The sequence below is a fragment of the Triticum urartu genome, chromosome 4 (genome assembly GCF_003073215.2).
Source record: "Triticum urartu cultivar G1812 chromosome 4, Tu2.1, whole genome shotgun sequence".
NCBI lineage: Eukaryota > Viridiplantae > Streptophyta > Magnoliopsida > Poales > Poaceae > Triticum > Triticum urartu.
The window spans coordinates 176,527,241-176,671,419 of record NC_053025.1 but is presented as its reverse complement, the minus strand read 5'-3'; positions in this window follow the sequence as shown (position 1 = coordinate 176,671,419).

The window sequence follows — 144,179 nt, the reverse complement described above, 5'->3', positions numbered from 1 at the left end:
GAGTGCCTTGGAAATTGGCGACGAAACACTCGCGCATCTTGCCCCAGGAGGAGATCGATCCCGCAGGCAGATTCATGAGCCATGAGCGCACGCCAACCTTCAGGGCCATGGGGAACCAGTTTGCCATGACCTTTTCGTCGCCGCTGGCCGCCTCGATGCTCAGCTCGTAGAGCTGCAGGAACTCCGCAGGGTTGGGGGTGCCGTCGTAACGTGGAGGTAGGTCAGGCTTGAACTTGCCTGGCTAGACTACGCTGCGTAGCTCAGGGGTGAAGGCGCGTCAGCCCGCTGTGGTCACTGGAGCCCGTCGCGGAGGTGGAGCCTGATCTTGGTGCTCGCGCGCCACCACTGCAAGCGGCGCGCGGTCTTGACGTGGCCGTGGAGGGAGCGCTGGAGCACCCTCTTGCAGCCATTGGACCTCCCGGCAGCTTTCTTCTTCGTGCACGGGTGCCCGGCGCGGAGGGTCACGCCGCGGGGCCGCGTGTCTTGGGCCGAGGGCGATGTCCTGATGTGGAGGTGGCGGAGGTGCTCCATGAGCTACGTCGCCCGCAGCAGGCGGCAGACGAGGCAGCAAGAGGGACGGTGCAGGCGAGCCCCCAGCCATGCTGACTAGCTTGGCAATGCTGTCCAGCCTGTCTTCATAGAGGTCATTGACGGGGCGGTAGCGCACGAGCTCACGCGCCATGAGCAACGTGATGGAAATATGCCCTAGAGGCAATAATAAAGTTGTTATTTATATTTCCTTATATCATGATAAATGTTTATTATTCATGCTAGAATTGTATTAACCAGAAACTTAGTACATGTCTGAATACATAGACAAACAGAGTGTCACTAGTATGCCTCTACATTGACTAGCTCGTTGAATCAATGATGGTTATGTTTCCTAACCATAGACATGAGTTGTCATTTGATTAACAGGATCACATCATTAGAGAATGATGTGATTGACTTAACCCATCTGTTAGCTTAGCACGATGATTGTTTAGTTTGTTGCTATTGCTTTCTCCATAACTTATACATGTTCCTATGACTATGAGATCATGCAACTCCCGAATACCGGAGGAACACTTAGTGTGCTATCAAACGTCACAACGTAACTGGGTGACTATTGATGACCCACAAGTATAGTGGATCTATCGTAGTCCTTTCGATAAGTAAGAGTGTCGAACCCAACGAGGAGCAGAAGGAAATGATAAGCAGTTTTCAGTAAGGTATTCTCTGCAAGCACTGAAATTATCGGTAACAGATAGTTTTGTGATAAGGTAATTTGTAACGGGTAACAAGTAATAAAAGTAAATAAGGTGCAGCAAGATGGCCCGACCATTTTTGTAGCAAAGGAAAAGCCTGGACAAACTCTTATATAAAGGAAAGCGCTCCCGATGACACATGGGAATTATCGTCAAGATAATTTTCATCACGTTCATATATGATTCGCGTTCGGTTCTTTGATAATTTGATATGTGGGTGGACCGGTGCTTGGGTACTGCCTTTCCTTGGACAAGAATCCCACTTATGATTAACCCCTTTTTCAAGCATCCGCAACTTCAAAAGAAGTATTAAGGTAAACCTAACCATAGCATGAAACATATGGATCCAAATCAGCCCCTTACGAAGCAACTCATAAACTAGGGTTTCAGCTTCTGTCACTCTAGCAACCCATCATCTACTTATTACTTCCCAATGCCTTCCCTTAGGCCCAAACAATGGTGAAGTGTCATGTAGTCGACGTTCACATGACACCACTAGAGGAGAGACAACATACATCTCATCAAAATATTGAACAAATACCAAATTCACATGACTACTTATAGCAAGACTTCTCCCATGTCCTTAGGAACAAACGTAACTACTCACAAATCATATTCATGTTCATAATCAGAGGGGTGTTAATATGAATAAAGGATATGAACATATGATCTTCCACCGAATAAACCAACTAGCATCAACTACAAGGAGTAATCAATACTACCAGCAACCCACAGGTACCAATCTGAGCTTTTGGGACAAAGATTGAATACAAGAGATGAACTAGGGTTTGAGATGAGATGGTGCTGGTGAAGATGTTGATGGAGATTGACCCCCTCCCGATGAGAGGATCGATGGTGATGATTTCCCCCTCCCAGAGGGATGTTCCCCGGCAGAACAGCTCCGCTAGAGCCCTAGATTGGTTCCGCCAAGGTTCCGCCTTGTGGCACCGGAGTTTCGTCCCGTGAGGTTGCTTATGATTTTTCTTGGACGAAAGACTTCATATAGTAGAAGATGGGCACCAAAGGCCTGCCAGGGGGCCCACGAGACAGGGGGCGCGCCCAGGGGGTAGGGCGTGCCCCCCACCCTCGTGGCCAGGATGTGGGCCCCCTCTGGTTAATTATTTCGCCAGTATGTTTTATATATTCCAAAACATGCTCCCATGTAGTTTTAGGACTTTGGGAGTTGTGAAGAATAGGTCTCTAATATTTGCTTGTTTTCCAGCCCAGAATTCCAGCTACCGGCATTCTCCCTCTTCATGTAAACCTTGTAAAATAAGAGAGAATAGGCATAAGTATTGTGACATTATGTGTAATAACAACCCATAATGCAATAAATATTGATATAAAAGCATGATGCAAAATGGACGTATCAACTCCCCCAAGCTTAGACCTCGCTTGTCCTCAAGCGGAAGCCAATAACGAAAAATATGTCTTCATGTTTAGAGATAGAGGTGTCGATAAAACAAAATACAGACATGAGGGCATCATGATCATTCTTAGAACAGCAATATATACATATATATATATATATATATATATATATATTGTCTTATGGTTTCTTATGCTAAAGTAACAATTCATTCACAATTTCAAGTATAAATCTTAAACTTCATTGAAAACTAACAAACTATAATCTCAGTCATTGAAGTAATTGCAATTTATCGTAACATCGGAAAGAGTCAATATAAGAGCTTTTCTGCAAGTCCACATACTCAACTATCATTTAGTCTTTCACAATTGCTAACACTCATGCAATATTTATGGGTATGAAGTTTCAATCGGACACAGAGAAAGATAGGGGCTTATAGTGTTGCCTCCCAACCTTTTACCTCAAGGGTAATGTCAACAATAATAGTTCATGAAAACTCACATCCAATTAGCTATGTATATCAGAATCTTTCCAACACACAGTGCTTGCCAAAGGATAAAATGTAAAAAGGAAAGGTGAAAATCACCATGACTCTTGTATAAAGTATAAGACAAGGATAAAAGATAGGCCCTTCGCAGAGGGAAGCAGAGGTTGTCATGTGCTTTTATGGTTGGATGCACGGAATCTTAATGCAAAAGAACGTCACTTTATATTGCCACTTCTGATATGGACCTTTATTATGCAGTCCGTTGCTTTTATTTATTCCACATCACAAGATCGTATAAAGCTTATCTTGTCCACACTAATAAATCATACATATTTAGAGAGCAATTTTTATTGCTTGCAACAATGACAACTTACTTGAAGGATCTTACTCAATCCATAGGTAGATATGGTGGACTCTCATGGCAAAACTGGGTTTAAGGATATTTGGAAGCACAAGTAGTATCTCTACATGGTGCGAAGCATTTGGCTAGCATGAGAGGGAAAGGCAAGCTTAACATGTTGGATGATCCATGACAATACAATTTATTTGAGATGTAAGAAAACATAACCCATTACGTTGTCTTCCTTGTCCAACATCAACTTTTTAGCATGTCATATTTTAATGAGTGCTCACAATCATAGAAGATGTCCAAGATAGTATATTTATATGTGAAAACCTCTCTTTCTTTATTACTTCCTATTAATTCCAACGATGACCAAAACTATGTTTGTCAACTCTCAACAACTTTTATTCATCATACTCTTTATATGTGAAGTCATTACTCTCCATAAGATCTATATGATCTCTTTATTTCTTTTTATTCTTTCTCTTCTCTTTTATTTTTATTCCCTCCAGATCATGACAAGATAATCAGGCCCTTTACTCATAACTAATCTTTATTATATATAGCTCACGGACTCGATTACATAGAAGGATCATAAAGCAAAACTCAAAAGTAGATCATACTAAAACTTTATTCTACTTGATCAAGATATAACAAAAAGGATCGAACTAAGAAAAACGGTAAAGATAAAAGTGTGATGGTGATACGATACCGGGGCACTCCCCCAAGCTTGGCAGTTGCCAAGGGGAGTGCGCATACCCATGTGTTTATGACTCTTTCTTCGGAGGTGAAGGAGATGGTGATGATGATGAAAATTGTGCCTTCAACTTTTTCATATTGTAATTGAGAAGTGCGATATCCTCCTTTAAATCATCGACCTCCGATTCCAGCTTCAAGATCTTGTCACATAAATCTCCTTTGCTTTTCTGCCGAAAACGAGAAGGAATAGATCGGTTGTTAGACAGTTTAGCCCTCTTAGGGAGACTAGACTTCTTGAACTTCACGTGCATATCCCCAGGTTGAGGTAGAGGAACATCCTCCTCCTTCGAACTTGAATCACTGATCCTTCTTAAATGAGCATCCTCCTCATCATCCGTAGTTCGACCACAAGGAGATATGTCCCTGTAGGTCTTTGGGTCAGCAATGAGGTGTGACACATAGCTCTCTCCGTCGGAGTCTTGAGATGACATCTTGCTCTAAATCTACAGCAGAAACATCTTGAAACAAAAATAGAGGATATTTGTGTGGTACGATGGTCAAAACCTTCGGGAGATTATATAATGATTTTTTACCGACCAAAAGAAGTATCATGCAAGAAAACGGAGTCCGGAGGGCACACGAGGTGCCCACGAGGCAGGGGGCACGCCTTCCACCCTCATGGAAGCCTCGTGTCCTTGTCGGACTACTTCTTATTTTCCTATTTTCTTAAATATTCCAAAACAGAGAAAAATTGCTATTAGAACTGTTTTGGAGTCGGTTTACTTACCGTACCACATACCTCTTCCTTTTCGGAGTCTAAAACATTATGGAAAGTGTCACTTATATATTCCTCTGGGGTTACGGTTTCAATAACATTAATTTCAATATTTATGGGATTGCCTGAGATATAATGTTTGATTCTTTGACCGTTCACCACCCTCGGATTTGTGCCTTCGAAGTTGTTGATTTTTATGGCACCGGAACGATAGACCTCCTCGATGACGTAAGGACCTTCCCATTTAGAGAGGAGTTTTCCTGCAAAAAATCTTAAATGAGAGTTGTATAACAATACATAATCACCTAAATTAAACTCACGTTTTTGTATCCTTTTGTCATGCCATCTTTTAACTTTTTCTTTAAACAGTTTGGCATTCTCATAGGCCTAGGTTCTCCATTCATCAAGTGAGCTAATGTCAAAAAGCATCTTCTCACTGGCAAGTTTGATATCATAATTGAGTTCTTTAATGGCCCAATATGCCTTATGTTCTAGTTTGAGAGGTAAGTGACATGGTTTTCCATAAACCATTTTATATGGCAACATACCCATAGGATTTTTATATGCAGTTATATAGGCCCATAATGCATCATCAAGTTTCTTGGACCAATTATTTCTAGATCTATTAACATTCTTTTGCAAAATTAACTTAAGATCTCTATTACTGAGTTCTACTTGACCACTAGACTGCGGGTGACATGGAGATGCAATTCTATGATTAACATCCTACTTAGCAAGCATCTTACGAAAAGCACCATGAATAAAATGTGAACCACCATCAGTCATTAAGTATCTAGGGACTCCAAACCTCGAAAAAATAACTTCTTTAAGCATCTTAATAGAGGTGTTATGATCGGCACTACAAGTTGGAATAGCTTCTACCCACTTAGTAACATAATCAATAACAACTAAAATATGTGTATACCCATTAGAGGAAGGAAACGGTCCCATATAATCAAAGCCCCAAACATCAAATGGTTCAATAACAACTGAATAATTCATAGGCATTTCTTGACGTCTACTAATATTACCAATTCTTTGACATTCATCACAAGATAAGACAAACTTACGGGCACCCTTGAAGAGAGCAGGCCAATAAAAACCGGATTGCAATACCTTATGTGTAGTTCTATCTCCAGCATGGTGTCCTCCATAAGACTTGTAGTGACACTTGCGAAGGATATGTTCCTGTTCATGCTCAGGTACACAACGTCTAATAACACCATATAATCCTTTATAAAGGTGTGGGTCATCCCATAAGTAATGTCTTAAATCATAGAAAAACTTTTTCTTTTGCTGGTGTGACGCCCCGAGACCGATGCGCCAGGTGTCTTCCAGTTATTCACTGTCTTTGCCATGTCATTCGCTTGAGTGTTGCATCTTGCCATGTCATCATGTGCATTGCATCATCATGTTTTCAAAACGTGCATCTGTCCTGGTCTCCCAGTTCCTTCCGTTGTCCGTTCTGAGCCCAGACACACTTGCACGCGCCCGTGGCACGTCCGAAATATTATTTTATAAGTGGCCGGAAAATGTTCTCGGATTGGGTTGAAAGTTGGCGTGTGGTCTTATTATAGTGTAGATAGACCGCCTGTCAAGTTTCATCACATTCGGAGTTCGTTTGATAGCCCAACCGTTAAACTATAGCGGCATTATAGCCGGGCACACGTCGGGCATTTTCGGTCTCCGAAAACAGTCGCCGGGCCTCTCTTCTCTTCTCTCAGCCTGATTCCTTCTGCATAGTCCACTACCTACCGCCAGGCCTAACCTAGGCTCTCTCTTCAGTCCGCGGACCTCCTCACGCGCGCGTCCGAAAGTTGTCCCGGACCCGACCCGGGCAGTCGTCACGTTGTGTCCGGATCATCCCCAAACATCTACAAAACGTCTCCGTTTTGTTAATTGGGCCCCCTGACCTATTTATTCGCGATCATCCGATTACGATCGGAGGGACGAGGTAGCCCCTAGTCTAACCTACCCGATATATATACTAGTCCAAACCGAGACCAAACTCCTAATTTCTAGGGATCCTACCCTAGCGCCGCCGCCCACTTTCTTCTAAATTTCAGCGCCTGGCAATCACCTTGCTCCGACCATCTCCCTTGATTTGCGCCAATCCACCCAACCAGCTCGCAGCCGCCTCCCCTTCCCTGCTCCCATGCGTGTCCAGCACCAAAGGAGAGGTGCTCCTCGAGCCCTCGATACAGCGCGCAGACGCCTGAGCGCCTCCTCACTTCGTCCCCGCGCCGCCGTCGCTTCGCTATAGTGCCCGCAGCACTGTGCTCGCAGCATCGAAAGGAGGCCGAGCTCGTCTCTCCGTCCAGCCCCGCCTCCGGCCGGCAGGTCACCGGAGTCGCCCGACGGCGCCAGATCCATCGGGCCAGGGCCCTCGCCGCCTCCCCTTATTTCTCCTTCCTCCCTCTTCTTTCCCCCTCTCACACAATTCTCTCCCTCTCTCTGAACCTTCACAGGAACAATGGTTCGTCGCCCGGAGCCGTCGCCATGGACCGCCGCCACCGTCGAGTCGACATGGCCTTCCTAACGTCGCTGGTTGCCCGCAACTGCCGGATCGGATCCGTCCCCGAGGGATCCACCGCGGCCCGCTGTTCCCTCTGCTGCCGCCTGCTTCTTTTCGTGCGACATAGACGAACTCAAGCTCCCTCCTCTCGATCCATGGTGCTCTGCCTCGAGCCACTTAAGAGATCGCCTGTGCCCGAGACCAGGCCACCATCCCGAGTGTCGCCCGACCCCGCCTCCACCTCGTTCCCGCCGGAGCAAGCCCCACCGCGCCGCCCTGCGTAAGCCGCCGGAGCCTGCTTCCACCTGCGCGGCTGCGGCATCCTCTGCCTCGGACCCTCGCCGAGCTCCTCGAGTCCCGCTGCTGCCTCAAGTTCCCCGTCGCCGGAGTCCCTCAAGCCGCCGCCAGTCCCGCTGCTGCGGCCTCCTGCATCGCCGGTGTCCTCTGCATCAAAGCAGATGCAGAGGAGGACGAGCGCTCGACCCCCTGTTTCGCTAGCGCATTGACCGCGCCCTGTTTCTCGAGTTGCCAGGGCCCAGCGCCCCTCCTGCAGCCTCCCTCCCGATCTAGGCTAGGCCCACTAGGTGAGAAACCCCCCTGTGCACTTTGGGCCGGCCAGATTCAGCCCAGAGTCTTTGTTTTAGGCTCTGGTGATTTTGTTTTTTTCCAAAGGCTGCTAGTTTCACAGAAAAGTCCCTGGAGTTCATGCATATAATACCTTATTAACCGTGCATCGGATTAAAACAAATTATATATGAAACTTGCTTAGAATTTTGTGTAGATTAATAATTTGCCACTTTCATCTATGTTTAAAATGTTTAGAATGTTGTTTGTTTAAATTTGTTTAAATAACTCGTTAAAATGCTTTATTTCATAACTAAATAACTGTAGCTCGGTTGTAAATAATATTTATATGAAAATGGGGTAGAAAAATGCCTAGTTTAACATGGTGTACTTGCCTTGCATGTTTAACAACTATAAAATTGTGTTTAGGGCAGAACAGTACCAAACCTAATATATGCATATGGGGATTTACCGGAATTGTTGTTTGTTGTTTCCGGCCTCATTTAAACTTGCCTAGATAGGTAGTTTTCTTTTGCTTCACCCTCTTGCCATGTTTAACAACATTTAATATTGTTGGGTACATAAACAAGATCGAACTAAATAAGTCACGTGGTGTTTCATCAATATGCAACGGAGTTGCATATTGTGCTCCACTTAATTTGTAGGATTGTTTGTGCACTTTGCCATGCCATGCTTCATTAAACCGGACATGCATCATAATTGTGAGGACCCGTTCGACTACGTCTGTTTGTCTTCTTCATGGACTCGTTCTTCTTCCTTGCGGGATTTCAGGCAAGATGACCATACCCTCGAAATCACTTCTATCTTTGCTTGCTAGATGCTCCCTCTTTTGCCATGCCTATGCTACGATACCTACCACTTGCTTATCATGCCTCCCATATTGCTAAGCCAAGCCTATAACCCACCTTGTCCTAGCAAACCGTTGTTTGGCTATGTACCGCTTTGCTCAGCCCCTCTTATAGCGTTGTTAGTTGCAGGTGAAGATTGAAGTTTGTTCCTTGTTGGAACATGGATATTTTGTTGGGATATCAAAATATCTCATTTAATTAATGCATCTATATACTTGGTAAAGGGTGGAAGGCTCGGCCTTATTCCTGGTGTTTTGTTCCACTCTTGCCGCCCTAGTTTCCGTCATATCGGTGTTATGTTCCCGGATTTTGCGTTCCTTACACGATTGGGTTATAATGGGAACCCCTTGACAGTTCGCTTTGAATAAAACTCCTCCAGCAAGGCCCAACCTTGGTTTTAACATTTGCCTCACCACCACCTACTTTTCCCTTGGGAGTCGCTCTCTCGAGGGTCATCTTATTTTAACCCCCCCGGGCCAGTGCTTCTCTAAGTGTTGGTGTGAACCGAGTAGACTGTAGGGCCACCTCAGGGCAACTTGAGGGTTTGTTTTACTCGTAGGATGTCTAATCTGAGTGTGCCCAGAGAACGAGATATTGCAACTCCTATCGGGATTTGTCGGCACATTCGGGCGGCTTTACTGGACTTGTTTTACCATTGTCGAGGATGTCTTGTAACCGGGATGCCGAGTCTGATCGGAATGTCTTGGGAGAAGGAATATCCTTCGTTGACCGTGAGAGCTTGTGATGGGCTAAGTTGGGACACCCCTACAGGGATTTGAACTTTTGAAAGTCATGCCCACGGTTATGGGCAGATGGGAATTTGTTAATGTCCGGTTGTAGAAAACCAGAAACTTATCTTAATTAAAATGCATCAACCGCGTGTGTAATCGTGATGGTCTCTTTCCGGCGGAGTCCGGGAAGTGAACACGGTGTTGGAGTTATGCTTGACGTAGGTTGTTCTAGGATCACTTCTTGATCATAGTTTATCGATCGTGCTTTTGCCTTCTCTTCTCGCTCTCATTTGCGTATCTTAGCCACCATATATGCTAGTGCTTGCTGCAGCTCCACCTCATACCTTTTACCCAACCTATAAGATTAAATAGTCTTGATCGCGAGGGTGTGAGATTGCTGAGTCCCCATGACTCACAGATACTTCCAAAACCAATTTGCATGTGCCGATGATATCGTGCAGGTGACGCAACGGAGCTCAAGGAGGAGCTTTATGAAGATCTTGTTCATTGTTGTGTTTTGTGTCAGTTGATCAGTAGTGGAGCCCAGTTGGGACGATTGGGGATCTGTGTAGCTTTTGGGGTAGTCTTCTTTTTATTTTGGTTCCGTAGTCGGACCTTGATTGTATCTGGTTGATGTAATGCTTTATTCATGTATTGTGTGAAGTGGCGATTGTAAGCCAACTATGTATCTCTTTCCCTTATGTATTACATGGGTTGTGTGAAGATTACCTCACTTGCGACATTGCTTTCAATGCGGTTATGCCTCTAAGTCGTGCTTCGACACGTGGGAGATATAGCCGCATCGAGGGCATTACAAGTAGGTAATCAGAGCCTTCCCCGACTTAGGAGCCCCCCTGCTTGATCGAATCGCTGGCGTTTTTGAGTCTAGAAAAAAGTTTTGAGTCTTTTAGGATTATATATATCGGAGAGTAGGACTTCTTTTTACTCCTCAGTCCCTTCGTCTCTCTGGTGAGGCATCCTGACGTAGAGTTTTGACTCTTCTCTTCTCAAATTTCTCTAAAAAAAATTTAGGATCACACGGGTATCTTGGAATCGTTCCGATGGTTTTGTGACGAGAACATTGTTCTTGGTGCCTCCTGACATTTAGGGGTTGTGGCAGTGTCCCGGGGAGTTGAGCTCTGAGGTGTTGTCGTCACAATTTTATCATTGAGATTCTGGAATACCAGAGTTTCGCCGACATCGAAAATCTCTTTTATGCAGTTGTTGGTGAGATAACCTCGACGCCACCCAGTACTGGGGCGGGAGTTCGGGAGTATAGCCATAACTCGTATAACAGATGCTTTTCGAAGGTTGAGGTAAATGATTTCTGAAGGTTTCTTGGTTATGTGTTGAAGGATGGATACAGCTGGATGTAGGATTTGCTAGTTTTGGATGAGATATTATGCTTCCCCTGTATCCCTAACACCTGATTGCATAACCGGAAAGTTTTGGGAGTTTATAAGTGGGAATTCAAGTAGTTCTTAGGATATCTTTCCGACAGATGTATGATATGAAATTGGTGTTCGACGTCTAGTGGTCCGCCTATCCACGGTTGGTTTTACAGTGGTCTTGTTGTGTCTTAAAGAGTCGTTGGCTATGCTGACTTGGGGACGCTTCGTATGTCATGTGCACTGCCTTGTACATGATGGTGCTGTACGATCGAGCCCGTGTAGGCCCCACCATGAAAACTTTGGACGAAATCTCTATCATATGTTTGTTCCGGCTTATTCTGCAAGCCAATCCTTTGTTTTGTTTTGAGTTGTGGTATTCGAGTTAATTCAAAGTCAAGTGTTGATTACATACCTTTCCTAAGCGGTGTTCTCATGTTCCTATGTGAATACTAATCCCTCTCGATCATCGAATTTGTCATTTCAATTTCTTTTCAACCGGTGTGTCTCTCTTCAAGTGGATCCGATCACTTCAACATACGCAAGATCAATTATCAGTTCTCCTCAACGGTGTTTGCCTCATCCATTCCAAATTGCCTTTGTTTTCCCACCCTCCCACCCTTTTTCTTCAAGACTCAGATTTCTTATTCAAGTATCCATTTTATCGATGGAAGTATCTCCATTCTTTTCTTTCAATGTTCGTATTCGGGGATTCTCATGAATATGCTTTACAAGCTCATCATTCTTTGTTCGTTTTCTTCTCCGGTGGATCCAATTCAAGCTTTGTTGATCATATCCTTTCATTGTTTCAATGTTTTCTTATGCCGGTGCACATCTTAACCACTCCCCGCTTGCTATTCATTTGTTCTGGGGTGCTGAAGATATCTCAGAAGATTCGCGTTTCCTTTGCTAATTTGTTTAAGCTATATCAAGGTTGTTGTCTCATACAAGCAACTTAATTCAACCGGGGCAATCTCTCTTTTCAAGCAATCATTCATTGGTGTATCTTTTGAGTGGGTCCTAACCCACAGGCCTTTTCCCAGGATCTTACCCGACTCTTCTTTTCCCGGCGTTATTCTCAAATTCATTTCAAAGCTTGACATAAGAATGAATTATCATCAGTCTTAGGTATTTTCTCCAAGATCTGTCAAATTCTTTTCACCATTGGCTCAACCTTTCTATTCGTCATCCCGGAGTATCTCAACAATTTGGTGGCATTTCTCATCGTCATTCTCGAATTTTGAAGACCGAAGTAGAGTTTTTCCTCCCAAAACTTGCTCCGTTCTCGTGAAGATTCATGGTTCTAGCTTATTGCCATTCTCTCATAATTGTTTTCAATTGTGAGAATTCTTTCCACCTATCCGGAGCAATTCAGGAGTCTTTTCAGTTTGATTTCCTGGAGCCCATCATTTCAGAAGATTTATTCATTCTCAGCTTTCAGCTATCATTCTCCAAATCTTACCGGTGCATCATTCAAGTTTTCCCTTATTAGCTCGTGATTCTCTTCGTTCTCATGTATCTAATTCTCTCAAGCATCTTCATTCGCTTTTCCAATTCTACCCGGTGATTTGTGCCTTTGCTACGTTCATTTTCAATTCTTATGGTGGTTCTTCCAAGATTCTTCTCCCTTTGTTTATCATATCAATTTATTCGTTGTTTCAATTCTACCGATGGAGCGTTGAAGACCTCCTCAAGTTTGCACTATATCTATCTTAATCCTTTCTACGAGAATAAGTAGTATGCCAAATCCATTGTTTGTCATCAATTTAAGTGATGAAGGATAAACATACAGTAAATCTTATTCTTGTTTTCTTTGAGGTGATTCTATTCTTTTCTTCTGGAGATCATTCACGATATCAATTCTTGGTTCCTAGTGTTTCACTTTTTCTTTTCTCGGAGTTCCAAGCTCTCTCAATTTTTTCTCGTCATGAAGATCCATCTAATCATTACAAGGTTTCACCTTGTGTTTTCAACTTCACTTTCCTTTCGTTTGATCATTCTTTGTTACCGGAGTTCTTCATGGAGGCACTACATGATGGTTTATCAAGGATTTATTTCCTTTTCGAAGTGTTCATTGAGATTCTTTTCAGAGGAGCTCAAGCATTCTTCATCTTGCATTCCGGAGTGCAATTCTTTCTTCTGTATCATTGGAGGTGGTATTATGTCATTCTTGAAAATTTGAGTTCATGTTTCATGATTCACAAGTTATCAAGAATGAGGTAGTTTAAATCCATCAATCTCGTCATTGGAGTTATCTTGGGTTATATTTCACCTAAAGCTTTCCCTAAGGATTGTTGCTATTTATGGTGCTTATAAATGACCCAAGTTCTTCATTTATCCTCCCGGTGAAATAAGTTTCTCGTCTCCTTGTTGATATCAATCCAATCTTGTTTTCGTTAGTGGCAGAGTTTCACCTTAAGTTTTGAGATGTTTTCCATAAGCCCACAACAAACTTATTCTTTTCGTTGTTGATTTCCCAACAACTCCTTTCAATCCTTCTTTGCAAGCATGTTTTTCAAATTCAATTGTCGGAGAAATTGTCTTTTCTTTCTCCGTTCTCTTATGCTAGCGATCTACCTTTTTTTCTTTCGTTCTGAAGGCATTTTGAAGTTGCTCTCTTCGTCCTATCATCTCGTTTTGCCAAGATCATGTTCTTTCCTTTTTGCTTATCTTTTCAACCAGAGTGTCATGCCCTCTTTTTCAAGTTCTTCCCATTAAATCAACTTTTGCCCCCTTCTCAACCGGAGTGCCGTCTGAAATCATTCTTACCCATTGTGCCATTCTTTCATTAGTTCCGGAGGCAGTGTGTTGTTGATTTCATCAAGTATCATCCAATCTTCCCAAGTTCATATGCAATTCTTTCCATTCAGTCAGAGTGTTGTCCAAATTATATCATTCTTTCCCTTCCATATCTTGTTTTAACCGGAGTCTCATCCAAGTGCTTTCATTTTGCCAAGTTCTTATTATTGCCTTTCATTCCAACCGGAGTGTTGCCGTAATTGATCCTTATCGTTCCTTGTAAATCTCATTTCAGTCGGAGTGCTTGCATGTACCTATTGTCCATTGTAACACTTTTCTTATGTCTTTGAACCTACAAGGGTCTAGTAAGGTTCCTTGTTCCTCTTCTCTAACGGAGGTTTCAACTTTGTTCACCTTCGTTGTATTATTTTCTCGAATTTGTTCAACCTCGCAAGGTACTTTGGTTTCACTCAATTGTCAAAGAAGCAACTTCGTTACCTCTTCTCTTCCTTTTCCGTTTCTCTCCGGTGCCATCCTAGATCTCCGGACGAGATCCTCTCATAGTGGTGGAGTGTTGTGACACCCCGAGACCGATGCATGAGGTGTCCTCTAGTTATTCGCTGTCTTTGCCATGTCATTCGCTTGATTGTTGCATCTTGCCATGTCATCATGTGCATTGCATCATCATGTTTTCAAAACTTGCATCTGTCCCGGTCTCCCAGTTCCTTCCGTTGTCCGTTCTGAGCTCAGACACACTTGCACGCGCCCGTGGCACGTCCGAAATATTATTTTATAAGTGGCCGAAAAATGTTCTCGGATTGGGTTTAAAGTTGGCGTGTGGTCTTATTATAGTGTAGATAGACCGCCTGTCAAGTTTCATCGCATTCGGAGTTCGTTTGATAGCCCAACCGTTAAACTATAGCAGCATTATAGCCGGGCACACGTCGGGCATTTTCGGTCTCCGGAAACAGTCGCCGGGCCTCTCTTCTCTTCTCTCAGCCTGAGACCTTCTGCACAGTCCACTACCTACCGCCAGGCCTAACCTAGGCTCTCTCGTCAGTCCGCGGACCTCCTCGCGCGCGCGTCCGAAAGTTGTCCCGGACCCGACCCGGGCAGTCGTCACCGTTGTGTCCGAATCATCCCCAAACATCTACAAAACGTATCCATTTTGTTAATTGGCCCCCCTGACCTATTTATTCGCGACCGTCCGATTACGATTGGAGGGATGAGGTAGCCCCTAGCCTAACCTACCCGATATATATACTAGTCTAAACCGAGACCAAACTGCTATCTAGGGATCCTACCCTAGCGCCGCCGCCCACTTTCTTCTAAATTTCAGCGCCAGGCCAATCACCTCGCTCCGACCATCTCCCTCGATTTGTGCCGATCCACCTAACCAGCTCGCTGCCGCCTCCCCTTCCCTGCTCTCGTGCGTGTCCAGCACCAAAGGAGAGGTGCTCCTCGAGCTCTCGATCCAGCGCGCAGATGCCTGAGCGCCTCCTCACTTCGTCCCCGCGCCGCTGTCGCTTCGCTACAGTGCCCAAAGCACTATGCTCGCAGCATCGAGAGGAGGCCGAGCTCCTCTCTCCGTCCAGCCCCGCCTCCGGCCGGCAGGTCACCAGAGTCGCCCGACGGTGCCAGATCCATCAGGCCAGGGCCCTCGCCACCTCCCCTTATTTCTCCTTCCTCCCTCTGCTTTCTCCCTCTCACGCAATTCTCTCCCTCTCTCTGAACCTTCACAGGAACAATGGTTCGTCGCCCGGAGCCGTCGCCATGGACCGCCGCCACCGTCGAGTCGCCATGGCCTTCCTAACGTCGCTGGTTGCCCGCAGCTGCCGGATCGGATCCGTCCTCGAGGGATCCACCGCGGCCCGCCGTCCCCTCTGCTGCCGCCTGCTTCTTTTCGTGCGAGAAAGACGAACTCGAGCTCCCTCCTCTCGATCCATGGTGCTCTGCCTCGAGCCACTCAAGAGATCGCCTGTGCCCGAGACCAGGCCACCGCCCCGAGCGTCGCCCTACCCCGCCTACACCTCGTTCCCGCCGGAGCAAGCCCCACCGCGCCGCCCTGCGTAAGCCGCCGGAGCCTGCTTCCACCTGCGCGGCTACAACATCCTCTGCCTCGGCCCCTCGCCGAGCTCCTCGAGTCCCGCTGCCGCCTCAGGTTCCCCGCCGCCGGAGTCCCTCAAGCTGCCGCCACTCCCGCTGTTGCGGCCTCCTGTATCGCCGGCGTCCTCTTCATTGAAGCAGATGCAGAGGAGGACGAGCGCTCGGCCCCCTGTTTCGCTAGCGCATTGACTGTGCCCTGTTTCTCGAGTCGCCAGGGCCCAGCGCCCCTCCTACAGCCTCCCTCCCGATTTGGGCCAGGCCCACTGGGTGAGAAACCCCCATGTGCACTTTGGGCCGGCCAGATTCGGCCCAGAGTCTTTTTTTAGGCTCTGGTGATTTTGTTTTTTTCCAAAGGCTGCCAGTTTTACAGAAAAAGTCCATGGAGTTCATGCATATGATACCTCATTAACCGTGCATCAGATTAAAACAAATTATATATGAAACTTGCTTAGAATTTTGTGTAGATTAATAATTTGCCACTTTCATCTATGTTTAAAATGTTTAGAATGTTGTTTGTTTAAATTTGTTTAAATAACTTGTTAAAATGCTTTATTTTATAACTAAATAACCGTAGCTCGGTTGTAAATAATATTCATATGAAAATGGGGTAGAAAAATGCCTAGTTTAACATGGTGTACTTGCTTTGCATGTTTAACAACTATAAAATTGTGTTTAGGGCAGAACAGTACCAAACCTAATATATGCATATGGGGATTTACCGGAATTGTTGTTCGTTGTTTCCGGCCTCATTTAAACTTGCCAATATAGGTAGTTTTCTTTTGCTTCACCCTCTTGCCATGTTTAACAACATTTAATATTGTTGGGTACATAAACAAGATCGAACTAAATAAGTCACATGGTGTTTCATCAATATGCAACGGAGTTGCATATTGTGCTCAACTTAATTTGTAGGATTGTTTGTGCACTTTGCCATGCCATGCTTCATTAAACCGGACATGCATCATACTTGTTTGTGCATCGTGCCATGCTTATGTGATGGTCATTTACTATGTTGTTTGCTTTCTTTCTGGTGTACTTCTTCTCGGTAATCCGGTAACGTCGCGTTTGTGAGGACCCGTTCGACTACGTCCATTTGTCTTCTTCATGGACTCGTTCTTCTTCCTTGTGGGATTTCAGGCAAGATGACCATACCCTCGAAATCACTTCTATCTTTGCTTGCTAGATGCTCGCTCTTTTGCCATTCCTATGCTATGATACCTACCACTTGCTTATCATGCCTCCCATATTGCTAAGCCAAGCCTCTAACCCACCTTGTCCTAGCAAACCGTCATTTGGCTATGTTACCGCTTTGCTCAGCCCCTCTTATAGCGTTGTTAGTTGCAGGTGAAGATTGAAGTTTGTTCCTTGTTGGAACATGGATATTTTGTTGGGATATCACAACTTATCTTATTTAATTAATGCATCTATATACTTTGTAAAGGGTGGAAGGCTCGGCCTTATGCCTGGTGTTTTGTTCTACTCTTGGCGCCATAGTGTCTGTCATATCGGTGTTATGTTCCCGGATTTTGCGTTCCTTACACTGTTGGGTTATAATGGGAACCCCTTGACAGTTCGCTTTGAATAAAACTCCTCCAGCAAGGCCCAACCTTGGTTTTAACATTTGCCTCACCACCACCTACTTTTCCCTTGGGAGTCGCTCTCTCAAGGGTCATCTTATTTTAACCCCCCCGGGCAAGTGCTTCTCTAAGTGTTGGTCCGAACCGAGTAGACTACGGGGTCACCTCAGGGCAACTTGAGGGTTGGTTTTACTCGTAGGATGTCTCATCTGAGTGTGCCCTGTGAACGAGATATGTGCAGCTCCTATCGGGATTTGTCGGCACATTCGGGCGGCTTTGCTGGACTTGTTTTACCATTGTCGAGGATGTCTTGTAACCGGTATGCCGAGTCTGATCGGAATGTCTTGGGAGAAGGAATATCCTTCGTTGACCATGAGAGCTTGTGATGGGCTAAGTTGGGACACCCCTGCAAGGATTTGAACTTTCAAAAGCCGTGCCCGCGGTTATGGGCAGATGGGAATTTGTTAATGTCCGGTTGTAGAAAACCAAAAACTTATCTTAATTAAAATGCATCAACCGCGTGTGTAGCCGCGATGGTCTCTTTCCGGCGGAGTCCGGGAAGTGAACACGGTGTTGGAGTTATGCTTGACGTAGGTTGTTCTAGGATCACTTCTTGATCATAGTTTATCGATCGTGCTTTTTCCTTCTCTTCTCGCTCTCATTTGCGTATGTTAGCCACCATATATGCTAGTGCTTGCTGCCGCTCCACCTCATACCTTTTACCCTACCTATAAGCTTAAATAGTCTTGATCGCGAGGGTGTGAGATTGCTGAGTCCCCGTGACTCAGAGAAACTTCCAAAACCAGTTTGCAGGTGCCGATGATATCGTGCAGGTGACACAACCGAGCTCAAGGAGGAGCTTGATGAATATCTTGTTCTTTGTTGTGTTTCATGTCAGTTGATCAGTAGTGGAGCCCAGTTGGGACGATCGGGGATCTGTGTAGCTTTAAGGGTAGTCTTCTTTTTATTTTGGTTCTATAGTCGGACCTTGATTGTATCTGGTTGATGTAATGCTTTATTCATGTATTGTGTGAAGTGGCGATTGTAAGCCAACTATGTATCTCTTTCCCTTATGTATTACATGGGTTGTGTGAAGATTACCTCACTTGCGACATTGCTTTCAATGCGGTTATGCCTCTAAGTCGTGCTTCGACACGTGGGAGATATAGCCGCATCGAGGGCGTTACAGCTGGTATGTGAAACTAGCTGGTATAAATTTAGCAACAATGTGATTAGCATAATCAGCATACCATGGAACAGTACGAGAAGCATTTATGATAGCTAATTGTTCATCAAGAAAGCTATCATCAATAGGTAGTGGGTCATCAAGAACATTCTCTAACCTAGACAAGTTGTCTGCAACGGGGTTCTCAGCTCCCTTTCTATTGATAATATGCAAATCAAATTCTTGTAGCAAGAGAACCCATCTAATAAGTCTAGGTTTAGCATCTTTCTTTTCCATAAGATATTTAATAGCAGCATGGTCAGTGTGAATAGTTACCTTAGAATCAAGAATATAAGGTCTGAACTTATCACAAGCAAATACAACTGCTAAAAATTCTTTTTCAGTAGTAGCATAATTTCCCTAGGTACTGTCTAGAGTTTTACTAGCATATTGGATAACACTTAATTTCTTATCAACTCTTTGTCCTAAAACAACACCTACAACATAATCACTAGCATCACACATAAATTCAAATGGTAAATTCCAATCAGGTGGCTGAACAATAGGTGTAGAAATCAAGGATTTCTTAAGTATTTCAAATGCTTCTACACAATCATCATCAAAGACAAATGGAACATCTTTTTGTAAGAGATTAGTCAGAGGCCTGGAAATTTTTGAGAAGTCTTTAATGAACCTCCTATAAAAACCAGCATGACCAAGGAAACTTCTTATACCTTTAATGTCCTTAGGACACGACATCTTTTCAATAGAATCAACTTTAGCTTTATCAACTTCAATACATATTTCAGAAATTTTATGCCCCAAGACAATACCTTCATTAACCATAAAGTGGCACTCCTCCCAACTCAAGACAAGATTAGTTTCTTCACATCTCTGCATAACTCGATCAAGGTTGCTTATGCAATCATCAAAAGAAGTTCCATATACGGAGAAATCATCCATGAAAACGTCAACAATAGTTTCACAAAATTCAGAGAATATAACATTCATACATCTTTGAAAGGTAGCAGGTGCATTACATAAACCAAAAGGCATACGTCTATAAGCAAAGGTACCGAAAGGGCAAGTAAAAGTTGTCTTTTCTTGATCCTCTTTTGACACGGGTATTTGAGAGAAACCAGAATAACCATCTCGAAAGAAAAAATGTGTATGTTTGGATAATATTTCTAGCATTTGATCAATAAAAGGTAAAGGGTAATGATCCTTTTTAGTAGCTTTATTTAGTTTGCGGAAATCAATTACCATTCTATAACCTGTAACAATTCTTTGTGGGATCAATTCATCTTTATCATTTGGAACAACAGTAATACCTCCCTTCTGAGGGACACAATGGACAGGGCTTACCCATTGACTATCTGCAACAGGATAAATTATACCTGCCTCTAGAAGCTTTAGTATTTTGTTTCTTACCACTTCTTTCATCTTAGGATTTAACCGTCGTTGGTGATCAACAACCGGTTTCGCGTCTTTCTCCAATTTTATTTTGTGCTGGCATAGAGTGGGACTAATGCCCTTAAGATCATCAAGAGTATATCCGATAGCAGCACGGTGCTTCTTTAGAGTTTTCAGTAATTTCTTTTCTTCATGCTCTGAAAGGTTAGCACTTATAATAACAAGATATATCTTTTTTTCATCAAGATAAGCATATTTAAGAGTATCAGGTAATGGTTTAAGCTCAAACATGGGATCACCCTTGGGTGGAGGAGGATCCCCTAGGATTTCAACAGGCAAGTTGTGTTTCAAAATAGGTCCCTGTTTAAAGAGTACTTCATCTATTTCCCTTCTTTCATTCATAAACATATCATTTTCATGGTCGAGCAAATATTGTTCTAAAGGATCATTAGAAGGCATGGAAATAGAAGCAAGACCAATAATTTCATCTTTACTAGGCAATTCTTTATCATGGGGTTGTCTACGAAATTTAGCAAAATTAAACTGATGAGACATATCCCCCAAAGCAATAGTAACAACATCCTTTTTGCAATCTATCCTAGCATTAACAGTATTCAAGAATGGTCTATCAAATATAATGGGACAAAAGTTATCTTGTGGGGAACCAAGAACAAGAAAATCAGCAGGATATTTTACTTTCGCACACAAGACTTCAACATCTCTAACAATCCCAACTGGTGAAATAGTGTCTCTATTGGCAAGCTTAATTGTAACACCAATTTCCTCTATCTCAGGAGGTGCAATATCATGCATAATTTCTTTGTATAAGGAATGAGGTATTGCACTTGCACTAGCACCCATATCACATAAGGCATGATAGCAATGATCTCCTATTTTAACAGAAATAATAGGCATGCCTACAATAGGTCCAATATCATGCATAATTTCTTTGTATAAGGAATGAGGTATTGCACTTGCACTAGCACCCATATCACATAAGCCATGATAGCAATGATCTCCTATTTTAACAGAAATAATAGGCATGCCTACAATAGGTCTATGTTTATTTTTAGTGTCGGGTCTAACAATTCTAGCAGCTTCATCACATAAGTAAATAAAATGCCCATCGATATTATCGGCTAAGAGATCTTTAACCATAGTTATACTAGGTTCAACTTTAATTTGCTCAGGGGGTGTAGGTGTTCTAGTATTACTCTTACGAACCACAGTTCAAGCTTTAGCATGATCCTTTATTCTAACAGGGAAAGGTGGTTTCTCAATATAAACAGTAGGAACTACAGGATCAACATTATAAGTGATAGTATTTTCTTCAACTTTAATAGGTGCAACTACTTTTACTTCAATGGGAGGATTATATCTAAACCACTTCTCCTTAGGGAGATCAACATGAGTAGCAAAGGATTCACATAAAGAATCTACTATCTCAGAGTCAAGTCCATATTTAGTGCTAAATTCATGGAAAACATCAGTGTCCATAAAAGATTTAACACAATCGAACTTGGGTGTTATACCTGACTCCTTACCTTCGTAGAGATCCCAATCTTCAGAGTTGCATTTAATTCTTTCCAATAAATCCCATTTGAATTCAATAGTCTTTGTCATAAAAGAGCCAGTACAAGAAGTATCGAGCATGGAGCGATTATTGAGACAAAGCCGAGCATAAATTTTTTGAATAATAATTTCTCTTGAGAGCTCATGATTGCGGCATGAATATAAAATTAACTTAAGCCTCCCCCAAGCTTGAGCGATGCTTTCTCCTTCACGAGGCCAAAAATTATATATATAATTACGATCACGATGAACCAGATGCATAGGATAAAACTTCTGATGAAATTCCAATTTCAATCGGTTGTAGTTCCATGATCCCATATCATCACATAGCCTAAACCATGTCAATGCCTTTCCCTTCAAAGATAAAGGGAAGAACTTCTTCTTGATAGCATCCTCAGGCATACCTGCAAGCTTAAATAATCCACAAACTTCATCCACATAGATTAGGTGCAAGTCAGGATGCAATGTTCCATCTCCTACAAAAGGATTAACCAGCAGTTTCTCTATCATACCCGAAGGAATTTCAAAGTAATTTTTTTAGTAGGTTTAGTAGGTTGAGGATCAACTCTTTGCTCTACTGGTCAGGGTGAAGATACCCTGAACAAGCCCCTCAAAGGATTGTGTTCCATAGTAACAAGTGACAGTAAATTTCAGCATCGTATATAAATTTTTCCTAACCAAATTCCACCTACCAAGGGCACATCACTCCCCGGCAACGGCGCCAGAATAGAGTCTTGATGACCCACAAGTATTGGGGATCTATCGTAGTCCTTTCGATAAGTAAGAGTGTCGAACCCAACGAGGAGAAGAAGGAAATGATAAGCAGTTTTCAGTAAGGTATTCTCTGCAAGCACTGAAATTATCGATAACATATAGTTTTGTGATAAGGTAATTTGTAACGGGTACCAAGTAATAAAAGTAAATAAGGTGCAGCAAGATGGCCCAATCCTTTTTGTAGCAAAGGACAAGCTTGGACAAACTCTTATACAAAGGAAAGCGCTCCCGAGGACACATGGGAATTATCGTCAAGCTAGTTTTCATCACGTTCATATGATTCACGTTTGGTACTTTGATAATTTGATATGTGGGTGGACCAGTGCTTGGGTACTACCCTTCCTTGGACAAGCATCCCACTTATGATTAACCCCTCTTGCAACCATCCGCACCTACAAAAGAAGTATTAAGGTAAACCTAACCATAGCATGAAACATATGGATCCAAATCAGCCCCTTACGAAGCAACTCATAAACTAGGGTTTAAGCTTCTGTCACTCTAGCAACCCATCATCTACTTATTACTTCCCAATGCCTTCCCCTAGGCCCGAACAATGGTGAAGTGTCATGTAGTCGACGTTCACATGACACCACTAGAGGAGAGACAACATACAACTCATCAAAATATTGAACGAATACCAAATTCACATGACTACTTATAGCAAGACTTCTCCCATGTCCTCAGGAACAAACGTAACTACTCAAAAATCATATTCATGTTCATAATCAGAGGGATGTTAATATGCATAAAGGATCTGAACATATGATCTTCCACCGAATAAACCAACTAGCATCAACTACAAGGAGCAATCAATACTACTAGTAACCCACAGGTACCAATCTGAGGTTTTGAGACAAAGATTGGATACAAGAGATGAACTAGGGTTTGAGATGAGATGGTGCTGGTGAAGATGTTGACGGAGATTGACCCCCTCCCGATGAGAGGATCGATTGTGATGACGATGGTGATGATTTCCCCCTCCCAGAGGGATGTTTCCCCGACAGAACAGCTCCGCCGGAGCCCTAGATTGGTTCCGCCAAGGTTCCGCCTCGTGGCGGCGGAGTTTCGTCCCGTGAGGTTGCTTATGATTTTTTTTCATGGACGAAAGACTTCATATAGCAGAAGATGGGCACCGGAGGCCTGCCAGGGGGCCCACGAGACAGGGGGTGTGCCCAGGGGGGTAGGGCGCGCCCCCCACCCTCATGGCCAGGGTGTGGGCCCCCACTAGATAATTCTTTCGCCAGTATTTTTTATATATTCCAAACCGTGCACCCGTGAAGTTTCAGGACTTTTGGAGTTTTGCAGAATAGGTCTTTAATATTTGCTCCTTTTCCAGCCCAGAATTCCAGCTAGCGGCATTCTCCCTCTTCATGTAAACCTTGGAAAATAAGAGAGAATAGTCATAAGTATCGTGCCATATGTGTAATAACAGCCCATAATGCAATAAATATTGATATAAAAGCAAGATGAAAAATGGACGTATCAACTATAAAGATGCTCTACAGGTGTCTCCGATGGTGTTTGTTGAGTTGGCATAGATCGAGATTAGGATTTGTCACTCCAAGTTTTGGCGAGGTATCTCTGGGCCCTCTCGGTAATGCACATCACTATAAGCCTTGCAAGCAATGTGACTAATGAGTTAGTTGTGGGATGATGTATTACAGAACGAGTAAAGAGACTTGCCGATAACGAGATTGAACTAGGTATTGAGATACCGACGATCGAATCTCGGGCAAGTAACATACCGATGACAAAGGGAACAACGTATATCTTTATGCGGTTTGACCGATAAAGATCTCCGTAGAATATGTGGGAGCCAATATGAAGATCGAGGTTCCGCTATTGGTTATTGACCAGAGACGTGTCTCGGTCATGTCTACATAGTTCTCGAACCCGTAGGGTCCGCACGCTTAACGTTCGGTGACGATCGGTATTATGAGCTTATGTATTTTGATGTACCGAAGGTAGTTCGGAGTCCCGGATATGATCACAGACATGAAGAGGAGTCTCGAAATGGTCGACACATAAAGATTGGTATCTTGGATGGCTATATTCGGACACCGGAGGTGTTCTGGGTGATTTTAGAGAAAACCGGAGTGCCGGAGGGTTACCGGACCCCCCCCCCGGGGGGGGGGGAAGTTGGGCCTTCATGGGCCATAGGGAAGAGGGGAGGCAGCCCACAAGGGGCAACCACGCCCCCTCCCTATAGGGAGTCCGAATTGGACTAGGGAGGGGGTGCGCCCCCCTTTCCTTCTCCTCTTCCTCTCCCTTCCTTCCTTCCCCTTCTCCTCCTAGTAGGACTAGGAAAGGAGGAATCCTACTCCTACTAGGAGGAGGATTCCTCCCACCTTGGTGCGCCAGTACGGCTGGCCGGCCTCCCCCCTTGCTCCTGTATATACGGGGGCAGGGGCACCCTAGGACATGCAAGTTGATTGTTTCCAGCAGTGTGCGGTGCCCCCTCCACCATAATCCACCTCGGTCATATCATAGCGGTGCTTAGGCGAAGCCATGTTCCGGTAGCATCATCATCACCGTCATCACGATGTCGTGCTGACGACGCTCTCCCTCGACACTCTACTGGATCGTGAGTTCGTGGGACGCCACCGAGCTGAACGTGTGTAGATGGCGGAGGTGTCGTACTTTCGGTACTAGGATCGGTCGATCGTGAAGACATATGACTACATCAACCGCATTGTCATAATGCTTCTGCTTACGATCTTCGAGGGTATGTAGACAACACTCTCCCCTCTCGTTGCTATGCATCACCATGATCTTGCGTGTGCGTAGGAATTTTTTTGAAATTACTGCATTCCCTAACAGTGGCATCCGAGCCAGGTTTATGCGTAGATGTTATATGCACGAGTAGTACACAAAGGAGTTGTGGGCATGGGTATATACATATTGCTTGCCATCACTAGTTGATTCTTGATTCGGCGGTATTGTTGGATGAAGCGGCCCAGACCGACATTACGCATACACATACGCGATACTGGTTCTACCGACGTGGTTCGCACACAGGTGGCAGGTGGGTGTCAGTTTCTCCAACTTTAGTTGAATCGGATTCAATGAACAGGGTTCTTTCTGAAGATCAAAAAGCAATCACTATATCGCGTTGTGGTTTTTGATGCGTAGGTAACAACGGTTCTTGCTAAGCCCGTAGCAGCCACGTCAAAATTTGAAACAACAAAGTAGAGTACGTCTAACTTGTTTTTGCAGGGCATGTTGTGATGTGATATGGTCAAGACATGGTGCTAAATTTTATTGTATGAGATGATCATGTTTTGTAACACAGTTATCGGCAACTGGCAGGAGCCATATGGTTGTTGCTTTATTGTATGCAATGCAATCACCATGTAATTTCTTTACTTTATCACTAAGCGGTAGCGATAGTCGTAGAAGCAATAGTTGGCGAGACAACAACGATGCTTCGATGGATATCAAGGTGTCAAGCCGGTGACGATGGTGATCATGACGGTGCTTTGGAGATGGAGATCAAAGGCAGAAGATGGTGATGGCCATATCATATCACTTATATTGGTTGCATGTGATGTTTATCCTTTATGCATCTTATTTTGCCTAGTTTGGCGGTAGCATTATAAGATGATCTCTCACTAAATTTCAAGGTATAAGTGTTCTCCCTGAGTATGCACCGTTGCTACAGTTCTCGTGCCGAGACACCATGTGATGATCGGGTGTGATAAGCTCTATGTTCACATACAACGGGTGCAAGCTAGTCTTTCACACGTAGAACACTCGGGTTAAACTTGACGAGACTAGCATATGCAAATATGGCCTCGGAACACTGACACCGAAAGGTCGACTGACAATCATATAGTAGATATGATCAACATAGTGATGTTCACCATTGAAAACTACTCCATCTCACGTGATGATCAGGCATGGTTTAGTTCATATGGATCACGTGATCACTTAGATGATTAGAGAGATGTCTATCTAAGTGGTAGTTCTTAAGTAATTTGATTAATTGAACTTTAATTTATCATGAACTTAGTACTTGATAGTATTTTGCATGTCTATGTTGTTGTAGATAGATGGCCCGTGCTGTTGTTCCGTTGAATTTTAATGCGTTCCTAGAGAAAGCTAAGTTGAAAGATGATGGTAGCAACTACACGGACTGGGTCCGTAACTTGAGGATTATCCTCATTGCTGCACATAAGAATTACGTCCTGGAAGCACCACTAGGTGACAAACCCACTGCAGGAGCAACACCAGATATTGTGAACACCTGGCAGAGCAAAGCTGATGACTACTCAATAGTTCAGTGTGCCATGCTTTACGGCTTAGAACCAGGACTTCAACGATGTTTTGGATGTCATGGAGCATATGAGATGTTCCAAGAGTTGAAGTTAATATTTCAAACAAATGCCCATATTGAGAGATATGAAGTCTCCAATAAGTTCTACAGCTGCAAGATGGAGGAGAATAGTTCTGTCAGTGAACATATACTTAGAATGTCTGGGTACCACAACCATTTGACTCAACTAGGAGTTAATCTTCCTGATGATAGTGTCATTGACAGAGTTCTTCAATCACTGCCACCAATCTACAAGAACTTCGTGATGAACTATAATATGCAAGGGATGGATAAGACGATTCCCAACCTCTTCGCAGTGCTAAAGGCCGCGGAGGTATAAATCAAGAAGGAGCATCAAGTGTTGATGGTCAACAAGACCACCAATTTCTAGAAAAAGGGTAAAGGGAAGAAGGGGAACTTCAAGAAGAATAGCAGGCCAGTTGCTGCTCAAGTGAAGAAACCCAAGTCTGGACCTAAGCTTGAGACTGAGTGCTTCTACTGTAAAGGGACTGGTCACTGGAAGCAGAACTGCCCCAAGTATTTGGCGGAGAAGAAGGATGGCAAAGTGAAAGGTATATTTGATATACATGTTATTGATGTGTACCTTAGTAATACTCGCAGTAGAGCCTAGGTATTTGATACTGGTTCAGTTGCTAACATTTGCAACTCGAAACATGGGCTATGGATTAAGCGAAGATTGGCTAAGGACGAGGTGATGATGCACGTGGGAAATGGTTCCAAAGTCGATGTGATCGCCTTCGGCACGCTACCTCTACATCTACCTTCGGGATTAGTTTTAGACCTAAATAATTGTTATTTGGTTCCCGTGTTGAGCATGAACATTATATCTGGATCTTGTTTGATGCGAGACGATTATTCATTTAAATCACAGAATGATGGTTGTTCTATTTATATGAGTAATATCTTTTATGGTCATGCACCCTTGATGAGTGGTCTAGTTTTACTAAATCTTGATAGTAGTGATACACATGTTCATAGTATTGAAGCCAAAAGATGCAGAGTTGATAATGATAGTACAACTTATGTGTGGTACTGCCGTTTGGGTCATATTGGTATAAAGCACATGAAGAAGCTCCATTCTGATGGACTTCTGGAATCACTTGATTATGAATCACTTGGTACTTGCGAACCATGCCTCATGGGCAAGATGACTAAAACTCCGTTCTCCAGAACAATGGAGCGAGCAACAGAGATATTGGAAATCATACATACTGATGTATGTGGTCCAATGAACATTGAGGCTCGCGGCGGATATCGTTATTTTCTCACCTTCACAGATGATTTGAGAAGATATGGGTATATCTACTTAATGAAACATAAGTCTGAAACATTTGAAATGTTCAAAGAATTTCAGAGTGAAGCGGAAAATCATCGTAATAAGAAAATAAAGTTTCTACGATCTGATCGTGGAGGAGAATATTTGAGTTACGAGTTTGGTCTTCATTTGAAACAATGCGGAATAGTTTCGCAACTCATGCCACCCGGAACACCATAGCATAATGGTGTGTTCGAACGTCGTAATCGTACTTTACTAGATATGGTGCGATCTATGATGTATCTTACAGATTTACCGCTATCGTTTTAGGGTTATGCTTTAGAGACAGTTGCATTCACGTTAAATAGGGTACCATCTAAATCTGTTGAGACGACACCTTATGAACTATGGTTTGGCAAGAAACCCAAGTTGTCGTTTCTTAAAGTTTGGGGCTGCGATTCTTATGTGAAAAAGCTTCAACCTGATAAGCTCGAACCCAAATCAGAGAAATGTGTCTTCATAGGATACCCAAAGGAAACTGTTGGGTACACCTTCTATCACAGATCCGAAGGCAAGATATACGTTGCTAAGAATGGATCCTTTCTAGAGAAGGAGTTTATCTCGAAAGAAGTGAGTGGGAGGAAAGTAGAACTTGATGAGGTAATTGTACCCGCTCCCTTATTAGAAAGTAGTTCATCACTGAAATCAGTTCCAGTGATTCCTACACCAGTAAGTGAGGAAGCTAATGATGATGATCATGAAACTTCTGATCAAGTTACTACCGAACCTCGTAGGTCAACCAGAGTAAGATCCGCACTAGAGTGGTACGGTAATCCTGTTCTGGAGGTCATGTTACTTAACCATGACGAACCTACAAACTATGAGGAAGCGATGATGAGCCCAGATTCCGCAAAATGGCTTGAGGCCATGAAATCTGAGATGGGATCCATGTATGAAAACAAAGTGTGGCGTTTGGTTGACTTGCCCGATGATCGGCAGGCCATAGAGAATAAATGGATCTTCAAGAAGAAGACTAACGCTGATGGTAATGGTAATGTTACTGTCTACAAAGCTCGACTTGTTGCAAAAGGTTTTCGACAAGTTCAAGGAGTTGATTATGATGAGACCTTCTCACCCATAGCGATGCTTAAGTCCGTCTGAATCATGTTAGCAACTGCCGCATTTTATGATTATGAAATTTGGCAAATGGATGTCAAAACTTCATTCCTTAATGGATATCTTAATGAAGAGTTGTATATGATGCAACCAGAAGGTTTTGTCGATCCAAAAGGTGCTAACAAAGTGTGCAATCTCCAGTGATCCATTTATGGACTAGTGCAAGCCTCTCGGAGTTGGAATATATGCTTTGATAGTGTGATCAAAGCATATGGTTTTATACAGACTTTTGGAGAAGCTTGTATTTACAAGAAAGTGAGTGGGAGCTCCATAGCATTTCTGGTATTATATGTAGATGACATATTGTTGATCGGAAATGATACTGAATTTCTGAATAGCATAAAAGGATACTTGAATAAGAATTTTTCAATGAAAGACCTCGGTGAAGCTGCTTATATATTGGGCATCAAGATGTATAGAGATAGATCAAGATGCTTAATTAGACTTTCACAAAGCACATACCTTGATAAAGTTTTGAAGAAGTTCAAAATGGATCAGGCAAAGAAAGGGTTTTTTCTTGTGTTACAAGGTGTAAAGTTGAGTCAGACTCAATGCCCGACCACTGCAGAAGATAGAGAGAAAATGAAAGTCATTCCCTATGCTTCAGCCATAGGTTCTATCATGTATGCAATGTTGTGTACCAGACCTAATGTGTGCCTTCCTATTAGTTTAGCAGGGAGGTACCAAAGTACTCCAGGAGTGGATCACTGGACAGCGGTCAAGAACATCCTGAAATACCTGAAAAGGACTAAGGATATGTTTCTCGTATATGGAGGTGACAAAGAGCTCGTCGTAAATGGTTACGTCGATGCAAGCATTTACACTGATCCGGATGACTCGTGAAAGTGCAACTATCCCTAGGTGGTTTTGGTAATTCATAACAACATATAGCTCATTGAGCTAATACTATTCCAAGATGATTATTTCAGGAAAGCTCAATGATTGGCATGGCATGGATGTGAAAGTGGAACCCTCAAAATGCTAAGGACAAAGGATTGGCTCAAGCTCAAAAGCTCAAGACTCTTCATTTTATATTTTAGTGATCCAAGATCACATTGAGTCTTTAGGAAAAGCCAATACTATTAAGGAGGGATGAGGTGTTGCTTAATGAGCCTCTTGCTTCATGTGCTTAGTGATATGCTCCAAAACCCTCAACTACTTTCCCATATCCACATATGACCTAAACCCTAAGCCAAACTCGGTCCTACCGATTCTTCCTATCCGGCGCCATCGAGTTTCACTTGTCATTAGCCACTGCCAAACCCTAGCAATTCGGTCCTACCGATAGGGATCTCGGTCTCACCGAGATGGGGTTGCAAACTCTCTGTTTCCCTTTCGTAACTTTTCGGTCCCACCGAAAGAGCGAATCGGTCCCACCGAGATTGCAATGTAAACTTAGTGTTTCCCCTTTGTAACTTTTCGGTCTCACCAAGTTCCACTCGGTCTCATCGAAAGAGCAAATCGGTCCCACCGAGTTTGCCTGACCAACTCTCTGGTTAGCTAATTACCAAATTCGGTCTCACCGAGTTTGTGTAATCGGTCTCACCGAGATTACGTTATGCCCACCAAACCCTAACCGAATCGGTCCTACCGAGTTGCATGTCAGTCCCACCGAAATTCCTAACGGTCACTAGGTTTACATTTTCGGTCCTACCGAGTTTATTGACTCGGTCCCACCGAGATTGGAAAACTGTGTAACGGTTGGATTTTGTGTGGAGGCTATATATACCCCTCCACCTTCTTCTCATTCGATGAGAGAGCCATCAGAACACACACATCATTCCAACTCATATGTTCTGAGAGAGAACCACCTACTCATGTGTTGAGACCAAGACATTCCATTCCTACCATATGAATCTTGATCTCTAGCCTTCCCAAGTTTCTTTCCACTCAAATCTTCTTTCCACCAAATCCAAATCCTATGAGAAAGAGTTGAGTGTTGGGGAGACTATCATTTGAAGCACAAGAGCAAGGAGTTCATTACCTACACACCATTTGTTACTTCTTGGAGAGTGGTGTCTCCTAGATTGGCTAGGTGTCACTTGGGAGCCTCCGACAAGATTGTGGAGTTGAACCAAGGAGTTTGTAAGGGCAAGGAGATCGCCTACTTCATGAAGATCTACCGCTAGTGAGGCAAGTCCTGTGTGGGCGATGGCCATGGTGGGATAGACAAGGTTGCTTCTTCGTGGACCCTTTGTGGGTGGTTGCTTCTTCGTGGACCCTTCGTGGGTGGAGCCCTGTGTGGACTCGCGCAACCGTTACCCTTGGGTGGAGCCCTGTGTGGACTCGCGCAACCATTACCCTTCGTGGGTTGAAGTCTCCATCAACGTGGATGTAGGATAGCACCACCTATCCGAACCACGGGAAAAACATCCGTGTCTCCAATAGCGTTCGAATTCTCCAAACCCTTCCCTTTACATTCTTGCAAGTTGCATGCTTTACTTTCCGCTGCCTATATACTCTTTGCATGCTTGCTTGAATTATGTGATGATTGCTTGACTTGTCCCAAAATAGCTAAAATCTGCCAAGAACTAAAATTGGGAAAAGGTTAAGTTTTTATTTGGTCAAGTAGTCTAATCACCGCCCCCCCTCTAGACATACTTTCGATCCTACAACTCGAAGTCACAAACCGGATACATGTTTTTATTAAATGGAGGAGCTGTCAGTTGGTGCAGTTCCGAGCAGAGCGTCGTAACAGGATCTACATGTGAATCAGAGTGCATAGCTGCTTCGGAAGCAGCAAATGAAGGAGTCTGGATGAAGGAGTTCATATCCGATCTAGGTGTCATACCAAGTGCATCGGGTCCAATGAAAATCTTTTGTGACAATAGTGGTGCAATTGCCTTGGCAAAGGAATCCAGATTTCACAAGAGAACCAAGCACATCAAGAGATGCTTCAGTTCCATCCGCGATCAAGTCAAGGAGGGAGACATAGAGATTTGCAAGATACATACGGATCTGAATGTTGCAGATCAATTGACTAAGCCTCTCTCATGAGCAAAACATGATCAGCACCAAGACTCCATGGGTGTTAGAATCATTACAATGTAATCTAGATTATTGACTCTAGTGCAAGTGGGAGACTGAAGGAAATATGCCCTAGAGGCAATAATAAAGTTGTTATTTATATTTCCTTATATGATGATAAATGTTTATTATTCATGCTAGAATTGTATTAACCGGAAACGTAGTACATGTGTGCATACATAGACAAACAGAGTGTCACTAGTATGCCTCTACATTGACTAGATCGTTGAATCAATGATGGTTATGTTTCCTAACCATAGACATGAGTTGTCATTTGATTAACGGGATCACATCATTAGAGAATGATGTGATTTACTTGACCCATCCATTAGCTTAGCACGATGATCGTTTAGTTTGTTGCTATTGCTTTCTCCATAACTTATACATGCTCCTATGACTATGAGATCATGCAACTCCCGAATACCAGAGGAACACTTAGTGTGCTATCAAATGTCACAACGTAACTGGGTGACTATAAAGATGCTCTACAGGTGTCTCCGATGGTGTTTTTTGAGTTGGCATAGATCAAGATTAGGATTTGTCACTCTTAGCATCGCAGAGGTATCTCTGGGCCCTCTCGGCAATGCACATCACTATAAGCCTTGCAAGCAATGTGACTAATGAGTTAGTTGCGGGATGATGCATTATGGAATGAGTAAAGAGACTTGCCGGTAACGAGATTGAACTAGGTATTGAGATACCGATGATCGAATCTCGGGCTAGTAACATACCGATGACAAAGGGAACAAGGTATATCGTTATGCAGTTTGACTGATAAAGATCTCCATAGAATATGTGGGAGCAAATATGAACATCCAGGTTCTGCTATTGGTTATTGACCGGAGACGTGTCTCGGTCATGTATACATAGTTCTCGAACCCGTTGGGTCCGCACGCTTTACGTTCGGTGATGATCGGTATTATGAGTTTATGTGTTTTGATGTACAGAAGGTAGTTCGGAGTCCCGGATATGATCATGGACATGACGAGGAGTCTCAAAATGGTCGAGACATAAATATTGATATATTGGACAGCTATATTCGGACACTGGAAGTGTTCCGGGTGATTTCGGAGGAAACTGGAGTGTTGGAGCATTACCGGACCCCCCCCCCCTCGGGGAAAGTTGGGCCTTCATGGGCCATAGGGAAGAGGGGAGGCAGCCCACAAGGGGCAGCCGCGCCCCCTTCCTATAGGGATCCCGAATTGGACTAGGGAGGGGGCGCCCCTACTTTCCTTCTCCTCTTCCTCTCCCTTCCTTCCTTCCCCTTCTCCTCCAAGTAGGACTAGGAAAGGATGAATCCTACTCCTACTAGGAGGAGGATTCCTCCTCCCTTGGTGCGCCACTAGGGACGGCCGGCCTCCCCCCTTGCTCCTTTATATACGGGGGTAGGGGCACCCTAGGACACACAAGTTGATTGTTTCAAGCCATGTGTGGTGCCCCCCTCCACCATAATCCACCTCGGTCATATCGTAGCGGTGCTTAGGCGAAGCCATGTTCCGGTAGCATCATCATCACAGTCATCACGCCGTAGTTCTAACAAAGCTCTTCCTCGACACTCAGCTGGATCGTGAGTTTGTGGGACGTCACCGAGCCGAACGTGTGCAGATTGCGGAGGTGCCGTACTTCCAGTACTAGGATCGGTCGATCGTGAAGACGTACGACTACATCAACCGCGTTGTCATAATGCTTCCGCTTACGGTCTACGTGGGTACGTAGACAACACTCTCCCCTATCGTTGCTATGCATCACCATGATCTTGCGTGTGCGTAGGAATTTTTTTGAAATGACTGCGTTCGCCAACACAACGCATCCTGCGCGTTCACCGGACCGTGACGAGTGTGGGACGACGAGCCGGCCGGAGTCAGCGATGGGGTAGCGGTGCGTCCGTCCCGCCGCACGGAGGGGTGTTGTGACGAAGCTTGCTGCTCGTGCCCCGTCGGGCCGGTGATGGCGTTCGCGGCAGGTGATGGAGAATGATGGGGAGGCCCGCCGATGGGCGTTGTCTGGGAGATGCGCGCGGCGAAAGCGGCTCGACGCTCAGCACGGTCTCGGCGAGCATCAGCCATGGAGACGATGGAGCGGCGGTGAGTCGATCGACGGAAGAGAAGTTTGACGCACCCCCTACCTGGCGTGCAAATGTCGAATGTTGGGCTCCGCAGACCCTTGAGAGGTTCGAACACTGGGGTGTGTACGAAGAACTCCCTCTTCCCAACCAGCTGGCCCAACGATTCCACAGCCTAGCTCGACGAATCCAAGGGACAAGAGAATCAGCGGTTTATCCTGGTCCGTCCACCTTGCGATGTAATACCCTACTCCAGCTTTGTGGTGGATTGCCTCGAGGGGCTGAGGATGAACTAGTACAGTGGTTGAACAGCCTCCGTAGGTGAGGTGTTCTTGAGCTCGATGAGCTGGTAGGTGCGAGGATGGTCTGAATGATCTGATCCCTCTCTCGGATCCCACAATGGCCAAATTCCAAGGGAGACAACTAGTACAAGTTATCCTGACAAAAGTAGTCTTCGCCTACAAAGGCTTTGGTGGTGACGTTGTGGTGGGCTCCGTGATGACCTCCGTCCTGTCGTCCTGGCGGTCTTGGTCTCGTTGCACCAATATACCAATATAGAAACCTTTGACTGATTCCTCGGGACTCCGCGCCTGTGCTTGCCTCCTTGGCCCCTCGCGAGGGTCTTGTGTTGTTGATGTTGTAGGTGGGCCGCACCAGGACGTCGATGGAGCCACGCCGTGGGCCGCAGGCAGGCAAGTCTGGGTACCCCCATTCCCAGGACGCTGACAATGTTAAATAATGCAAACATTTCAATTTTTTAAAGTAGGCAGGCACCTCTTGGCATTTTCAAACTGCAATTCAATAAAATATCCCAAACCTAAACTTTTTCGACCATAGAAGTCCACAAATACAGAAAAGTTGAACTATAGTATTCAAAGAAAACTACATAGAATTAATAATCTAAAAAATCCTTATTTTTTTATCACCGAGCTGGCCACACCTTCACTGGAGTTTGCTTGGAGGTGCCGGAACATGGACATGCATGGTTCTGCATGTCGAACTACTAGCAATCTCATGCCTCTGCAAGCCATAGAGCAGCTGAGAGGAGGGAGCTGCTCCACCAGCCATTGTGTGTTGTGATGTCGGGCTGCCAGGGCTGTGCATGGAGAGGCTCGATGGTGAGTGCACAAGGGAGGTGGAAGAGTTGTTAGGGCCCCTGGCGGCGCCCGGAGCTAGCACGAGGCGCCTTGGCCTTCTTCGACCAATGCTCCGTTGGCATATGCTAGCAGTAGAACTCCTTGGCCTTCCAAACTCTTACTGAAGACATGTACCAAAGAACATCATGCATTAGCATTCAGGTACCCAAAAATAGAATAGTTTGCGCATTTTTTAACACAATGACATTTTATGGAACAACTTCATTTAGACATCCTATTCTCTCGTAGAGATGAACACACATGAAGGATACACGCACGCAGTAGGCAAGCATGGATGCATGCACAACACGCACACAACCCACCGACCACCTTCCAGGAAGGATGCTTGTGGCCGCGCATGAGATTGCTACAACATTAGAAGCTCCATCCTTTTTGTACAGATGTATTTTTTGTGATCAAACTGTTGTAACTTAAGGACTATAACTACTACAGGATGACAAACATTATTTCCATAAACTCTGATCCAATGAGATGAGGCGATGAATAGCTCAGGCTGCAACACGAGCTTTTCTCTTTTGTTCATGTGCACGCACTACATCATCGCCAAGGAGATGCAAAAACAGCGGAGCACATCCGCATACTTATTCATCTCCATATAAATGACACTTGGCCACCAAAAACCTGAAAAATATTTTTTTCCTGAAAACACACATCACAATTTTGAAATACATTAGTACATGCTGACATTTTCAGTTTTCAAAAGCAATCAAACATGCTAAATAGTACTCATTTACTTACTGGAACCGCACATACCCTAAACTATTAATCATGTACCTACTGGTATAGATCAAATTTGCCACTTGGGAAATTGAGCTCTCCAAAACATACTAAATTCTCATTTCTATAGTTTTCAGTTCACATGTGCTGCACGAAAGGAAGATGTAACTGATTATCAATAGCACTCAAGCAAAAAAATGTAGGGTGCTCAGCGGTATATTATCCAACATGCTAGAAGGTAACTTGGATGGGGCACAATGCTCTACTCGGACGGCGTCGAGTGCTCAACTTTGATGGAGGAGGCTGCCATTTGCGCTCGGGAGGTTCCTCGCCTGCATAATTACCATAAGGGGATTACAGCCATCTCCTCTGTCTTCATATGGCGGCACTGCAGGCCAGCAGTTGTTGCTCCTCGAGCCAAAGGGTGGGAGAAAGGGCAGGCCTATGGCCAAGCACAACGTCGTCCTCCCTGTCACGGAGAAGTAGGATTGCTAGAGATGGCACCTTTGTCTTTAGCAGCGCAGCAGAGGGGGCCATGGGATCCGGCACTGGCACCTCGAGCTCACACAGGGGGTATACGTCTATGCAAGTATACGCAATATGTTTCATAATACCAAAGCTGAGAGCATGCACTTTGGACTTTCTTGCAGATTGCAAGTATTCAACTTGAACGAGTCGAAGACTTCTTTGGCTAAAGGTAAAAGAAACTCTAGTCATTTAGAAAATTGAGTCAACGTGTTTTAGCAAAGCTGAACGCCATTATAATGATCAACCAAAGTTCATAGTTACCATAGAAAATTAGAGCTTCACATAACTTACCACTCTTGAACCCTTTTATTCTGTTTTGAATTTCCACGTATGCGATGTCAGTATAGCCGATCAATTAAACGAACACACATACAATACAACCACTAGAGTAATTGACTTGAACATAGCATGTGAAGCTCAAGATATTTAAAGAGAAGCAAGCACTGGTATAGCGAGCTGCTATACAAACGGTTTTTAACCCCTTCTGCGACGGCATTTTAAACCAACACCAAGTGAGTGTGTGCGATACGGGGGTCCTTCCCACATGACCCAAAACCGTCGGGGATAGGGAGCCATGATGCAGACACTTGGCCAAAATGTAATCATCTGCGATGCAGCACACACCAAATTCCGTCACACATGTGGGATCAGTGATTAAATGTTTCTAATGATGCAGTGAAACCAAACGGTGTGTCATAATGAACCGTTTGGGAAACAGTATCTAAGGCACACGGGCCAACATATGAACTGTGTGTGATATGTGCCCCATCGCACACGAGTTTTCTGTGGAACTTGTCTGCCATGCATGACTCCATCGCACACGTTTCCGAACAATTACCATGTGCGATAATTTTCTATCTCAAACGGTTCAAGAGCCCCTTCGCACACATACAACTGTCGCAGACCATTTTTGATTTTTTGTGTATCACCGACAGTTGTGATAAGAGTGACGTGTGCTTTTCATTTAGGATCCCACACGTTTCCTGACAATTTTATGACTAGGATTGTATTTTACATTGGGCACAGTTTACTCTGAGCTCTCGTGTGCGATAATGTGGTATCACAAACGGTTCTGGAGCCCATACGCACACGTAGTAGTGCTGCAAATCGTCTGAAGTCTGATGTGTATCACCACTGGTTCCTTTATGATTGACGTATGCTTTTCGATGTGGATCGTACACACTCATTTTGTTGAACCGTGTGCGGAGCAATTGCAAGGTTAAAGAAAAAATATCCCATTTCAATCGGCATGCAAAAAGCAAATTTGCCACAATATGCAATTGAACAAATAGTGTCCACGGGAAGAACATTCATCAGATTTCGCAAAAATTGCAATTGAACAAATGGTAGCTAAATTCCAATGATTTGTCGACATATATATGCATTACATAATTAATCATAATGTACAAAATACAAAGATCTCATCAAATGGAAAACAATGGATCCATGTGTATATGTTTAGCGGCTAACTCTTACTCAATGTTTCAGGAGAAGGCATGCTGAAATCTTCATTATCACCAGTGGGATTGATGTAGTGATTCAGGAAGAAGTCGCTGATAAATCTCCGAACCATCAGCAATTCACCAGTGGGGAGAGGTTCAGGGGTCCTTGGTTCTAAGATGAGATGCAGTATTTTTAAGATCAGTATGTGCCATATGAGTGGAGTAGAAGATATTAATTAAGATAGACTTACTGGTACTAATTCGCGAGCATCTTCACAACTATCAGCATATTTGCAGATGGAGATCATGTGTCTGCAAAGATAGTATCCACAAAGGTTGGTCCCTGCTTGTTGCTGAGGACACTAAAATTATTTGTACAGAATTAGTCATGTATTTATCCTGTTAGGATAAGCTAACCGGTGTTAGATGTTTTTTTTCTTTGGACATAAATAGAAAGAGGTTTATTTAGAACCTTGAAAATTTGACTAGCGTAAGAAAAGGTATTTGCATACTATTGGATACATTTTCCAAAAATAACGGATTTCCGTATGTTACCGGAGAAACGATCTCGTGCTGCAGAGGTAGTTCCCTCTTGAACAGGTTCCCTGGTTTAGTTTTCCACAATGTGAACACACTGCAAATAAAGATGAATTTTCACAACATCAATTATTGAACCATATATGAATGCAAATTAATTTCAACATCATAGAATTCACACTAGTGAGCGTCGGTCCTAAAAAAACGGTTTAAAACCCCTTTCCGCGACGGCATTTGGAACCGTCGCCAAGTGAGTGTGGGCGATAGGGGGGTCCTTCCCACACGACCCAGAAACCGTTGGGGATAGGGCCCCTACAGTACTCCTACTCATTTCTGCTCGCATTGCCATCGCAGTCGGTATTCTGTGGTGCTACGTTTACGATGCGCGGCCCATCACAAACGGTTCACTATTATAGAACGTGTATGATGCGCGGCCCATCACAAACAGTTCACCCTTAAGAAGATTAGCTAATCGTCGTACGAGTGTTGGACAGGATTACGGAACATCGAACCGTCGTAACATCGTTGTACACGACAACTATCTCACACGCTATTCTGTGGTGCAACGTTTACGATACATACTTCATCAGAAACAGTTCATGGTTGCAAATCGTGCATGATAAGGCAACTAACACAAACGTTTAGTTTGCCCGCATCGTTTGTGATATTGTCTGACATCGCACACGCTTTGCAAACAGCAACTGTGCGCATGCTTGCACAGGTTTCCTCTCTGTGAACCATCTCGGATTATGGTGCATATCGCAAAAGTTTTTGTTTTACCAACCATGTGTGCCGTAACAACCTAGAGAGTGTAATTTCACCGTAATTTAATTGCTTCTTTTCCAATTTGTACCAAATTTGGATTTGAATTTGAATGTATGCTACAGCTTTATTCATATCCATCAGGATCAAACAACCAATGCATTATTCGATTCATAGGTACATATGTTCAAGAATTACATAAGAACCAAATAAAGAATGATGAACCACAGTTGTGTACTTGTACTATTAAAGACGGTAAGGAAAGAGGCGAAATATATTTCGGTTGCTGAACAAGGTGAAGCGGAATGCCCATATTGTGCCCTCCTCCATGCAGAAGGCACGCACGACTCTAGTCCAACCCCTTGTGATGGCCGAGCGCCCAACCTTCACGGTCTTCATGAAAACATCTAGATAATCATCGTTGTAACGCGCTCGATGCGGCTATATCTCCCACGTGTCAAAGCACGACTTAGAGGCATAACCGCAATGAAAGCAATGTCGCAAGTGAGGTAATCTTCACACAACCCATGTAATACATAAGGGAAAAAGATACCTAGTTGGCTTACAATCACCACTTCACACAATTACATGAATAGAGCATTACATCACCAGATACAATCAAGGTCCGACTACGGAACCAAAAATAAAAGAAGACTACCCCAAATGCTACACATATCCCCGATTGTCCCAACTGGGCTCCACTACTAATCAACTGGAAACGGAACAATATAGCAAACAAAAACTTCATCGAGCTCCTCCTTGAGCTTGGTTGCGTCACCTGCACGGTTCAACGGCACCTGCAAGCTGGTTGTGGAAGTATCTGTGAGTCACGGGGACTCAGCAATCTCACACCCTCGCGATCAAGACTATTTAAGCTTATAGGTAGGGTAAAAGGTATGAGGTGGAGCTGCAGCAAGCGACTATCATATATGGTGGCTAACATATGCAAATGAGAGCGAGAAGAGAAGGCAAAAGCACGGTCGAGAATCTATGATCAAGAAGTGATCTTAGAGCAACCTACGTCAAACATTACTCCAACACCGTGTTCACTTCCCAGACCCCGCCGAGAAGAGACCATCATGGCTACACACGCGGTTGATGTAATTTAATTAAGATAAACTTCAGGTTTTCTACAACCGGACATTAACAAATTCCCATCTGCCCAAAACCGCGGGCACGGCTTTCGAAAGTTCAAATCCCTGCAGGGGTGTCCCAACTTAGCCCATCACAAGCTCTCACGGTCAACGAAGGATATTCCTTCTCCCAAGACAATCCGATCAGACTCGGCATCCCGGTTACAAGACATCCTCGACAATGGTAAAACAAGTCTAGCAAAGCCGCCCGAATGTGCCAACAAATCCCGATAGGAGCTGCACATATCTCGTGCTTAGGGCACACTCAGATGAGACATCCTATGAGTAAAACCAACCCTCAAGTTGCCCTGAGGTGGCCCCATAGTCTACTCGGTTCAGACCAACACTCAGAGGAGCACTGGCCCCGGGGGGGGGGGGTTAAATAAAGATGACCCTTGAGTCTGCAGAACCCAAGGGAAGGTGGTAGGTTGTTAGTGTAAATGGTAAAACCAAGGTTGGGCCTTGCTGGAGGAGTTTTATTCAAAGCAAACTGTCAAGGGGTTCCCATAAAAACCCAATCGTGTAAGGAACGCAAAATCCGGGAACATAACACTGATATGACGGAAACTAGGGTGGCAAGAGTGGAACAAAACACCAGGCATAAGGCCGAGCCTTCCACCCTTTACCCAGTATATAGATGCATTAATTAAATAAGAGATATTGTGATATCCCAACAAAATATCCATGTCCCAACAAGGAACAAGATCTAATCTTCACCTGCAACTAACAACGCTATAAGAGGGGCTTAGCAAAGCGGTAACATAGCCAAACAATGGTTTGCTAGGACAAGGTGGTTAGAGGCTTGGCTTAACAATATGGGAGGCATGATAAGCAAGTGGTAGGTATCGCATCATAGGCATAGCAAAAGAGCGAGAAACTAGCAAGCAAAGATAGAAGTGATTTCGAGGGTATGGTCATCTTGCCTGCAAAGTTCTCAGAGTTGACTTGATCCTCGTAAGCGTACTCAACGGGATCCTCGATCACATACTCGTCTCCCGGCTCTACCCAAAGCAAGAACAACAAGCAAAAAGAACACAATCAACCACGTGCAGTGCACAAACAATATGATGCAAACATGGTATGATATGCGGGATGCGATAAGTGATGCATATGCAAGATTTGGAAAGGAAAGATTGACCCTGGCCTCGACATGGAAATCCAAGAGTGCCACTGGAAAGAGGAGTTGATTTCGGTCGAGACCAATATAAAGATCACCGGAATCGGATGCACGGTTTGGAAATGGCAAGCAAAACAAATATGGCACCGGTCTGCGATAAACAGCAGAAGCCTTCTAAATGCATCAAGAACAACAAGCTACAGCACTCTAACATAGCAACAAAACACATGGCAGGGATCCACTCAAGATTCTTGACAAAAGATGAACACTGAGCTATGGCTAAATCACTCATTAATAGGTTCAAACAAGCATGGCAAAAGTGCAAAAGATAACAGGTTACAGACTTAGTGAAAATAACAGCAAGTTAGGAATTTAACATCAGGAAGCAATGTTTAGAGCACGAAAACTACATGCTACAGGAACATATCATGGCAAAGCAAGTCATGGCATGAAGCTACTCAGAGCATTCAACAAAAGTCCCTTAGTGACCATAAGCCAAAAGGGTTCAGAAAATACAATTGTAAGCATGTGAACATAGCACAAACATAAACAGATTCAGACTTAGTGAAAAACTGGAGTATGCAAAACAGACAACAAGTGGGCATGTTTACGAGCTCGATGCACTCACTACAAAGCATGGCATGATAAACTAAGCATACACACAGCAAGTAGACATGGCAAGAACAACAACATAGCATGCACGGATCAACAACAACAAGCTTGGCAAAATTGCAAAACATGTTAATAATCTGCCAGGAACATTTTATAGCAAAAGTAGAGCTCGATTGACTCAAGCTAGGTGCTCCATAATTTCAAACAAAGACATGGATGGATAGAGCACAACATTATCTACAAAACATCCTTACTGATCATGCTCAAAATAAGCATGGATCACTAGGAAACAACATGAACATATGGCATAAAAATAATGACAAGGCAAGGACTTAGTGAAATTCTAAGTCCTTGAAATCGGCATCATTGAGTAAGCTACTTTGCATGCTTGTGCTATTCACCACAAAGATCACAAAAATACATGGCATACACCCCTGTAAAGCTAACATGGCATACGGAGGATAGGAGCGCCGGAATGCAAAACGGACAACGGGGAAAATGCTCGGATGCATGAGACGAACACGTATGCAAATGCAATGCACATGATGACATGATATGAGATGCATGACACGCAAGCAAAGAAAAGGCAACAACAGCGAATAACTGGAGGACACCTGGCACAACGGGCTCGGGGCGTTACAATATGTGATAGCATGGCTTATTAGGGATGATAGACTACTCATATCAATAAGGAATTCCTTCTTTTCTGGAAGCCCATTCGGAAAGAACTCCAAAATTAAGCATGCTCAGCTTGGAGTAGTTTCAGGATGGGTGACCGACCGGGAAGTTGCTCCCGGGTGCGCACGAGTGAGGACAAAGTGCGCAGAAAAGACTAGTATTGATCTGTGGGGTCAGTCTAGATCTCGCCGGGAGTAACGACCACCAGCGGGTGTGTCCGAGGCGTTACAAGTTGGTATCAGAGCAGACCCTCGTGGTTACACGGATGGTTGCAGACAGGTGCGCGGTCATGTTGTTCATGACGTTTGTGACCCGTCGTGGCACACGGCATGACACATGTATCGGACTGGATGCACAGACGTTTGTGCCAAGAGGGAACGTTCCTGTGGCCCGACGAGGACGTTGGTTCCTTTGAGTGGGGGTGTATGTGATAGCCTGGCTTATTAGGGATGATAGAGTACTCATATCAATAAGGAATTCCTTCTTTTCCGGAAGCCCATTCGGACCGAACTCCAAAGTTAAGCGTGCTCAGCTTGGAGTAGTTTCAGGATGGGTGACCGACCGGAAAGTTGCTCCCGGGTGCGCACGAGTGAGGACAAAGTGCGCAGAAAAGACTAGTATTGATCTGTGGGGCCAGTCTAGATCTCGCCATGAGTAACGACCACCGGCGGGTGTGTCCGGGGGCGTTACAATCGTGTTCTGGTAGAAATACTTTAACCTTTGCATGCCCACCTATCATGTAGTTTGAGAGGTAATCTTGAGTAAACTGCTTTGGCAACCACTGCAAAGGAATAAGATTTCAGACATTGTCATCTAACACAACTCATTATGGGCAGTAAAAAGAAGGCTGCAGAGTTCTTACTTACCATCCTGCAGTTCGCTGTTGTCTTGGATGAAGTGTAAACAAATAGTTTAATTGCCATCTTTGGACCCATTTTACTAACAATCTTTATTAGCTTCCTCACTTGATGCTGGTTCATCGATATCTCATTGCCCCATACGCAGAAAGGGTCGAAACGCGGATTTTTACCAATGACATATGTACCTAAAAGCACCAAGTTAATATTAGAAGCTAAACAACAATGGCACAATGATGTAGTACAACACTCTTTTATAATATGTCTATATACATCCGTATGTGGTAGTCCATTTGAAATCTCTAAAAAGAACAAATATTTAGGAATGGAGGGAGTATCTTATAACATCCAATATACTCACATATTAGATGAATTAACATCTTATATTATGGGTCGGAAGGAGTTTAGTTCGTTCTTAAAAATTATCTACTGCTGTATCCACGGGTTACAGTTAGTTTGAGCTAGTTTGGGCTCAAATAGCCCTAAAGTATATCTAAAAATGAGGGCTAGTTTGAGCTAGTTGCATCTGTAACCCACCCAGAAAAACTAGTATCCAACCCAAGAGGTGCTAATTGGAGCTAGTTCTCCAAGTGCATTTATTGTCAATCTAACCCTGCCATCCAAACAACTCTTTGGATGGAGTTAGTTCAGGGTTAGTAATGAGCTAGAAACTAACTCTAACCTCTAGCTAAGTTGAGTATCCAAATAGGGTTGTGTTGTTGCGGTTGTTGCTGCTGCTCTTCTACGTATATCTAGACATCATTAGAACATTAATGTAACACTCTTCCTTGTTGCTATGTAGCCTAGGATTGCATATTTAGACATTAAGTACAGTGCATGTTGCTATGTAGCCTCAGATATATTACATATAGCCCTAGTTAACCTAAGGAAAAATGGGTTGTAGATATATTCAGTTAAAAGTCGGATTCACCGATTAGTCCCTTATCAGCCACTGGCCTATATGGTACCAGCTACGGATATCCTGAACAGTGAGCAGATATAAGCCATGGGATGAAACTAACCTCGATGGAAAACAACGGTCGTTCCCAAAATTGTCCTGTGTAGGTACATCAAGAAGCATGTTAAGCATAACAGGCTAAACATCAACCAAAATTACACATGGTAGACAAAATAATCTCCAAAAGATAGCTTCAGTGTGCAGGTTTAAGAATGCTAGTAAACCAAAACAAGTGGAAAGCTATGCTAACTGCAACAGGCCTAACATTTAACAACAAGCAAACATGGTCATTCAAACCGGTATTATGCCGGTCTAAGTACACTGGTTATGGTTAAATAAAAATGGAAAGGCATGTTAACTACAAGATGCTGCAACCAAATGTAGTCATTCATAGTGGTATTGTTCAAACTGGTACTGATGAAATTGAACTGCATAGTTCATGTAACATCCCGAATTTTCAATTTGGAATGTTATACATTAGGTCATCATGCATATCATATTTTATTTTGGTTTTCGTTTTGATCCTAGAAAATCCTAAGCAACTCAAGGACCCACGGAGAGAGTTGGGGATTTCGTTATTTACATATTTGAGTTTTCTCAAATTATGTAAACAGGATCATTTGATTTTATTTATTTTATCATCAATTATTTCTATTACAAAAATATGAGAGAGGGAAATAATAACTTTCCCAAAATATAGAAATATTGAGGATTTAATAAAAAAATCAAATAAGTTTTATTTCGGAGTTTTTCGGTATTTTTATTTGAATTTAGGAAAATGCGCGTTTTTCAAAGTTGTAGTTTGGGCCCAGATAAATGTTCACTTTATCGGGCTTGATTTTGGGAACCCGGCAAAATTTATTTCGTGTTTTTTGGAGTCCGTTTAGTATTTCTTTTTATTTTTCTTCCGAGCGGATTTATAAAAAAAACGCGAATCGACTACGGGCCGTATTCGGCCTGGATTCCGCCGGCTAAGGCTATAAAAGCCGCCGCCCCGGGGCCCGAAAGCCCAGCCGCCGCCGCCACCTAAACCCTAACCCTAGCTCTCGTCCCGCCGCCGCCGCCGCCGCCCGCCGCCCGCCGGAGTTGCGCGCCTTTCGAGGTTCGCCGCCGCCTCGTTTTCCGTGCAGTTTTTTTTACAAAAAAAAAAGAAAAAAAATTCTGTTCGTCGTTTGTCTTTTTCGTCGGATTTTTGGCGGTTATTTTCTGATCGCGATTTCTGATCCGATTTTCGTTTTACTATAACTTTTCGCTCGTTTATCAGAATCAGGCGATTCAAGCGCCTGGAGTTTCGTCTCGAAACCCTCTTTCCGAATAATCAACTTAAACAAGTTTTTGCTACTGTAAAATTTTCCCTAGATCCAGATTACTAGAACGAAGTTGTTTTCTTACGCCGTTTGATTTCTTTCACTTCGTTCGATTTGATTCTTTTTGCCAACCAGGGTTCTTAAGTTGAACTTTCTGGTTAGATCTTTTATTTGAGTTTTACCTGTGCATTAGATGAGTACTTATTGTATTCTTGTTGTTTGTCTGCGATAGAATACCCGGAGTGCGCCGCCTGTTACTTCGAATCTCTAGGTTTCGTGGATCATCAGCAAGGTAAGTAACACTTTGATCATACCTTTTCTACAACCCAGTTTTATTGCATTAGATCCATCCTCACACATTGCATGATTAGGATCTAATTAAATTTTGGGATGGAAAGTAGATGAGGTAGTACCTATTACCTGTTTAATTATCAAACCTTTGGGAGTTACTTCTACGTTTGCTTATTATGCCATGCTATGCTAGTAGACGTGGATTGGGTGAGTGATATCCATGACAGATGTGAGATTGTTAATTAATGGTTTATCTAAGGTGGCAACCTAACACACATCTGGGTGGATTGAGGCACCTGGGGTTACCAGGACTTGCCTGTTTTTATTGGACCGCCACCCAGGCTCAAAGGGATTATGAGATTATTCATACTAGAAACTTCCGTGTGCAGCCACAAGCCATTATGGGCTCTGGCATAGTTGATTAAGTTGTGCGAACTCTTACAGTGGTAGACTAGCAGATGTAGGGGATGTAGGTGGTACGGTCTACCCAATCGTAAGGTGCTAGCGCTTCTGAAAGACTATGTCTCGGTCATCCGTCTTCTCAAACACCATGTAGTGCGAGAAAACAAACGGAGGCGATCGAGTCTTGTGGGGAAAAGTGCGCAAACCTCTGCAGAGTGTAATAAACTAATCATGGTTAGCCGTGTCCCCAGTTATGGACATCTTGAGTATCTAGTACCTGGATTATCATGTGAATCTCAACATGTTACTCTAAATTAATTTTTAATGGGTTTTAATGATGTTACTTTAATTGGGATTGAGAATGCTGTCAACCATTCTCAATGTTTCACAACCACCATGATAGTAATTAACTTTATTCCTTTGAAGTAGGGAAAAATTGGCTTTACACAAAAACAGTAACCATAGTGCTTTCCACCAGCCAAATATGCATATAGTATAGCTGTTGCATTCCATTACTCTCTATGTGTTACCTTGCCAGCATATTCCATGTGCTGACCCATTTTCGGGCTGCAACGTTAATGTTGCAGACTTTTCAGACGACGATTAAGGAGTTTTAGGTCGTGGTTCTATACTCAGTGATGCCGTTGGAGTTGATGGACTCACTTATCTTCCAAGCCTTCCGCTGTTATCGTTACTAGATGGCCTTAAGCCATATTTATTGTAATAAGTTCTCTTTTGAGACACTCGATGTAATAAGTGTGTGATTTCTACTCTGCTATAAATCCTCCGAGTACTGTGTGGTGTCAGCATTATTAATCCAGGGATGACACCGGAGCACAGAGATCAGACTGTTTGAGGTCTGGTCGCTACAGAGATGGTATCAGAGCACACGCTGACTGTAGGACACGACCACTAAGCTAAAGACCTAGATCACTACTCATTCTCTTCTCTTCTGACTCCTCATCTTTTCTACTCTTTAGGATGGCGGATGCAAAGAACAAGTTCACCCAACCAGATGAAGATACACCCTTTGGACGCCACTTGAAGGAATTCACTAGATACCTGAACATAGGAATACCAAGCTTCACGGGAACCTACAACGCCACTTTACCTGAAGAAGAGCGCTGGATGATTCAAGTTCAAGTTCCAGGAAGGACGTTCATGCCAGTCACTGAGCCCATAGAGTTTTCTTTTGATGCACCAACTTGGAGTCTAGGAAAGAGTATGGCAGCTCACATCGCCATGGGACGCATTGGAGAAGTCTACCGCAAGGATCTCAAGGATACTATCTACCAGATTTGTGGGCGCCGAGATGAACATTGGGAGATGATCAGCACCAGGAAGGATAGATCAATTGCAGCTTTTATTCAGGAGTTAAACCAGCACATTCGACGACAGGAGAATCACATGTGCGCTGACATGATAGATCTGAAGAAGGCTAAGACTAGAATCAAGGAACTGGAGGAAGAACTCAAGGCTACACGCGAAGGTTATGAAGAAGAAATTGAAGTATTGGTGGAGAAGAATGACGACCTGATCAAGAAGATTGGCATATTTATGGGAGGCCCGACACCAGTAGATGAAGACGAAGAACCCAAGGAGATTAGCCCGGAGGACTACATCATCATTGACGGCACTGACTCGGAACAAGATAGTAGCGATGATGTCCATGTTGATGAAGCAGGAGCGGATATCATGGAGTCTACGATCGTAGAATATTTCTAGTAGACCACCTCATCAGTAGTAGTAGTCCACCATGTAAATATAGTAGTCCGAGCACTTTTTGCGATAGTTAGATCGATTGTATGTCTTGTTTGATTGATTGAAGTGAATTGTGTGCTTTTGCCTCATGTGCATATGGGTAGTGTTTTCCCTTTAGACCCCCCTCTATTCTTACATCTCATCTTTTCTAAACCCTCAGATGCCTCCGAGACGTGACCCCGGATTTGCCTTTCCGTCGGAGCTCACCCAGTTGATCCAGCAGCAGAACACCCTGATGCAGTTGCTAGTTCAGAATCAGAATCAGGGGAACAACAACAACAACCCACCACCACCACCACCTGTTGACCACTTAGCCCGTTTTCTTAGGCTGAATCCGCCGGTGTTTTCCAGTAGCACCGAGCCGATAGTAGCAGATGATTGGCTTCGCAAGATATCTTGGGAGTTGACCACAGCAGGATGCACAGATGTGGAGAAGGTGAAGTTTGCCGCACATCAGTTAGAAGGACCCGCAGCATCTTGGTGGGAGAATTTCACAGCCACCTTCCCAGTCGACACTGTCACATGGGACCAGTTTCAACAAGCTTTTCGTACTGCCCATGTTTTAGCAGGAGCAATGGCCATGAAGAAGCGTGAGTTTCGTAACTTGCGCCAAGGAGGACGGACAGTTGGCCAGTATGTGGAGGAGTTTAGTAAGCTAGCACGTTATGCCCCAGATGACGTTGCTACAGATGCAGCTAAGCAGGAGAAATTCCTGGAAGGATTGAATGATGAGTTGAGTATGCAGTTGATGGTAGCCACCTTCAACAACTACCAGGAGTTGGTAGATCGTGCTCTTATGATTGAAGGGAAGCAGCAGCAAATTGAGAACCGCAAGAGGAAGTATGGACAAGGAAAGTATAATTCAGGAGGTCAGCAGAAGCCTCGTTTTACCCCTAGACCAGGAGGACATTTTCAGCATACCCATGGAGTAGGTAGCTCGCACAATCACAATGGCACCAAGAATGGTAATGGGAATGGAGGAAGTAATGGACAGAACCGCAACACCCCATCAACCCCAGCCAAGAAGGATTTGAACCACGTCACTTGCTATAAGTGTTCGAAGCCAGGACATTTTGCAAATGAATGTCCTGAAGGCCAAAACGGCAATGGAAGTTCTGGGAATAAGCCGAACCCTTTCAATAGGGGACAGGTGAACCACGTTAATGTGGAGGAAGTTGAAGCTCAGCCCGATGCAGTAATAGGTAAGTTTTTGGTTAAGTCATTTACTGCACTCGTTCTTTTTGATACTGGTGCATCGCATTCATACATATCAAGGGGATTTGTGGATAAGTATAACCTACCAACCCAAGCCCTTAGGTCACCATGTTAGTAACCTTGCCAGGAGCAGAGTATGTGGCAAGTTTATGGTGTGATCGGTTACCATTAAGGATTGGTAACTATGTTTTTCCCTCAGACCTAATAGTATTGGAATCTCAAGGATTGGATGTGATATTAGGGATGGATTGGTTATCAAAGTATAAAGGGAATATTGAGTGTGCTAGTAAGTCAATTTTGCTTACCACACCAGAAGGGAGAAGGATCAAGTATGTATCCCGGCATGTACCAAAAAGGACACAAGTGAATTGCCTAACAGGAGTTGTGCAGGAGGAAGTACCAGTGGTACAGGATTTTCCAGATGTATTTCCCGAAGAGTTGCCAGGCATGCCACCGGATAGAGACATTGAGTTTTTGATTGAGCTTTTGCCAGGCACTGGGCCAATATCGAAGAGACCATATAGGATGCCAACAAAAGATTTGGTGGAAATTAAGAAGCAGATTAAGGAGTTACTGGATAAGGGATATATTCGCCCAAGTTCTTCGCCTTGGGGATCACCAGTACTTCTAGTGGAAAAGAAGGATGGATCGTTAAGGATGGTTGTTGACTATCGAGGATTGAATGAAGTAACGATCAAGAACAAGTACCCACTACCAATGATCAATGATCTGTTTGATCGATTGCAAGGAGCTAAAGTGTTTTCCAAGATCGACTTGCGATCAGGATACCACCAGTTGAAGATTCAAGAACAGGATATTCCTAAGACAGCATTCACCACAAGATATGGACTATATGAGTATACCGTTATGTCATTTGGACTGACTAACGCACCTGCCTATTTTATGAACATGATGAACAAAGTGTTTATGGAATTTTTGGATAAGTTCATCGTAGTGTTCATTGATGATATCCTGGTTTATTCGAAGAATGAAGAGGAGCATAAGGAGCATTTGCGTTTGGTACTTGGAAAGCTCGGAGAACATCAGTTATATGCCAAATTCAGCAAATGTGAGTTTTGGTTGAAGGAAGTAGGATTCCTCGGACACGTTATATCCGGAGAAGGTATAGCAGTAGATCCCGCTAAAGTTGAAACCGTGACCAAGTGGGAAGCACCAACAACAGTTGGAGAGATCCGGAGTTTTCTTGGACTCGCAGGATACTACCGGAGATTTATTGAGAATTTCTCAAAGATTGCAAAGCCTATAACGGAGTTGCTGAAGAAGGATACTAAGTTCAAATTGACCGAGGAGTGTGAGGCAAGTTTCCAGGAGTTGAAGAAACGTTTGGTGACCTCACCAGTGTTGATTTTGCCAGATCAAACCTAGGATTATGAGGTGTATTGCGACGCTTCACGTCGAGGACTTGGAGCAGTGCTTATGCAGGAAGGGAGAGTTGTTTCGTATGCTTCACGACAACTGAAGCCCCAGGAATTGAATTACGCTACGCATGATTTGGAGTTAGCAGCCGTAGTGCATGCATTGAAGACATGGAGACATTTCCTCATTGGAAATCATTGTGAGGTGTACACGGATCATAAGAGTTTGAAGTACATTTTCACGCAGAAGGAGTTGAATCTCAGACAAAGGAGATGGTTGGAGCTTATCAAGGATTATGATATGAAATTGCATTATCATCCCGGGAAGGCTAATGTAGTAGTTGATGCATTAAGCCGCAAGAGCCATGTCAATACACTAATGACGGGAGTAATACCCAAGGAGTTAGCAGAAAATCTTCGTGAACTATGTGTGGAAACAGTTCCGAGAGGCTATGTAGCAGCACTAGAGATTCAGTCAACTTTGATGGATAGAATCAGAGACGCTCAGAAAACGGACAAAGAGATTGCCGCCATAAAGGAGAAACTGAGCAAAGGAAAAGCTAAAGGATTTCGTGAGGATGAGAACGACACCCTATGGTTTGAAGACCGTGTTTACGTGCCCAATGACCCGGAGATCCGAAAGTTGATTCTGCAAGAGGCACATGACTCACCGTATTCGATTCACCCAGGAAGTACCAAGATGTATTTGGATTTGAAGGATATTTTCTGGTGGACCAGAATGAAAAAGGATATTGCGGAGTATGTAGCAGTTTGTGATGTATGCCAGAGAGTAAAGGCAGAGCATCAGAAGCCAGCAGGATTGTTGCAACCATTGCCGATACCCGAATAGAAGTGGGATAAACTAGGTATGGATTTTATCACGGGATTGCCAAGGACTCGCTCAGGCTATGACTCGATTTGGGTTGTAGTTGATCGATTGGCGAAGGTAGCACATTTCATCCCAGTAAAGACCACTTACACCAGTGCTAAGTTGGCAAAGATATACATGACCAGGATCGTATGTTTGCATGGAGTTCCGAGGAGCATCGTATCGGATAGAGGAACCCAGTTTACCTCAAAGTTCTAGAAGCAGTTGCATGAGACTTTAGGTACCAGGTTAGAATTTAGTACAGCTTTTCATCCTCAGACAGATGGACAGACTGAGAGAGTCAATCAGATTTTGGAGGATATGCTGAGAGCTTGTGCACTAGATTATGGATCTAGTTGGGACGATAATTTGCCATATGCAGAGTTTTCTTACAATAATAGCTATCAGACCAGTTTGAAGATGAAACTTTCGAGGCTTTGTACGGAAGGAGGTGCAGGACACCGTTGTCATGGGACGAAGTTGGAGACCGCCAGTTGTTTGGACCAGATCTGATCAAAGAGTCTGAACAGAAAGTGAAGTTGATTCGCTATAGGCTCAAGGTAGCCCAGTCCAGGCAGAAGAGCTACGCAGATTCTAAACGCAAGGAGACAGTTTACGAAGTTGGAGATAGAGCTTATCTTCGAGTATCCCCACTTCGAGGGATTAAGCGCTTTGGAGTTAAGGGGAAGTTAGCGCCACGATTTGTAGGACCATATCGAGTTTTGGAGCGTATGGGAGAAGTGGCCTACAAGTTGGAATTGCCAGAAGGATTGGCCGGAGTGCATGATGTGTTCCACGTTTCTCAGTTGAAGAAGTGTCACGCGGAGATGGCTGACATACCTTTGAGAGACACAGTGCCATTAGAAGCAATTCAGTTGGATAACAATTTGACCTATGAGGAGAAACCAGTCAAGATCCTCGAGTTTGCCAGCCGAGTTACTCGTAGCAAGGTTATGAAGTTTTGCAAAGTCCAGTGGAGCCACCACACGGTGGATGAAGCCACCTGGGAGCGAGAGGAAGATTTGCTCAAAGACCACCCTCACCTATTTTCTAGCCAACCCGAATCTCGAGGGCGAGATTCATCTTAAGGGGGGTAGGTTTGTAACATTCCAAATTTTCAATTTGGAATGTTATACATTAGGTCATCATGCATATCATATTTTATTTTGCTTTTGGTTTTGATCCTAGAAAATCCTAAGCAACTCAAGGACCCACGGAGAGAGTTGGGGATTTCGTTATTTACACATTTGAGTTTTCTCAAATTATGTAAACAGGATCATTTGATTTTATTTATTTTATTATCAATTATTTCCATTATAAAAATATGAGAGAGGGAATAAAATGACTTTCCCAAAATATAGAAATATTGAGGATTTAATAAAAAAATCAAATAAGTTTTATTTCGGAGTTTTTCGGTACTTTTATTTGAATTTAGGAAAAATGCGCGTTTTTCAAAGTTGTAGTTTGGGCCCAGATAAATGTTCACTTTATCGGGCTTGATTTTAGGAACCCGGCAAAATTTATTTCGTGTTTTTTGGAGTCCGTTTAGTATTTCTTTTTATTTTTCTTCCGAGCGGATTTATAAAAAAAAACGCGAACCGACTACGGGCCGTATTCGGCCTGGACTCCGCCGGCTAAGGCTATAAAAGCCGCCGCCCCGGGGACCGAAAGCCCAGCCGCCGCCGCCACCTAAACCCTAACCCTAGCTCCTGTCCCGCCGCCGCCGCCGCCGCCCGCCGGAGTTGCGCGCCTTTCGAGGTTCGCCGCCGCATTGTTTTCCGTGCAGTTTTTTTTAAAAAAAGGAAAAAAATTCTGTTCGTCGTTTGTCTTTTTCGTCGGATTTTCCGCGGTTATTTTCTGATCGCGATTTCTGATCCGATTTTCGTTTTAGTATAACTTTTCGCTCGTTTATCGGAATCAGGCGATTCAAGCGCCTGGAGTTTCATCTCGAAACCCTCTTTCCGAATAATCAACTTAAACAAGTTTTTGCTACTGTAAAATTTTCCCTAGATCCAGATTACTAGAACGAAGTTGTTTTCTTTCGCCGTTTGATTTCTTTCGCTTCGTTCGATTTGATTCTTTTTGCCAACCAGGGTTCTTAAGTTGAACTTTCTGGTTAGATCTCTTATTTGAGTTTTACCTGTGCATTAGATGAGTACTTATTGTATGCTTGTTGTTTGTCTGCGATAGAACACCCGGAGTGCGCCGCCTGTTACTTCGAATCTCTAGGTTTCGCGGATCATGAGCAAGGCAAGTAACACTTTGATCATACCTTTTCTGCAACCCAGTTTTATTGCATTAGATCCATCCTCACACATTGCATGATTAGGATCTAATTAAATTGTGGGATGGGAAGTAGATGAGGTATTACCTATTACCTGTTTAATTATCAAACCTTTGGGAGTTACTTCTACGTTTGCTTATTATGCCATGCTATGCTAGTAGACGTGGATTGGGTGAGTGATATCCATGACAGATGTGAGATTGTTAATTAATGGTTTATCTAAGGTGGCAACCTAACACACATCTGGGTGGATTGAGGCACCTGGGGTTACCAGGACTTGCCTGTTTTTATTGGACCACCACCCAGGCTCAAAGGGATCATGAGATTATTCATACTAGAAACTTCCGTGTGCAGCCACAAGCCATTATGGGCTCTGGCATAGTTGATTAAGTTGTGCGAACTCTTACAGTGGTAGACTAGCAGATGTAGGGGATGTAGGTGGTACGGTCTACCCGATCGTAAGGTGCTAGCGCTTCTGAAAGACTATGTCTCGGTCATCCGTCTTCTCAAACACCATGTAGTGCGAGAAAACAAACGGAGGCGATCGAGTCTTGTGGGGAAAAGTGCGCAAACCTCTGCAGAGTGTAATAAACTAATCATGGTTAGCCGTGTCCCCGGTTATGGACATCTTGAGTATCTAGTACCTGGATTATCATGTGAATCTCAACATGTTACTCTAAATTAATTTTTAATGGGTTTTAATGATGTTACTTTAATTGGGATTAAGAATGCTGTGAACCATTCTCAATGTTTCACAACCACCATGATAGTAATTAACTTTATTCCTTTGAAGTAGGGAAAAATTGGCTTTACGCAAAAACAGTAACCATAGAGCTTTCCACCAGCCAAATATGCATATAGTATAGCTGTTGCATTCCATTACTCTCTATGTGTTACCTTGCCAGCATATTCCATGTGCTGACCCATTTTCGGGCTGCAACGTTAATGTTGCAGACTTTTCTGACGACGATTAAGGAGTTTTAGGTCGTGGTTCTATACTCAGTGATGCCGTTGGAGTTGATGGACTCACTTATCTTCCAAGCCTTCCGCTGTTATCGTTACTAGATGGCCTTAAGCCATATTTATTGTAATAAGTTCTCTTTTGAGACACTCGATGTAATAAGTGTGTGATTGCTACTCTGCTATAAATCCTCCGAGTACTGTGTGGTGTCAGCATTACTGATCCAGGGATGACACCGGAGCACAGAGATCAGACTATTTGAGGTCTGGTCGCTACAGTTCATACTTGCACATATAGAACATCACGTTATGAATAACTAGAATAAACAAAAGACATACTACGAACAACCAAAGATAGCATTTGAAACTGAACATATGCTTACTACAAACAACCGAACAATCAAAAACTTTAAAAGAGGCATATGCTAGCTAAAACAGGCTTAACAGCAAGCAAATAAATGCATTCCTATCGGTATGTTTAAAACTGGATTGATGAAATGTACTGCACAGTAAATAATTGCACATATAGAGCATCACATTGTGAACAACTAAAATAAACAAATCATGGGTTTCCTCACTTGTCATAGATGGGCTCGTTCCCGTGGGAAGAGCACGGACCCTGGATGCGCTTCATGTTGTCGCAGATGGGCTCCTTCCCCTTGGAAGAGCATGGCTGTAGGGTGTCCTCCCTGATGTCGCAGACGGGTGCTTTCCCCTTGGAAGAGCAGATGGGCTCTTTCCCCTTGGAAGAGCCGGAGAGGGTGCCCTCCTCGTGGTCGCAATCGATGAGGTCTGACTTGGAAGCTATGGATCCCAAGCCAGTGTCGCAGAATGTGTCCTTCAGAAATGACAAAAGGGGCTCGATGGTGATGTAGAATGGCAAATTGTTGACAGCGAGCCAGAGGAGATCAGCGGCAGGGCCATGGATGAGATTGATGGCGGTTGAACCCGAGGGGTTGGGGTGGGCCACTTAACTTGTGACACAGCCCGCCTCAGGGCATCGCTGTCGATGACCTCGATGTCATAGCCGGCGGACGAGACATGCCCACATACTCTAGCCTGCTACTTGAGTGCCTGCCGCTAGAAATGGTCGTCAGCTTCCTCGGCGACGTCGGGCGAAGAGACCGCTATACACCTCCTTTGGGCCAGTCACTCCTCGAGCTCCACGGGAAGCGTAGCGGGCTTAGGCTGCGACGCTCTGGAGTGGGGGATGGGGATGGGGATCTGTGGGAAAGGGGGCATTTGGCAGGCGTCATCTAAGAAACTCGGGGCGGCCTGGGTATGGAGATCGGTGGGTAAGCTGCATGGGCAAACCGACAGATGTTGACAATGGAGGCCTTGCAGCGGTGGCAGCAGCGGCGACGGGGATTTGCTAGGGTTTCGAGCGAGGGAGTGTGTGTGTGTGTGTGCGCACACACACACACACGCCCGAGGAGGTTTTGGTGTGTGTGTGTGTGGAGGGGGCGCGGGGTGTTTGAGGAAAGGACGCGGGTACTGAAAATTTTACTACGCGGGAGTGAGATGCTGGGCTATTGCAAATTTTGATGAGAGTGCATCGCACACGGTCTGGATATAACAACAGTGTGTTATGAAAAAGAAAAACCCTCGAGGCGGGCAGATATTTTCAATGCAGGCGGGATTGGGAACAAGAAACATCGCACACAGTCCGGAGATAACAACCGTGTGTTATGAAACAAAAAACCCTCGAATCGGGTAGATATTTTTGAGAGGGGGAGCCTCGTGGAGCCCAATGTACTATGCGGATGTGTGCGTGACAGGTGCATCGGCGTGGCACATGGTTAGTTTGAGTGAACCGTGTCGGTTGCATCATCCAACTTGTCTAATGTTCATAAATTTGGCAAAAAATGACGTGGGAGAGGGTCAGAACATGAACACACTTGCATGTGGATCAAATTTATGTATCAAAAGGGTGGTTTGATTTTCAAATACCAAATGCAACTTCGATGTGGCACCTCTCTCGCAAAGCGCACGGTATTGCTTGCTCCCACCCTCTCGTGTGGGCATGAAGGGAATCCTAAGGTATGAATGCATGCCCCTCCCCCTCAGCCGAGGTTCACCTAGAAAAGTGCGAAGTAGCTAGCAGCCCCCCTCCTACCTCGTGTCGGCATGAAGGGAATCCTAAGCTATATATGAATGCATGCCCTCTCCCCTTCAACCAAGGTTCACCTAGCAAAGTGCGAAGTAGCTAGCAGCCCCCCTCCTCCCTCGTGTCGGCATGAAGTGAATCCTAAGCTATATATGAATGCATGCCCCCCAATCGAGGTTCACCATAGCAAAGTGCCAAGTAGCTAGCATCCCCCTCCCTCGTGTCGGCGCGAAGGGAATCCTAAGATATGAATGCATGCCCCCCAACCGAGGTTCATCTAGCAAAGTGTGAAGTAGAGCTAGCAGCCCCCCTCCCTCGTGTCGGCACAAAGGGATTCCTAAGCTATGAATGCATGCCCCCCCAACCGAGGTTCACCTAGCAAAGTAGAAAGGCCCCCACCCCCCTCGTGTCACCATGAAGGGAATCCTAATTAAGCTATGAATTCATGCCCCCCAACCGAGGTTCACCTAGCAAAGTGTGATTTAGCAACCCCCCCCACACACACACTTTCAGTCGGCGGGCCAGAGAGGCATATATCTCACCAAGATGGATCTTAAAATGGACCAAGAATAATCCACCTTGGTCGTACAACCTCTCTCTTGTTGTTGGTCAAAGTGATGGCCATCCATGCGACCCCGGAGATGGGCTAGCTCGCCAATAATCACGCAAGTAGATAGTCCCCGAAGACAACCACTGCATGTGTGTGGCCCAAACATATGTATGGAGAGATGTGTTTTTGAGTAACAATGAACAACTTTAATGTGGCACCGTGATTTCAAACTAGAAATCCCCACACTGAGTGAGGGTTAGGTTGATGATGCATATGTATGTTACACCACACTTCAAGCCAACGACGGGGATTCATATATGCATGCATGCGTGCATAGTATATGCGTTCAAACTTAATTAGGTCTGAATCTCACCATGACATATACCACGATAACACTAACCAAATGAAGAATCTGCCATGGTAACCTATCTTGTTTTTGGTCAAGGTGATCATGGATGACCACGCGGGCCCACGAATATATAGGCTTGTTGCCGATAACCACGTGAGGGAGTGTATTGTTCAAAGGAAACCACTACATGCATATGTATGGAGGTGATGCATGCATGCATGTTTGAATACACAACATTGATCTGGCATGTGTGTCAAAAATCATACACTAGCTCCCCACTCAGAGCGGGATCGGTTCATGATGGTGTCGTTGTACTAGCCACTTCGACTCGATGGGAGGGATTCATGCGTACACATGCATATGTGTGTGCTCAAAGTGTATCATGCATGTCATCCCAGAGCAAAAATAATAATCCCCTCCTAAGTCAAATTAACCTCTCTTGTTGTCAAGCAAAAAGAAGTGATTGACCAAGCGGGCCCATAGATGGAAAGCATCGATATCGCTGATAACCGCTTAAGTGGGTGCGAGAGGACAACCACCACCGCTTTTCATGTGGGCCAAACATATATATGTTGAATGCCCAAAATGCACAACTTTGATGTGCCACATGCCTCAAAACCCGTAAACCATGCACCCACACAGAGCGAGGTTCATATCAAGCGTACTACATATGATGGTCCCCTTCCCCCCTCTTCACCGCATACTATATGCTCCTGCCGTAATATATGTACAACCCAAAAGAATCCTCATCGATGGTGAAATTAATTAACCTCTCCCGATGTAGGTCAAAGTGATGCATGCATGCGTCGACGATGGCCTCGTGGGCCCATAGATGGAAGCGTCACATGTGAGTGTCCTAGCTAGGATATATATGCATGTGGCCCAAAAAGGTGTTGTGTGATGTTTGAATAACCAATTTCACAATTTTGATGTGGCACGTGCCTCGGTAACCAAATAGTCCTGACACTGAGTGAGGTGTACTTATTCACGGACGCATACGTATAGTATATATGCTAGTCCCCTCCCACCTCTTCGACGCGTATTATATACCACCATAACACAAACAAAAAAGATTATACCTTGCTGGTCAAATTAAACTCACTGCTGGCTATCATGTTGTCATATGGACACCAATACAAAGTGGCATTGTACTTTTTGTTTGTCAAATTGAGACCAGTTTTGATGTAATCTTTATCTAATTACAGACGGAAGATTATTAATAATTGGGAACCAATATCCCAAACGGATTATTTATTCAATCCGTGAGCGTTAGACCAACAATGGATACATGCCATGCTTCGGTTAAGCAATAAAGCGACAGCATTAATCATCCATATAGAAAAACTATATGTGCCGCCACGCGACACGTGCGGCATGCGAGCAAGAGTGAGTTGACGGGACGCATGCGAGCAGTCCGCCGCGCAGGCAGACGGGGAGGCGTGTGTGCAGGTGTGTGAATTGACGAAGGCGTGCTCGCTGCATAGTGTCATCGGGAGGCGTGCGAGTAGCTATGTGAAACTTTGGTAGGCATGCCAGCTGTCCGGTGCATAGGCTCACCGGGAGGCGAGCCATCGGGTTGACCGCCTCCCGCCTCTCTCCCACAACTCCCACTACTCCATATTAATGGTGCGCCCGAGTGGCCGCACCCCCATCCTCGCTACACACACAATCCTCTCTCTCCGCTTGCAACCTCAACGCCGCTCTCATTCCTCAAAGCCGTCAGTGTATGAGGATGCCGCCGAAGCTCCCCATCGGAGGGAGTGGCGACGCCAGGGCTGCTAAAGCACCGGAGCATGGCGTGGAGATGGAGACGGAGGTTGCCGTCACCGCCGGCGAGTTATCGCTGCACCCTGACGTCGTCGACGGCATCGAGCTTCCACAGCCGGAGGTGGAGTTCCACACCGACTCCGACGACCACTCCGGCGACGACTCCGACGACCACTCCGGCAATGACTCCGACGACCACTCTGACGACGACTCCGACGATGACGGACAGCTGGTTAGTCATCTATACCTGTTTATGTGTTAAATAGATCATAGGGTTTCTCTGGTTACTCCTACCTCCCCCTTTTTGGAATAGAAATCATGTGGTTACGTTCTCCCACTCCATGAACTCTGAGTAAGTTTCATTAGATCCGTGTGGTGTATTGATTGTTTGAATGGTACATGTGATAAGTGATTAGTTGTTTCATCTGTGCAAATGATTTCTGCTAGTAATCCGACTAGGGTTAGTGTTCTTGCTAATAATTGCTAGCCAGGACTTGACAATTGATTTTGAATGACCTACCTATGTTTGTGCCATTATTTTCTTCAAGATTGGTCTGTACATAGACGACTATGCTTAAAAATCAAACCATAATCTCTGGATATGTATAAATAAATAGCCATAAATTCCTAATCCTACTTCACGGCATGTAATCAGTGATTTGATGCCAAATTTGTTTTACTATTTGTATAGGTGTTGTCTGACGATGTGGACAGCGAGGATGAAGATGTCCAGAGGAGGTACAATAGGAAAATCCTGAGGGAGCTTTAAGCGGGAATGCATAACAGGCGTATTAGGACCTGGAACGGCGGCTATGGATGCCCATTTTGCAACCAGAAGCTTCATGACGCGTATCTAAGTGTTCTGGTGCATGCAAGAGGATGGGTCGTTGGCTCCTTCAAGTAGAATTATTCTCGCAGGGTGGCACACGGCGCGTATGCCGAGTACCTGGAGAAGCTTTAGGATCGTGCCGGCCTGTGAGATGAGATGTGGGATGGATGGAACTATATATGTATGCTTGAGTATGCTTAATAATGTTGAACTATGCCTATCTACATGTACGCTTATTATCTATGTCTGAGTAGAGTATGCTTAATAATGTTGAACTATGTACTACTTATGGTTGAACTATGCTTATCTACGTGTACGCTTATTATCTATGTCTGAGCATGTTAATTATTTCGCCAAATTTTGGTAAAAAATACAATGGGGGACCAATAAACCAGGACGGAGGTAGTACGTCAATCACACACGGTTCCCAAAATTCGAACCGTGTGCAATGACTTTCATTTTGCCTACTACGTCAATCACACACGGTTCGCTCTAGCAAACCGTCGCCCCCAAAATTCTTTGTGGGACAGAAAACCCTCACCACCCCATTCAAAAAAGAAAAAAGAAAACCCTCACCATCCCCACGTCACAAAAACCCTCACCCCGCCTGCCACCCACCTCGGACCCTCTGGTGCGTTCCCCATTCACACCTGCACAGGCTCCTCCGCGTCTATGCCATGGCACCGCCTATCGCGGCGGTAAACACTTAGCTCGACGCCTGCCGCTGCCGCCAGGCTGCCGGCAAAGCCCACCACATTTCGCCACTTCCGCTTGCCGCTGCCTATCGCCATCGAATTTCTCGACGCTGCTCGTGGTCGACCCAGCTCCGCTCGGGTGGGGAATCTGCCGTACCAAGGGTTCTTTCTCATGGACGACAAGGTAACTAATTTAACGAGATATTATCTCATCTCTTATCCCAGTTCATCTGCCTCCTTTAATCACCCGGCGGAAATCACCATGAATTCATCTTTATTCGAGCTGATTTGAGGGTTTTCTTTCATTCATAGAATGTATAGTGCGCCAATACTTCAGGACTTGGTGACCGCCGCCAGAGATTCCATCTCATCGTACCAGATAACTTGAGGACGCGCGCGGTATATTCAATCTCACCCTTAATCAGTTGGCATGGCCTACTTTCCTGAACATATTCTAAATATTGCTACATTTGGATAAAAGGTGCCACACGCACCATATACGTCAAAGGGGATGTTTCCCTCTTCTTTCTATATTAGGAAAATTAATGATGTATTGTTCTTTCGATTACTCTCATATTTCCATGACATCATGTTTACCATATCTGTTTAATTATAGACTTTTGTCCTTCAATTTCAACTGCTATACAGTTCTTTCAATTTGGGCCCATATTTGCATGTTACCATATTTTCTTTAACAACCCTACCATTTTCTGCAGGACATCCCCCTCTATGCAACAGATTATGTAGTGCACAATTTTCCCTTTACATACATCAAGGCTCCACGAATGTCATACCGTGCACAAACCATGGATTTACAATCGTTGCTGCTGTAAGACTTGATGAACGTGCTGACTCATATTTTGGCACTGGCTTTTGGAATGAAATTGCAAAGTTTTATGTATTGAAAGCTGGCACTAAAATTGCACTACACATAGAAGGGCCTGGTCATGAGATATATGCTAACTTCCCGAGAAAATCATCTATCCAGACTTTGTTCGAAGTAAGTTTTCTTTTCAACTCTCTGCATATGTTGACTTACCCAGCAATGTCAAATGAATTGTGTAATATTTAAGCAACCAATTGCTATTCCCTTATCTTACTATATTCCTACCTAATAACTTCTAGTTACAATACACTTTTCTATTGCCCCATTTTAACTAAATATTCCTTGTACTCCCATTTCTATCAGGAAGCGCCGCTGACAAGGAGACTCCGCAGGTGGAGAACGGGGCTGCCAACAAGCGGAGGCGGGGCGAGCTAGAACCGCAAGCGACTCCAGCAGGCCTAGACTTAATCAGCAGCCTCCCCGATGATATGTTGAGAGTCATCATCTCCCTCCTCCCAATCAAATATGGGGCATAGACAACCCTCCTTTCCCGGCAGTGGCGCCCCCTATGGAACTCCGGCCTCTCGACCTCATCGACACCCATGAGCTCTGCCATGGCTATCGTCAAAGCTTGGATGCGTTCTCCCAAGATCCTCGGCAGTCACCTTGGCCCAACCAAAGGCCTTAGAATGGGCAAGTTTCGTTCCAACGGCAAGGACCGAGCCAAGCTTCATGACTGGTTCCGCTCCCCGCCCTAGATCATCTCGAGGAGCTCACTTTCGATGATGGGCATATGCGGTCGCTGCCAACGTCCGCACTCCGCCTCGCTCCCATGCTGCACGTCACCAAGTTCAGGAACTGCCATTTCCCGCCCCTTAATGATGCACCCGCTCTTATTCTACCACGACTGAAGCACCTCGAGCTCGTCGTCATCTGCCTCTCAAAGCGTGACATGGAGCGCCTGCTCCGTGGCTGTACTGCACTCGAGTACCTTCGTCTTCAGGCGATCAACGGGTTGAGTACCTTCCACATCACCTCCATGACTCTCCGGACTATTTATGTGTGTTGCTGGTGCGGCAGGACGACATCACAAAAGGTGGACCACGGTATGGTCATCCAGGACACACCTGCACTTGAGAGATTATTTGTAGTTGATCAAGAAGGTCCAACAAGAATCAATGTCATTTTTGCGCCGAAATTGATAGTGGTGGGCTACTCGTCTGACAAATACTCCGAACTTGTTATTGGATCCGCACCCATTCAGGTACAACGGCCGCCTTCTACCTCTCCTTCTACAAATTAACATTATTTCTAATTTTGAAGATGTTTGTTCGTCTGTCATTCAGAAAATGATTCCGACTAGCTTGACCCCGAAACCACGCACAGTGAAGGTCTTGGGACTAGAATCTATCGGGCCCGACCTGGAGCAAGTTGTCAGTTTCCTGAGATGCTTTCCGTGCTTGGAGAAGCTATATATCGAGGTGATGTTCCTTTCCTGTTAAATGTTAACCATAAGGGAGTTCAATTTGTGACACCTTTTTCCAAGTTTACAATAAAAATGTACTACGATTTCTGAAGGTTCTTTTAGAGGATTTCAGTACATACATGCCCCCCCCCATATTGGTTGCTTGATCCATATGGTTACAATCAATAAGCATGTCTCCTTCGGATTCATCTGTACTAGTTTTCTTAGGGAACTTTTCATCCACTCCAACCTCTTGTGAAGAAGGCTACATTTTTCTAGAATGTAATCAAATGCCCATGTTAATCATGTCAGATCGAAGATGGCATGTTAGTGCATTTTACAAATCCTGCAAACCAAATAGCTAGGCCTGTAGTAATGTTCAAAAATGCTTGTAGGCACTAACATGTTTTCTTCTTTTGCAGATAAGATTAGGCCCAGTGGTGGATAATGTGATACAATATAACAATCACGTCGAATGCCTAGATCTGCATCTCTCAGAAATTACTTTGAACTCCTACCGAGGGACCTTACCGGAGATTATATTCGCCAGGTTCTTTGTTCTCAGAGCAAGGGTGCTAAAGGAAATGAGATTTGTCCTACATTTATTTCGCAAAAATGAATGGTCTATTGATCAGTGCCGGCGCCTGCGGCAGAATGGAGTAGGATCCAAAAATGCTGAATTTCATTTTGGAACTTCAGATGACAATGTAATCGGAAGTCATCAGGTCAACCCCATACATGACTTCTCAGTGGCTGACCCCTTTGCAAAAATTGTGAGGTTTCAAAGCCAGACTTAAAAGCGGTGATATTAGTTTGAACCTCTCTGATATCCATTGTAACATCCCAAAGTTTTAATTTGGAATGTTATACATAGGTCATCATATGCATATCATATTTTATTTGCATCCCGTTTGAGATCCTAGAAATCCCAAGCAACTCAAGGACCCACGGAGAGAGTTGGGGATTTCACTATTTTCTTGTTTGAATTTTTCTCAAATTTGAAAAGAGGATCACTTTTGTTTTAATATTTTTCTCTCCAAAATATTTCCAATATAAAAATAAAAGAGAGGAGATAAAAGGACTTCTCCAAAATAAAGGAAATATTAGAGGAAAAATGTTAAAATTAAATAAATACTTTATTTGGATTTTTGTGCTATTTTATTTGAATTAGAAAATTTTGCATTTTTCAAAATTGCATTGTTAGGCCAGAAAAATGTTCACTTTGTTCTAAATATTTTGTTCAGATGGTGAAAATTGTTTTTGGCATTTTTAGAATTTTTTATATTTATTTAGGATTTTCTTCGACGGAACTTATTTAAAAAAACGGACCGAACTATGCCGAAGCCCAGCCGGCCCGCTCGCGCCACCGTCTCGTGCCTCCCGCGCCGTGCCGCCGGCGGACTCCGCGAGGAGTCTGGCTCGGACTCGCCGCCGCGTGCCCCCTCCTGCAAGCCGCCCCTCCCCCCCGAGGCATTTATATAGCCAGCCGCCTCCCTCACCCACTCAACCCCGCCGCCGCAGCCGACCACCACCGCCAGCCGTCGCCGCGCCACTGCCGCCTGCCCACGGTGCGCCGCTGCCGCACACCGCCGCCACCAACCGAAGCCGCGCGGACAGCCGCCGTCGCCCGCTGCCGTCGCCTTCATTCGGATCCGCGTCGCCGTCGACCGGTTTATTTCCAGTTCCCCTCGGTTTATTTCGGTAAACCCTAGATCTAGATCGGTTTTTTATGTAGCCGGCTTTTCTTGGTTTTCTGCCGGTTCGATCGGTTTTTCTCAGTTTAGATCTATTCCGTGAATGTTCGCTCGTTTATATCTAATAACGAACGAATTCGTTTGTTAGCCTCTGTTAGCGGACGTTCGTCCGATAGATTTTTCTTTTTCTGTTTTATGTTCGCCGAGGACCTATCTGCGATTTCTTTTATGGCAGATTAGCCCCTGATCTTCAAACGCTCGCAAATTTTCAACCGTTCGTCCAAATCCAGTGAAACCAACGCCAAAATCTTCGTATCGAAGCCCTCTTTCCACTTAATAAACTTGAACATGGTTTTGACAATTTAAAATTTGGTTTCAAGAAGATTTGAATTCGAAGTTCTTTTGATCGTAGTTTCAGTTCTGTAGCTCCGATTCGATTGATTCTTTTTGCAAATCGAAGCTCTTCAGTTTGGACTTTCATATCTAAGGTTTACCCTTGCATATTTTCTTGATTGCTTATGTATGCTACTGTTTGTTTGCGATAGAGTTTCCGGAGTGCGAAGCGTGCTACTACGAGTCTCTAGGGTTTGTAGATCATCAGCAAGGCAAGTAACACTTTGATCATATTCCTTTATCACCCAGTTTTAATGCATTAGTTTCAACGCTCAAACATTGCATGAGTAGGATCTCTTAACATGTGGGTATTGGAAAGTAGATGATGAGGTAGAACCTATTGCCCTTTTACTACCAAACCCTGGGAGTTACTTATACGTTATGCTTATACTGCTATGCTATGCTCGTAGGCATGGATTGGTTGAGTGTATCCATGACAGTTGTGAGAGTTGTTAATTAAGGGTTAACTTAAGGTGGCTACTTAAATACACATCTGGGTGGATTGGTTGCGGGCATCTGGAGAATCCAGTGTTGTCCTAGGATATCCCGGAGTACCCGTGTGATCATCTTATGGTTCGCCACCCATGCTCAAAGGGATCATAAGATTATTCATGCTAGAAACTTCCGTGTGTAGCCACAAGCCATTATGGGCTCTAGCATAGTTGAGTATGTTGCGTGACCTCTTTAAGTGGTAGGCTAGCAGATGTAGGGGAAAGTAGGTGTAACTGTCTACCCAGAGTAAAGAGTTAATTCTTCTAAAAGAATGTGTCTCGGTCATCCATTTCTCAAACACCATGTAGTGCGAGAAAACCAACGAAGGAGATCGAGTCTTGTGGGGAAAAGTGCGCAAACCTCTGCGGAGTGTACAAACTATTCATGGTTAGCCATGTCCTTGGTTATGGACATCTTGAGTATCTGGTTCTTGGATTATCATGTTGAACTCATCACTCTAAATTAATTTGTTGGGTTATTAATACTGCTTAATTGGGATTGAGTTTGAGGAACCTTCTCAATGTTTATCAACTACCATGATAGTTAAACAAAATACATTCCTTTCTTGTAGGGAAAAATTGTCTTTTCGCAAAAAACATTATAACCGTAGAGCCTCCACCATCCAAATATGCATATAGTTATAGTTGTTACCTATTCTTTTGCTCTATAGTGTTATTTCGCCAGCATATTCCATGTGCTGACCCGTTTTCGGGCTACAACGTATTATGTTGCAGACTTTTCAGATGAAGAGTAAGGTGCGCTAGGTCATTGTCGTGTACTCAGCTATGCCGTTGGAGTTGATGAACTCACTTTATCTTCCAAGTCTTCCGCCGTTATCGTATTTAGATGGCCATAAGCCATATTTTTGTATTAAGTTATCTCTTGAGACTATCGATGTAATAAGTGTGTGATTTCTACTCTATTATAAATCCTTCAAAGTACTGTGTGTATCAGCATTACCGATCCAGGGATGACACTTACGCACAGAGATTTGACAGTTTGAGGTCGGATCGCTACAAGATGGTATCAGAGCACACGCTGATTATAGGTCACTATTCTCTACTCACTTCTGACTCCTCTCCATTTTCCACTCTATTGATGACGGACCCAAGGAACAAGTTTCCTCAACCAGATGAAGATACACCCTTTGGTCGACACTTGAAGGAAGTCACTAGGTACCTGAACATCGGAATACCAAGCTTCACCGGGACCTACACCGCCACTTTACCAGAAGAGGGGCATTGGATGGTTCGAGTTCAAGTTCCAGGAAGGACATTGATGCCAGTTACTGAGCCCATAGAGTTTTCCTTTGATGCACCAACCAAGAGTCTAGGAAAGAGCATGGCAGCTCACATCGCCATGGGACGCATCGGCGAAGTTTATCACAAGGATCTTAAGGACACCATCTACAAGATATGTGGGCACCGAGATGAGCAATGGGAGATGATCAGCACCAGGAGGGACTGATCCATTGCAGCCTTCATCCAAGAGTTAAACCAACACATTCGTCACCAGGAGAACCAAATGCGTGCAAGCATGATAGATCTGAAGAAGGTGATGACAAGGAACATGGAGCTTGAAGAGGAACTCAAGTCTACACGCGATGGATATGAGGAGGAAATCGCAATACTAGTAGAAAATAATGACCACTTGACGAGGAAGCTAGGAGTATTCATGGGAGACCCCGTGCTAGGAGGAGATGACGACCATCCCGAGGACTACATCATCATCGACGACCCCGAATCCGACCCCGGCAGTAGTGATGATGACTACAAAGATGAAGCTGGAGTGAATATCATGGAGTCTTCTACCGATCAAAATTTCTAGATGACCACCATATTATTAGTAGTATTTCCCCCATGTATATAGTAGTAGTCCGAGTATTTTGTAACAGTAGCTAGATCAATTGTATGCCCTTGTTTGAAATTGAGTGGTGTGATATGATTGTGTTTGTCTCATGTGCATACGGGTAGTGCTTTCTCTTTAGACTTCATTTCTATTCTAATCTCTTCCCTCTAAACCCATAAGATGCCTCCGAGACGTGACCCCAGATTTGTCTTCCCACTGGAGCTCGCTCAGTTGATCCAACAACAGAATGCCTTGATGCAACTGCTAGTCCAGAACCAAGGAAACAACAACAATAATAACAACAACCCACCACCACCACCTCCAGTGCACAACCTAGCCCGTTTTCTGAGGTTGAATCCGCCGGTGTTTTCTAGTAGCATCGAGCCGATTGTTGCTGATGACTGGCTATGTAGGATTGGAAGGGAGTTTACCACCGCAGGTTGCACAGATGCGGAGAAGGTGTGCTTTGCCACCACCAACTGGATAGACCCGCAACCTCATGGTGGGATAATTACACAGCCACTTTTCCCATAGCCAATGTCACTTGGGAATAGTTTCAGCAAGCATTCCGCACAGTCCATGTCTCTACAGGTGCAATGAATATGAAGAAGCGTGAGTTTCACAACTTATGCCAGGGAAACCGTACGGCGGGGCAGTACATGGATGAGTTTAGCAAGTTAGCCCGTTATGCCCCGGATGATGTGGCCACAGATGTCGCGAAGCAGGAGAAGTTTATGGAAGGACTGAATGATGAGATGAGTATGCAGTTGATGGTGGCAACATTCACTAACTACTAGGAGTTGGTAGACTGGGCCCTGATGACTGAAAAAAAACAGCAGCAGATAGAGAGCCGCAAACGGAAGTATGGACAGGGGAAGTACAATTCTGGAGCTCAGCAAAAGCCTCGCTTTACCCCTAACTCCGGAGGTTATACCCATAACCATGGAGGCCATACTCACAATGGAGGAAGTTCACATAACCACAGTGGCCCCAAGAATGGGAATGGAAATGGAAATGGAGGAAGCAGCAGCTCGAACCGTTCCAGCCTAGCAACGCCCGCCAAGAAGGATCTAAGTCACATTACTTGTTTCAAGTGTGGGAAGACTGGACAATACGCCACCGAGTGTTTTGAAGCAAAGAATGGAAATGGAAATGGAAGCTTTGGGAAGAAGCCCAGCTCTTTCAACAGGGGACAAGTGAACCACGTTAACGTGGAGGACGTTGAAGAGCAGCCAGATGCAGTTATAGGTAAGTTTTTGGTTAAGTCATTTACTGTAATCGTTGTTTTCGATACTGGTGCATCGCATTCATACATTTCAAGGGGATTTGTGGATAAGTGTGAGGTGCCCACCAAAGTTCTTAGGACACCTATGTTAGTAAGCTCGCCAGGAGCAGAGTTTATGGCAACCCAAGGATGTTTTCAGATGCCATTAACCATAGGTAGGCATGTTTTCCCCTCAGACCTAGTAATTCTGGAGTCACAAGGATTGGATGTGATACTAGGCATTGATGAGGACATGACTACACCCTCACCTCTATCAGGCATGGATTGGCTATCGATGTATGGGGGAAACATCGATTGCGCCAGTAAGTCAATTATGCTCACCACCCCGGGGGGAGGATTAAGTATGTATCCAGGCATGCGCTGTAACGCCCTCAATGCGGCTATATCTCCCATGTGTCAAAGCACGACTTAGAGGCATAACCGCATTGAAAGCAATGTCGCAAGTGAGGTAATCTTCACACAACCCATGTAATGCAATATGGGAAGAGATACATAGTTGGCTTACAATCGCCACTTCACACAATTACATGAATAAAACATTACATCATCCAGATACAATCAAGGTCCGACTACGGAACCAAAATAAAAGAAGACTACCCCAAATGCTACACAGATCCCCGATCGTCCCAACTTGGCTCCACTATTGATCAATTGGAACGAAACAACACAAAGGACAAGATCTTCATCGAGCTCCTCCTTGAGCTTGGTTGCGTCATCTGCACGGTTCAACGTCACCTGCAAGCTGGTTTTGGAAGTATCTGTGAATCACGGGGACTCAGCAATCTTACACCCTCGCGATCAAGACTATTTAAGCTTATGGGTAAGGTAAAGGTATGAGGTGGAGCTGCAGCAAGCGACTAGCATATTTGGTGGCTAACATATACGCAAAAGAGAGTGAGAAGAGAAGGCAAAAGCATGGTCGAGAAACTATGATCAAGAAGTGATCCTAGAACAACCTACGTTAAGCATAACTCCAAAACCGTGTTCACTTCCCGGACTCCACCGGAAAGAGACCATCACGGTTACACACGCGGTTGATGTATTTTAATTAAGGTCAACTTCAGGTTTTCTACAGCCGGACAGTAATAAATTCCCATCTGCCCATAACCGCGGGCAAGGCTTTTGAAAGTTCAAATCCCTGCAGGGGTGTCCCAACTTAGCCCATCACAAGCTGTCACGGTCAATGAAGGATATTCCTTCTCCCAAGACAATCCGATCAGGCTCGGATCCAGGTTACAAGACATCCTCGACAATGGTAAAACAAGTCCAAGTCCAACAACACCGCCCGAATGTGCCGACAAATCCCGATAGGAGCTGCACATATCTCGTTCTCAGGGCACACTCAGATGTCCAAACTTCCGGTAGGCCAGCCCAGAGTTGCCCCTGGTGGCCACCGGCGGCTGACAGGTTGGACCAACACTCAGAGGAGCACTGGCCCGGGGGGGTAAAATAATGATGACCCTTGAGTCTGCAGAACCCAAGGGAAAGAAAAGGCTAGGTGGCAAATGGTAACACCAAGGTTGGGTATTGCTGGAGGAGTTTTATTCAAGGCGAACTGTCAAGGGGTTCCCATTATAACCCAACCGCGTAAGGAACGCAAAATCCGGGAACATAACACCGATATGACAGAAACTAGGGCGGCAAGAGTGGAACAAAACACCAGGCATAAGGCCGAGCCTTCCACCCTTTACCAAGTATATAGATGCATTAATTAAATAAGAGATATTGTGATATCCCAACAAAATATCCTTGTTCCAAACATGGAACAAGCTCCAATCTTCACCTGCAACTAACAACGCTATAAGAGGGGCTGAGCAAAGCGGTAACATAGCCAAACAACGGTTTGCTAGGACAAGGTGGGTTAGATGCTTGGCTCAACAATATGGGAGGCATGATAAGCAAGTGGTAGGTATCGTAGCATAGGCATAGCAAAAGAGCGAGCATCTAGCAAGCAAAGATAGAAGTGATTTCGAGGGTATGGTCATCTTGCCTGAAATCCCGCAAGGAAGAAGAACGAGTCCAGGAAGAAGACAAACAGACATAGTCGAACAGGTCCTCACAATCACGATGTTATCAGAACCAACCCGAAGAAGCAACACCGGAAAGAAGCACACAACATAGTAAACAACCAACACACAAACATGGTATGATATGCGGGATGCGGTATGTGATGCATATGCATGATATGGAAAGGAATGATTAAACCTGGCCTCAACATGGAAATCCAAGAGTGCCACTGGAAAGGAGAGATGATTTCGGTTGAAATCGATATAAAGATCGCCGGAATCGGATGCACGGTTTGGAAATGGCAAGCAAAACAAATATGGCACCGGTCTGCGATAAACAGCAGAGGAGCCATATAAATGCATCAAGATAATTATGCTAGAGCACTCAATCATAAGAAAAAAATAAATGGCAGGGATCCACTCAAGATGCTTGACCAGATGAACACTGAGCTATGGCTAATTCATCCATTAACAGGTTCAAACAAGCATGGCAAAAGTGCAAATGATAACAGGTTTCAGACTTAGTGAAATTAACACAAGTCTGGAGTTTATCATCAGGAAGCACACTTTAGAGCATGAAAACTACAAGCTACAGGAACTTAACATGGCAAAGCAAGGCATGGCATGAAGCTACTCAAAGCACTTAACAAAAGTCCCTTAGTGACCTTGAGCCAAAAGGGATCAGAACATACAATTGCAAGCATGTGAACATGGCAAAAACATAAACAGATACAGACTTAGTGAAAAACTGGAGCATGGCAAATCAGTTAACGAGTAGGCATGTTTACGAACTCGATGCACTCACTACAGAGTATGGCATGACAAACTAAGCATACACCCATCAAGAAGACATGTCATAGAAGCTAGACATGTCAAGAACAACAACATAGTATGCACGGATCAATAGAAACAACCTCGGCAAAATCGCTAAACAAGTTAACAATCTGCCAGGAACATTTTATAGCAAAAGAAGAGCTCGATTTACTCAAGCTAGGGTGCTCTGTAAATGCAAACAAATACATTGATGGATAGAGCACCACAATGTTAACAAAACATCCTTACTGATCATCCTCAAAAGATGCACGGATCACTAGGAAACAACATGAACATATGGCATAACAACAAAATCAGGATAAGGACTTGGTGAAATTCTAAGTCCCTGAAATCAGCATTACCGATTATGCTACTGTGCAAGCTTGTGCTAGTCACCACAAATATCACAAAAATACATGGCAAGCACCTTGTAAATATGGCATGACATATAACAAAACACATGTAGAGCTCAGGATCATAGCATGCACACATTAATCATGGCAAAAAAGACTAAATGCTATTTGCTGAAACAGATCTGACAAATTCACCACATAGCCCTCTTCCAACAGCATTTCGGGCATCAAGATGAGCTCAAATTAAAATGATGCAATGAGATGAAATGACGTACTCGTCGAGACGAACATTTTGATATGCTACATGCTCAAAACAGAGCCACGGATAATGAGTTATGGCATGATGAATAGAGGCATATGAATCAGGAAAATCTCAGGACTTAGTGAAATTTTTACCTTCGCGAAAGTCAACGCAGGACGGAGGGATCCGGGACGGAGCGGATTGGGGCGCGGGGAGGCCGTTTGGTTGGACTCCCGATGGATCTCATCCAGGCGGGGTGGATCTGGCTCCGGCGAGTGTTCCGGCGACTCCGGCGAGGGCAGGGACACCGAGGCGGCGGCTGAAGACTCCGGCAATGAGCGGGGAGGTCGGGGAGGTCCGGTGGACAGCGGGATCTGTCGGATCCGAACAACGGCGGGCCGGTCCTGGCCGGAGACGAGGAAGAGTCGGCGGGGCGACGAGCTTGGAGTTCCGCGGCGGCGGCTTGGTGGGGACTCCGGCGAGAGCTCGCCGGCGGGAGGCATGACGCGGAGCGGCGACGGAGCTGCGGGATCCAGGCGCGGCGGGGCTCGGCGCCCAGATCTGGCCCAGGAGGCGGCGGCGTTCGGCCCGGGTGCGGCCTCGGGCCCCGGCAGGCCTGGCGGCGGGGAGGAGAGAGAGGAGGGCCAGCGCGGGTGAGGTGGCAGCGCCTGGTTGGTTCGGGCGGCGGAGGAGGCGACGTGGCGGCATCTAATTCGCTGGAGTGACGCATCCGGCGGACATGTTCGGCACGGGATGGACGTGTCCGGCGGCGCGAGGAGGGAGATGGCTAGGGTTTGGACTGCGTGAACATTCCGGGAGGGACACATATTTATAGGTAGAGGGAGCTAGGAAGCTCCAAATGAGGTGCGGTTTGCGGCCACGCGATCGTGATCGAACGCTCTAGATGATGGAACGGGTTCAGGTGGGTTTTGGGCCACTTTGGAGGGGTGTTGGCCTACAACACACACGAGGCCTTTTCGGTCCCTCGGTTAACCGTTGGAGTATCAAACGAAGTCCAAATGGCACGAAACTTGACAGGCGGTCTACTGGTAATAAACCAAGGCCGCATGACAAGTCTCGGTCCAATCCGAAAACGTTTAGCACCCGCACACAAAAAGAGGTAGAAAGGGACACCGGGTGACATAGGAGCGCCGGATTGCAAAACGGACAACGGGGAAAATGCTCGGATGCATGAGACGAACATGTGAAATGCACATGATGACATGATATGCAATGCATGACACGCAAGCAATGACAAGGCAACAACAGCGAATAACTGGAGGACACCTGGCACATCGGTATCGGGGCGTTACAACACTCCACCACTACGAGAGGATCTCGTCCCGAGATCTAGAATGGCACCGGAGGGACAACGGAAGAGAAAGAGAAGAGGTAAAACTAAGTTGCTTCTTTGACAAACGAGTGAAACCAAAGACCCTTGAAAAGGTTAAGCCATTTCGAGAAAAGAATACAACGGAGGTGAATGAACTTGAAAACACTCCGTTAGAAAAGAGGAACAAGGAAGAACAAATTCGGGCAGCACTCCGGTTGAAAAGAGACGCAAGGCTTGATAAGGCGAAAAGAACTTGAGCAAAAAGGCACAACACTCCGGTTAAATGGATTAACCAAGAAAAGAACACGATCCTGAAAAAAAAGATGGGTTGAAGAGGGCAACATCACAATGCCTCTGAAACAAAAGAATAGAAGATAGATAATTGAAATAGGAGAATGGAGAAGAAAAATGCCATCTTATGCCACAAAAGAGCTTGAAAAGGCATCTTTAGGAGAAGGGTCGATCGGAGTTGTTGGAAAATCAACAACGAAAAGAGGATAAGATTTATATGGTCTTATGGAATACATCTCAAATTATGAGGTGACAACCTGCCCCTCATGGCAAAAGAATTGGATTGATATGAACAAGGAGACGAGAAGCTTATATCACCGGGAGGATAAGTGAAGAACTCGGGTCATTTATAAGCACCATAATTAGCAACAAACCTTAGGGAAGGCTTTAGGTGAAATATAACCCAAGGTAATTCCAATGACGAGATTGATGGATTTAAAATACCTAATTCTTAATAACATGTGAATCATGAAACATGAACTCAAATTATCAAGAATGACATAATACCACCTCCAAAGAATACAGTAGAAAGAAATTACACTCCGGATTGCACGATGAAGAATGCTTGAGCTCCTCTGAAAAGAATCTCGATGAACACTTCGAGAAGGAATTAAATCCTTGATAAACTATCATGTAGAACATCCATGAAGAACTCCGGTAACAAAAGATGACAAAGACGAAAGGAAAAAGAAGTTGAAAACACAAGGTGAAGCCTTGCAATGATTTAGATGGACCTCCGTGGTGATGTAATTGCGAAAGCTTGGAACTCTTGGGAAATAAAAGATAAAACATCTCGAACCAAGAATGTGATATGATGAACCACTCCGGAAAGCGGGAATTGAATACACTCGATGAAACAAGAATAAGAATTACATTATGCTTATCCTTCACCAATTTAAATTTGATGACAAGCAACGGATTTGGCATATTACTTATTCTCGAAGAAAAGATTAAGAGAGATATAACATAAACTTGAGAAGGTCTTCAACCACCGGAAGGATTGAAAACAACGAATAAATTGATATGATAACAAATGACGAGAACTCTTGAACGAAGCACCATAAGAATTAAAAATGAAAAAAGAGAAGATCAAGAAAACACCGAGAAGAATTAGCAAATGAATGAAGATGCTTGAGAGAATTTATATATATGAGAGAACGAAGAGATCATGCACTAATTAGAGGATATTTGATCGATGCACCGGTAAAATTAGGAGGATCAGAGCTGAAAGCTAGAATGAATAATCCCGAAATGATGGCCTTCAGAGAATAAAACTGAAAACTACTCTTGAATAGCTCCGGATGGGTGTGAAACGCCCTCGATGCGGCTATATCTCCCACGTGTTGAAGCACGACTTAGAGGCATAACCGCATTGAAAGCAATGTCGTAAGTGAGGTAATCTTCACACAACCCATGTAATACATAAGGGAAAGAGATACATAGTTGGCTTACAATCGCCACTTCACACAATTACATGAATAAAGCATTACATCATCCAAATACAACCAAGGCCCGACTACGGAGCCAAAATAAAAGAAGACTACCCCAAATGCTACACAGATCCCCGATCGTCCCGACTGGGCTCCACTACTGATCAACTAGAACGAAACAACACAAGGACAAGATCTTCATCGAGCTCCCCCTGAGCTGGGTTGCGTCATCTGTACGGACTCATCGGCACCTGCAAGCTGGTTTTGGAAGTATCTGTGAGTCACGGGGACTCAGCAATCTCGCACCCTCGCGATCAAGACTATTTAAGCTTATGGGTAAGGTAAAGGTAAGAGGTGGAGCTGCAGCAAGCGACTAGCATATATGGTGGCTAACATACGCAAATGAGAGCGAGAAGAGAAGGCAATGCACGGTCGAAAAACTATGATCAAGAAGTGATCCTAGAACAACCTACGTCAAGCATAACTCCAACACCGTGTTCACTTCCCGGACTCCGCCGGAAAGAGATCATCACGGTAACACACGCTGTTGATTCATTTTAATTAAGGTCAACTTCAGGTTTTCTACAACCGGACGTTAACAAATTCCCATCTACCCATAACCGCGGGCACGGCTTTCAAAAGTTCAAATCCCTACAGGGGTGTCCCAACTTAGCCCATGGCAAGCTCTCACGGTCAACGAAGGAATAGACCTCCTCCCGAGACATTCCGATCAGACTCGGTATCCCGGTTCTACAAGACATTTCGACAGGGTAAAACTAAACCAGCAACAACACCCAAATGTGCCGACAAATCCCAATAGGAGCTGCACATATCTCTTTCTCAGGGCACACTCAGATTGTCTTAGGTACGGGTAGGCCAGCCCAGAGTTGCCCCTGGTGGCCACCGGCAGCTGACAGGTTGGACCAACACTCAGAGGAGCACTGGCCCGGGGGGTGGGGTTAAAATAATGATGACCCTTGAGTCTGCAGAACCCAAGGGAAAGAAAAGGCTAGGTGGCAAATGGTAAAACCAAGGTTGGGCATTGCTGGAGGAGTTTTATTCAAGGCGAACTGTCAAGGGGTTCCCATTATTACCCAACCGCGTAAGGAACCCAAAATCCGGGAACATAACACCGATATGATGGAAACTAGGGCGGCAAGAGTGGAACAAAACACCAGGCATAAGGCCGAGCCTTCCACCCTTTACCAATTATATAGATGCATTAAATAAATAAGATATATTGTGATATCCCAACAAGTAAACATGTTCCAACAAGGAACAACATCTCCATGTTCCAACAAGGAACAAACTTCAATCTTCGCCTGCAACTAGCAACGCTATAAGAGGGGCTGAGCAAAGCGGTAACATAGCCAAACAACGGTTTGCTAGGGCAAGGTGGGTTAGAGGCTTGGTTCAACAATATGGGAGGCATGATAAGCAAGTGGTAGGTATCGCAGCATAGGCATAGCAAAAGAGCGAGCATCTAGCAAAGCAAAGATAGAAGTGATTTCGAGGGTATGGTCATCTTGCCTGAAATCCCGCAAGGAAGAAGAACGAGTCCATGAACAAGACAAACGGACGTAGTCGAACGGATCCTCACAAACGCGACGTTATCGGAACCAACCCGAAGAAGCAACACCGGAAAGAAGCAAACAACATAGTAAACAACCATCACATAATCATGGCACGATGCGCAAACAAGTATGATGCATGTCCAGTTTAATGAGGCATGGCATGGCAAAGTGCACAAACAATCCTACAAATTAAGTGGTGCTCAATATGCAACGGGTTGCATATTGACGAAACACCACATTCAAGTTATTTAGTTCGATCTTGTTTATGTACCCAACAATATTAAATGTTGTCAAACATGGCAAGAGGGCGAAGCAAAGTAAAACTACCTATCTAGTCAAGTTTAAATGAGGCCGGAAACAACGACCAACAATTCTGGAAACTCCTCATATGCATATATTAGGTTTGGTCCTGTTCTGCCCTAAACCATATTTTATAGTTATTAAACATGCAAGATGATGCCACCATGTTAAACTAGGCAAAATTCTACCCCATTTACATATAAAGTTTATTAAATTCGGAGTTACGGTTAATTAGTTATGAATTAAAGCATTTTAACATGGCATAGGAGCAAATTTAATCAAACAACATTTTAAACATTTCAAACATAGATGAAAGTTGGATATTATGAATCTAGAAAAAATTCTAAGCAAGTTTCATATATAACTTATTTAGATCCGATGCACGGTTCATGAGTTATTATATGCATGATCCACAAGGGTTTTCCTGCAAAAATGCTCTCCTCTGGAAAAATAGACAAATTGTAGATCTGAAAAAAAACAGAGGTGGGCCGAATCGGACTGGGCCAACAGTGCACAGCGGGGTTCTCACCCAGTGGGCCTTTGCCCAAGGCGGTGGAAACAGCAGGCCGGGCGACTGGGCCGGGAGCTGGGCCTTGGGGCGCATCGGCCCACGCGGGGCCCACACGAGAGGCGCTCTTCCTCCTCGTGCCCGCACGAACCGAAAGGCAGAGACGGCGGCGACGGCGCACACCGGCGAGGGCGCAGCAACGGCGGGGAGGTCGCGGGGACATGGGGATGGCCGGATCTGGTCGCGCCGGGTCCATTCCGGCCGGATCCAACGGCGGTTTGTCGTGGGCGTCGGCGAGGGAGCCCTGGTGGCGGCGCTGACCACGTGGAAGTGCAGAGAGGTCAGGTAGAGAAAAAGAGAAGAGAGAGAAAAGGGAGAGGAGAGGGACGGGGTCGACCTGGTGGAGCTCGTTGCTGCTCCGGCAAGGACGCCGACGGGGCCTGGTGCGGGAGCTCCCTCCCCTGGAGCTCGGGGACGAGGGAGCGGGAGGCGACGCGGGGGCTGTTCCGAGCCCCAGATGGGCTCAAGTGGGCCGCGGCAGGGCTCGCAGGGCCGGCGGCGGTGGGGAGCGCTGGGGTGAGGTGGCAACGCCACATGGCGGCCCAGGGGTGGCTGGAGACGGCCAGGGGCGATGTGGCACGCCCGGATTGGTCCGGGGCGCGGCGGCGGCGGCGCCAAGTGGCGGTGGGAGGCTGGATGTGCACGGAATTCGAGGAGGAGGTGGGGATTGCGGCTGGCTAGAGGTAGGGGATAGGTTTAGGCTAGGTTTGTCCAAAAATGGGCTAGGGAAGGTGTATATATATAGAGAAGGGGCTAGGGTTAGGGGGGTTTCGGAGCCCTCCGATCGTAATCGAACGGTTTCGGTCGGAGGGGGGTTTAGTGGGCTGGACTCGGGCTGTGTAGGAGGGTTGGACTGAGAGGAGAGAAAAGAACTGCAGCACGACACGGGTTTCCGAAGACCGAAAACGTCCGACGAAAATACCGGCAACGGTGCCGCTATATATATAACGGTTGGGCTATCAAACGAGCTCCGAATGCGACGAAACTTGACAGGCGCTCTGTCTACACTATAATAAGACCGCATGCCAAGTTTCATCCCATTCCGAGAACATTTTCCGGCCACTTATAAAATACTATCTCGGACATGTCACGGGCGCGTGCAAGTGTGGTTGGGCTCAGAACGGACAACAGAGAGAACTCGGAGAACCCGGACGGATGCAAGTTTCGAAAACATGATGATGCAATGCAGATGATGACATGGAAAGATGCAACACGCAAGCGAATGACAAGGCAATAACAGCGAATAACTGGAGGACACCTGGCACAACGGTCTCGGGCGTTACAACACTCCGCCACTACGAGAGGATCTCGTCCCGAGATCTAGAATGGCACCGGAGGGAAAACGGAAGAGAAAGAGAAGCGGTAAAACTAAGTTTCTTCTTTGACAAACCTAAGAACCTTGCGAGGTTGAACAAATTGAAAAGAATAAAACAACGGAGATGAACAAAGTGGAAAACACTCCGTTAGGAAAGAGGAACGAGGAAGAACAAGGTTGAAAGCACTCCGGTAGGGAAGAGTAATAAGGAAGAACAAATTCGAACAGCACTCCGGTTGAGAAGGGATGCAAGACTTGATAAGGCGAAAAGAACTTGAGCAAATGATCCCGACAAGAACAAGAAGAAGGTTTGAAGAAAGCAACATCACAATGCCTCCCGAAGAAGTGAGAGAATGGAACTGAATGAACGGGGGAGAAAAAACAAGGTCTTGAGAGAGCACGCTTACACCAAAAGCTAGAACGAAGTTGTTGGGTTATCAACAACGAAAAGGATAAGCTTGATATGGACTAATAGAATACATCTCAAAATTATGAGGTGACAACCTGCCATTCACGGGAAAAAGAATTGGATTGATAAGAACAAGGAGACGAGAAGCTATCTCACCGGGAGGATAAAGAAGAGCTTGGGTCCTTTATAAGCACCATAATTAGCAACAATCCTTAGGGAAAGTTTTAGGTGAAATATAACCCAAGATAACTCCAATGAAGAGATTGATGGATTTACAATACCCCATTCTTAACAACCTGTGAATCATGAAACATGAACTCAAATATCAAGAATGATGTAAAACCACCTCCAATGATATGGTAGAAAGAAATGCACTCCGGATTGCAAGATGAAGAAAGCTTGAGCTCCTTAGAAAAGAAACTCAATGAAAAACTTCTAGACGGAAATAAATCCTTGATGAACCATCATGTAGAGCCTCCATGAAGAACTCCGGTAACAAAAGAATAAAAAGAAAGAGAAATTGAAAACACAAGGTGAATCCTTGCAATGGTTTAGATGGATCTCCGTGATAATTAGAGCTTGGAACTCCGGGAAAGGAAAGATAAAGCATCTCGAACTGAGAATATGATATGATGAACCACTCCGGAAAAAGGAATTAATCACTTGGATGGAACAAGAATAAGAATTAGGTTATGCGTATCCTTCAACAATTTAATTGCTAACAAGCAACGGATTTGGCATACTACTTATCCTCGTAGAAAGATTAAGATAGATATAGCGCAAACTTGAGAAAATGTTCAACGATCCACTGGTAGAATTTGAAAAGCACGAATGCATAGATATGATACACGAAGGAAGAAAACTCTTGAACGAACCACCGTAAGAATTGAAAATGAACGAATAAAAGATAACGAATCACCGGGAAGAATTTGCAGATGAACGAAGATGCTTGAGAGAAACTAGATACATGAGAACGAAGGGATCATGAACTGATTAAAGATCACTTGAACGAAGCACCGGTAAGATTGAAGAACGAGAGCTGAAAGCTGAGAATGAATAATATTTGAAAAGATGGATTCTGGATAACAAATTGAGAAGACTCTTGAATTTGCTCCGGATAGTTGAAAAGAATTCTCACAATCCAAAAACAACTATGAGAGGATGGCAACAAGCTAGAATCATGAATCTTGAAGAGAATGGAGCAAGATATGGAGGTAAAATTCTTCTTCGGTCTTCAAGTGTTATGAAAGACGATGAGAGACACCACCATGAATTATTGAGACACTCCGGAATGAAGAATGGAAAAGTTGAGCCAACGATGAAAAGAATTTGAAAGATCTTGAAGAAAAGCATTTGACTGATGATAAATCATTCTTACGTCAAACTTTGAGATGAATATGAGAATAACTCCGGAAATTAGAAGAGTCAGGTAAGATCCTGGGAAAGACCTGTGGGTTAGGGCCCACTCAAAAGATACACCGTTGAACTATTTAAAAGAGAAAACACCGGTTGAGTTAAATGGTTTGAATTAGATAACATCCTCAAAATAGCTTGAACGGATTAAGAGTGGAAACACGAATCTTCGAGACATCTTCAGCACTCCGGAACAATTGAATAGCGAGAAATGAATGAATATGAGTAGCACCGTCAAGAGAAGGTATTTGAAATGAGGAAAGGGGATATAATCGACAAATCTTGACTTGAATCCACCGGAGAAGAGAAGAAACAAAGAATGATAACTTGAAGCTCCGTTAGGATCTTCATGAGAATCACCGGATAAGAATATTGACGGAAAAGGATGGAGAGACTTCACAAGAATAAAAGGATACTTGATTAAGAAATCTGAGTCCTTGAGGAAAAAGGGTGGGTGGGTGGGAAAACAAAGGCAACTTGGAGACGGATGAAACAAACACCGTTGAGAAGAACTGATACTTGATCTTGCGGTTGTTGAAATGATCTGATCCACTTGAAGAGAAGTACATCGGTTGAGAAGAAATTTAGATGACAAGCTCGATGATTGAGAAGGATTAGTATTCCCATAGAAATATGAGAACACCGTTTAGAGAAGGTATGGAATCAACATTTGACTTCGAAGAAACTCGAATACCACAACTCAAAACAAAAACAAAGGGTTGGCTTGCAGAATAAGCCGGAACAAACATATGATAGAGATTTCGCCCAAAGTTTTCGTGGTGGGGCCTACACGGGCTCGATCATACAGCACCATCATGTACAAGGCAGTGCACATGACATACGAAGCGTCCCCAAGTCGGCATAGCCAAGGACTCTTTAAGACACAATGAGACTACTGTAAAACCGACCGTGAATAGGCGGACCACTAGACGTCGAACCCCAATTTCATATCATACATCCGTCGGAAAGATATCCTAAGAGCTACTTGAATTCCCACCTATGAAACTCCCGAACCTTTCCGGTTATGCAATCAGGTGTTGGGGATACAGGGGAAGCATAATATCTCACCCAAAACTAGCAAATCCTACATCTAGCTGTATCCATCCTTCAACACATAACCAAGAAACCTTCGGAAATCATCTACCTCAACCTTCGAAAAGCATCCGTTATACAAGTTATGGCAATACTCCCGAACTCCCGCCCCAGTACTGGGTGGCGTCAAGGTTATCTCACCAACGAACTGCATAAAAGAGATTTTCGATGTCGGCGTACTAAACTCAGGTATTCCAGAATTGCAATGATAAAATTATGATGACAACACCTCGGACCTCAACTCCCCGGGACACTGCCACAAAACCCCTGACAGGAGGCACCAAGACAATGTTCTCGTCACAAAACCATCGGAACGATTCCAAGATACCCGTGTGATCCTAAAAAAAGTTTTAGTGAAATTTGAGAAGAGAAGAGTCAAAACTCTACGTCAGGATGCCTTACCAGAGCGATGAGGAGACTGGGGAGTAAAAAGAATTCCTAAACTCTCCGATATATAATTCCTAAATGACTCAAAACATTTTTCTAGACTCAACAGCGGCTGCTAAAAACGATCAAGTAGTGGGGGCTCCTAAGGTCGGGGAAGGCTCTGATTACCAACATGAAACGCCCTCGATGCGGCTATATCTCCCACGTGTCGAAGCACGACTTAGAGGCATAACCGCATTGAAAGAAATGTCGCAAGTGAGGTAATCTTCACACAACCCATGTAATACATAAGGGAAAGAGATACATAGTTGGCTTACAATCGCCACTTCACACAATTACATGAATAAAGCATTACATCATCCAAATACAAACAAGGCCCGACTACGGAGCCAAAATAAAAGAAGACTACCCCAAATGCTACACAGATCCCCGATCGTCCCGACTGGGCTCCACTACTGATCAACTAGAACGAAACAACACAAGGACAAGATCTTCATCGAGCTCCCCCTGAGCTGGGTTGCGTCATCTGTACGGACTCATCGGCACCTGCAAGCTGATTTTGGAAGTATCTGTGAGTCACGGGGACTCAGAAATCTCGCACCCTCGCGATCAAGACTATTTAAGCTTATGGGTAAGGTAAAGGTAAGAGGTGGAGCTGCAGCAAGCGACTAGCATATATGGTGGCTAACATACGCAAATGAGAGCGAGAAGAGAAGGCAATGCACGGTCGAGAAACTATGATCAAGAAGTGATCCTAGAACAACCTACGTCAAGCATAACTCCAACACCGTGTTCACTTCCCGGACTCCGCCGGAAAGAGACCATCACGGTAACACACGTTGTTGATTCATTTTAATTAAGGTCAACTTCAGGTTTTCTACAACCGGACGTTAACAAATTACCATCTTCCCATAACCGCGGGCACGGCTTTCGAAAGTTCAAATCCCTGCAGGGGTGTCCCAACTTAGCCCATGACAAGCTCTCACGGTCAACGAAGGAATAGACCTCCTCCCGAGACATTCCGATCAGACTCGGTATCCCAGTTCTACAAGACATTTCGACAGGGTAAAACTAAACCAGCAACATCGCCCGAATGTGCCGACAAATCCCGATTGGAGCTGCACATATCTCTTTCTCAGGGCACACTCAGATTGTCTTAGGTACGGTTAGGCCAGCCCAGAGTTGCCCCTGGTGGCCACCGGCAGCTGACAGGTTGGACCAACACTCAGAGGAGCACTGGCCCGGGGGGTTAAAATAATGATGACCCTTGAGTCTGCAGAACCCAAGGGAAAGAAAAGGCTAGGTGGCAAATGGTAAAACCAAGGTTGGGCATTGCTGGAGGAGTTTTATTCAAGGCGAACTGTCAAGGGGTTCCCATTATTACCCAACCGCGTAAGGAACGCAAAATCCGGGAACATAACACCGATATGACGGAAACTAGGGTGGCAAGAGTGGAACAAAACACCAGGCATAAGGCCGAGCCTTCCACCCTTTACCAAGTATATAGATGCATTAAATAAATAAGATATATTGTGATATCCCAACAAGTAAACATGTTCCAACAAGGAACAACATCTCCATGTTCCAACAAGGAACAAACTTCAATCTTCGCGTGCAACTAACAACGCTATAAGAGGGGCTGAGCAAAGCGGTAACATAGCCAAACAACGGTTTGCTAGGGCAAGGTGGGTTAGAGTCTTGGTTTAACAATATGGGAGGCATGATAAGCAAGTGGTAGGTATCGCAGCATAGGCATAGCAAAAGAGCGAGCATCTAGCAAAGCAAAGATAGAAGTGATTTCGAGGGTATGGTCATCTTGCCTGAAATCCCGCAAGGAAGAAGAACGAGTCCATGAAGAAGACAAACGGACGTAGTCGAACGGATCCTCACAAATGCGACGTTATCGGAACCAACCCGAAGAAGCAACACCGGAAAGAAGCAAACAACATAGTAAACAACCATCACATAATCATGGAACGATGTGCAAACAAGTATGATGCATGTCCGGTTTAATGAGGCATGGCATGGCAAAGTGCACAAACAATCCTACAAATTAAGTGGAGCTCAATATGCAATGGGTTGCATATTGACGAAACACCACATTCAAGTTATTTAGTTCGATCTCGTTTATGTACCCAACAATATTAAATGTTGTCAAACATGGCAAGAGGGTGAAGCAAAGTAAAACTACCTATCTAGTCAAGTTTCAATGAGGCCGGAAACAACGACCAACAATTCCGGAAACTCCTCATATGCATATATTAGGTTTGGTCCTGTTCTGCCCTAAACCATATTTTATAGTTATTAAACATGTAAGATGATGCCACCATGTTAAACTAGGCAAAATTCTACCCCATTTACATATAAAGTTTATTAAATTCGGAGTTACGGTTAATTAGTTATGGATTAAAGCATTTTAACATGGCATAGGAGCAAATTTAATCAAACAACATTTTAAACATTTCAAACATAGATGAAAGTTGGATATTATGAATCTAGAAAAAATTCTAAGCAAGTTTCATATATAACTTATTTAGATCCGATGCACGGTTCATGAGTTATTATATGCATGATCCACAAGGGTTTTCCTGCAAAAATGCTCTCCTCTGGAAAAATAGACAAATTGTAGATCTGGAAAAAAAACAGAGGCGGGCCGAATCGGACTGGGCCAACAGTGCACAGTGGGGTTCTCACCCAGTGGGCCTTTGCCCAAGGCGGTGGAAACAGCAGGCCGGGCGACTGGGCCGGGAGCTGGGCCTTGGGGCGCATCGGCCCACGCGGGGCCCACACGAGAGGCGCTCTTCCTCCTCGTGCCCGCACGAACCGAAAGGCAGAGACGGCGGCGACGGCGCACGCCGGCGAGGGCACGGCAACGGCGGGGAGGTCGCGGAGACATGGGGATGGCCGGATCTGGTCGCGCCGGGTCCATTCTGGCAGGATCCAACGGCGGTTCGTCGTGGGCGTTGGCGAGGGAGCCCTGGTGGCGGCGCTGACCACGTGGAAGCGCAGAGAGGTCAGGGAGAGAAAAAGAGAAGAGAGAGAAAAGGGAGAGGAGAGGGACGGGGTCGACCTGGTGGAGCTCGTTGCTGCTCCGGCGAGGACGCCGACGGGGCCTGGTGCGGGAGCTCCCTCCCCTAGAGCTCGGGGACGAGGGAGCGGGAGGCGACGCGGGGGCTGTCCCGAGCCCCAGATGGGCTCAGGTGGGCCGCGGCAGGGCTCGCAGGGCCAGCGGCGGTGGGGAGCGCTGGGGTGAGGTGGCGACGCCACATGGCGGCCCAGGGGTGGCTGGAGACGGCCAGGGGCGACGTGGCACGCCCGGATTGGTCCGGGGCGCGGCGGCGGCGGCGCCAAGTGGCGGTGGGAGGCTGGATGTGCACGGAATTCGAGGAGGAGGTGGGGATTGCGGCTGGCTAGAGGTAGGGGATAGGTTTAGGCTAGGTTTGTCCAAAAATGGGCTAGGGAAGGTGTATATATATAGAGAAGGGGCTAGGGTTAGGGGGGTTTCGGAGCCCTCCGATCGTAATCGAACGGTTCCGGTCGGAGGGGGGTTTAGTGGGCTGGACTCGGGCTGTGTAGGAGGGTTGGACTGAGAGGAGAGAAAAGAACTGCAGCCCGACACGGTATTCCGAAGACCGAAAACGTCCGACGAAAATACCAGCAACGGTGCCGCTATATATATAACGGTTGGGCTATCAAACGAGGTCCGTATGCGACGAAACTTGACAGGCGCTCTGTCTACACTATAATAAGACCGCACGCCAAGTTTCATCCCATTCCGAGAACATTTTCCGGCCACTTATAAAATACTATCTCGGACATGTCACGGGCGCGTGCAAGTGTGGTTGGGCTCAGAACGGACAACGGAGAGAACTCGGAGAACCCGAACGGATGCAAGTTTCAAAAACATGATGATGCAATGCAGATGATGACATGGCAAGATGCAACACGCAAGCGAATGACAAGGCAACAACAGCGAATAACTGGAGGACACCTGGCACAACGGTCTCGGGGCGTTACAGGGTGAAAAGGATTTTCACAATCAAAACAATTATGAGAGGATGGTCTCGAACTAGAGCCACAAATCTCTGAGAGAATGGATAAGATATGGATGTAAAACTCTTCTTTAGTCTTCAAATTCTGAGAATTACAATGGAACACACCACGAAGAATTGTTCAAGCACTCCGTAATGAAGAAAAATGGAAAAGTTCAGCCAACGATGAAAAGAATTTGAAAGATCTTGGATAAAGGCACTTGACTGATGACAATTCATTCTTACGTCAAACTTTGAAAGAATTTGAGGATAGCTCCGGGAAATAAGAAGATTTAGGTAAGATTCTGGGAAAAGACCTGTGGGTTAGGGCCCACTCAAAAGATACACAGTTGAACAATTCAAAAGAGAGAAAGCACTGGTTGAATTAAATGACTTGAATGAGGGAACATCCTCGAAAGAGCTTGAACAAATGTAGAGTGGAAACACGAATCTTCGAGATATCTTCAGCACTCCGGAATAATAAATAGCGAGAAGTGGAATGATAATGAGGTGCACTGGCATGAGAAAGCATTGAAACGAGGAAAAAGGTATGATCAACAAAACTTGACTTGAATCCATCGGAGAAGAAAAAGAACGAAGAACGATGAACTTGAAGGTCCGTTAGAATCTTTCTGAGAATCACCGGATAAGAGCATTCACGGAAAAAATGGAGAGGATTCACATCAATAACATGATAAATGATTAAGAATTATGAGTCCTTGAAGGAAACAAGGGAGGGAGGGCGGGAAAAACAAAAGCAACTTGGAGACGGATGAAACAAACACCGTTGAGAAGAACTGATACTTGGTCTTGCGGATGTTGAAATGATCGGATCCACTTGAAGAGAGGCACGCCGGTTAAAAAGGATTGACAAAACAATCTTGATGATCAAGAAGGATTGGTATTCACATCGGAGTATGAGAACACCATTTGGGGAAGGTATGGAATCAACATTTGACTTCGAAGCAACTCGAATACCACAACTCAAAACAAAAATAAAAGGATTGGCTTGCAGAATAAGCCGGAACAAACATATGATAGAGATTTTGTCCGAAGTTTTCGTGGTGGGGCCTACACGGGCTCGATCGTACAGCACCATCATGTACAAGGCAGTGCACATGACATACGAAGCGTCCCCGAGTCGGCATAGCCAAGGACTCTTTAAGACACAACGAGACCACTGTAAAACCGACCGTGAATAGGCGGACCACTAGACGTCGAACCCCAATTTCATATCACACATCTGTCGGAAGATATCCTAAGAGCTACTTGAATTCCCACTTATAAACTCCCGAAATTTTCCGGTTATGCAATCAGGTGTTGGGGATACAGGGGAAGCATAATATCTCACCCAAAACTAACAAATCCTACATCCAGCTGTATCCATCCTTCAACACATAACCAAGAAACCTTTGGAAATCGTCTACCACAATTCGAAAAGCATCCGTTATACAAGTTATGGCAATACTCCCGAACTCCCGCCCCAGTACTAGGTGGCGTCAAGGTTATCTCACCAACAACTGCATAAAAGAGATTTTCGATGTCCGCGAAACTAAACTCAGGTATTCCAAAACTGCAACGATAGAATTGTGACGACAACACCTCGGAGCTCAACTCTCCGAGACACTGCCACAACCCCTAAATGATAGGAGGCACCAAGAACAATGTTCTCGTCACAAATCGATCGGAACGATTCCAAGATACCCGCGTGATCCTAAAAAAATTTAGTGAAATTTGAGAAGAGAAGAGTCAAAACTCTACGTCAGGATGCCTCACCAGAGCGACGAAGGGACTGAGGAGTAAAAAGAAGTCCTAACTCTCCGATATATGTAAATCCTAAATGACTCAAAACATTTCTAGACTCAATAACGCCAGCGATTCGATGTAGCAGGGGGCTCCTAAGGTCGGGGAAGGCTCTGATACCAACTTGTAACGCCCTCGATGTGGCTATATCTCCCACGTGTCGAAGGGCGACTTAGAGGCATAACCGCATTGAAAGCAATGTCGCAAGTGAGGTAATCTTCACACAACCCATGTAATGCAATAAGGGAAAGAGATACATAGTTGGCTTACAATCGCCACTTCACACAATTACATGAATAAAACATTACATCATCCAGATACAATCAAGGTCTGACTATGGAACCAAAATAAAAGAAGAATACCCAAAATGCTGCACAGATTCCCGATCGTCCCGACTGGGCTCCACTACTGATCAACTGGAACGAAACAACACAAAGGACAAGATCTTCATCAAGCTCCTCCTTGAGCTTGGTTGCGTCATCTGCACGGTTCAACGGCACCTGCAAGCTAGTTTTGGAAGTATCTGTGAGTCACGGGGACTCAGCAATCTTACACCCTCGCGATCAAGACTATTTAAGCTTATGGGTAAGGTAAAGGTATGAGGTGGAGCTGCAGCAAGCGACTAGCATATTTGGTGGCTAACATATACGCAAAAGAGACCGAGAAGAGAAGGCAAAAGCACGGTCGGGAAAGTATGATCAAGAAGTGATCCTAGAACAACCTACGTTAAGCATCACTCCAACACCGTGTTCACTTCCCGGACTCCGCTAGAAAGAGACCATCACGGTTACACACGCGGTTATGTATTTTAATTAAGGTCAACTTCAGGTTTTCTACAACCGGACATTAACAAATTCCCATCTGCCCATAACCACGGGCACGGCTTTCGAAAGTTCAAATCCCTACAGGGGTGTCCCAACTTAGCCCATCACAAGCTATCACGGTCAACCAAGGATATTCCTTCTCCCAAGACAATCCGATCAGGCTCGGCATCTAGGTTACAAGACATCCTCAACAATGGTAAAACAAGTCCAGCAACACCGCCCGAATGTGCCGACAAATCCCGATAGGAGCTGCACATATGTCATTCTCAGGGCACACTCAGATTGTCCAAACTTCCGGTAGGCCAGCCCAGAGTTGCCCCTGGTGGCCACCGGCGGCTGACAGGTTGGACCAACACTCAGAGGAGCACTGGCCCGGGGGGGTAAAATAATGATGACCCTTGAGTCTGCAGAACCCAAGGGAAAGAAAAGGCTAGGTGGCAAATGGTAAAACCAAGGTTGGGCATTGCTGGAGGAGTTTTATTCAAGGCGAACTGTCAAGGGGTTCCCATTATAACCCAACCGTGTAAGGAATGCAAAATCCGGGAACATAACACCGATATGACGGAAACTAGGGCGGCAAGAGTGGAACAAAACACCAGGCATAAGGCCGAGCCTTCCACCCTTTACCAAGTATATAGATGCATTAATTAAATAAGAGATATTGTGATATACCAAAAAAATATCCTTGTTCCAAACATGGAGCAAGCTCCAATCTTCACCTGCAACTAACAACGCTATAAGAGGGGCTGAGCAAAGCGGTAACATAGTCAAACAATGGTTTGCTAGGACAAGGTGGGTTAGAGGCTTGGCTCAAAAATATGGGAGGCATGATAAGAAAGTTGTAGGTATCGTAGCATAGGCATAGCAAAAGAGCGAGCATCTAGCAAGCAAAGATAGAAGTGATTTCGAGGGTATGGTCATCTTGCCTGAAATCCCGCAAGGAAGAAGAACGAGTCCAGGAGTGATGCATATGAATGATATGGAAAGGAATGATTGAACCTGGCCTCAACTTGCAAATCCAAGAGTGCCACTGGAAAGGTGATATGATTTCAGTTGAAATCGATATAAAGATCGCCGGAATCGGATCCACGGTTTGGAAATGGCAAGCAAAACAAATATGGCACTGGTCTGCGATAAACAGCAAGGAGCCATATAAATGCATCAAGATAATTATGCTAGAGCACTCAATCATAAGAAAAAAATAAATGGCAGGGATCCACTCAAGATGCTTGACCAGATGAACACTGAGCTATGGCTAATTCATCCATTAACAGGTTCAAACAAGCATGGCAAAAGTGCAAATGATAACAGGTTTCAGACTTAGTGAAATTAACACAAGTCTGGAGTTTATCATCAGGAAGCACACTTTAGAGCATGAAAACTACAAGCTACAGGAACTTAACATGGCAAAGCAAGGCATGGCATGAAGCTACTCAAAGCACTTAACAAAAGTCCCTTAGTGACCTTGAGCCAAAAGGGATCAGAACATACAATTGCAAGCATGTGAACATGGCAAAAACATAAACAGATACAGACTTAGTGAAAAACTGGAGCATGGCAAATGAGTTAACGAGTAGGCATGTTTACGAACTCGATGCACTCACTACAGAGTATGGCATGACAAACTAAGCATACACCCATCAAGAAGACATGGCATAGAAGCTAGAAATGGGAAGAACAACAACATAGTGTGCAGGGATCAATAGCAACAATCTCGGCAAAATCGCTAAACAAGTTAACAATCTGCCAGGAACATTTTATAGCAAACGAAGAGCTTGATTGACTCAAGCTAGGGTGCTCCATAAATGAAAACAAAGACATGGATGGATAGAGCACCACAATGTTAACAAAACATCCTTACTGATCATCCTCAAAAGAGGCACGGGTCACTAGGAAACAACATGAACATATGGCATAACAACAAAATCAGGATAAGGACTTGGTGAAATTCTAAGTCCTTGAAATCAGCATTAACGATTATGCTACTTTCGAAGCTTGTGCTAGTAACCACAAATATCAAAAAAAATACATGGAAAGCACCCCTGTAAAGATGGCATGGCATATAAAAAAACACATGTAGAGCTCAGGATCATAGCATGCACACATTAATCATGGCAAAAATGACAAAATGCTATTTGCTGAAACAGATCTGACAAATTCACCACATAGCCCTCTTCCAACAGCATTTTGGGCATCAATATGAGCTCAAATGAAAATGATGCAATGATATGAAATGATGTACTCATCGAGGCGAACATTTTGATATGCTACACGCTCAAAACGGAGCCACAGATGATGAGTTATGGCATGATGAATAGAGGCATATGAATCAGGAAAATATCAAGACTTTGTGAAATTTTTACCTCCGCGAAAGTCAACGCGGGATGGAGGGATCCGGGACGGAGTGGATCGGGGCGCGGGGAGGCCGTTTGGTTGGACTCCCGGTGGATCTCATCCATGCGGGGTGGATCTGGCTCCGGCGAGGTCGGGGACACCGAGGCGGCGGCCGAAGACTCCGGCGATGAGCGGGGAGGTCGGGGAGGTCCGGTGAACAGCGGGATCTGTCGGATCCGAACAACGGCTGGCCGGTCCTGGCCGGAGATGAGGAAGAGTCGGCGGGGCGACGAGCTTGGAGTTCTGCGGCGGCGGCTCGGTGGGGATTCCGGCGAGAGCTTGCTGGCGGGAGGCATGACGCGGAGCGGCGACAGAGCTGCGGGATCCAGGCGCGGTGGGGCTCGGCGCCCAGATCAGGCCCAGGCAGCAGCGGCGTTCGACCCGAGGCGGGCCGGCCTCGGGCCCCGGCGGGCCGGGCGGTGGGGAGGAGAGAGAGGAGGGCCGGCGCGGGTGAGGTGGCGGCGCCTGGTTGGTTCGGGCGGCGGAGGAAGCCACGTGGCGGCGTCTGATTCGCTGGAGTGACGCGTCCGGCGGACATGTCCGGCGCGGGATGGACGTGTCCGGCGGCGCGAGGAGGGAGATGGCTAGGGTTTGGACTGCGCGAAAATTCCGGGAGGGAGACATATTTATAGGTAGAGGGAGCTAGGAAGCTCCAAATGAGGTGCGTTTTGCGGCCATGCGATCATGATCGAATGCTCTAGATGATGGAACAGGTTTAGGTGGGTTTTGGGCCACTTTGGAGGGGTGTTGAGCTGCAGCACACACGAGGCCTTTTCGGTCCCTCGGTTAACCGTTGGAGTATCAAACAAAGTCCAAATGGCACGAAACTTGACAGGCGGTCTACCGGTAGTAAACCAAGGCCGCATGACAAGTCTCGGTCCAATCCGAAAACGTTTAGCACCCGCACACGAAAAGAGGTAGAAAGGGACACCGGGTGACATAGGAGCGCCGGATTGCAAAACGGACAACGGGGAAAATGCTCGGATGCATGAGACGAACATGTATGCAAATGAAATGCACATGATGACATGATATGCAATGCATGACACGCAAGCAATGACAAGGCAACAACAGCGAATAACTGGAGGACACCTGGCACATCGGTATAGGGGCGTTACATGCGCCAAGGAGGACCCAAGTAAATTCCCTCTCAGGAGTTGTTCAGGAGGAAGTGCTTGTAGTGAAGGATTATCCAGATGTATTTCCATAGGAACTACCAGGCATGCCGCCGGATCGAGACATTGAATTTTTGATAGAGTTGTTGCCAGGCACCGGACCTATATCAAAGAGACCATACCGGATGCCCGCAAATGATCTGGAGGAGATTAAGAAGCAGGTTAAGGAGTTATTGGAGAAAGGTTACATTCGATGAAGTTCGTCGCCATGGGGAGCCCCACTGCTACTTGTTGAGAAGAAGGATGGATCTTTGAGAATGGTTGTTGATTATCGTGCGTTGAATGAAGCGACAATCAAAAACAAATACCCACTACCGATGATCAACGATCTGTTTGACCAGCTGCAAGGATCTAAAGTATTTTCCAAGATCGACCTGCGATCAGGATACCACCAGCTGAAGATCTGAGAAAAGGATATACCCAAGACAGCTTTCACCACAAGGTACGGGCTATATGAGTACACGGTCATGTCTTTTGGATTGACAAATGCCCCTGCCTATTTCATGAGTATGATGAATAAGGTGTTCATGGAGTTCTTGGATAAGTTTTTTGTGGTGTTCATTGATGATATTTTGGTATACTCGAAGAATGAAGAGGAACACTAGGAGCATTTGCGTTTAGTTCTCGAGAAACTCGGGGAACATCAGCTTTATGCCAAGTTCAGCAAATGTTAGTTTTGGTTGAAAGAAGTTGGATTTCTTGGACATGTTATATCAGGAGAAGGTATAGCAGTAGACCCTAACAAAGTGCAGTCAGTCACTGATTGGCTAGCACCCACCTCGGTAGGGATGATCTGCAGTTTTCCTGGACTCGCAGGATACTACCGGAGATTCATTGAGAATTTCTCCAAGATTGCAAAGCCCATGATGGAGTTGTTGAAGAAGGACACTAAGTTCAAATGGACAGATGAATGTGAGGCAAGTTTTCAGGAGTTGAAGAAACTTTTGGTTACATCCCAGTGCTGATTTTGCCAGATATGCGCAAGGATTTCCAAGTGTATTGCGATTCTTCTCGCTTAGGACTTGGAGGTGTACTTATGCAGGACGGAAGAGTTGTTTCATATGCCTCACATCAGCTTCGACCGCATGAATTGAATTATACCACACATGATTTGGAGTTAGCAGCTGTAGTTCATGCACTCAAGACCTGGAGACATTTTCTTATTGGAAACCGTTGTGATGTATACACGGGTCACAAAAGTTTGAAGTACATTTTCACACAGAATGAGCTGAATCTCAGAGAAAGGAGATGGTTGGAGCTTATAAAGGATTATGATATGAAGCTACACTATCATCCAGGCAAGGCCAATGTCGTAGAAGACGCTTTGAGCCGGAATTGTTATGCAAATACCCTCGTAAGCGGAGGATTTCCACAGGAGTTAGTCAAATATCTTAGGGAGCTTCGCTTGGAGATAGTCCCTAGAGGTTTTGTCGCAACAATGGAGGAACAGTCAACATTATTGGGAAAGATTCGAGAAGCTCAAAAGGATGATAAAGAGATTGCTGAGGTAAAGGAGAAGATGAGCAAAGGAAAAGCCAAAGGTTTTCGTGAGGATGAGCACGACACTTTATGATTTGAGGACCGTGTATATGTACCCAATAATGCAGAAATCAGGAAGTTAATACTACAGGAAGCTCATGACTCGCCATACTCGATACACCCAGGAAACACCAAAATGTATTCGGATTTAAAGGAGCGTTTCTGGTGGACTGGTATGAAGAAGGATATTGCCGAGTACGTAGCCATATGTGATGTATGTCAGAGAGTGAAGGCAGAACATCAGAAGCGAGCAGGATTACTGCAGCCTATGCCGATACCCGAATGGAAGTGGGATAAGCTTGGCATGGATTTCATCACCGGATTACCCAGGACACGATCAGGATATGATTCTATCTGGGTAGTAGTGGATCGTTTGACCAAAGTGGCTCACTTTATCCTAGTGAAAACCACCTATACGAGTGTGAAGTTGCCCAAGATATATATGAACAGGATTGTATGTCGGCATGGAGTTCTGAGGACCATCGTATCGGATAGAGGGACTCAGTTTACTTCGAAGTTTTGGCACCAACTGCACCAGACTTTGGGTACTAGGCTAGAGTTCAGTATAGACTTTCACCCGCAGACAGACGGACAGACCGAGAGAGTCAATCAGATTCTGGAGGACATGTTGAGAGCTTGTGCGCTAGATTATGGACCTAGTTAGGATGATAATTTGCCTTATGCGGAGTTCTCATACAACAACAGTTATTAGGCTAGTCTGAAGATGGCCCCTTTTGAAGCCTTGTATGGAAGGAGGTGCAGGACACCGTTGATGTGGGATGAAGTTGGAGACCATCGGTTTTTTGGACCGTATTTGATCAAAGAAACCGAAGAGAAGGTTAAGTTGATTCGCGACAGACAAAAGGTAGCTCAGTCCAGGCAGAAGAGTTACGCAGATTCAAAACGCAAGGAGGTAGTGTATGAAATCGGAGACAGAGCATATCTTCTTGTGTCACCTCTCCGACGAGTAAAACGTTTTGGAGTTAAGGGAAAGTTAGCGTCGAGATTTGTAGGACCATACCATACCGAGTTTTGGAACGTATGGGAGAAGTTGCCTACAAGTTGGAGTTACCCGAAGGACTGTCAGGAGTTCATGATGTGTTTCACGTTTCCCAGTTGAAGAAGTGTCATGCAGAGATGGCCGATATTCCTCTGAGAGATGCAGTGCCCCTGGAAGCAATTCAGTTGGATAGTGATTTGACCAACGAGGAGAAACCCGTCAAGATTCTCGAGTTTGCCAGCCCAGTTACGCGCAGCAAGGTTATCAGGTTTTGCAAAGTTCAGTGGAGCCACCATACCGAGGATGAAATCACCTGGGAACGAGAGGAAGACCTACGGAAAGACCACCCGCACCTATTTTCTAGCCAACCCGAATCTCGAGGGCGAGATTCATCTTAAGGGGGGTAGGTTTGTAACATCCCAAAGTTTCAATTTGGAATGTTATACATAGGTCATCATATGCATATCATATTTTATTTTCATCCCATTTGTGATCCTAGAAATCCAAAGCAACTCAAGGACACACGGAGAGAGTTGGGGATTTCACTATTTTCTTATTTGATTTTTTCTCAAATTTGAAAAGAGGATCACTTTTGTTTTAATATTTTTCTCTCCAAAATATTTCCAATATAAAAATAAAAGAGAGGAGATAAAAGGACTTCTCCAAAATAAAGGAAATATTGGAGGAAAAATGTTAGAATTAAATAAATACTTTATTTGGATTTTCTTGCTATTTTATTTGAATTAGAAAAATATGCATTTTTCAATATTGCATTTTAGGCCACGAAATGTTCACTTTGTTCTAAATTTTTTATTTAGATGGTGAAAATTGTTTTTTGCATTTTTAGAATTTTTTATATTTATTTAGGATTTTCGGCGGTGGAATTTATTTAAAAAAAACTCGAACAGAACTGGGCCGAAGCCCAGCCGGCCTGTTCGCGCCATCGTCTCCACGCCGCCCGCGCCGTGCTGCTCGCGGACGAGGAGTCCGGCTCGGACTCGCCGCCGCCTGCCCCCCCCCCCCAGCACCCCCCCCCCCCCCCCCCCGGCCCCCCTTTATATAGCTAGCCGCCGCCGCCTCCCTCCCCCACTCAACCTCGCCGCCGCAGCCGCACTACCCCCGCCAGTCGTTGCCGCCTGCCCGCGTCGCGTCACTGCTGCGCGCAGTCGCCGCCCGAAGCCGCGCAGCTAGCCGTCGCCGCCGTTCGGGTCTGCGCCGCCGCCGACCGGTTTATTTCCGGTTCTCGTCGGTTTATTTCGGTAAACCCTAGATCTAGATCGGTTTTTTTATATAGCCGGTTTTTCTTGGTTTTTCGCTGGTTCAATCGGTTTTTCTCGGTTTAGATCTATTTCGCGAACTTCATTCGTTAGCCTCTGTTAGCGGATGTTCGTCCGATGGATTTTTCTTTTTCTGTTTTATTTTCGCTAGGGACCTATCTGCGATTTCTTTTATCACAGATTAGCCCCTGATCTTCAAACCCTCGCAACTTTTCCACCGTTCGTCCAAATCCAGTGATACCAACGCCAAAATCTTCGTCTCGAAGCCCTCTTTCCAGTTAATCAACTTGAACATGGTTTTGACAATTTAAAATTTGGTTTCAAGAAGATTTGAATTCGAAGTTCTTTTGATCATAGTTTCAGTTCCGTAGCTCCGATTCGATTGATTCTTTTTGCAAATCGAAGCTCTTTAGTTGAACTTTCAGTTTGGACTTTCATATCTGAGTTTTATCCTTGCATCTTTGCTTGATTGCTTATGTATGCTACTGTTTGTTTGTGATAGAGTTTCCGGAGTGCGAAGCGTGCTACTACGAGTCTCTAGGGTTTGTAGATCGTCAGCAAGGCAAGTAACACTTTGATCATATTCCTTTATCACCTAGTTTTTATGCATTAGTTTCAACCCTCAAACATTGCATGAGTAGGATCTCTTAACATGTGGGTATTGGGAAGTAGATGATGAGGTAGAACCTATTTCCCTTTTACTACCAAACCCTGGGAGTTACTTATACGTTATGCTTATACTGCTATGCTATGCTCGTAGACGTGGATTGGTTGAGTGTATCCATGACAGATGTGAGAGTTGTTAATTAAGGGTTAACTTAAGGCGTCTACTTAAATACACATCTGGGTGGATTGGTTGCGGGCATCTGGAGAATCCAGTGTTGTCCTAGGATATCCCGGAGTACCCGTGTGATCATCTTATGGTTCGCCACCCATGCTCAAAGGGATCATAAGATTATTCATGCTAGAAACTTCCGTGTGCAGCCACAAGCCATTATGGGCTCTGGCATAGTTGAGTATGTTGCGTGACCTCTTTAAGTGGTAGGCTAGCAGACGTAGGGGAAAGTAGGTGTAGCTGTCTACCCAGAGTAAAGAGTTAATTCTTCTGAAAGAATGTGTCTCGGTCATCCATTTCTCAAACACCATGCAGTGCGAGAAAAGCAACGGAGGAGATCGAGTCTTGTGGGGAAAAGTGCGCAAACCTCTGCAGAGTGTACAAACTATTCATGGTCAGCTGTGTCCTCGGTTATGGACATCTTGAGTATCTGGTTCTTGGATTATCATGTTGATCTCATCACTCTAAATTAATTTGTTAGGTTATTAATACTGCTTAATTGGGATTGAGTTTGAGGAACCTTCTCAATGTTTATCAACTACCATGATAGTTAGAAAAAATACATTCCTTTGTTGTAGGGAAAAATTGCCTTTTCGCAGAAGACATTATAATTGTAGAGCCTCCACCAGCCAAATATGCATATAGTTATAGTTGTTACCTATTCGTTTGCTCTACAGTGTTATTTCGCCAGCATATTCCATGTGCTGACCCGTTTTTGGGCTGCAACGTATTGTGTTGCAGACTTTTCAGATGAAGAGTAAGGTGCGCTAGGTCGTTGTCATGTACTTAGCTATGCTGTTGGAGTTGATGGACTCACTTTATCTTCCAAGTCTTCCACCGTTATCGTATTTAGATGGCCTTAAGCCATATTTTGTATTCTCTCTTGAGACTATCGATGTAATAAGTGTGTGATTGCTACTCTGTTATAAATCCTTCAAAGTACTGTGTGTGTCAGCATTACCGATCGAGGGATGACACTTATGCACAGAGATTTGATCGTTTGAGGTCGGATCGCTACATCCATGTTCAGTGCATCAGCGCGAGCATTTGCAGCTGATGAGCTGAATTGCATTTCTAATATCAGTTTGAACCTTGTAATCTTCGAATTTGAGCCATATAACTCATGGAATTTGAACCGTGTAACATTTCGAGCTTTTGTGGTACAATTGTTGAAATGGCATCGTATGAGACTCGTATATTGCTCACACTATTTTGACATTAATATGCAATGGTCTTAGATTTTATTAACCATTCTCGAATGAGTTTACCTTGTCGATCTCACAGCACACGATCCGTATAGCTAACTCGGTTCTGATCTTCGACATTATTGCACACAGTTGGTTTCTTCCACCGTGTGCACTGTAGAGCACAGAATTAATTATCGCACTCGAGTGTCCATCATCACCATTCTGTGTAACTTTGACCTCATCACCCAAGGGTAAACTTATGATCAAAGTCATTCCACACACTTTGTTTTTACAAAGCTTTTTGCCAATAAACGCCCACGATTTGTCCCTCTTCTAGCCGACGCATGGACAAACTAGCTAGGCGGGAAGCTTGCGCGGTAAACAGTGCGGTAGTGCGGGAACAGGCTCTTCGAGCCCATGCTTGGGGTGCGGTGTTGTCAAGCATGCACTGGATTCTGGAATCCTCCTCTATGAACGCCATGACAAGACGTGACGATTACAGGCCGGCTGGCCCCCATTTATTACAGCGGCCATTTAACCTACCCTTGTGTCTCTTCAACCTTTCGATCGCGCCCCACCATTGCAAGAAGCACACCCACCACGAGAAATTCTTAGAGGGTATCCTGCACGGCTCCAACGGCGCTCTGAGCGGCTACTGACGACGAGCAGCAGTTCACCATGCATGCCGTGGTGGACATCCACAGAAGGTTCATGGACCTCTCGGTGGTGTACACCAATGACCCGGTCTGGGTGAAGCACTCCATCCACATCATGGAGCTCTTGCTTGCCGAGAAGTACAAGGTGGTCGGGTTCAACCTCGAGTACACCCGTGCTCGTGTCGTGTCTCATCCCAAGGTCACCGTGGCCCAGATGTGTGTGCGCCACAACATCCTCGTCTACCACTACTGCCTGGCCACAAGGCCTTGCGAGCGTTGCGCCATGTTTGTCAACAGCCCCCACTACATGTTCGCTATGGTGGACATCACCAATGATGTAAAGGCGCTCGAGAATTCGGGCATCGCCTGCCAGAATCTTATTGACATCCAGGGCCAATACAAGATCAGAGGTAGCAAGGAGCATGAGAAGGACTCACTGGTTCACCTTGCCAAGGCCATCATCGACCCCTACTACAGAGACATGAAGGATTCGTGCAACAAGGACAAGCGTGCCTGGCACTCGGCCTGGATGGAGAAACTCGACAAAGCTCATGTCGTGTACGCGGCCAAGGAGGCGTACACGAGCTACAACATGTACATGCGGATCGTTGACATGAGGAAGTCCCTCCTTCCCCAAAACGGCCAGGGATCCAGCTGGAAGCAGAGCAATGGCAAGCGTCGTCGCAACAATAAGTAGATGATTAGATCCTCGTTTCTCCTACTTTAGTATGCATGTAATTGCTTTCTTTGGTGTGTGGAAATGTTATGTGTGTAGTCACTTGTGTAATTGTATACTTAATTTGGTTATGCAATGTTGTCTTTTTAAGTATATATGTTGATGCTGTAGGCAAAGCGTAGATGTTGTGTGGAGAAAGAAAATCACATCGCACACGGACTGAACAATGGAACCCATCATTTATGTTTTCATCAATCACTCACAATTGTATACCAGGGATCGTTTACTCACAACACACACGGCTTGTTAGCAGTAATCATCTGTGTTGTTATCGGTCTTCGCACACGTCTTCGATTACAGACCTGTTTGCCTCGTATCACACACATCTTGTTCATTTGAATCATTTATGTTCTCATGTCTCAATGCAAACAGTTCATCCGAGTGAACCGCGTGTCGTATATCGCACACACTTTGATCTGGCTGGCCATTTATTTTGTGTGGCCTAATCACAAACAGTTCATCCAAGTGAACCGTATGATGTGTATCGCACATGCCTTCATCTGGCTGCTCGTTTCTTTTGTTCCTCCTCATCGCAAACAGTTCATTGAACTGAACCGTATGCCCTTCATCGCACACGCAAATACAACCTGAATCGTGTTTGATGCATCCGTCATCGCAAACATTTTATACATTTCTAACGGTTTTCATACAGCACCGTTTGCGATTATTGCATCGCACACAGTTTCTCGAAGGGTCTCTGATCGTAGTGTTGTGTTAGCACCATCCTACAGTAGTGTCAATACCTATCCATGAATTGTTGATGATGCGTCAGATCCTGAGCGTTTATTGACTCTCTTAGACAATCCATGTAGTAAACCAGGTTCTTGTTTGGAACAATGAATACGAAGATCCAGTGAGTGCTACAATTAAGAAAGCCATGAACTTACGGATTATGTCATAATCTGAAAAACAATTAGTGTATGCATGGTTGTTTATTTGACTTACCATTCATGATATGGCTAGAGAAATGATTTTGCATGGGACGTGTTTTTGAAGATACGGACGACCGTGTTAATGGACCACTCCCGTTCATTCTTACCATGTAATGTTGTGACATTTGCTAATGCGGGATCTATGAAACACACACACTCCCTTTTTCTTCTCTGTGCGTTCAATCCCCTGAGAAGAATAAAATGCAGTTCATTGTTTATCATTTACAACCTTGTATGGAGAAGTTGATCAAAGCTTGGTAAGTACTTACAAAATCAGGCATCTAACAAGAGTGGCATCGAGCTCGTTGAAGTTCAATAAGAGATGTAAGTCCTCGAAATTCACACTAATGGAACGAGGATCGAGTCAGAAATGATATCTGTTGTAGAAGACTAGCAGAACATGATGACCTGCTAACATTTGATCCATGCAACATTTATGTAACTAGCGAAAACCGGAGCTGCACTTATCAAAGTATTCACCAACAAGAAATTACTGGCCATGGACGTAATTGTGTGCTTCAAGTATGTCTGCTTTATTTTTAGCAAGCACCAAATCTATTTTTGCATCATTCATGCCTTCAGAAATAATATTACTCTCCAATTCGAATAACTTGATGTTAATTTGGTTCTAGGCGATGAGTGCTTTAAATAAGAGGCAATCGTTCTCATTCCACTTCGCTCTTTGGGCACGCTTCCCCACGGGTGTAGCCTTTTGCCCACTTCCTTCTTGGTACTTGAAGCACTTCGGGTCCAAGGTCTGGATGGCTGAAAGGTAGACTACAGAGCAGATGGTAAAGTTTCAATGGACTGCTTAGCATGCGGTTTGGCTATGCCGGACTGCTGAGCTAGTAGTGCTGCTGTGATGGACTGCTGGGTTGTAGGAGCAGAGGCATCAGACTGCTGACCATGCGTTGAAGCTATGTCGGGTTTCTACGCAGGTGGTGCCAACTTGTCGGTGTGCTGAGGAGGCCGTGCCAACGTGTTAGTTTGCTGAGCAGGCAGTGCTGACACATTGGTATGCTGATCACGCGGCTGTGGACTGATGGACTGATAAGCAGTCGGTTCTAGACCTACAGACTGCTTAGCGGGAGGTTTTGAAGCATCAGGCTACTTAGGAGTCCGTTCCACTAGGTTGGTCTGCTGAGCATGTGGTGCAGTTGGGTCTCCCCTCGCTGCTTCAGCGCCCGGCATCTAAAATAGTGGTGTGTCTTCAGCAGTTGTAGTCCTTGCCACTGGCTTCTCTGGGGCGGACGATGACATGGCCTGTACGGCACAAAGTCGGGCGGACTGATCACAGGTTGATGCATCAGTCGTCGGATTATGAGTATTAGGTTCCTTGGGGGAAGCACACAAGAGTTGTTGTGGTAATGAGAGCATCACTAGTTGAGGGGCGACATTGGTTGCTCTTGGCAGGGCTTCAGGGATCTCATCCATAAAGTCTATTTCCTTTCGTGGCCACTAGATGTGATATAACAGTGTTTCTCCCAAGGTCCTATGCTCATCAAAGTCCCCTAGGACATTCTTCAGGGCAAATTCATTGAATCCAGGCTTTTACTTCAGTCATGTAGCACTTCACACAGCTTGGCTTCAATGGCACGTTGTCCAACAAGAGGCCCTCTTCCAAGAAGGGTGGGCAAACCCAAGCTATTGCACATTTGAATGTACCTTCATAATGTGTAAGCATGCCCTTCAGTCTGTCTTTCATTCTAGATAGATCAGATATAGCATCATCATGAGCAGTTGTAGTCTCAGTGTCCCTGGGGCCAGCTGATGCACAACTACTCTTGTGTGGTGTTGTCGTGCAATAGCAAGCATCCTCCATACCCGCCTCCCCTCCCATCCGCTGGCTATCTGTCAATGTTAGATTCTTCTGCATCATCATTGACTCCTTAATTTCCTTTTGAACATTCGTATACATGTCTTTCCTCAACCTTTCATAGAATTCATTCTGCTTCATTTCACTCCTCACTTTTTTCATGTTGAGCCTCTATTCTTTGCTGAGTGTGAAAGCCCTCTTGTGCGGGACATTAACACCTATACCCCTTGCATGGCAGGGGGGCTCTCTTGTTTCCAGAGCATCGGACAGAATGTCAGATGGCCCTGGGTTCCTGTAGAACCTTCTAGGGATCTTGGAAGCCTTTAACATCACATGATATAGTTATTCGTCATGTGAGTTTTCAAAGTAATAAGTTCCATCATCACGCCTCCTTGCACATGCCCGCAAGTAGTCTCTAGCGTGTTCACCCCCGATTTCAGAAAAGGCCAGTTTCCCACCCGCAGCTACTGCTTCTTTGTCCTCTTGGTCCCATATCAGTTTCATGCCGTAGTATCCTCTCACACCCATACGGTGGGGGTGTGTGTTCCTCTTCTGAAGTTCTGATTGCTTGGCACTCTTCTCAGCAAACTCTCTAGTTGCCCTGCCCCTTTTTAATTCTGCCCAGTCTGCCTTTCTAATTTGGGGGTATGCAGGGATTGGGTCCTTGCCTTCACTCAAGTACTTCTTGTATAGCACGTGCTTCTAGTTTCTCCAAACATCCCATGCCTTCTTCAGCGCAGCGTGTTCCACCTGCATTCTCCACTGCTTTGGAACATTGAAGTGATCCATGATCACCCGGACTATCCTTTGCCAAGTTTCTATGTCAGCCTTTCGAAACCCCAGAAGATTAATGTTGAGCCTTGCCCTGCCAACAAATCCACACACACTCCTGAACCTCGTGCGTGCTTTATCTGGCTTAGTTGGAGCCCAAGACTTTAAATCGATGTCGGTTACTTCATATACACCTTTAGGCTGGTGTGTGGGCTTCCTTGGAGCATTCCTCCGTGTCCTGACCAGAAGGGTAATTGTTGCAACTCTATCCTGTTCTAGATTACTTGATCCCTCACCATCTTCTGGAGAACTAGGGTTGTCGGACTCAGATGAAGATACATCGCCTGAAGCCTGAGTGTTGTCGCTGCTACTCGGCATCTACAGATAACACATGCGAAACTCAAGAAAGGACGATAAGCATAAAGCTAACAACTTGGTATCAAGTTGTCTAAACATGTCATGCAATAATTTAGAAAAAGTACGGGTAATTTGTTAAGTCTGTGTGACTCAAGCGCCCACGATCTATAAATCAGCAGTAACTTATTGGAACAAATATAGCTTATATGTATTAGTTAGAAAGGTAGATAATGAACATATATGCGCTCTCCGTTATTTATAGACGATTTGGGAAATACCGAACGAAATAGGAAGAGGAATTGGGAGGAAATATGCCTCACCGTGATAGAGAGCAATAACTAACAGATTTCTTGTGCAAACCCATCAGGACCATAGCAGAAGTGAGGGTTACATGATCGATATGCTCGAGGGTGGCTGGCGAGCAAACAAAGACGTAGAGGGCCGGGCAACCATGTGTTGGGAACGGAGTGGAGGTAGGTTTGACGCCAAAGAGCGAGCACGGGTTGAGCAAGCCGGCGCCAGAGAGGGTTCTGCTTTGGATCTGGAGAAGGGGGAGCTGGCAATGGAAATTGGGTGGACTATTGAGTGAAACATGGGCGGGCGGTGGGGGTGTTGGCGGCCTAGGTGAAAAGGGTGAAAAAAGATCCCTGGTCACCGCGTGGAAAGGCCTATGCAAACGGTTGCCTCTAAGCACTCGTGTGCACAAGCAGCATAATTTCGTTTGAAATGAAGACATGAGTTCATCATTTCGCCTCTAATTTTTTTCCATGGTAAGCAATCACCTTTATACCACAAGTTTGATTTGCTGGTGCATTTCAGGTCTCTTGTGTTATATTTAAGCCATATTTGAAATTTATCATGCATTTTGGCATATAAATCAAATCCTAGCCGGAAGTGTATGTGCTGATGAAAGGGATGAGGATTACCGTTCGATCTGGGAGCATCCAACGGTGCAGACGTATGGTTCGTGGGGTTTGGGTTCTGGCCAATCAGAACGCATGACTCAGATCATGCGCGCAGCAGGGGGCTTCGGCCACGGTTTGGTAGGCACATGGATTTCGTGAGTGAACCATCATATTTGCAAACATTTACATGAACTAACCGCATATTTTCGTTTGAACAAAAACATGAGTTCATCATTTCACCTTGAAATTTTTTTCCATGATAAGAAATCACCATCTTACCCTAAGGTTTGATTTTCTAGTGCATTTGAGATCTCGTTTGCTATATTTGGGTCATTTTTTTCATTTACCATGTCGTAACTATACGTGGTTATTAGCAAGATCATTTGTGTGTCTCTTTGCGAGTTTTCATTCATTGTCCGAGAAACGGCAAAAAATTCAAACAGTTCGGCCGCAGGGTGCGGCCAGAGGCGTCGGCCTTGTTGGCATTTTAATTATAGGAAATGCATATAGAGTCCAGAAATAATGAAAATCAGTGTGTCACCGTGGCGTGCTCTCACGATCCCATGGAAACATTTCGGGAAAGTTTGGCACAAGTTTTGATGCTCGCACCTTCCAAACCGGAGCATCTCACAACAAGGATCATAGCTTCCAAAAGGAGACGCGGCACTTCGAACTCCAAATCATCGGTGACTACATCGTTCCACCTCAAAAAAATTCACAGCAAACAATCATGGATATACCCTAGGTTTGATTTTCTGGCCCATTTTAGGTCTCGTCTGTTATATTTAAGTTGTTTTTTTTCATGTAGTGTAGATAAGATCAAAAGGGATGAGGATTGTCGTTCGATCTAGGAGAAAAATGACTCAAATATAGAATTTAACATGCATTTGTGCATATAAATAAAATCACAATCGGAACTGCATCTGATGTCGAAAGGGATGAGGATTGCCGTCCGATCTGGGAGCATCCAACGGTGCAGACATACGATCCGTGCGGTTTGGGTTGTGGCCAATCAGAACGCATGACTCAGATCGCATGCGCAACTGGGGGCATCGGCCATGGTTCGGTAGGCACACATCTTTCGTGAGTGAACCGTGTGCTATTTCAAAACATTTACATGAACTAACAACATATTTTCATTTGAATGAAAATAAAGTTCATCATTTCGCCTCAAATTCTTTTCCACGGTAAGAAATCACCATTGTACCCTAAGGTTCGATTTTCTGGTGCATTTGAGATCTCGTTTGCTATATTTGAGTCATTTTTGCATTTATCATGTCACAACTACACGTGGGTGTCAGCAAGATCATTTGTGTGTTGCTTTGCGAGTTTTCCTTCATTTTCCGAGAAACAAGAAAAAAATTCAAACAGTTCGACCGCAGGGTGTAGCCAGAAGCATAGGCCTTGTTGGTATTTTAATTACACGAAATGCATATAGAGTCCGGAACTAACGAAAATCAGTGTGTCACCATGGCATGCTCTCACGATCCCACGGAAAAAATTGGTAAATTTTGGCACAAGTTTTGATGCTCGCACCTTCCAAACCGAAGCATCTCACAAGAAGGATCATAGTTTCCAAAAGGAGGCGCAGCACTTCTGACTCCAAATCATAGGGGACTACATCATTCCGCCTCGAAAAACAAATTCATGGTAAATAATCACGGATATACCCTAGGTTTGATTTTCTGGCCCATTTCAGGTCTCGTCTGCTATATTTAAGTCATTTTTTGCATTTAGTGCATAAAAAGTCAAAACTCAATTACAACTACATGTGGGTGTTAGTTAGCAAAGAAGGTGTACAAATAATTTGTGTGCCGCTTTGCAAGTTTTCATCCATTGTCCGAGAAGCGGGGAGAAGTTTCAAACATTTTAGCCACGAGGCGTGGCCACCAATGTCGGCCTAGTTGGTATTTTAATTATAAGAAATTCAGATGAAGTTCGGACATCATCAAACTCGGTGTGTGCCCGTGGCGTGCCCTCACGACCCCATGGAAAAAATTGGTAAAGTTTGGCACAAATTTTGATGATCGCTCCTTGGAAACCGAGCATCTCACAAGAAGGATCATGGTTTGCAAAAGGAGACGTGTCAATTCAAACTCCAGTGGCCAGTGATTTCATCGTTTGGCCTCATAAAAATTTCCATGCTACGCAATCACCATTATACCACGGGTTTGATTTTATGGCGCATTTCAGGTATCGTTTGCTATGTTTAAGATTTTTTTTGAATTTAACTTGCATTTTGTGCATATAAATAAAATCACAACCGGAACTGCATGTGTTGTCGAAAGGGATGAGGATTGTTGTTCGATCTGGGAGCATCAAACGGTGCAGACATACGATCCGTGGGGTTTGGGTTCTGGCCAATCAAAACGCACGACTCAGATCGCGCGTGCGGTTTGGTCGGCACACGGCTTTCATGAATGAATCGTGTGCTTTCGCAAACCAGATTGCATATCTTCTATTCATACATACTAGAGTGAGATCAATTGAGTGTGCTACCTCTATGGTATAATAATAATAATAATAATAATAATAATAATAATAAACAGTTCAAATTCATTGCCTGAACTGACAGCATATCAAGGCCAACATATTAACAGTTCACATCAAGAGAAAACTGGGCATAACTCACAAATTCAGTACACGCGGCAATTATAAATTGAATGAATTAAGTTGCAGGGTAGGCATAAAAAATAGTCTTATGGCTTAATTCCCATGTACATGGGGGTACTAGGATCATTACATTGACACCGAATGAACTTGGGTTTTCTGGTGATTTTACGCTTCTCTGTTTAAGGGTTGCGTGATCCCTTGGCTGGCAACTCATCAAATTCATCGTACTCGTCCTCATCTGCAACATCCTCGACACCCAGTACCCTCCTCTTCCTATGCATCACTACATGGAAGTTCTTATATAAGGGGTCTTCCACGTAGAAAATCTGGGTAGCATCACTGGCAAGAATGAACGGGTCCGCCTGATACGCCATCGTTGTCCTATTAACATAGGTCTTCCTGTAACCATCAACCTTTACCTAACTAAGAGGGATCCATGTGAACCTGAATAATGCCACCTTAACTTTCACATAGTTAAGGTCCCAAATCTCTTTGATGGTTCTATAGTATACCCTTTTATCAGCTTCATTTACAGTCATACATTATATTCAAACAGAGCTATTCTGATATGAGGTCTTCTCATCATGTTACACGGTGTAGGAAGTGTAGCCATTTATGTCATATGCTTGGTACATCAACACCATAGGTGATGGCTTTTGTGCCAACCATGTAGCAATGTCATCCATGGATCCTTGTGCCAAATGATTCCTCGGCCATCCGGCGTAGTTCTTAGTGTGCTCCTTCATCTCCACATCTAATGGATACACCATTGTCAAGAATCTTTGGTGTATCTCGGCCAAGTGTTCGTCAGCATAAGCGCTGAGAACTGGGCTGTTAAGTAGTACCGTCAAATGGGCTTTGTCGGCAAATTCTCCGGGTGTAGCCTTTTGCGTGCCAGGAAGGACCGGCTTACCTTTCAGCCTTCCCTCGTGGCAAGAGAGGTGAAAACCTATAGGTCTTTGTTTCATGTATTCGGTGAACAACTCAACCACCTCCTTTGTGGTATAACCTTGTAGGATGCTTGCCTCTGGATGGTTTCGGTTCCGATAATAGCGCTTCAGTATTCCCATGAACCGCTCGAAGGGATACATGTTGCAAGGAAACACAGGACCACAATACTTTATCTCTTCAACGAGGTGCACAATGAGATGGACCATGACATCAAAGAATGACAGTGGGAAAACATCTCTAGGCTAGACAATATTCTTGCAATATCCTCTTGCATATGATCTAACTATTCAGGATCTACAACTTCCTGCCATAGTTTGTTGAAGAAATCACAGAGCTCAATGAGTGTGTTCTTATATCTTTGTCCATCAGATTCCTGATGGCCACCGGGAGGATTTGTGTCAACATTACATGGCAATCATGTAACTTCATGTATCCCAACTTCATTTCACCTGAGCTCACATCCACGAGACTTCTGATGTTTGCGGAGTAGGAAGAGGGTGTCTTAACTCACAACAAATAGTTGAAGAACTCTGTTGCTTCTTTTGTATTGAAATTGTAACTCTAGCGAGCGTGGAGGAATTTGTTATCATCTTCTGCTTCACTCTTGCGTTTTTATTGATCACCAAGCATATCGAGTCGTGCACCGTCACCATCCTTTGTCTTACCTTTAATCTTGAGCATAGTACCAAGGATGCTTTCACATATGTTCTCCTCTACATGCATGACATCAATGCAGTGACGTACAAGTAGAATCTCCCAATAAGGTAATTTCCATAACACCGATTTCTTCTTAAACACTTGATTCATGGGTGTTTGTTTCACCGTCAAAGCGTGGTTCTTGCCAAGCACAACATTAATTTTTTTAGCCATTTCATGGACCACCTCCCCAGCATAAGGTCTTGGTCCCAAACCTACCTCTACCGTACCATCAAATTCAGCTTTCATCTTTCGGTATGGGTGATTTCTCCATAAGAACCTACGATGATGCAAATACACGGTTTTGCGCGAGTTGGGAAAAAAATCTGCTAGCTGTCCTATCCATGCATCTGACACACCCTACATCTCCCTTTGTTTTCTGCCCCGATGTTTTGCCTAATGCCAACATATCTTGAATGGTGTGCAATAGCATCACATGTAGATCGAAAAACTCCTTTTTGTAAGCATCATAACATTTTATAGCAGGCTCTTTTACCCACAGTGTCAGCAGTTCTTCTAGCACTAGCTGAAAGTAAATGTCAATGTCATTTCCAGGTTGCTTTGAGCCTTTGATAATCATTGAAATCATAATGTATTTTTTCTTCATACACAACCAAGGAGCTAGGTTATATATGCACAGAAGCACTGGCCATGTGCTATGTTTGGTGCTCCTATCACCAAAAGGATTCATCCTGTCAGTACACTCCCCAATCCTTATACTTCTAGGATCCTTGGCAAAGTCTTTAAACTTGTTGTCGATTAATTCCCACTGAGCCCATCTTTTGGCTGCCTCGTATATTTATCCGCACTTTGGTCATCATGATGCCACCACGACCTCTTTGCCTCTCTAGGGTTTGCAAACAAACGCCTCAACCTTGGATTTAAAGGGAAATACAAAACAACCTTGAACGGGATTCTTGTCTTGATCTCGTCGTCCAATTTGTACTTGTCCTTTGCTCTCCTGCGCTTGTATCGTGCATGCTTGCATATGGGACATGCACGCAAATCTTTGTACTCACCATGGTAAAATATACAATCGTTCACACAAGCGTGTATCCTATGTACTTCAAGTTCCAATGGGCAAACCATTTTCTTTGCTTTGTTCGTGCTTTTGGGGAGCACATTATCTTCTGGAAGAATTTCTTTGAAAAGACCTAACAACTCTGTGAAGCCCTTGTTTGATAGACCATTTGCTGCTTTAAATCTGAGAAGCATCACAGTGGCACTAAACTTGGAATATTTCTTTTTGCAACCTGGATACAATTCTTTCTTGGAGTCTGCAGCAATGGTTGGCAGATCCTTGTACCCAATCATATCCTTTTTTGGGCCTTCAAATCTGCAATCATAGCAGCTAAATCTGGCATATCAAGATTGCCATCGTCGTCTGCGTCACCGTCTTGATTTTCTAGTGGGGGTTTGGCTTTCTGGTTTCCATTGGTAGCTTGACGCCTTAGCCCGATGTTATATTCAACATCCATGTGACTCTAACCGGGGTTTGGCATCTCGCAGCCCTGGGTATATTCATCCATGACCTGCTCTTTACCGTGTCTGTTCCAACGTGTATATCCATCCATGAATCCCCGAGAGAGTAAGTGCCACTCGATATATGTAACTTCATGTGACTCTGTATTGGCACAATGACTGCATGGACACATGTTGTAATCCTCATCACCAATTCTCTTCTTTGTACTTTCAGCCAAATTCATGAACTCTGTCACGCCACTGATAAAATCTGAGCTTCTCCGATTCTTCATCCATTTAGATCATTCCATCTGCACCACACGAAGAGTGATTAAAAACAAAACAATAGCATTAATACCCGGATTAACTGATGCCCAAAGATGCATGCATAAATTACACGATTTTATTTTCATAATTACTGAGGGTGCTCCATATTGTTATCCAGACATGCAATGAGAAAAATTAATGGCAAGTCAATTTACATGCAGAGTACTACAACACTACCCTTAGGAATAGAATACCTTAATTAAGCCACTCACAAAAAAGAATACCTTAATTAATTAGCCATGCGGCGACCTCCACCCAGCAGACAGAGAAGCGCGATGCGGTGGCATGCCGAGACAACTGGGTCGAGGAGCAAAGCTTAGTGTGGCTACCGCCTGAAGATTGACCTCCACTATCCCGCCATCGACCGCGATGGATGTGCTCCAATCAAGCCGCCGCCGACCTTGATGGTTGAGCTCCTCCTATCTCCTGCCGTAGACCGAGGATTGACCTCCTATGACACCGCCACCGCCTACCAACCAAGGATTGACCTCTTATCTGATAGCCACTGCCTCGGCCGTCGCCACCATCTCTATCTGCAGAGCGGCTGTTTACACTAGGTATTACTGTAACTCAATTATATTGCAGCCCCGTATGTACAGGGTAGTACATCACATACGGTTATGTCACGGAAACTGTGTCTCACCTATGTTGTCTTCTCACACAGTTTGATACGGAAATTGTGTGTAAGTTGTGATACCTAAGACAAACGACATGTATCAACAGTGTGTCGTATACAACATATAGTGCGATAAGTAGTTCACGGTCATTAGCTTATCCCCATAGTTTCCCCATTTCCCCCAAATCCCTAAATAGCCTCCAAATTCCCTCGCATGGCGCTGCCGTTGGGGAAATGCGGACGAGTGGTGCTGATGGTTTCGGTGCGGCAGCTCTTGCTCGTATCGCCGCTCTAGGCAGTGCCACCACGACGGCAGTCACCGTCGAGCACTTGCATAAGGTTATCAGAAGGCAGGTGTACTACGGTTCTGAATTGTCCTGTCAGGTTCCAATCTATCCCGATCTTTTTTAGCATGTCCAAAGTAGCTCCATGCTGAATCCGCCCTGAATGCCCCCCCCCCTCAGGAAAGTGATCTGCCGCCAGATCCAGAGCATGACTCCAGACTCCTTCAACACGAGTTCGACTCTGAGTTTTGCTCCACCGAGAAGTACCAAAAGTTGAGTTGTGTGCACGGGCACACTCCCACTCAACGTGTATGCACGGAGGGATTCGACATTGGCAGACGGTTTCTCAGTTGCCCCTTAGAGGTTAGTGCTAAGTTCATCATTTTACTTGAGTTAATGCCACCATCATCCTGAATACTATTTAATATTAGCAGGGATATGAGGCTTGTGCCTTTGTTAATTGGCTGGATGAAAAATGGCATGGCAGGGCTCAGAGTGTTATCACCAAGCTCATAGAAGAAAACGTGAAGCTGAAGAAGAAACTGACTGATCTGGAATGTACAATCAGTACGATGAAGCAAGAAAGAGTCAATCACAGGCAATAGATGAAAGCAAGAGACAAGAAGGAACTAGCATGTGTAGTTGTGGTTGTCGCATTAGCCATGTTCTATGTGCTGTTTGCAATGATGATTAGGGGTTTTGTTTGACAGTATTGCTAAAGCACATCTAGATGTTCTCTAAGTAATGCACATCTAGGTCATGTGCCATTGATGTTATGCGAAGATTCATGCAGATATTTTCCTTTGTCTTTTTTCTTTTCCTTTGTAGTTTGATTATTACTGGCTTCATCAATAAGAAGATCTCAATGTATTGCTTGCTAACTGTCCTACTCCGTTCGTACCAGTGCATAAGTCACATAACGAAAACCAAATAATCTCAAAACTCGTTCCTTGATTTTTGTCCTGAAAAAAGAAATCGGCCAATAGGATTCCTTGGGCTAGTATGCATTCAATGACTTCAGACTACTTAGCATAACATGCAATGGTATTGATTACCAAATAATCATCAAGTTCTCTTGTTTTTCCCCACCTAGGTCACCGGTATCAAGTTCCCCCATCCCCCCCCCCCACTTAGTACTATGAAAAATGCTTGTTTCATATTTGGACGCTCAAATGCGTGTGCGTACTTATCATATTGAGAATTGGGCAACCCCAGGAATTTGGAGCAACTGGGTACAAATAATTGCGGTTGATTATATCATCGGTTAGATAATACGTCAATCCCCCAATCCAATTGACATTCCTCTTCTCTGCATACCCCGCTTAAGTGTCCACCATCTTCATCGTCCTCGGCCGATCACGCTACACACTTGCACACACTCTGCAATCTCGCTTTCTTGCTGTTTTTATACGTACCGCAGCCATGTCGATCGACGGCGAGGACGACAGTTCCGCCAGCAGTCTAGCGCCTGATGATAGGTCAACATCGGAATCATCCTGCTCGTCTTCCTTGAGTCTGGTGTCGAGCCCAGACCTCGATTATATCCAGATCCTGGAAGGGATGCCGCCTTCGGAGTCATCAAACGACAACCAGATGGACGAGGAGCCGTGGGAGGACGAAGAAGAGGACGATGATGATGAGGAGGACGAATGGTCGAACGAGGAGGAGGACGACGACGATGACAACAACGACGATGACGATGGCAGTGGTGATGAAAAGCCAGCGGTCAGCGGCAAGAAGCATCCTCACCAAGACGATGTCGTGGGGCCATCCAACAACAACAACAAGGACTAAATTAAGCAGACTGTATACACTACAAAAATACATCCATGACATTTTGGACTGAACGAAAAAAAATTATGTCATACTTATGACACTTCAATGACAATAATTGTGAAAAAACACGGTATCATCATAGATGTGGTGGGGTCCTACTTCTATGACAAAAAATCATGACAGAAAATGGGCTTTTCGTCCTGGGCGGGCTGGAGACGCAGTTGCATGACATTCTATGGGCCGTCCATGATGGGAAAAACTATGGTAGAAGAGAGGGCGAGGAAAATATCGGGGTGTTCCCGGTTACGGTGGGTGGTCGGGGCCGAGCGATGCGTGTTTCTCTCGTACATGCACGTGCGTGGGTGCGAGGCATTGGGATCTAACTGAACCCAAGCGATTGCACTGGAGGCTACGCTTTACTGAACCTGAGCGATCGATCGATGGCTGTTAACTGAACCCGATCGAGTGATTCCTTCGCTACTGCTGCTAACTGAAGCCGATCGATGCTGCCTCTGGATGAACAGTGAGCGTAGCTGGGGGGTTTGGATGAACAGTTCCCAGTGGGGGTGGATGAACAGGACCCCGTGGTGTTGCCTCTGGATGAACAAGACCTCGATCGATCGAGCCGGTTGGGGCTGGATGAACAGGACCCCGTGGAGGGATGGATGAATAGGACCACCCGGTGGAGGGCAGGATGAACAGTAGATGGTGGAGGGCTGGATGAATAGTAGCCCGTGGAGGGGTGGTTGAATAGGAGCCCGTGGAGAGGGCTGGTTGAACAGTAGCCGGTGGAGTAGCGTGCGGTGGAGGATGATGAACAGGAGCCCGTGGATGAACAGTCGCAGGTGGAGGCTGGAGGAGGTCAACGGTGGATGAACAGTAGCCCGTGGAGGCTGGAGGGGGTCGACGGTGGAGATGAACAGTATCCCATGGAGTCCCATTTTGCAGTACGCCACACCCCTCCCGACGAACAGGACCCCTGTTTCGACCGTAGCACTCCAACACAAGTCCGTTTCCTCCATTTTGCGGTACGCCACACCCCTCCTGATCAACAAAACCCCCCGTTTCGACCGTAGGAGGTCTGTTTCCTACGTTTTGCGGTATGTCATACCCCTCCCGATGAACAGGATCCCGTTTCGACCATGGCCAGTCGAACACAAGGTCGTTTCCTCCGTTCTGCGGTACGACAGGCCTCGTTTCCATCGGCTGTTCCGTCCAAGCCCTCCCGATGAACATGACGACGCATTCCGTTCCGACCCAGCCGGTTGGCTCCCCATGAACACGACGACGACATTGTTTCTCCGTTCCGACCCAGCCATGTACACGAGCGCTGGCCGTACGTACGCATGAGTAGGCGTTCGAGACCCCGCCCGTATGTACGTACGTGGTCGTATTTACTTTCTTGCACCCTGGCCGTTGTACGTACGTGTACATGCTATGTGTGCGCCTCTGCTACGACATGTGCGCGCCTCTACATCGAACAGTATGTACATACACATTTGCGACCAGAATGACAACGCTACATACGCTTCGACCAGGTGGGTCCCAACTGTCAGGCACATCCTTGCGTGCGAAGATGTAGCTGGTGGGTCCCAACAGTCAGGGGGCGAATCATTTTTTTTCGGACGCACTTCCTTGCGTGCGAAGATGTAGCTGGTGGGTCCCAGCAGTCAGGGGAAACGTTTTTTCACAAAATACGGTGGCCCGTCCGGTGGGTCCCCACTGTCAGGTGGAGGAATAATTATTTTGCGCGTAATAAGGAGGCACTTCCTTGCTATGGCCGTGGACCCAGCTGTCAGCCTCTCCACATACAGTCCAGGTCCGATGGAAGCCGTTCCTTGACCAAGTTGACCATGCCGCGCCGAGAGCACCAGGGCGGTGGACGACGGCGAGGCCTAGGAAGGCGATGACGCGGAGCCGGGGAAGACGCGACAGTGGATTCCCACGCGTAGAGTACGAGGGTTCACTGGTTCGCTGCGGTGTGAGGCTGCCATCACCGCAGAATAACAGGGGATGTGGGTGAGTAGAGGGATGGCCTGGCCAGCAGTGGGAATAGTAGGGGGAGGTGAGGCCTCCGCGGCAACACAGCCGGCCACGGGAGGCAGGAGCATGCGGCACGACCGACGTTGCTTTGGGCGGCTAGAGCAGGAAGACCAGAGGTTGAAGAAGCACTACGGCCGTTGGATGGACATTGTACGGTCACTAGAGCTAGAATCGTTCATATTGACTAAGTTGACAAAGCACTCCGTCCGCGTCAACTTAGTAGGCCCACAAGTCAGCCTCCCACCAAGGTGGGTCCCAACCAGCAGGGGAGTATTCATTTTTTTGTGCGTAATAAGGAGGCACTTCCGGTGGGTCTGAGCTGACAGCGGGGGGAACGTTTTTTCGCGAAATACGGTGGCACGTCCGGTGGGTCCCAGCAGTCAGGGGGGATGTTTTTTTGCCAAATACGGTGGCCCGTCCAGTGGGTCCCTGCTGTCAGGTGGAGGAATAATTATTTTCGCGTAATAAGGAGGCACTTCCTTGTGGCTGCCGTGGACCCAGCTGTCAGCCTCTCCACGACAGTACTCTTCTGATGGAAGTCGTTCCTTGATCATGTTGACCACGCCGCGTCGAGAGCACCAGGGAGGTGGACGGCGGTGAGGCCTAGGAAGGGGACGACGCGGAGCCGAGGAAGACGCGGCAGTGGATGCCCACGCAGAGAGGAGTATGAGGGTTCACTGGTTCGGCTGCGGTGTGAGGCTGCCATCGCTGCAGAATAACAGGGGGTGTGGGTGAGTAGAGGGATGCCCTGGCCAGTGGTGGGAGTAGTAGGGGCAGTGAGGCCTGCACGGGAGGCGGGAGCAGGCGGTCCCGCCGGCGCTGGATTTGGCGGCTGGAGCAAGAAGATCAGAGATTGAAGAAACACAACAGCCATTGGATTGACATCCAACGGTTACGTCTGCTAGAATTGTTTGTTGACGTATATAATAACTAAAAAAATCTTGCATACGTGTCAACTTAATAGGCCCATAAGTCACCATTCCCTCTTTTTTTAATAATTAATATATAGCTCATTGCGACTTCTTATGTAATTTATTGCAGTTCGTTTTTTTGGTTGGCCAGGGCCAATTTTGCATATTTCTGTGGGTTCCAAACTATTTTTAATACCGAAATGTCGAGCCAGATTTAAAGTACTTTGAAGATATATTTAAATTAGGTTAATGCCCAGTGAAATAGGAATCCAAAAATGTGAAAAAAAAAATCAGAAATTATAAAGTAATTGCCAATTTGTCATCTGTTTTATATTTACAACCAATTTCATATTACTTTCAAGATTTGCAGGCGTCTTGAAAGAGTTGCAGCCCATCAGGGCGTAGAAAAATAAATAGGCCTGGATTGGGTATTCTTCAGAAAAAATAAACTGGGCTCATTTTCACAAAGAAAAAATAGCTGGGCTGGTCACATGGTGAACATAAAGTATAAGCCTGGGCTAGACGGGCCACAGCCCAATTCAAACCCTGCTCCGTCTCAACAATAACAAAAAAAATACTACTCGAGCAACTACGTCCCATGTGTCAGCCAATCTTGTGATGTTCTCTTGTCTATTGACTATATACGCTCACAATGTCGTGGGTCCCAGATGTCAGGAAAACACTAGGAGGAAGCATTTTATTTTTCCTTACGCTGACATGGTGGGCCCGTACTGTCATCCTCTGCACGTACTTCTGTCGATTCCTGTTGTTTGTTGACCATGTTGACAACGCGAGAGGACGGCGCGGCGACGAGCGCACCAAAGCATGCGGAGGATGACGGCGAGGCCTCGGATTTTGGTGTTAACGATTTAGGAGACGGTGGGGCGGCGATGTGTTCGCTGAGGCGCAGCCAACCGTGGGAGGCGGAAGCAGGCGGCCCCACCAGCGCTGGTTTGGTTTTGGTGGCTAGAGGAAGACAGGACTGGAGAAACACGACAGACTGTAAAAGCAGCAGGAGTACTTAACAACCTTAACTGAAACCAGCAGGGGCACTTAACAACCATAGATGAAAGCAGTATGAGTACTTATACAGGTTCAACCGTACAAAGCACACCTCGAATAGTGCTACTTTGCCTACGGTTAACCAAGGGTGAGGCCGCCAAGCCCCAGGACAAGGCCCAGGCGCCAGCCCGTGCATCCACAACCTTCTGAAAGCGGCTTCATATCGCAATGTGGTCAATAAACAGGATATTCGCTTTAGAGCCATGGAAAAGCAGGAAACATAATCTGCTGTCCTATTCTCCAAGATGGATGGGCCTTCATTATTTGAGACCACCCATGAATAAGTATCTTTTCACCTCCAAGGGGAATGGAGTAGGTCGACATAAACATCATGTTGTGACCAAGCGCAAGTCTGACCTGACCATGGTTAGGCATCTGTATAGGAACAATAGAACTGGGCAGTTTCTGTTTCAAGAAGATCACAGCTGTAAAATTGTGTATAAGCAATAGTTTATGAACAACATATATAACAGAAAACAGCTCATACCATAAGTTTCTCAACACAGTTGGACCTGTTCAATGAGTACAGCAGTGGCACACATGTCCCACATGGCCTTCCACCATTGTAACGCCCCACAAGGACCTCAAGACGATCAATAAAGTGTACGAACTTGTGGATGTCGTCCCAGTCAACTTCAGTGCCATCAGTAACAGCCGAGTTGTTACAGAATAACAAACGAGCAGCCTGCTTAACTCTGAAAAAACCTACACGTGCCACCAATTATAAGAAAACATTAGTTAGATGTAGCATCTTCGTGAGAGATTCGTTGCTACTTCTAAAGTTAAATTGTGATTAGTTAGACAGAATAGGTGGATTAAGAAGTAATCGAGGCAACAAGCAAGAATCAGATACAAAACTAACATGGATGAACAATTGGAACGACGTCGGGGTGGAAGATCGTAGTGAAGATGAGACCAGGTTCTGCTATTTCCATCAACATCCGTGCGCCAACTTTCAGTCCGTAACACTTGAGGAAGTTTATCCAAGTTCGGCCATAAAAAATCAGCGATCTTCTTGGTTCATGAACCCAACTCGGAACTTATATCCATGGCTTGTCTTCACTGTGACCATTAAACTGGTGTATTCAGTTATGCCAAGGCCGAGCATCTTGAGTACATGTGTTCTGGCAGAGCAAATAATGCACTGCAGGAAAAATAATATGAGAACACAATGTATTCCCTATCCAAATCTAGAAATAACTTCCTCCTTCACGTAAGTGTTGACCATCGTACCGGTAGTACCTTTTATCCAAATATAGCAATCCAAATTTCCAAATTAGTCGACAGCATGTTCAAAAAAACCCCACCCTCCCGGATATAAAAGAGAATCCTAGGAACATACTGTGCGCGTTCTAAAATCATGTGTTAGGATGAGAAGGAACAAGTGTGGCGTCTTGCCGAGGGCGCAGAAACCTGTAGGGTCCTTGCACTTTGGGCACTGCAAATGAAACACACTAGATTTAGTAGGAAGAAAATTGCATCAACGGCGGCGGCTGCCATCCTAGGATTACCCGCGACCAAAGGACTTGGATTTATCAGGGATGGATGAAGAATCCGTACTTGGTTCTCCATGAGAAAACCCTATGCAATCGCGGAGAGGGGGTTTTCTCTGAACAAGCAAACAACGGAGAAGGGGATTCAGGCCCAGTGAAATATTGCCGCTTCGTCCGTCCATCTTACTGCTAAAGCTAGAAAGGGGGAGTTGTGATTTGACGGCTCATTGGGCATTACTGCGGCGCTACGACCGGGGTGTGTCTACCGTGTAGTTGTGCACTCTAATTTGTGCATATACCACGTGGACTCCGTTGCCGGATGCCCCACATATCACCGAAAGGAAGTAGAAAGACAGGAGTAACTAGTTACACAAAAATATATTTTTGACAGAGAGATACTCCCTCTGTAAATAAATATACAAATATTTTATATCACAACTTTATACATAATAAAAATCAAGGGGAATATATATAACATATATAATTATAAAAAATAGAGTTGTTTTTAACACAGTATAGACGAGTTGGGGATGATGGTGTGCCTGCCATCCTGCAATATATGCCGTCCGATTTATATTTGACGGATAGGAAGGAAACTATGGAAATTTTGCAAAAAGGTACCCACACACCTCTCCACATTTGCAAATAAGTCTTTCCCTCGTTCATCATTTTCTCTCACTAGATAAAATACTCATACAAATGCATCTTGATGTTACGTGCAACGCACGGGCATTATGGGGGTTCAGCTGAGAATATAATACTCAGACAGGCTCACGGTTCTGGACTTTGGGCCACAGGCCCACCCTGCATTTTGGGGGCCCATGTGTTCTACCTCAGCGCTTTTCATATTGCAAGTAATCAGTACAGCGCTGGTTTTAGATGTTGTCGCAAGGCGAATACACAAAATTGAATAAAGCACGGAAGCTGTTAGAATGAAATCAAACGACAGTTCCTAACCAGCAATGGGAGTTGCAATTCTATCAACGATATACCATGTGATAAATAATATTGTCGTATTACTTATACACAAAGGACACTTGTTTCACCATGCCAGATTATTACATCAAAATGTCTCGTAGGATAGATCAGTTCGGTAGTTGCGTGCTGCTACTGAAGAATTTCAAAGTTGATTTGGACTAGCTCTCCTTGCCGAGAAAGTTCAATTTTGAGATCATCCCCTACCGTAAGAAATGATTTAGATTTGAACCTTGACCATCCTTTAGCATCAATCATCATGCGACCATCATTTGTACTTACGGTATATTGAGCAGGTTCATTCACACCAAGGCTGCGCATGGTAAGAGAAACTTGGCCGCTGTCGCCCAGATTGTTGAACGACTCCCTCGTTGCTCTAGGAATTCTCTGTTTGCAAACAAGAAGACATACCCAAAAAGTTAGATCAACACAGTGAATCATGTGAAACAACATGGAAAGAAAAAAGAACAAAACACTTGGGCGGCCAATGCTTACCAAGAAGGTGGACATGTCGGTTTTTGTAAGGACTTTGGTATATGTAGTGCGAACTGCAGCCCGGTCTGTTGCCGGTGCAGCTGCTCATTCAGTTGCCATTGCACGGGCCGGAGCAGATGGAAGTGCAAGTGTTGGTGCAGGTGCCGAAGCCGCTGGTGCTGCTGGAGATGGTGCTCCTTGTAGAGCTGGTACCGGTGTCGGAGCAGGTGCCGGTGTCGATGCCCGATCCTCCGGTAGATCAGCCTAATCCGCTGACGCGGTCGGTACCCAATCCTCAGCTGGATCAGACTGAGCTGCTGCCACTGTCAGTGCTAGAGCAACTGTCGGTGCTCGATCCGTTGCTGAAGGTGGTACCGATGTGCGAGACAGCGGCGATCGTGTCTGGTCTGCTATGATCAGCTTTCTAACTTGACTAGGCTTCATGACTATGATCCAATTTTTTTCTTCATTTCTTTTAAACGCGAGAAGGACTAATTGTGGCATTTTTGTTAAACCAAACTGCAGTTCATCATAGGGATTCAGCTTGTACTCAGACAATAGACTGATCCAATTTTTTCCAGTAATATAAGTGATGGACAGTGCCTTCGTTACTGACACGACATAAGAAGTGAAACCTGCAAAAATAGCCATCGTAGAGCAAACCAAACGGTTTATTCTATGATGAATGTCACATGGCAAAACCTACATCGTTAAATTGCAGGAAAAGAAAGAAAACATGACATTAAATCAATAAGATTTAGACAGTAAATCAATAAGATTTACTTGATGTGACACGAGTGAATCCTTACCAGGAAATCACTATGTTGAAGTACTAAACAAAAGCTTGATATTCCAACTACGGGTGGCATGCAGGGGCCCCGCCTACCCCCACAAGCAGGACAGTCCAAAGGTCGTGACAGATCGTATGGACCGAACATCCATGGGATTGGAAATCCTGGTGGGTGTGATAAACCCTGCAATGCATACAGATATTGGAGTGTAACCATAATTGATAAACCGTCCTCACAAAAAGATTATCTGGATACTTCAAAATATACAGACTGAATTGAGTGGACAAACATTAACATAGACCGTTCTCAGGACTAGCCACACAACAAAAGCGGCAGTACTAATAAACAATACAGGGTTCACAAACACAAATCAAGTACTGAACAATAGTACTTACTACAGACAAGCAAAGTTGCACTAATTAAAATCTGCAAACTATTTCTTGCCACCGACCTACGGGATGAACCCCGCATAACTGACTAGGCCATGGACTTCGTGAGAGATGTCTACATGCACCATCACCATCTCGTCAACCTTGGAGAACCTAACAGAGTGGTCTTTCCACTCATAAACATGATCACGAAGATAGGCCGCATCAGATTTGTAGGGAAGCTTTACAAGAACCACACCCTTCGTAATCGAAGGCACAGCCAGGAAATTGTTGTGGTCAAGTACAACCTCGAGAACACGCCTGGCAACAATGCTACAGGAAAACACTAGTTCAGGACACGTGGCGACAAGGACACATCAGCTGGATAGTTTAGCAGTAGAACTCATCCTCAGTTCTTCTAGTTCACATGGCATGACTTTGAGAACTTCATCTCCACCACGGACCTGGTTCTAATTCAAACAGAAACCATATTTTATTACTACCTCCATTCAGAAATATAAGATGATTTTCGATATTATAATCCATATATGACTACATATACGAACAGAAATGAGTGAACAAAGACACTAGAACATGTCTTCAAAGGCATGAGAGCAGAGGGATTACTTGCAATATCCATAACACAAGTTATTGAGGCAAATATACCCTCTTCAAAGGTAGCATTGATGTTCATAAAGTACTCCCTCCGTCCCAAAATTCTTGTCTTAGATTTGTCTAGATACAGATGTATCAAGTCACATTTTAGTATTAGATACATCTGTATCTAGACAAATCTAAGACAAGAAATTTGGGACAGAGGGAGTAGTTGAAAGTAATCTATAAGAAATCGGTGTCAACCTCTCGCATGTTTTGGTCAAAAGAGGAATTTAGAACCGTCATTTGGCACACAAAAATCACATGCAAGATCACCCAGAAAGTTGTACTACTAGTACTAGTACTGCGTGTTAGATGAAAAAACACGATCAAGATCGAGAAAAAGATTGTTAAGAAGAGATATTACCTGGACTTGCTTAATGAGGGATCCCGGAGAGGGGGGCTTGGACAGGGCGATGGCTTTGATCTTGTCTGCGGTAGTCTCGGCGGGGTGCTTGTGCTTCTTCGTACCATGAGCCTCGACGGTTTCGGCCAGAGCCATAGACATCACTTCGGCCGGTGCTCCAGCATCCATCAAGAAACTGTCAAATATAAATAAAAGAAAAGAAACCATAATCACAAACCCAAAAGAAGGAAAGAGAGGGAGTTATAGGATCAGTCTCGGGGTTGCAGACCGGGCCTCGGCCAGAATAAACACCATTGATGCGCTCACCTTTCCTTCTTTGGGAGAGAAGAACAATGGCAGAAGCAGGTCGGGGTTTTCTTGAAGAAATGAGGAACAAGATGAGGGAGAAGCGAGTTGGGTGGAGAGGAAGCTGAGAGAGAAGAGTGAAATGATGGTTGCTTCGTCTGTCCAACTTACTGCTGGAAAGGAGGGGGTTTTGTGATTTGACGGCTCATTGGGCATTACTGCGGCGCTTCGATCGGGGTAGTCTACCGTCACTCTACTACGGAGTATAGTGCATGGCTGGTGGACCCCGATGCTGGTTGTCCCACACGTCTGCGAAAATGAGTAATTTAGTGCATGGCTGGAGGAGGATCCGCATGGTAGAGCGTGTCCACTATTTTTCTGAAGAAAAAAATGATTACAGCAAGCGTTTCCACTCTTACGACGGAGGAGTGCTAAACACGGCAGCCACTTGAACATACACAGTGCTCCTAATACTAGGCATGTGCAGTGGTTCATACGTCGGTACTACATAATCTTGTTGCTAGTGTAGTAAGATATGACGACAACAAATGATGTTGTGCGCATGTCAACTATATGAACAGAAATGTAGTAACATAGTACCGCTTTTTCGACTGTCCGGTCGAGAATGAACGGTGAGATCAATGTTAACAGAACTAGGTCTACAGTGCACGGAGAGTACAGTGCTACAGTACTCCACGAAACATGAACCATATGAAGCACGAATAGTGCTAGGCAGGGTGCATGAAGGGTGCACGGGATGGGAGCAAAAGTTCCCTTCTCGACCCACTTTTGGGTGTTTGGCAGAGTGCATGAAGGGTGCATGAGTCCACACTACTAGGTTAACACAAGTACACGAAGAGGAAACAACTATATTGAGATGAGAATGCAACCAAACACACCCACATGCTTTGTGCTACAATGACTGATCTGCACCGTCTGAGTTTGATCCAACGGTCATGTTGCACCGAGACATGGACATGCCCATGCAGAGGGAGCCTAAACACCACCGAAGTCCCTCTTCTTCTCGAGGTGCACGACGTTGGTGATGCAGGAGGCGAAACGGCTGAAAGGCAATGCAATCTACGGGAAGGCGGAGGGAGCCAGCCGAGGAGCGGGGAATCTTTTGGTTGTCACCATGGTAAAACACCAGTCGATGACTTCTCACATCAGGGAGCAGTGGGTTTTACAGGCGGAATCATCGTGACTAATTGCTATCGCGCCTGCTCCCGTCAATCAAAAAATTAAAAATCCTGCCGCACCTGCTCCCGTCAACCAAAAATTAAAAATCCTGCCGCACTCAAACACCAGAGCAGCGCCGCGGTGGATATTTAAATTTACTTGCCGGCAAGTAGATAAAAAAGGGGTGAAAAAACAAATGTGGCGGCGGCCTAGCTAATGGTCGAACTAGCCTAACTAGCTAGCCACCGTGCTTCACTAATGTACTCGGCGGGAAAAGTGGTCTTTCGTGATTTGATGACTCATTTACTTGCTTCGGCGAAAACGCGCGGTAGGGCGTCCCACGTCAGGAAGAATATATGCATGCACCACCCGGGAGGATCCTGAAACCGCGCGGTAGGGTGTGCCATGTCTCGGTGCGGAGGAAAAATGTGCGTGTAAAAATCTACTGTATCAAACATAGTACCTACGGTTCGACCTCGGGACCCAGCCAGTCGGTCGAAAACACACCACTAGCCACACAACTTCATCATGCTAACATGGCACGAAGGATAGGTGTGGTTAGCTCCGTCTCGACCAGCCACAACGTCTCTTGTTCTAGGCGACTCTTCTATTTTCCAAGCATTTTTTCAGTTGTAATAACACCACGGCAAGCTAGCCCCGCTCTTCGTGTGTGCCCGTGCAAAGGTTAGACGATGGAGAGAAGAGAGAGATTGCAAACCTGGGACCCACCAGTAAGTGAGTCAATGGTCATGCATGTGTTGACGAGGCACCCCCTCTACTCTACTCAACGTAATACTGTATAAAATCAAGTTATGGGACAAAGCCAACAACCGTTGTTGTTTCAGGCTATCGACTTACGCTTTGTAGTCCGGGTTGCCAGTTCGAATCTCGTCTTCCAGATTTGTTACTTTTAGGTCCAAATTTGATTAATGACAAGTGGGACCCCCGTGTGTTGTTCTGATATTTCAGTGTAGGATGGTTTTCTGAACAAACACTTTGCGCGGTTTGACAAGTAACGGCACAAGTTACACGTATTTTGCAAGTTTACGAACAAAAATGATAGCGGCATACAATATCACATCCACCCCGCAGCTTAGATGCTATGGTGATACGAGTTTTTACACCGTTGGAAGTGAGATCCAATGGCTTGGGAGTAGTCTTTGTAATTATGCGCAATTTCCAAACTCTCGAAAGGTTTTTTGCAAATAAAACATTCAGGCCTCGTGTGTGCCGCTGCATCTTGGATCTGACGGCTCCCCGCTCATATTAGGTGCTCCTCGTAGCTTAATTACCCGCTACGGTGATATGAGAATCTAGGTCGTATGATCAGTGATCAGATGGCACATGCGTAGTACTTGTACTTTCTGCGCAATTCCCAAACTCTCTCAGCTGTATATTGCAAAAACATTCAAACCTCCTACTGTGGGCCATTAGATCTCCATGAACTTGTATCACCATAGAATCTACGGTGCGGGAGCACCTCATATTCTCCCGTGCGAGAAAACATAAGGTGCTCTCACAGCATGGATGCTACGGTGATACGAGCTTCGAGGTTGTTTGATCTGAGATCCAATGGCATCTAAGCAGTCTTTGTGCTTGTAAGCAGTGGCTGAACTCTTTGGGCTTTTCTGCAAAAAACCATTCGAACCTCCGAGGAGGTGTTGGTTCACAAATCCGATGGCTCCGAAGAGCTTGTATCACCAAAGCATCTAAGGTGTGGTAGCACATGATATTCTTACATACAGGAGAATATGATGTCCTCCTTCATCTTAGATGCTACGGTGATACGAGCTTCGAGGTCGTTGGATATGGGATCCAAGGGCATCTGAGTAGTTTTTGTACAAATTGTGTGCAATTCTCAAACTCATCAAGGTTCCCTTTTAAAATATTAAGACATCATGTGAGCTGCTATATCTCAGATCTACAAGCTCCAAGCAACTCGTATCGGCATATAGCATCTAAGGTATGGGGGCACATGATATTCTCCCGGGGAGGAGGGGTGGGTGGTGCACAACCAATCGGTAGTTGGGAGGGTGGGGACAAATATAATCTAAACAACCCTAAACAGAGCTTCACAATTTTATCTAAGGTCGAGGGGGTGACCCCCGATAATCATAGTTCCGCCTAATTAAACACAACATTTGCATGTACTATAGTACTAGACTTAATATTCATGTTTCAGTTTCATGTACGTTTTAAATATTGAATTGAGGACCATGCATGTCTTACATTTTACTCCCTTCATTCCTAAATATTAGTCTTTTTAGAGATTTCAAGTGGACTGGCACATACGGATGTATATAGACATATTTTAGAGTGTAGATTCACTCATTTTGCTCCGTATGTAGTCGCTTGTTGAAATCTCTAAAAGATTAATATTTAGGAACAGAAGGAGTATTTTTGAATTCGTGTCATACATGCATGGTTTGGAAAAATAGATGCAGTATACTTATTGGATTGTTGTGTTCGTGTGTGGGTGTCTCTCTATGTGTGTGTATGTGTGTGTGTGTGTGTGGTCATATGCTTGATACATACAAAGTTTTATCACCTCCATATTGTTCATCTTTTAATTTTGAATTTGCATTGAAAAACTTACCAGGGATACCATGAAATGTGAAATCCACGTTGAGATCACTATATCACAAACTCACTCTAATTCAACAACTCGTCATAAATCAATTACCATGTTGAGATTAGTATTTGCAAGGAAAATACGGGCATTGTAATACACATAGATTCGTTCGGCAATTTAAAAGGTTCCTTCCGTATTCTCGAATGGTAGGACCCAACGGCGTACTAGCCAGAATTCCAGCCCTAGGAAATTCCCCTCATGTCCCCGGTCCATAATGACTATCGATGCTTTAGTAACTAGACAATGTTACCTATCATGACGAGCACGGTTCAATTCCATCGGTCGCAGCTCGCCAAGGTCACCCGTCAACTGCATTGCCTAGTACTACTACTACTACACCAGGATGAGCACAGAATTTAGCCCGTTTGTTCGTGCCTAGTACTTGAGTTAATATATCAGGCAATGCACTGGTACGGAGGGATTATCCTTTTGCTCTACATATATAACTTGTCTGAAGTCTAACTAAGCAAAATGTTTGACCAAATCCTTTCTTAAGAAATACAACAGGACAGATGTATGGCTTGAAAATTTATTGCATGATGCAGGTTATGATATTGTTTTGAATCCTGGATCTTAAATTTCAGAAAATCCAAAAGTGACCATAAATTCTTGAAACTGAGCATGGTCACGTGATATGGCACAAATATTACTTCATAATTTTTTCTTCAATTTGAGACAAGCTGCTTATGACAAGTTGCACAAATGAAGAGGCAAGGTATTTTGGAACAAAGACCTGTCACGTTAAGGCGAACGCTTTCGCTATTGAAACCGTGGGCGTTTACGCGCCGCCACGAGTCCCGCTTCTCATCGGCAGGTGCCGTCAGAGCAAGCGTGTGAGTCGGTGGGAGGCGTGCGAGCAGACCGCTGTGCCGGCTGACGGGGAGGCGTGCGAGCAGACCATTGTGCAGGCTCACCAGGAGGCGAGCCCTTTGACCAGGCTCCGCCGCCCACATTCATCCCAACTGCTCCCACTTTTAATGTTGCCGGCGCCGCAGTTTAAAATCAACCCCGCACTACCCGGTATCACTACAATCTTCTCTCTTCCTCTCCGATTCTCCTGTCGTCTACCTCCAACCAGCCTGACCTAAACGTACGCCATGCCGCATCACGATGGTCTGGCCTTAGTCTCCCAGTTTCTTGAGGAAGACACCCAGCCGGAGTCTCAAGAACATAAGGCGCTTTGGGGCGAGCTTGAACTGGCCTTGCGGGAAGATGTCGCGCCTGTCCCCGCTCCCGTTCTGGCTCCCGTCGCCCCGACTGCGCCAGCGCCCATCCCCGTGGCATTGATGGGCTGGGAGCCGCACATTGTCGCCGAGCTTGATGCCACGGGGTTCCACGAGGTCCCCGCCGACTTTCACGCGCCTGTGCACCTGCCAGCGCATGCGCCTGTGTGTGCACTGACGCGCAGGCCCGTGCCGGTGCCCGTGCACCTGCCAGCGCATGTGCATGCGCGTGTACTGACGTGTGCGCCCGTGCCGGTGCCCATGCACATGAATGTCTCCGCCACGCCGTTGACAGCGCCTGTCCCCGTGCGGGTGCCAGTGCCCCCCTCGACGGCATGGATGGCCGCCATCGACCGCTTCCTTGCACCAATGCCAGTCGCCTCCTCCCGCCAGTTGACTCGCTCTGAAGTCCAGAACATTTTGGCCTTCCTTGAAGCTAGGCCAACGTCCAGGAGTATGCCAACAACGGCGCAAGGCGCCGCCATCGCCGTCGGTCAGAGGCCCGATGACACACAGAGCATGGCAGAGGAGCCGCTTCCCACCGCAAGACGCCCCCGCCGCCGCCGTGTAATCTAAATTTGCCATGAAAAACGTTCGGATTGCCATGCTTAAAAGCCGAACGTTTATCATTTCCGTTTATTTTAGATCGATCGTCGTATAATTTAAAGTCGGAGTCAGACTAAACGAAATCTATGGTTTGATCGATTAAATGTTGTGCTAGAGCCGTATCAAATTAAATATAAAATGCCATCAAGCCACATGTATTCCTTGTCATCCAACGAGCTAGACTGCTTTAATGTCGAGCGCTCAACACGTTTAGCGTGCAGTTAATTTCATGCCAAAAATAGTGTTAATCACATAATAACATGCAAATAATATCCTACTTAATATCCGCTTGCACTTAATATACTTCCAAATTAACGTGCATTGCACGTAAACACTGACTAGTGCTGCTAGCACGTGAAACTGGTGTTGTAACTTGTGAACGCGTCCAGATATGGTCAACGGCAACATCGCTCGCGAGTTCTTCGTGTTTGCCCGTGCGTCTAAACGCAGAAGGGGGGAGAGAGAGCACACATGGAACCCACCAGTAAGTGAAGGCGAATAGTACTAAAAACAATATTACATATTATCAATTAAATAGGCTGTGGTAATATAAAAACATTATATGAACAAAGGGAGGTACAACAAACATTGTTGTTCTATGTATGTTGCCTATTGACGTGCGGCTTGAAGGCCCTGGTCGCATGTTCGATCCTCGGCCTTTATTTTTTAATTTGTATATGGGTCCAATTTTTTTTCATGACATGTGGGCCCCTCGGTGTGTAGTTTGTAGCACTTTAATTTGTGGGTCGAAATTTGTTCCATTCCAAGTGGACTATCGGTGTGTAGTTTTGTAGCTTATTTATAATAATTAAAGAGAACAACATAGTTTTTGCAATAATACCATGGTGCGATGTTGAAGGCAAGAAAGGACGTGCGAGAGAGCGATGACCGAGCCAGAGGGAAATCAACTAGGGGAGTTGCGGGGGTTGCAACGGTGTTTCGAGTAGTTGTGGGCCGAATGCTACGAAAATATAATCTAAACCGACCGGAATAAATGCCTACACAAATTAATCCAATGTTGGAGTGCCCCTCGCAATGTAAATAGCTCCGGCTTTGCGAGGGATGGAGAGGTAGCTTCAATGTGTGGAAGATACGGCGTGAGAAAGCGAGGTCAATCGAGAGACATATAGATAGAGAGACAAAGTGAGTGTGGTCCGACATTCATTGAACAAATATATATGCTCTGGAGATATATTGTCTGATTGAGCTTTTGGCAAGGGTGGGGGTTGTAAGATAGAGCTTGAGAGATGATCCAGTCACAGACGTGTAGATATATTTTGTGCGTGGGAGGAAGCAAGGTCAATCGATCACATAGGGTCGTCGTGCGATCGAAAGAGTGAGACGGGTTGGAGAGAGTGACCTAGATAGACAATGTGCGTGAGAGAGTGTACAATGTGAATAAGTCGAATTGGGCTCAAACATGGTGATATATCGTTTTTGTCCGAGAAAGAGCGAGGTCAATCGAGACATGCAAAGAGAGAGAGAGAGAGGGAGGGAGAGAGAGAGCGAGCGTGGCCCGCCATGAGGTCGAAAGAGTGGGGGTGGCTTCGATGGACTGACCTAGATAGACAATCTGCGTGAGAGAGTATAGAGTGTGTCGATCGAGGCCCGAACAGGGAGATATATCATTTGTGTGTGAAAGAAACGAGGTTAAACGAGACTCAGATAAAGAGAGCGAGATTGAGCGAGTGTGGCCCGCTGTGCGGAAGAAAGAGTGAGACAGTCTTGAGGGAGTGACCTAGATAGACAACGTGCGTGCGTGCGCACGAGAGGTTGGGGGCTAGATAGGCAATGCATGTATTTAGCACGAGAGGGTGAGAGGGAGAGGGGGAGAGAGAGCTCGGCATGGGGTGCAATGGCGGGTGTGTGAGGTAAATACATTTCGTAACAGAGTGGAAAAAGGGGGTTGTGTACTTCAGAGAGTTAGAGATCGAAACATGGAGAGAAAGAATGGATGTGTGTTGGAAACTGATAGCTTCCTAAGGTGGTTAGGAGAGGAAGATTGACCGATACAGGAAGTATGTAGCGTGTGTGCACGGGGGGGGGGGGGGCTCAAAACAACATTTGAATGTAGATAGTAAGAGACTTAATATTGATGTTTCAATTTGGTGTACATTGTAAGATTTGAACTGAGGACCATGCATATGGGTAATTATTTCGAAATCGTGCCATACTAGGTTTCGAAAAGTTGACATTGACTCGATTTGTTGTGCTATTTTGTAGGTCATATGTTTGGATCCATCCAAAAGTTTTCTCACTACCATGGTGTTCATCATATACATATGAATTTGTATTAAAAAGTAGCATGGATACAGTGAAATGCGAAATCCACGTTAGAATTGGAGATCGCTATGTGACACACACACTCTAATTCAAATAACTAATTATGTGACACACACTCTAATCCACATTAGCGTGGATACCGCGGATACCGTTTTGATTTATTTATTCAAATAACTCCTCATTAATTAATTTATAGTATCTCGTTTCGAATGACTAATTATTGCAAGGAAAACACAAGCATGGTAATACATACAGATTCGTTTGCAAATGAAAGAAGATTCGATTGCATTCTCAAATGTAGGCGCACCAGGCAGACCAGGGTCATGTCATAGTGGTCGTGTGTGTCGGACGGACGCTTAGCACCCAGCCACCTCCTCCCTCCCTCCCCCCTCCCCCCCCCCAAAAAAAGGATGGCGACAAAATAAGTTCGCGCTTCCATGTTTCCGATTGAAATATCTGGCGGCCCCAATTCCAGCCCTGCAAAATCTCCCTTCTCCACCATCCCCTTCTGCGCCCAGATTGCTCAAATCCCTAATTTGCCACCAACCCAAGCAAAAAAGTTCGAATCGCCCCTTGTCTTGTCTCTTTCCCCACCTCTGTGTCGGACGACAACGACGAAGACGACAGTTGCGCTTCACCACCGCACCGGAGCTACCTCATCTACGCCCTCGTCCACCGCACCGGGTGGTCCACCGACAACGTCGGCCGCCGCAACCGACGTGCCTCACAGACACCGACTTCCACCGCATCAGGTGCGCTTCACCGACGTCATCTCCCAGCTCAACGGGGCTACTTCACCGAGCACATCGTCGCGCCTCCGCCCCCCGAGGCCACTGCGGCTTCACCAACGGTCTCATCCACCGCATCGTAGCACTCCGCTGCCACTCAAGATCTGCATCCGTGCGCGGCCAGCCAACGCCAGCGCATCACCCTCAACGGCTCTGAAGTGACCCGCACTCTAGCTAGGCGAGCATGCCCAAACGCCGGCCCGAACTAGGTATCCACACATCACTCCCTTGTGCACTGTTCCGACGATGTTTGGATATCCTTTCACTGCTCTCTTAGCTTACACGCCTATCCAACTCTGACTTTAACTCTTATTTCTTCTGGAGATATCATCTGAAGCAAGCAAATTCATTTTTTAGCAATGCATGACGGCGCTACGGGATCTAGTACACATCCTGCACACCCGTATAACCTTGTAAGTATTTGTCCTTCGGTACAATGGCAAGGTCGATTCCTCTTATTTGATCAGCCATTCGCCATGTCAAAAATGCAGAGGGGGTGCAAGGAGCACAAGGCCTGCACATCCAAGCAAGTGGTAACATGGACTTGTACATGGAACATCCCAAGCGCAAGCAGAGCTGCAGTGAGCCTCTACAACAAGCTAGCGTAAGTCCCTGCATTTCATTTAATTCGTACTGGCATTCGTGTATGATTTGTGTGCAGTGGAGGATCCACGAATTCAAGTTACCTGGGGTGAACATTTAACTTAAAAAATACGAAGGCACTTGCACTCCAGAAATCGACATAACTTGAGAAATGTGAAGCTACATGCACTTTGGAAACCAGCTAATGATCCAAAGTAGTTCAGATTATAAACACAAAATGCAACATGGTGTGTAAGGACTACATACATGGTCTGTACCTGCTTGAATTATTCGTTCTCTGGCTGAAAATATCAATGTGTAATTGCACCTATAACCAGTGCGCAAACTGCATATCAATATATCTATCCTGCACAAGTATGCCAATAGTTTCAAACAACACATTAGAAAAGTATTTATGCTGCGTTGTCATGATACGGGGACTTTCTGGTAGATGGCCTCAATGTTTCCTCAAGCCATGAAAATGCACTATAATTTTCTTGTCATCAATGCCTACAAATCTCTATGTCTCTCTCAACATAGCAGATCATAATTAGACACTAAATCCTTCAATGGGAGCTTGCAAAATGCTTGCATTAGATGCCTCATTAGACACTATATGTTCATCACCAGGAGCATGTAAAATATTTGCATCAAATCCTTCATTAGCAGTCTGTTCATTAGACACTTCACGCTCAAGAAACATGAGCTTGGATGTTTGCACCGGAAACTTGATTAGATTCGTCCGATTCAGTCAATTCAGTATTGATTGGGGGAATTATAAAATAAGTAGAAATTGGTTTCATTTTCTCATAGATTCCCTACATACAAGCAGTTTTACAACACCGTCAGGTTTAACTATTGGCCAGAAATTGAAGAGTTGAATTAGATATAATCAGGGATGTGATGTACCTGCTCGTTGCGCATGCTACTCTTGCAAGCTGCAACTGTCCATTTGCCTCCCACGCAGGCTACACCCAGGGTTGGATCTTCATCTTTTTGTCCTTCCGTTCGCTTGAAGCCCGGCGACCGCCCTCCAACGAGGGCGCGAGGAAGTGTTGTGTCGGTCTGTCCAGCGGCGGCTAGGTTAGGAGCGAACCAGACTGGAGGCTGGAGCGGATGAATTGGGATTTTTCCTGATGTCGATCGATATGGGAGGCGCTCGTTTGGGCCGCGAGCCTGCTATAGGGCATGCCTTGCACTTATGTTATTGGCCTATCAAAATTGAAACATTTTTCTTCATTTTTTACATTGCCTGCTCGTGCATTGGGACAAACAAAACTAGCCTGGGCCAACCTGGACGACTCAAACTAGGTGCACACTTTCGAGCCACTCGAGGCGGCATCCCATACCAGCCCCTATGGTGGCATCGCCCCTTTTTGCGTGTATGATAGGGGTAGTGAAAAATATTCCAGTGGCGCTTTTGATTTACCCACAGAATGGTTGAATTGCTTGTTTCTATGAACTGAGTTCGCCAATAATGTGAAGGATGCCAGTCTTTTCATCCTATTGTAGATTGCTTAGATCTCGATATGCCAAAAGTAATCGCATGAAATATATAGTAAAAGCCAGTGTGATGTGTGTGGCTACACCTAGTCTGACTACACATCCTCATATAACATATGAAGGATGCAGCGTCTTACCAGATTAACCATTCGACTTACCAATGTAGTGTGGGAAGAAAGAAGTATTGGGACTGCGTATCCAAGCAATTGATGCCACGGACTCCTTCGTACAACCTTGTAAGCGAAAAAGAAGTTGCAGTGTGCCTGTACAAAGAACTAGCGTAAGTTTAGTTACCTGCTTCTCGGAATTTTAGTTAGCCACTTATTGCAAAATTGTTCAATTACGTTGCTTGGCTTAATTTAGTTTGCCACTGATTACACAATGCCACAGTCTGTTAATCCTATTATAGACTATGCCTATCTATGTGTTTGATACTTACTATTAAGAATTACCTGTTTTCCTGAACTTAAATAGCTACTTGTTTGTTTAACTGCTTTGCTGCTGCAACAACGGGTTACAATGATGTTAATAACTACTTTTTAGCATCGAATTGAAACTCTTTAATTCCTTGTTTGTTTAACTGGTTTGCTGTTATAACTCCCAGTTGAGATGTTTTGCTAACTTCAACTTTTCTGAATCCAATCGGAACTTTAATGGAAAAACAGGTTAGCCCAAGATCAAAGAGCGAGGTCCCCATGGACGTTGTATCATCCCACAGCAGTGGCACCAGCCCAATCGTGCATTATGAATTGCCAACTACTGATGCTCTAGAGGCTAAACTAGTGGTATAAAGAGATTCTGCTTTTGCACTTAGATATGAAGTTGACATGTTGAGGAAGCAAATAGCACAATCAGTAGCGGTACTCAAGACAACCATTAAATATTTGGTGGATTTCAAAACGAAGCAAGCTGAGACTGACCACATTGTTAAGGTCCTGAAGGAAAAAAGGAAATTAAATTCCCACTTGGTGAAATGTTCTTTCCATCGTTGAATAACCTTTGTGTTGTTTCTTCATGTAATCAATCAAACCATTTGTTTTAGAGATCATGTAATAATTGTTTTTTGTTTTTTGTTTTTTGGTTTGTAATTTTATTTGAGCACAAGTCTGTATTAATTGATAAGACTCAGAGACATTTCATTTTGATTGCTGTGCCAGACCTACAAATATACCAATCGTACTGAATGTGCATTCAGCAATAATAGTAGTATAGATGGACCATAAGTGGCACGCATCGGAGAGGGCCAAGACGTTGTAGTAGCTTGGCTAAAAAAAGGATGTTGTTGTAGCAAAGAAAAGTACAGCGACCTGGCTTATGTATGTTAGTTGATATTATTGATCCATATACTCTATAAGTGTTTATATGTCTGTTAGTTATGTACATTCTTGGTTGATTGACTCGGTATTTGAATCTTGATACATCGCTTGTGTACATATCTAAATGGGAGTACACATTATGCTGCATGTGACATTTGAGTTGGACATGAAGTGTTCCAAATATTCGAATTCACCTTAAACTGGATGCTAGCTTCTGAATTTGAGTATCGGCATTTGTAAAGCATATTCATATATGACAGTGGAATATATCTTTGTCGTCCTTTTGAAGATATATAAAAACACATAGAATGATTTATAAAGATTCGTATAGGAATACAAAATGGATTCGAATTTAGTTGCCAGGGTAAACATGGATGCTTATTGTCCCAAAATTCGAAAGAAGCGGCAAAATGTCCGCTCCCACGTCGGCTGCCCGAAGCCAAGTGTTTGGGAGATGGAAATTACTATCTACCCATTACACGGACAATCCATCGGCCCGATTTCCACTGCTCTAAATAGGGGTAGGATAGTAACTTCAATTAGACATGACACAACCGCCTCTGAGCCCATTATGACACGGTGGGCGCCAAACATGGGCGGCAAAACACATTTGATTCAAGCTCGTCCGAAAGACCTCTGTTTCTCCCTCCATTTCCCCATCCATACACGGTGGGCGGCAAAAAAAAACTCGACTCGGCCGAAATCGATGTAGACAAATATTTTCAATAGGGGCAGGTTTGTAACTTCATTCAGACGTGACACAACCGCCCTACCTGTCAGCCCTGTTCATACACCGTCGGCGCCAACAACACTCTCCTCGCCCGAAATCGCTTTGGGAAAATATTGGCGAGATGCGAGATTACCATCCTATCCCCAACCGACGAGATGTCCAAATTTTAAATGGGGGCTAAGTTCGTAACTTTCCCATATTTCAGATAGGTGCGTCCCAAAAACATGGTTCCCCGTACCTCTCCCTCCATTTTCCCATTCATACACCGTCTGCGCTAGAACACCATCCCCACACCAGCCTCCGTCCGCCACCCCATCCATCGTCGCTGTCCTCCACTACATCCATCGCCGCCGTCCTCCACCACATCCATCGCCACCGTCCTCCACCATGCCAGAGCGCCTACCAAGACCGCGTCATCCACTGCTAGAGATGGACATTTCTCATCCACGGCGACGGACCAAGAGCCTTGCATCACGTCCTCTCGCTTCATCGGCGGCGGCGTCCTCTTTGCCGGGGCCTCTCACACGGCCTTCTCTTCCACCGCAACGGGACTTATCCCCCGATGCACCCGTCTACCGTTGCAGATCTGCTTCAATGCCACCGACAGCCATCGCACCCCCGATGCCTACACGGCGCCACAAGAGAGGTGGTACTTCATATCTCCTCAACTTTTTGATCTCAACCAGAAAATAGATCTTAACTTGGTTACTCTACTTTCTTTTCAGCTCTTAGAATTTAGTTCTTAGTTCGAAGCAAACAATGGCTGTTAAATATCATTTCTCCAGTTTCCCCCTTTTATGATCACTATACGATCAGAATACGTGCTTCGTGTCATAATAGCACTGCTCGACCCATCAAGCTAAACAAGCTTAGTTGTTCAAATACGAATCTGATATTATTAAAACAGATTCGTTTAATTGGTCAGCTAAATGTTCCTAAATTAGTTTCAAAAATGCATGTTCGCCGCTCGGGTGTGTATCTCTACAGGGTGCCCACGGTGGGCCGGCCCACCCTGGGATTTTGGGTCGTCCCAGGCCCCGATTCCCCTTTGTTCTGTTGTGCACTTCCGATCTCTACTCGCCCCCAGCCGCCTGCCTCGCCGGTGACTTGCCGTCCCCGGACGGCATGACTCTAGGAGGAGAAGCCGGACTAACAGGAGGTCAGGAGCTGCTCGCCCAACAGCGTCACCGCTTCCCGGGCGCGCCGCCGTGCCTACCTTCCCAGTCCGTTCAGGGCTCAGGCATGCAACACCCACTAAGGCAACCCGATTTATCCTGAGATAAGTCCTCAACACTCAGCAGCCACTCCTCATCACCCATTTTCTAATTGATTCATTACTCATTAGGAAGGACTGTCATTAGGGTTTGTTGTGTGCTCAGTGCTACCTACACTTAATGGTTCAGATGTATTTCGGTAATCTTTAGTACATGTAAAGTTCACAGGGTTTTCAAAATTCCGGCCCTAGGAACAGACACTAGTCATTTTGGATTGTTGGTCGTAGTGACATTGACCCAGATTACTACTGCAAGCCAGGTTTGTTGACAATTTTACTTGTCTTTCTTACTCATTCGATATAATATCCAATTATTCACGTTGATTAGTTGCAAACAATAATTGCTAGACAAACTTCTTGATTCATATTTTGGACAATTTCTTACTACAGTTACAATTCTGCATACTTGTCCTAGTAAGCTCACAAGTAAATGATTGATTCACTACATCTATGCTTGCCTTGTCATACTTGTTGTCAATATTCTTTTAGGGTGGACCACCCTGTTTCTAAATACTGCAACCATAGACATGAGTGAATAGTATTTCTCTATGTGATCTCTTCCATCATGTGTGGGCGACGAACACTGCATTGTATAGAAAGAAAGTGTCATTTCCAGCTTTTACATAGGCTTCGATCTTTTACATGGAATACAATCTGCCTACTTGCTTTGTGTCGCACTACCAACAATCCACCCTTGAAGCTAAACATTATGCCACTCATAATTCCTTAGTTTATTTGTTCAAATACGAATTTCATATGGTTCTAATGTTCCTACTTCGGTTTTGAAATGTGTGCCTCCCTGTTATAGAGACATAAGGGGTTTGTATTTCTGTGTGTGGTCTGGTCAGCACGGTTGGGGGGTCAACTTTGCATATGCAGGGGTTTATAGGGAGACACTCTTTGAGTTGAATCCGCAATGCATTCCATAGATAATCTGGCTACTTTTTATGTTTTCATGAATCTCATATTCTGAACAGCATCATAATGATTATGAGCTTGCACGCATGAAAAGAATAAAGCAGAACAACGCCATGGCTGTGAAACTTGGCATTAAGGGACAGAAATCAAGTCTGGATGCAATGCAATGCAAACGCTCTCCACCTACAGATTCATGCTCAGAATATGATCCTAACAGTGATTCTGAGCTAGAGGGAGACCTAAGTCAATGTAGCTCCCTAGTGGAGGAGTCATAGCAAGATGCCCTATCTTATTCACCCATCAAGGTGCTTGCTCTAACTTTCCAAAGGTTATATGTGTCGCATATATCTTGCAACTGATGCTTTGCATTGCTTCTACTTTGTTGAACTGCCATTAGCTTAGTTTACACATCGTGTATGTGAATACGCCCTTCCTATCCATTTTCAGTACATATTCCATCTGTCATCATACCATATTTATCCATTCAAATGTTGTTCTTGTGTATCAAACGTTCAAAAGGAAGAGGGCGATTGCTGATCGTGGAGGAGCACAAGCAAAGTATTTGGAAAAGGTAGTGGCACCTGATAAATCAAATAGCTCATTAGGTGTAGTTGCAACATCACCTGACCCAAAAAACACCCCAACTCTAGCAGACTCTAGCCCTACTACACTGGTCATTTCTGATGCCCTAACTCAGCAGACCCCAACTGCAGCAAACATTATGATTATGTCAGTTGACATAGCACCAACTCTACGACGCAAAACCCCCATTCCAGCAAAGAGTACACCAAATCCAGTTGCCAAATCCCTTTTCGAACCAGAGAGAGCCCCAATTGCAGCAAATAGGACCCCTGTTCCATTTCTTCCCAGTTTAGAAGACAAAGCTTATATTGTTGTCAGGAACTTTGTGCGCATCTTTCCTTCATGGAAAGATTATACCGCAGACACAGAACAATTTCCAGTCTTCCTCCGCAACTTACGCGTAAGTAATATACTAATGTTATTCATGGTCATTGCTACATATGTTTCTGCTGACAAAAGACACAAGATTTCAATCTTTTAAATAGGATAGGACCAAACTAGATTGTGAAGACGAGCAAGGGTTGTTTGCGCTTTTCAATCACTCGTTGACGAAGTATCGTTCCTACCTGAGGCAAGCGCACTTCGATGGAAAGCCTCTAAACAAAATTTCTGTAAAGTCTCCGGTGCTACATTTATCCGACGGTGACTGGAATAATCTTGTTACACAAATACACATTGGTCTCGGCTGCGGCGTAAGGTACTATCTATGATATCACATCACAATTTGAACTACACTTCTGCATTTGCCTTAACGTCTCACTTGTACGAAAACTGTTAGCAGAAGAACATTCATTCTCAAGGGGCCACGGAATCTCGCAACTATACTGCACACTGCATTGCTCTTGTGAGTACCTCTTGCCCTGTATGACCATACTTACTTTCATAGTCGTTTGATTATGTAGCATCACTACACATGTTAGCCTCGTTATCATCCATTTGGTTGACATTATAAGATCAGTATGGACTCTTACATAAATTTAGAATCAACCCAATGCTTTTGAAGAGGTTTAGCTCTGCAGTCCTCTTGTAAGGACTGAACGCCGTCTATCACTGTACTTACATTAACAGCTACTCCCTCCGTCCCATAATATAAGAACGTTTTGTACAGTACACCAGTGTTCAAAACACTCCTGTATTATGGGAAGAGGGATTGGTTCATTGTGTAGCATTCTGCATCATATCTCCCTCGCCCACCATTTACTAAAAAAGATCAAATCTATATTTAATCTTACCAAAAAGTAGAATACACAGACAATGCCAGTGCAGAAGTGTAGCCCATTGCTCTTGTCGGTACATTTTGTCCTGTAATGCTTGTACTTCCAAGGATTGGTAGTTGATTATGTAGCATCAATCTGCATCTTATCTTCATTATCCTCTATCCCTTCCAGTATTATCATATATATAATTACTCTCTACAAAATGTAGAGTATAGGCAATGCTTATGAAGAAGATTATGTGCTGAAACTCTTGAGTTATCCTTCCCTTAACATGGAGAAGGGCATTATAAAGCCGGTATTAATTGTTAATGTAAGTCAGTCCTTCTAAAGCCTTTATCCTCAACTGTTGTTTAATTTTCTCATACTCCCTATCATTTACTGCTGTTTAGTTTGCTGTTTCTACCAAAATGCATGTTCGCAAGAACCGTAAGTTCTAAGTTTTACTTGTAAAACCAAATTCCTTACTCATACCATGCACATTACTCAATACTCCCTATATGTATGCTTGTTTTTGTGGATCTATAATCCAGTGTGTGGTGAAGTAGCCCACGTTTGCACCATGTCATCTCCTGTTTTATCTTACTGATGTGGTTGATGATATGAACAACATGCCATGCACATTAACCAAAATAGATACAATGATTTTATTTGCCCTTCATCTATGCTTGTTATGTTGACATGGTAATCCAGTAGTGTGGTGAAGCTCCTCGCGTTATGAACAATGCCAAATTATGCTATTGATATTTTGAACTTACTCTTTATTTTCTAATTTGAAATTGGATGGAATTGATAGCACAGTTATCATCTTTGTTTATACACGTGCAAAACCTGTCATCTCTCTGCTTTGTTTCAGGGTGATATGCCTGATGGCATGCACAAGTCTGCTGAAGGCTGTGAGACAAACCCAACATATATTGCAGCAAAGAAGGCAAAACATCTTGAAGATAGCGAGACAACCCCAAAGTCTTGTCTTGATGCAGTGTTCAAGTTACTTGAGACTAGCAGTCAGACAAGCTCACAGAATTCGTTGTCTGAATCAGTTCGACTTCTTCAGTCCCAAGTTCTAGCAGAAAGGCATTCTGCAACTCAACTTCCACTTGAAGTCCTATCTCTAAGAAAGATTGCGGAGAACACCAATGAGAACCTCATCGCTAAACAGCTACACCTGGAAGCTATGACCGACATGCTAGGCCAGTCTCACAGCCTTGCTCAGCAGCTTGTGTAGGAGTTCCCGCACGAGGCTAACCTTTCTTGAACTGTCTTGGAAGTGGTCTCGGTTCAATATTATTTTGTTACACTGCAATGGTGCCCAATTTTTGTAATCTTCTTCTTCGTTGCGCGTTATGATCACTGGTGGCGAACTTCGATGCCCAGTGGATGTAATATACCATAAATCCTTTACTGTATGGTGTAGGTTTATTCTTAGTTACTATGTCGTAATTTCTTTATTGTATAGAGTAGGTTTGTTCTTAATTCCTACTAGTTACTGCCATCATTCGCTATCTGAAAAAAAATCAGATGTAGTCGACCGGGCCAAAACATTCGCCTCTAACGGGCCTGGTGTTTAGCGGGCCACAATTGGGCCGGCCTGGATCTTTCATGGGCCCGAATCATTAGGGCTTTCACACTTTGTGCGAGACCCACAACTTACATCGGCCTATATTTTAGTTGGGCCTTCTATGGACCTAGCGCTTAGTTTGGCCCAGGTAGCGTTGGGTCATTAACAGGCTGAATATTGTACTGGCCTGTTACGGCCCAGATGAAACCATGGGCCTTTAGCAGGCCGAAATGCATATTGGGCCTCAATTTTCACTAGTCGTCGACAGGCCTTCAGCAGGCTGAAATGTAGACCGGGCCTTTTTGGGCCCAGTTATATCATGGGCAGTTACCAGGCTGAAACATATCTCGGGCCTTAGTTGGCCCACTGATATCATGGGCCTTTAAGAGGCCGAAAGCTTAGTACTGACATCAACGGGCCGAATTATGCGACAGGCCTTTAATAGGCCCAAAGTCACATTGGGCTTAACTGTTGCCACCTTTATCATGGGCCGTTAGTAGGCCCGATGTCCTGTCGGACCATATATGGCCCATGGGCAGCACAGGCCATTCCCAGGCCGAAAGTCACACCGGGTTGAAAATGGGCCCATGTCTACATCGGGCCTCTAACGGGCCGAAAGTCGCTGGGCTATAATTGGGCCCAAATATTTGGCGAACAATTAACGGGCCAGATCTGGCTTCGGGCCGTAAATGGGCCCAAATATTCGGCGAACAATTAACGGGCCAGATCTGGCTTCGGGCCATAAATGGGCCTTTATTAAGCAGGCCGTTATTGGGCTGGACCACTAGTACCTGAGTAAGTACTACGGGCCTTTGACTGGGCCGGCCTTTTTAACCTATATGGGCCTCTATTGGGCCATGCCACGTGTCGACGTATCATAGGCGCTTTGGGTCCAATGAGTGGATGACATCTGTCCCAACGGTGAGCCGACACGTGTTTCCTCCAGCCAATGATGATTTTACACGTGGAAAATCCCCATTGGTCGGCGCTGTTAACGGGTTATCGGATCCAAAACCGGACCCGATAGCTTAACGGCGTTCCGTTATGGTGGATGCCACGTGTCGGTCACCCTTGACAAAAGCATTTCTGTGACGCGCAATTTATGTCATGGAAGTGGACACTTCCGTGATGATAATTTTGGTGATGTCATGGAACACTACTACGACAGCACAGGTATGACTATCTTGATTCTGTCATAAATTTGTCATGGATGTACATGCATGACAGAAAACATGACCTACTGTGACAAACACGTATCATCACAGAAGTGTATTTTTGGTAGTGATATATCTCTGTTTCCGTTCGCGCATATTAATTTGTTATCTCTGTTTCCCCTATCAATCTCATGACAAATGGTTAGTAATACGTATTTGACAGAGATCCTTTACATTATCGCCCACAGGTTGGAAAACTTTCTTCTAAACTTCATCTCCGGGTAGACCTGCAAGCTTAAATAATCCACAAACTTCATCCACGTAGATTAGATGCATATGAGGATGTATTGTCCCATCTCCTGCACAAGGATTAGCTCACAGTTTCTCTATCATACCCGAAGGAATCTCATAATAAACATTTTCAGTAGATTCAATAGCTTGAGGAGCAACTCTTTGTGCTTCCGGTCGAGGTGAAGATACCCCGAACAAAGCCATCAAAGGATTGTTTTCCATAGTAACAAGTGACAGTAATTTTTAGCACGTAATATAAATGTTTCCTTACCAAATTCCACTCACAAAAGGCACTTCACTCCTTGGCAATGGCACCAGAAAAGAGTCTTGATGACCAACAAGTATAGCGGATCAATCGTATTCCTTTCGATAAGTAAGAGTGTTGAACCTAACGAGGAGCAGAAGAAAATGACAAGCGGTTTTTAGCAAGGCATTGTTTGCAAGCACTGTGAAAGTGCAACTATCCCGAGTAGTAATTCCTAACAACATATAGCTCATTGAGCTAATTCTACTTGAAGATAAATATTTCAGGAAAAGCTCAATGGTTGGCATGGCATGGGTTAAAAAGTGGACCCCTCAAAATGCTAAGGACAAAAGAATTGGCTCAAGCTCAAAGCACGAGACTCTACATTTCATTTTTAGTGATCCAAGATCACATTGAGTCCATAGGAAAAGCCAATACTATTAAGAGGGGATGAGGTGTTGCTTAATGAGGTTCTTGCTCAAAGTGCTTAGTGATATGCTCCACAACCCTCAACCACTTTCTCATATCCAAATATATCCCAAACCAAAAGTCAAACTCGGCCCCACCGATTTGATCTATCCGGCACCACCGAGTTCACTTGACATAGCCACTTCCACAAACCCTAGTCTTTTCGGTCCCACCGATAGGGATCTCGGTCTCACCGAGATGGGATTGTAATCTCTCTGTTTTCCTTCGTAACGTTTCGGTCCAACCGAGATGAGTGATGGGTCCCACCGAG